Raw genomic sequence first — 144,179 nt, 5'->3', positions numbered from 1 at the left:
TTCTAGCCCTACACCACACTGCTCCCCTCAGCTTGTTGCCATCTCCAGACTTGCTGAAGGTGCACTCCATCCCATCTTCCAGGTCGTTGATGAAGACATTGAACAAAACCAGCCCCAGGACTGACACCTGGGGCACTCCATTTGATATTGAGCCATTGTTTACTACTCTTTGAGCCAGACAAATCAGCCGGTTTTCTATTCACCTTACAGTCTATTCATCCAACCCATACTTCCTTAGCTTGCTTGCAAGTATGTTGTGGGAGACTGTATCAAAAGCCTGTTGCTCTGTGCACTTATGTCTCTGCTGTCCATCTCTTATCTGAGGTTATCTAACATGAGGCGCCGGTCACTGCCTCTAGCCAAATGCAACCAGGTATGACAACAATACAAACTATTTATTTCTGATGGGATGTTAACAATAGATGTGAAGAACTCTGAGAGACCCCATTTGCAGTATGCAATAAGCAGCTATGTTGGACCTACAAAACCCAGTAACAGTACCACATATCCTTAGCGCTCTACTGGTGCTCTATATGTAAAGTACTTATATTTTTCCACATATCTGCATGCAGAGTAATAAAGCAGTAGCTTGATTAAGGTAATCATTTTTAAAGTTATGTGTTTCTTAGGGTGATATTTTTTATTAGACCAACTCTGTAGTTGGGATAAAATTAGACAAGCTTTTGAGTGCAAAGTATTCTTCATCAGTCTCATAGTTGGTCCAATAAAAGATATCACCCTAAGAAATTCTTGCCTCTTGCATAATTTCTGGACCATCACAGCTACAACATCACTCTACACTAAAAGTTATTCATGCATAATGCATTATACTCCAAAGGTACAGAATATTGTTCTACAATACAGCCATTTAACTCCTGATGGTTAGAGGGCAGAAGTTGTATAATCTATCCACCCATCTACTAAACTTCCATAGAGCTTTTCTCTGTAGTATTTGGATGTTGATAAGCAATGTAACTAGGAAATGCAATGCTTTAACAGAACAGCTGGAAGAAGTTTTTAGGTAGGGGGTGCAACCCAGCGCTTGGATCTCAGGATGTAGAGCTCAACATTCCCATCTTCTGATCTAATTAACAAGGCACTAGGGTTTCCTGAATTCCTTCCAAGAATGTGACTGAGCTAGACCTGCCTCTTTTTTGTACTCTGTTCATTTGCGTGAGATCTAAGTAGGGATTAATTTGCTGCCTAGGAGAAGTCAAGCAAGGTCTCTGGAGCCTGTTACTATACTCTCCTCTGAAAGTATGTAAATAACGCCATTAGACCACACACATGCTTCCTTCATGTTGGAAGTTCCCTGTAGGGCCAGGCAGCTCTGCAAGCTTGCACTCATTGTAATTATGATTAGTGGTATAGCTGGAACATCTGCTTGAAACTCCAGTTTGGGGACTGAGGCCCCATTGGGCTACATAGTGTATGTTTTATTTAATAATTTAAGATTCCTTTACAAAGCCTTTTAAATGGGATTTCTTTGGAAACCTTTCCTCATGAAGGTGATAGGTTCCTTGCTGCACTGATAGGAAGGAGTTGCTTTCTACACTCATGGTTGTTTTGAGGTGCATGTGAAGTTTGGCCAACTACTGAGAGTAGGCTGGGTGTTCCCATGCATTTCCTGTCATCTTTGTAGGCACAAGGCCCATGCTTGCAGATGCACCAAAACCCTGTTGAGTAGGTATTTGGGGAAAAGGGATATGTTGCTGGTTCAGCCAGTGCCAACTTCCAGATTACTAATTAGAAATCAATCTGCCTGAAACCCAAGTGGGGCAGGCTTCAGAGGACAGGTTCTCCTTGGTGTCTCCCCTTCCAACACAGGTCTGCAAGCCATGGAGATGCTGGGGAGGGGAAAGATGTCCCTCCCCAGGGACAAGATAGACAAGAAGGGGTGCAAGATACAAGGGGTGGGAGGACATTGTGGGGGAAAGCAGTAGAGCTACTTTCTAGTAGGCCTCAGTTCGCTACTCTCTGAACTGCTTTTATGAACCCAGTATACAGGCCCATGTATGCTAAAGGTTTGCATGAAAGTTTGATTAAAAAATTATGATTATTTGTAAATGTTTCTTTGGCTCAAGAATCTGTAACATTTTTCTCTATAGCTCATTTTATCCAGAGATCCAAACCATTTTACAAAGGAGGGATCATTGTATTGCCTTTCTATAGATGAAGAAACTGAGGCTCAGGGAGGTTTGCTGTCACAGAGTTCAGATAAGATGGTCCAAGCAGAAAACAGAAAAGACTGGGATTGGGGAGTGGGGCCAGAGGTGGTGTTTGTTTTGTTTGGTTTTGTTATCCCCTCTCCCTGAGATGTAAATCCAAAGAGGCTTTGGTGTCTACACAGTTAAAAAAAGAAGTGTAAACTTGCCATTAGGCTTATGTGAACATTTGTCCTGCATGTACTTCTTGGCATGCTTTAAGTTAAGCGCAATGTGCTGCTGTCACTGAAACATGTTCAAAGGGAATTCTTCACGTTCTTTTCAAGAGGTCTTAAAGTTAAGAAAAACAAATTCCTTTTTGGTTCTGGACTCAGATTTTCCAAGTTCTTTTCACGTTCTTTCAAATTGTTTGTATATTTCTAGGAATCTAATGTTGATCTTCTCGTCAAGACATGTCCTGACTGAAACTAAAGAACAGCATGGCAGAATTAATATGTATCTCTTAAGAGGGGCCTGTCCTCCAACCCAGTGTTTCCCCTTTTTTATTACAGTTGCTCAGTCTGACTTTCACAACCAGACATATTAGTAAACATGTAAAACAGCAGTGCCCAACAGCCCCGTTTGGGCCATACTACTTCACTAGGCAAGGATTTCTGGATCACTTTGTAGGAAAACTGTGGAAACCAGCTTGGATCCTATTCCAGGAATACCTTCCACCTAGTTCCTACTTTGCCTTCTGTTTCTTTCTTTTCTCTTGTTTTCTCTTGCTAGCTCTTTTACTAGAGTCTCGTTAGCAGTAGCATTATGATGGCTGGGCAAGAGGGGCATGAACCCCACCCCTGGCCTAAGCAGAGGGTGCTGGAATGGAGCTGGGGGGAACCTCACCTTCCTATCTCCTGTCTCTCTCTTCCCCCTGTACCCTCTGCTTTTCCTGCAGTAGCTCTGACAGCATGAAGGCTACTGGGGGAGAGTCCACCTCTTCTTTTGCCACTGAAAACCAGTTGGTGTTTTGGCTGCTGCATACACATATGTGGACAGCAACCAAAAAAAGAAAAAGAAAAAGGAGATGATCTCTCATCCAGCAGCAACAAATCTTGAGTCACTGCAGCCTGTGCTTGCACTGCCCCAGGCACAGTACAGGCCAGCTATACCTCTGCTCATTACAGTCTATCCATAGTAGAAACTGTATGCTGTGTAGTAGATTCTCTGTTCCTAAGTAGATCCTGTGAGGTATGTAGATGGGTCTAAGGTCCCATCTACATGTTACACTTAAGGCATGATACACTAGTTTATCATGCCTTAAGTGGCCACCCGGCCACATGTTCAATCTGTTAATGGTGTAATGAAAAGAGGAATAAGCTATGAAGTTATTCCACATGTGTAATAATTTTATAGCCATTAATTGAGCCTGTGTCTGGCAGCCCACTCAGCTGATTGGAGTTCCTAGCTGTTGGGGGGCATGTGCTCCTTGCTTGGTGCTGGTGCAGGGGAAGCCTTTGTGGCATGGCAGGAGTTGTGATCTGTGTGGATCACACATTAGATCCCATTGTGCTTTTACCTACATGTGTAGAGGGCCCCTAAATGTGGTTCATATCTCTAAGTGATTAGTATAGCATCTACCACAGCACTCAACTGGTGACTGTTGGTGGCTCTGGTCAGTAGGATAAGTTAGCATGCGTCTGTAAGGTTGGCATACTGCTGTTTGGCAGAGTAGACAGGAGATCCTAAATGTTCTGGGTAATCCATGCCTGGCTGTTCTTTAGTCTCTGTCCAGGGGACTGGCCCAAAGTGTGAATGTGTTGCTACTCTGGGTGCCCATCTGACAGAAGCACTGACCCTACTAAGATATGAAAGGGTAGCTGCTTCCACTTCCCATGAATGTACAATGCAAAAACAGCTTGGCAACAGGGTAATGGAAAACATTCATGTCCAGCTGTGAGAAATACTTTGGAAAAATTCCAAGAAATTTTGCACAATTGCCTCATCTGCATCTTTTGGTCATCTATACAGCTGATCGACTTTTTTAAAGCTGAAAAATGAAGGGAAAAGTTTTCACCATTTTTTTTGTGGGAGACGCAGGGGGAAATCCCCATCTTCTGTTTTAAATCAGCTTTGTCCTGATGGGGTTACACAGAAACACGGTTTTGCTTATAGTATACATGGTGGCCTCAATTTAATTTCTCCCCATTGTTGTTTATATTTCACAGTATTAAAGCTAGCTTTATATACTTTGATGCAGCAGTAAATAACAGGTGAATCTCATATTGGGTAAAGATTCAGTAGAGAAATCTCATTTTCTTCACTATTTAGTAGCCCTGTGTAACACTTCTCTCCCATCCTAACCCCTGATGTGCTGACCTTTTCACCTTCTCCTATAATCAAACTCATAACCTACTTGCCTCCACTAAGACCTGACTTGCAAATTCCTGCCTATTTTGTTTGAAGAATGACAGTCTGGCGGATCTCCAATTTTATGGCTGGATCTGGTCCATGCTTTTGTAGGACTTCACCACAAATGACACCCTTCAGTGATTTGCTTGACAGATAAACCCATTAGGAAAACTGTGAATTTGCTCTTTGATCAGCAAAAGTGCCGGAGCTGCTGACCCTGGGGCTTGGTTCTCCTACTGCAAGATAAAACTTCCAGTAAAATCAATCTAAGTTACTTACATTCTGCGGCAGGAGAAAAAGGCCCAGGTTGGAATGAGGATGGGAAGGAGGAAATGAGCCATGGTCAGGTCACAGTGTGAGAAAGAAAGAGAAAGAATGAGGGAAGGCTCAGTGGAAAAGTTAACTAAAATGAACCTGAGAACCTCAGACTCAGCTGAGAAGAGGGGTGAGATTTGTCCAGTCTAGTAATTTTCCTTTGCATGATACCTAACTTCTAAGATATTAACTTCCATTCTCTGTGCCTGATTTGCGTTAGACCTGTGCAAAGTGACTATAAAATTCTACTCAGTTAGACCACCTACTTTACCTGCCCTTTCCATTCACTACAGAAATGGCTAGTAAGCTGAGAATCACCCCAAGTCAGGGGAAACAGTGGTTTTAGGTGTGTGTGTGTGTGTGTGTGTGTGTGTGTGTATATATATATATATATATATATATATATATATATTTCTCAATGCCTTAGAACATGTAAGAGGAACTGTGGCTTGTTTTTTCTTCATAGAATCACAGAATCTTAGAAAATTTGGGTTGGAAGGGACCTCAGGAGGTCATCTAGTCCAACCCCTTGTTCAAAGCAGGACCATCCCCAACTAGATCATCCCAACCAAAGCTTTGTCTAGCTGGGTCTTAAAAACCTCCAAGGATGAAGATTCCACAACCTCTCTGGGTAACCTGTCCCAATGCTTCATTATTTTCCTAGTGAGAGAATTTTTTTCCAAATATCTAACCTAAACTTCCCTTGCTGCAACTTTTCACAGGGGACAAGCAATTGTCTCATGATACCCTGCTCTTTAGAAGATTCTGTTCTTCAGCATGGAGGTAACTGCTGATCCATCCCAGCCCTTAGACAACTTTGTTCTTGTAAGCGGTTTTAACATATGGTGTGAAAAAATGATCAGAAATTGATGTCAGATGCAAACAGTTGGGAGTTCTAGCTGAAAATAAGGAAGCAGTTTAGCTGAAAAAACAGTTCCTCTCCTTACTCAGTTACCACTTAAAGTGCAAGCCCTTAGTGAGTAGATGGTGCTTAATAGCCCATTGGCAGACTTCAGTTCAGTTTTAGATCAGAAGTTAAAATCCACGTCACTCATATGGCTGCTTGTGCCCAGTCCCACGCTGCTACACCATGTGGCAGCCACGGCAGGGTTGGTTGGCAGGCCGAGGGCTGGCAGAGAGGGCATACTGCAGATCGGTTATGAGACACAAAGAGAATTGTGCAGGGAAGTGTACCACCAACTTGTCTTAGACCAGGGCTATTTCCCCCCCCCCTCTATTAACCTCCAAAGCTAGGATTTTCAAGAGTCTAAAACATCTGTTTTGTTGCTCAAGATGAATGCTGAACTCAGTTGACCCAGCTGTAAATGGGTACCCATCTTTCAGGCTGGAGAACTGAAGGTGGCCAGATGTAAATCCTAGCTGCATTATGCCTTTGTGCACCACTGAGTATAAAAACCATTGAGTATAAAATGGCACTATTGAGCAGGCCTTAACCACACCAGCAAAATGGGCCATTATCTTCAATGGACCTTTGACTTGGGCAACCAATCCCATTGAAATTTACAGAGTTGAGTACTTAAGGCAGTGGTAACCAACCCTGTTGGCTGGTGAGCTGCTACTGAGATTTTACATGGTGAGCAAGGATCCAAGGCCCTGAATCCAGTAGCAACTGCAGGGCCAGGGAAGGGTTCACCCAACTCTTGGTGGTAACACCTGACACCTCTTCTCACATCAGTATCTTGCCCCTGCTCTGCTCTATGTGGCCAGATTGAAGCTCTGAATTTCCCTGCCTTCATTCCAGCACTTCCATTTATTGAGGGCCAGCAGCTTGCATGCCACACACAGCAGCTGCCAATGTTGCTTGTGGCATGTGTTGCAGGTTGGCCACTTCTGACTTAAGGGACAACAAAATGGCTGCTGCTACTTGTTCTTTCACTGCAGTCCTGAAAGATGCTTCCCTAGAACAATAGAAATTTAGGGCAGGAAGGGATCTCTGGATTTCATCTCATCTAACCCCCTGCCTGAGGCAGGATCATCCCTATCCAACTCACCTTATACAAATCTTTGTCTAACCTATTATTAAAACTACACAATTGACCCTTTTCACAATTTACCTGGACACAGGTAAAGCAGAGGGACAGCGGCAGCCCAGGAAGAAGAGTTCATAAACACTACTATCTCCACTGTTGCTGTTCCTCTTCCACTGTGGCCTCCTGTCTCTTAGAAGACTGAGCTCTTAACCATGTATGTAACGTAGTGGTTGTGGAAGGGTGTAATAATACTGTTTGGGTTGGAGCTGAATGTTTTGTGCTATGATCTTCAATTATGTTCCCAGTCTGGACTGGCATTTTTAGTAAGCTGATTCATTCCAGTGAAAAACAGCAGTGTTTAAGCACTTTTGAAGATCCTGTTGAGTGACTTCCTGAAGCTGTAGGCACCTGAAAATCTTGGGAAAAGTGGCTGATAGTCCATTGTATCCTACACACACCTTTTGTGTTCCCCCATAGAGTGTTGTTGTCTGCTTAAGCATTAGGCAACTTTACCAATGGTAAACTGGGAATTTATGCACCACCTATTTTCAGAGCTCGTGGAGCCATTTATTAGTTATTCCTAATTAACCTTCTGTGGAGACATTTGTGTTTCATACTAAGAGTCCTTTACTTTTTCCAGGGGATAAACTCATTTGGAATAAAGCACTGTTACTTTAGAATAGGAGCTTCCACAGAGGGAGGCGGTTAACCAAGAAGAGCAATTCCAATTTACATTTACACCTTACTTACTTCCAAATTAGATTCTCTCTGTAATCAAGCCTTCAGACAGGAAGAAGTTTCTATTTTAGAAGACACTCTTGTGACTGAATGCAAAATGCTAAGGTTTGACTCAGCAATGGGATAAATGCAAATCAGCCTTAATTAGAGATAATGCTACTGTTAGTTGTAAAATTGCATTCATATGAAATGAATCAATAAGTTAAAATATAAAATGACTTGGTTTTAAAATGTGCATGGTAGTAGCATCATTGCTGAGGCATAGTTATTAAGAATAGTACATGGTGCTAAACTGGATCTACATCAAAACTTAAATGTTTCTGACCAGTTTCCTTCCCAGGTGATGTTGCTTGACTCTTCCTTCTCCTGCTTTCTCTAGTGCTGGCTTTGCCTTATAACCTAGGAGGATTAAAAAATGGGTCATGCATTTTGGATCATCAGTTATATTGATTTTGGGACTTGTCAGCTCATATCAAGAGAAGACAAAAGATTCTTTGAACTAAATATCTTTAAAAGGCCTTAAAATAGTTGGGGGTTTCTGTTTTTTTGCAGAACTTTGGTTAATTGAAATACCTGCTTTATGGTTATAAGGATAACCAGATTTATTCCAGATAATATATTTGTGAATCTGAGGATTTTTTCAATAAACGGTGTCATTTCTGAGGGGTGTGGGGAGAGGGGGAGGGCAGAGTAGGTGAAATGTGTAAAAGACGAAACGTTTCACTTTTCAAAATGCAAAACGGTGCATTTTGGCGTGCCTAGTGGACTGACCAGACACTAGGCGTGGAACGCTCTGTGTCTGCACATAACATTGAGGTTATACATTACTGGTTCATGCCGGACTGGTTCATAAAATACTTGATTTTCCTGGTATGCTTTTGAAATGTTCCAGGAAGTTTAAACCATCCTTTAGTAGTTTGCACATCTAGACTCTGGGAGTTTAAAGTGTGTTTAGGATGTTGCAAGCTTTATGTCTGTCCACTTCATTTTACTTGTCTTAAATGAGGAATGGAAGTTGCACTCACCGGTTTCAACAAGGTATAACCTAGTCTATAATGCTGTGCCACAATGAGCACGTCCAGACAAGCATGCATGTGCAGGGACATGCATTTACCATGGCACAAATAGCATCAGCACATATTTGTGCTCCAGGGCATGCTCCTGCATGTACATTTCAGCGTGCACCAAATTGTCCTGGGTGGGGTAGGGGAGGCTGGGGCCAGCAGAGGTGCTGGCCCCATAAGCTTTTCCTGGGCTTCTGGGGTCCTCCAAGGGCAGCAGCAGTGCTGATTTGGCTGCATAGAGCCTGACTGGCAGCCAGAGCATGACTGGACAGCCAGGCTCTACTGCATGTGCCATACCACATTTTTTTTTTTTTGTAGCTTTTTTTTTTTTTTTTTTTTTTTTTTTAGAGGCGCTGAAAACACATGTGCACTCATCTGGACATGCCTAATATATTTGTTTTGAGCTACTTACATGAAGCAGAGATCATTGGGAAATGTTGAGGATCTTAAAGACATTCTTCTTCTATCCTTTGAGTAAGCAGCTTCAGGGAAAGCAGCTACTTACCACCAACCATGAGTTAAACTACAACTCTTAACTAATGAATAAAGATCCCATACAGAAGGCTGTTTTCTTATTCCAGTCTAATACCATCTGACACTTCTGCAGGGCCAGCAGCAATCTGGCTGTATACTGATGACTTTCTGTTTTGGAAAGTCTATATAGATCGCGGGGTAGGATAGTGACAGCTCAGAGGCAGCAGGCATTTCTTAAGACAAAAGATAAAGAATCCATACGCTATAACTAGCTCTGTAAGATATGATTTGCTGTCAAAGAGTACAGGGTGAAGAGAGTTTCCACTCAAGTATTTACAAGAGAGCTATCTGAATCAATGTCAGAGGTATGGCCATGATCATCTCTGTTGATCTTATTGAGACTCAGATTCAATTTTTGCACATGGTACTCAGTTTTCTCACAATCCAAACTACAACTAGGTATGTGACGTCACTGGAGGGTTTGTTAGAAATCCTAGGGAGATTACAGCGTAGGTGATGCAAGAAGAGAAAGATGAAAATCTGCATAGAGAACAATGCAAAAGGCAACTATTTTTGTGGATGATATCTTTTATTGGAGTAACTGAAGAGTTGGGAGGGACAGACAAGCTTTCAGATGCAGCATATTCTTCGGGTCCAATAAAAGCATGTGGAGGTCTAATAAAAGCTTGTGATATGCCCATGCTCACTGTCACTGCTGGCATGCTCTGCCCACCTAAGCGTGTTGCACCAGGGTTTACTCGCCTGCCATGACTTGATGTTACTTGAGGTTCCACTGGAGGATGTTGGTCAGTGTCTTCCAAACCCTGGGCACCTTGGCTGTTTTTTCTTCCGTGGGGCTCCTTACCTTCCCTTCATCCCACCTCTTTCCACTCAGGTGTCTGGCTTGGGACTTGATGGAATCTGGATATACTGCATGCGCTGTCTCCTCCTCCAGGGCGGTCTGTCTCTGCCACATTTACCCAGCTGGTGGTACAGGTGTCTCCAATTGGAAAACGAGCAACTTAATACTAGAACTGAAATTCTCCCTGGGGTGCAGGTGAGCAGGGCAACGATACTCGCTGTGTCAGGCGCCTCTTCTTGGGCACCTCCTCCCCTACGCATGGGGCATACTGTGCACCCATTGCGATACTCCTGCACTGGGGCTATGATCCGAGGAGCGGCTGGTTCCTGGCCATGTCTGATAATACTCTATGAGGCAACTTTCCATGCCATGGCTCCCCCTAGGGCCTGGTGTTGCCCAACCATGGGTCTCAGGGCCTGAAGGCATGCCAGCATGGTGGGTTCACTTCGCTGGTGGGACCTGCCAGTGCATCCTAGGCTGCCTCCATCCCACCCAGCCTCCCTGTGTGGACCTGTGGGCCATGTTCAGCATGGGTGTGGTCTCAGTGGGTTCCAAGCCTCTGGCTCCATGGGCAACTGCCCCCCTGCTAAATCCTGAGCCCTTTCTTGCCTCAGTCTGGTCTGCGTGGGTCAGCTCCAGTTTGGGTGGACTCCATACCTATAAGAGATGAGGGCTCTGATGCAGTGGGGAAATCCCTGCCACAGTTGAAGCTGCCGTGCTGCCTGGCAGTCCATCAGCTTGCGGCTCCGCTGGCCTGTGCCAGCCACAGGGAAGGTGTCTGGAGGCACTGGAGGTGCTCCCTCCTTCCTGCTCTCCCATTGTGTGTCAGCCCAGCTCCTTTTGTCCCAGGAGACTTGAGGAGCCAGACCAATCTGCGGCCCCACTTCTGGCTGCTGGAGCAGTCGCATGCAGACCGGCCAACTGGAGCCCAGCAGTGCGGTGAGTGGGACACAGACCCGCCACAAAGCTATCACTCTAAAAATCCTTGGCTCTCACTATTTCCTGGCCCTTCTTGGTTACAATACTCCAACACTACCACCATATAGATGCCACTACAATTTGTCACATTCCTCCCCAATGTATCACTTCAATGGATATTGCTTCCTCCTGTCAGGTGGGTACAAATTTGGGATAGTCTTTTGCAACTTGGCATATGATTCTGCAGTTTGGCATATGTGATATCACGCATGTGTACATAATACACACTTAATCAGAATATTCTGTTCCATAGTTTGATGGACACTTGTAGAAACCACATGTCATTTAAGGATCTTCCCACTGGTATTCCCTTCTAGGCTACTGCAATAAGGTGCCTTCTGTTGCTGTTAATGGAAGGAATGTATTTTGCTCATTGATAGGATCTTTATGTGAAAGAGACAAAATGAAATACTATTGTATGTGAAAGTAGGACCTCTGTGTCACTAGCTTCAAGCTGTTTTGAACAATGATGTTTTTGTTTTCTCTTTGAGATGCCACAGACTTGGGGACAGCGTCAACTACTTGAATGTGGTCTGTTGCATCCTGATGGTGATATGCTATATCCTGTGCTATTCAAGACTGGAGGGAATTTGAAGCTGTTCAGGAAGTGGCCTTGAAGCCACAATGCATACTCCACAGTGCAAATTCTCTTTAAAGGGGCATTACAAATTAAAATGATCTTTCTTTAAAAAAAACCTCTTCTTGTGTTCATGTTAGTGCCTTCCTTTTACAAATGAAGGAATTCAAAGAAATTCATTTTCACTCTTTAGTCTGTCTTGTTCATATTTTGCTGTTTATACTGGCCTTGGAGTCCAACAATGAGATACATTGTTGTCTTTATGTTCATTTCTGATTGGTCTCACTTTCCAGATGTAATAGACTACACTGGTACAGCAATGTTTGGGCTGCATACTATGCAGAAAGTTGTTATTTGGGGGGAAAAAACTCTGTCTTTAGAAACTGGGGAAAAAATCAAAGTGGCATTTTTTTCTCTCTCAGGTGGGTGTTAAGCTTATTTAAATGTGGGAGCAAATCTGGCTTCCTAGGTCCCTTTCATTGATCTGCTCCATTTCAACCCCTTTGTGTGAACTAACTGTTCAAAGGCAGGATCTTTAATCAGACATGTGGGCTATGATTGCTAAGTGGCTTTGAGTTTTTCAGTGCCCAGCTTGAGAAATTTGATTTTTAAGACATGTTGAGCCATCCACTCTCAGGACACCAGACCCTTAAAAAGATGGACATTCAAAAGCTGATGGATCCTTCCAACTTGTTAAGATCTTGACATGAATGCCTATTTTAGTTAGCCAGATAAAAAACTGGGTTACAACACATGTGCCAGTGACACGGTCAGCTCAGCGCACTGTGTTTTCTACTGAAAGGAGCACATTGAGTTCAGTGTTCCCATGATGGAACATAAATGCAAGTCAAATTCATTGATATGCCTTGCATTCATTTACAGAAAAATATTGGTAGACTGGCTTTAATTTCCTGAGGACCAGCAGATATGAGACCCAGTTCTTGGAAGCCAATTGTTTCTTGAAAATTAGAGTGACTGAGAAATGTGTCTCAAGAGAGAAAACAAATACCTGGAGGAGCAGATATACTGTATCACTCCTTTTTTAAACTGAGCTTTTCTTTAAGTTTCCTCTTGATTCTTAGTTCCTTTCTCAAAGGATCCAAAGTAGTTTTTAAGTTGATATTCTTTCATGGAAATATCAAGCTTAATATTACTCGGAGTAATTTAAAAACATTTCTGGAAAGCACTAGTTTTTTAGGTGATGTTTCTTCCCCAGGGCAACTGAAAACAGACTATAAGAGCTTTTCAACCTAAATCATCCATCCAAGTCTACTAAATAATGAAACATGCGGCAAAGTTGATCACTAGACAGGACTGTAACTAGGAACTCAAGATCTCATTTGGGAAGGTGATAATCTTAAATAATCATGATCAGTGCTGCTGTGCTGGATTCCTGTGCAGCAGGCTAGGACTGGCCTGTTTCATAGCTTTCTTTAATTTTGTAGTCATGGTAGTTCAGAGACATGGTTCAACTTGCTTCAGGGCGCTTCCACTTGCTGGCAATAGCCCCTGTGAGAGACCTATTGAAGCAACATCACTGTGTGATTATAGGATCATAGGAAAGTAGGACAGGAAGGGACATCATGAGGTCATCTAGTTTAGCTTCATGTTCAGAGCAAGATCATCCTTGACCAAACTATCCCAGTCAAGTGCCTGTCTAACCTGCTCTTGAAAATTTCCAGGAATAGAGATTACACCCTCCTATCCCAAATATTTTCCCCTTTCCAAGTATGATTTCTGGCCTACACTACTGCCCCCAGCCACCTATGATGTGCATTACTTTCTGTTGATACTGGCTAAGAAGGGGCATGTGGTGTTGGTAGAATAAGGACAAGGAATTTCATGATTGTTTCTACCCTGAATCTCAGGCACATCTGGCTTAGTATTATTGTCCCCATTTTTCAGATGGGGAAACTGAGGTACAGAAAGCTGAAGTGACTTGCCCAATGTTATGCAACAATGACAGAGATTGGATTTGCAGGCTAATTTGCAGTCTTATCTGTTGTACCAGTCTTGCATCCAAGGCACGAGAAGAATGCAAATAGCTCTGTCTAATATTAATGTTCAAGGCATTGCTTTGGTATAACTAGTGGAGCTGACCAGGAGGCCAATGCTAAAAGCTCTTCCTTCCCATAATTCTCAGGCTTCTCACCTGACTGATCTGTAGCCCTTTAGTTACCTGGGGAACAGTGCTGAAGAACCTCAGTGGCCAATTTAAAATGACTTCCTTGCAGAAACATTGCATAAACTCTGGGGGAAAAAAACACGTTCAGGATATTTATAGGCTAAAAGCAGGGTATAAGGTGTGTCACCTGCATTTCCTAAAAAGTGAAACAGTTTATGGTTCTTGGACGGCCAAGGTTATGACATACATAGCAACACGTTTTTTGCCTTGAGTTGTTTATTTTCCCACAATGACTGGGACAGTCACTATTTCCAGAGTACATTACATGTCATAAATTGTCTTACAGCTTATCTCAGTTTATTGAGTAACAATGTAGTTGTTAGCTGCTCTTCAGAGCTTTACTGCTGGGTTACACAATGAGGACTCTGTTCAGCTATCCTGCATGGGGCACACGTTCCTGCCAAACCAGCATAATCAATTGCTGCAAAGTGATAAAGTCTGCGAGATGCCTGACAATGTATGGGCCTGTGTATGGGGGACAGCAGGAGGAAGGCCTCAGTCTTAAATGTGTTGAGAGAAGGCCTCCCAGTAGAGTCCATGGGAGATGTACCACTGACACCAGTAGACCTGGTTATATCACTGTAGTAGTGGGGCCTGGAACCTATAGGATCAACTTTGCTCTACTCACACACTGCCCACTGCTTCTGCAGGCAGACTTGTGTACAGAAATGAGTGAATGAGGCTATCTTAGGCTTTTCCTTCTGTACAACCACCCCTGATCTCTGTTCGGTTTCAGAGTAAATGCTGAGCACAAGTCCAGAACAGTCTTAGTAGCCAACTTCCTGGTCTAGGGCATGCCTTTGGACTTGGGTGGGAGGAGAATGCTTACCCACTTTCATTGGGACCTGCTACTGCAGCGATATAGACAAGCCTAACAGGCCAAGATTGCACCCATTACGAGCTTGTTGATTGGTATAAAGTGAGCATAGCTGCTTTGAAAATCTACTGGATCATCAGGGTCAAAGTGTAGTAGTCAATGGTTCTGTCTAGTTGGCAGCTAGTATCAAGAGGAGCACCCATGGGGTCAGTCCTGGGGCCAGTTTCGTTCAATGTCAGATGATGTCAATGATCAATGTTCATTGATGTCTTCATCAACAATCTGAAAGATGGGATGGAGCCCTCCTTCAGCAAGTCTGCAGCTGACACCGAGTTGCGGGGAATAGTAGATGCACTGGAGGCAGGACCCAAGCATTATTTCTTTGGGCCAAATACAAATGTGTAAGGTGGGCCCCCTCCCACACACACCATCCCACATGCATAAAATCTCATGAATCATGAAATAAAATTTTCTGCTTTAATTCTGAAATTACATTCTACATTGCTGACTATTTTGTAACTTTTTGGTTGTTGGTCCTAAAAATGGTATTATCCAGTCAATGTTTTGATTTTTTTTGTTCTAATGGACCAACATGGCTGCAAACATTTTATAAATAGACCAATTCACTTTAAAGCTTTATTTTTCTGGGCCTTTTCATTGCAAAATCATGAATTATCTCCCCAAAGCCAATTCTCTTGCAAGTTCACACTCGATAGACCAAATAGCAAGGTGGCTTAACAGTTCTTGTCCCATAGTAGAACGCCTGCAGTTTCTGATGAGTGCTGGGTTGCTGAAACTTCTTTCAGCTTTGCTACAGTCACTGGCAGTGTGCAAAAGATCCGTATGGCTATGCACACTTTACTGAAAATTAGTTGCAGTTGTTTTTTGTAAATTGTCACAACCCAAGGGTGTGATTTTGTGTGTGTGTGCTTCAGCACTGCTAAATTATTTCCCGCCACGAGGAGCTTTCTTTGCAGGGTGCATTTCTCAGTTGCAAAGAGAAAACCCCGGTGCAAAGGAGTTCCCGCCATTCGCATGCAAATTTGTGTCCCACTATTGGCCAGTTCTAAATTATTCCCATGTGGCGGCTAGCGATTGGCTTGCTAGCCGTATAAGAGGCTTGAGCAGTTTCTGCCCAAGTTGGAGGACTCCACAACCATCTAGTGGAGGAAGAGGACTTCACGTCTCGTGAAGAACTCTAAGTGCTGCGGAGCCTAATGGACCCAGCGTGTGTCTTAAGAAGGCTATAGGGGTCTGATCAACCTCTGGCCTCTCCCCGTCGCTGAGCGCGATCCCTCGACGAACCCCTTCCCTGCGTGCTTGTTCCACGGAGCCTAGCAAGCTTCGTGAGTGTGTGTATTCAGAGCTCTGTCCGAGTTATTTCAAGAGGCTCGAGTTTTCTGCGGGTCTTGTTCGAGTTCGTGTTGTGGAGCCTAGCAAACTCCACATGTCTGTCTGTAACTGCAACGCAAGCAAGTTTTTCCTGCCTGTACCGCGACCATCTACGGTGTAAGTAAAATAATCTTTAATCAACCGCTACGCGTCCGTGCCTAATTCTAGTTCGCCGGCCTGCATTCCCCAACCCGCGTGCCAGGGCTGCTGGCCACAGCCCACCGCATGCCCCCGAGGGCCTCGGACTGCTCCCGGCCCGCACATAAATCTCATTTAATAAGATAGGTGGGGGTAGTTCATACTCTTTTGCAAAAGTAGATTTGAAGATTTTTTTTCAGATACAACATTTCACAAGGAAAATTTTCAGAAAGATCTATAGGATACCTCTGAAGTAGACATTTAGAAGCTCCATCCAGTTCCTCAGGCTCTAGCGTCACATATTTTAGGACTGAAATGAATGTAAAACAAATGTTATTGGTTGCTTTGAATCTGTGCTCTAATCCATAGATAACATTGTCTAAAGTTGCATCAAAAACATTCCTTCTGAATAAAGATTCTGGATCGTTTTCAGAGATGGTAAAACATGATTCCTCAGCTGTGTCATTATGAAATCTTTTCTGCTGCTTGCCTCTTTTCTTTGGTAATTGTGGCAAAATTCCCATGCCTTCTGCTACAAGACATGCTTCCTGTAGAATTTTGGGCCGCTGATTTCTTAAATTGTTTTACTTCTTCAATAATATCAGCAATGAGAGCTGCCTCTGATTCAAGAGAGGTTCCCCTGGCTTGTAAAATCTTGTTTCTGTCATCAGTACTTGAAAGAGCCTTGTACCAGAAGCTAGCCAACAAAAGGCATAAAAATGAGCTGAAGTACTTTTGCAGTGCTTCCAGCTGTGATTGAACTTTGTGTGTCAAATTTAATTCAAGAGCACATTCCAGTGCTTCGAGAATACCTGGAAGATGCTTTGTGAGTGGACGGATAGCATCAGCGTGTGTCTGACAGAGAGTGGAGTGAGCAGTGTATCTTATCTGTTATAATCTTCCACCTCACAGGGCTAGCACTGAAAAACACAAAAAGTTGCTGCACACAACCAAAAAATGTTAATGTTTCAGTACATGCTGCTGCAGCATTAACTCTTACAAGATTTAGTGAATGGGAAGCACAAGGAGAATACACAGCAAGTTCATTTTTGGACACAATGCAGGCCTGAACACCTTTTATTTTCCCTGACATATTAGAGCCATTATCAAAACCCTGACCTCTACAGTCATCAAGAGGAATGTTATGATGCTTCAAGCTAACAATTAGCATTTCAGCTATCTGTTTTCCATTTTTAAAATCCAAGTTGATAAACTCAAAAAACCTTTCTTTAATGTTAAATATACTTGTACCTTTGTTGTGAACTACAAATTGGAATATCAACACATGTTGTTCTGGGTAAGAGACATCAGGCGTAGCATCACACATGATAGAATAATAAATAGCCTTTTCTCTCTCTGCAAGAATGGCCTTCTACACACTCTTACCACATAATTCAATAAACTCATTCTGATTCTCCCATGAGAGATAATGAGCCTGTCCTTGCATCGTTTTGCCCTCTGTTTGCTTCTTTTTGACTTTGACACCATCACTCATGTCCATTTGGCCATTGACTCAAGAGTTCCAAGAAAGTTGCCATTGTGTGGGTCACCTATCAGAGCATTATCTCCTCGGAATGCGAAACCTCTTGAAGCAAGATATAAGGTAACATCCAACAATCTTTCCAATATTTCTGTCCATCTTGTTGCTTCTGTTAATATTTGTTTTTGAACCTCACTGTCCACTCCATGTCCACCTGACAGTGACTGCTGTAATTCCTTCCACTGGCAGTAGCACGTTTTATGTTCTATGCTCTTTTTATGTTCAGGAAGTTGATTATATAGCTTTTGCCATTTTTTTCACATTTGGTGACTACCCTTCACTTTTTGCCAGTATTCTGCATTGTTTTTGTCTCCCTTCAGAAAGTAACCAATATGAAAACAATACAGCGCTTGATAGGGATCCAAACAAGCTAGTCTCTTGGCAGCTGTTCTCTATTGGAAGTCTTACATTTGACAAGAAATTCAGGAGATTTATGCTCACCAACATCTTTTGGAATTGACTTTGCTAGCCTCCGCATTTCTTCAAAAGTCAGGACACCCGATAGAACAATTTTTTGACAGACAGAGTCTGTTATCAGTTTAGGCCACAAGCCTTGGTCTTTGAAAAAGCATGAATCGGATAGTGTAGTACTACACTCTGCCTGATTTTTGTAAGCCGCCTTCTGCACGTAGTGGTGGTAATGGTGATATTACCTGACTATCTTTTGAAAGCATTAGATTGGAGTCACGTGGTGCATCTGGCAGCTTTTCTTCATCATCAGTTGCCACAGATACAGTCTCTATATTAAAATAATTTCCATCTTGCTTTTGTTCATCTACTTCCCTAGTTAGTGTTTTGCCTGAGCCAGACTGCAGAAAGGCCTTGTCTGTTTTGAAAAACTGGAGGAGTGATTGGTGTCCTTTAGCTTCTTTTAGTTCCTTTTGTGTTACCCGCCCCCCCCCCCCCCCCAAAAAAAAAAATGTGCATGTCATACAGGGAAGCATAAATCCCTTTGTCTCTCAGTTGACAAGTCCTAGAGCTAACTGCACAAGCACACTCCCTCTCTTCTACAGAAGGGCCCTGGGCTGGCCAGCAGCTCACTGTTCACAGTGTTGTTTGTTCTGTTTCTGATTGGCTCCAGCAAATCTCACAGTGGAGACCCCATATAGGTAATACATAACTTTCCATACATATCCTCAAGCACGACCTACAATTTAGCCTTGGTTTTTTTTCCTCACGGTAATAGAGTTGCAGTCTGGGCCAGGCCCTCCTGGATCTCTGGGCCCTGGTAAAGTGTACCCTTTCTCTCTCATGCTTGGGCCCTGGGGTAGGGCTAGGATTCAGAGAGACCTAGACAAATCAGAGGACTGGGCCAAAAGAAATCTCATGAAGTTCAATAAGGAAAAGTGCAAAGTCTTGCACTTTGGACAGAACAATCCCATGCAATGATACAGGCTGGGGACAGACTGGCTAAACAACAGCTCGGCAGAAAAGGACCTGGGGATTACAGGAGACAGTAAGTTGAATATTAGCTGAAAGTGTGCCCTTGTTGCAAAGGCAGCAAACAGCATAGTGGGCTGCATTAGGAAAAGAGTTGCCAGATGATCAAGGAAAGTGATTCTTCCTCTCTATTTAGCACTGGTGAGGCCACATCTGGAGTCCTGTGTCTAATTTTGGGCTCTCCGCTACAGGAAGATATGGACAAATTGGAGAGAGTTCAGCAGAGGGCCACAAAAATGGTTAGGGGGCTGAGGCATGAATTCTGAAGAGAGACTGAGGGAACTGGGCTTATTTAGTCTGGAGAAGAGAAGACCAAGCTGGGATTTAATAGCAGCCTTCAACTACCTGAAAGGTGGTAACAAAGAGAATGGAGCTAGACTGTTCTCAGTGGTGGCAGGTGACAACAAGGAACAATGGTCTCAAGTTGCAGCAAGGGAAGTTTTGGTTAGATTTCCTGGAAAACTTTCTCACTAGGAGGGTAGTAAAGAACTGGAATGAGCTACTCAGAGAGGCTGTGGAATCTCTACCCTTAGAGGTTTTTAAGACCCGGGTAGAAAAACCTTGGCTGGGATGATCTAGTTGGGGATGGTCCTGCTTTGAGCAGGGGGTTGGACTAGATGACCTCCTGAGGTCCCATCCAGCTTTAATTTTCCATGATTTTATGATTCAGCTGAGGACCTGACCCTACATGTTGTCATCTGAAATATAATCTTGTAAGCCTTCTATATTTCCCCATTAGTGTTTTGCTACAGTTTTATTATTTTCTTCCTTTGTGTTTTAGGTGTGATTTTTGCTCCTTAAACATAATGGGACAGCTTCTGCTCCTTTGTACTCCGGTGCACAGTAATTTAATTTCCCCAGCAGTCAGTTCTGCTTTTTACCATTTTAACAGAATCAAGTTCTGTTTTGCTAAATTGAACACAAAATAGCCAGCAGGCCACACAGTCCCATCTCAAGAGGCTTCTGTTTTTCTATTGCTAACATGGGGATTGTTAGGCACGGGGCTGGTGATGAGTAATATCTAGCCAAGTGTCACCTCTGTAAATTTCCTCAGCAAACTCTGGTTCATTTGATTTCTGAAACTCTTAACCTCTGTATAAGGAGATCTGATTTAGAGAAAGATGCGTCCATGAGGAAGGGGTTCTGAATAAAATACGAATTCTGAATTCTTCCACAAAGTTTGTGGGGATTTGGATTCAAGAATTTGGCATGGGGCAGCTTTTCTATTTCTTGGTCTAGAGATGTACTCTGCTCTCAGTCTTACTTTCATGATTGTGGTTCTGTGGGTGGAGAAGGACAGGGTGAATTGAAATCTTGTCATCTTACTGCCAGGATATTGGAGCCTGGAAGCTGGGAATGTCTTGACTTTGACAGTCTTTTTGGCTATGGGCGAGTCATTTCTTCTCTCTGCCATTGCTTCATTTTCTATAACTGCACAAATGAAGAGGAACAACACCTCATTTACCTGATGTGAGGATTCGTTAGCAGATGTCTGTTAAGTGCTTTGCAAAAACAAAATGCTATCAAAGGGCAAGCTCCTTTCCTATTTGCCCTAGCATAACTCCTGTGAAAGGAAATTCCTTGGGCTGAGCCAGTGGGATCTAGAGGAGGAATGACCTATTCACCTTTCCATGAATAGGCCACTGAAAGGTCTGTGGACTGTGCTATAGCCATTTGTTGTATGCTTTACTTTCATTGTGCTTTGCACTTAAATCAAGTTTGTGGGACCTACTTCTGCTCTTACTGAAGCCAATGGAAGGAGGATTTGGCCAAGTTGGGTGTGGTGTTTTACAGATTGATTTTGGGGAAAGGGTTTTGCTAATCTGAGCTAACAGTCAGTGCAGAGGCAGATTCTGGGCTGTCTCTCTTGAGTGATGTAACACAGAAAGCATAGCCCAGGAGAAGGTGATGCAAAAGTGGCGTCAATCTTGACACTACCCAGAGCCATTAAGGAATTGTGAACATGTAAAAATGATCCCCTTAGAATTTGTGCTCTGGGAAGCTCTTACTGCTTGGGCCTGCCTTTGCATGGAACTGGCCTAAGCCCCATCAGAGCTCCAGGTGACTGATGTGGGCTTGTGCTGGCGGTCAGGTCACCTGATGATGTTTACCCCAGGAGTGGGTGTTTTTGCAAGAGAGAGCCTGCTTGCTCAATGAAGGGAAGAGGAAATTCTCTAGGAAAGGCTGGGAAAAGGGGCCTTGCCTGTCAGACAGATGATAAGGCTTCCTAGATTGGCCCCAGGTGTGGTAGGCCACAGACCTCTTTTAGGAAGACAGCAGGGGCTGCAGAAACTCTGAGGCGAGGGTTAACTTTTTGAGGTAGGTTGGCATTTGAACTGTGGTGCTGTTTTAATGAGCTGGACCTCAAGAAGAGGTGTCCAATGTAGAACCAGGTGAGACCCTGCAGCCTTCTTAGAAAATATGCCTTTCTTGCCCCAAATTGTGACATGTGGAATAAAGAAATCCATTGCCACGGGAACTCCCTAAATTGTTTAAGGTCCTTTATTCTAATTTCAGAGCTAGTCTGCTGCTCTGTAACTTCTTGAATTGCCAGTTAGGGCTGGGAACTCATCAAGGATTTAGGCTTAAATGTTGATACTGTGAGGGTGTAATTAAATGTGTGCACCAAGTATCATGCCTACAGTTTACTATGACATCTATAATTATAATTGGGGTGGCACATGCAAGATGCCTCAGTATAAGGCACTAGTGCACCCTCAGATCCAAGCTGGTTACTTCAGTGAATGTACTTGCCATCACAGTTGATTGTGCCTGGGCAATGAGGGCACCTATACACATGCCTGATGCCTGCTCCAACATGTTCTAATTAGATTAATGGAGTCTACTGGAGCGTGCTAATTAGAGCACTCCAGCAGCCTCGACATCAGTGTCCCTGCATTTGAAAATGGCAGCAGGGGCGTGTTAACTAAAGAGTGTTGAAAAAGCTTTAGTTAAAGTGCCCCCGCTGCCATTTTGAAGCACAGGACACCGAATACACAAGACGCTGGAGACATTTTAATTAGAGTGGCTCCCAAGAGCTGCTCTAATTAAAACATCCCCTCCCCTACCCCAGAGTATGTGTAAAGACGCTTCTAGAGCGTGATATAAGAACTTGCTCAGGGTCTAAAGTTACAAAGCCATTTAGCTTTTCCTCCTGTGTAGCTAGGCTTTCGATTGGAAATGGGTCTCTCAACTTGCTAATAGGGAACTCATGGGCAAGCCTTTATTGAAAACGACTTTAATCCCCCCTGCGTTCTGAACACAGTTATAAGGGAGTCAGAAAGCTGGTAACATTAAGTGGTTTTGGGTCACGAATTTACAGTGTCTTTCCTGCCTTACCTTTAAATTGTAACCACAGGCTATTTTCATTTACTGAGAACATAGCTGCTGCATTTTGGGGGGGGGGGGGGGGGGGGGGGGGGGAATAAGCAGAATTTTCAGTTAAATTATATTTGCCCTTGAAATACTTCTTTGGGATTGAAGATTAGGAAAACAGATTAGGTAGGCAGTCCCTCTGAAAATGGGCTAAATTCTACCCTCATCCACAAACATAAATAAAGAGACATTTCAATGATGTGTCCCTTTCACTGGGGATATCTGTACTGCATGGGACTGGATTGTTCCAAAACTTAATGAAGGAGCAGGGAGCAAAGATGTAAATTTTCCAGAAAATCAGTTCCTCTATTTTAATTTCTTCAAACCCTACAAACCCCAGCCTTCTCCCCACTTTCAAAATCGGTGCTGGAGACTCCATTAAACTTGCTAGGGACTTCATGATTAATTTCACATAGAAAGCAATCAGGAATGATAGGCAACAATCTGAAACCCCATGATTAATGAGTTTGCAGAATAAATATGTTATCTACTCCAAGCTTATAAATCGTTGTCCCTATTATCTCCTATCAAACAATAATTATTTGTGCTTTTGTTTCATGAAAGTAATGAAAATGATCCTTCTTTTGCTGTCTGTCTTAGTCCTGGATGTATGAGTTTAAGGGCACCACTGACATATTATCTCTGGCTAAAACTCAATAACAAACTTAAATTAGATTTGAGGAAATGAGTCAATAGGGGAATATAAAGGAAACAGACCAACAGAAACCTAGAAAACTGCATACCAAAGTAGACAAATGTACATTAAAGTACTTCTCTTTGCTGGGGAGCTACAGACTCAAGTCTTCTTATAATGCACTCTATGGGCTACATTTCTACTCTGACTTTAGTCAAAGCATGTTCATTGCAAAGGGGATAACATGGACATGTGACAATAGCTATTAATGAAGCAACCTGAATTTTAAAATAGGCAACACAGCTGAGCTAAAACTGCCTTGAGAATATGCTGAGGCGTTCTAAGGTGAATAGGGAAGTGAAGGATAAGCCAGGTTGAGAGAGTGCCAGAGGCCACTAACAAATTGAAATGCCTGTGATCTTAGGCTGTTCTTTGGACAAACACAGGGGAGGCCGAGCTTGAGACTATATTTGGGCTCAGAGTTGGAAGCTTCTGTTGGAAGGTGAATGTGTCAAGGGAGGATTTTGGTACAGTTGATACTGAAGATGGTGACTAGGTGCCACTTAATATATTTATTAAAACTTAAATAGAAATATTAAGAGAGAGGATTGCAAGCCATGGGGTGCCAACCTTATGGTGAGCGGGGGAGGCGGGGGAAAGGGAGGAAGTGTAAAGTAGACAAAACTCAAAAGCAGTCGTCAGAAAGTGGAAACAGAAATACCTTTCCTGTTGTGTCTGGAAGTCTATAAGATGAACTCTGGCAGGAATGCAAATTACAGTAGTGAGAAACTTCTGAAAAAGCTGTGATTTCTTGCTTCTCCTTTTTTGTGTTTCATAGTTTCATAGTTATTAGGGTCGGAAGGGACCTATTAGATCATTGAGTCTGACCCCCTGCCCTGGGCAGGAAAGAGCGCTGGGGTCAGATGACCCCAGCTAGGTGTCTGTCCAATCTCCTTTTGAATATTTCCAAGGAAGGGGACAACACCACATCCCTTGGAAGCCTATCTCATATTTTGGCAACCCTCACTGTAAAGAACATTTTCCTGATGTCCAGCCTGAATTTGCTCTCTTTTAACTTGTGTCCCTTGTTTCTAGTTACCCCGACTGTCGCCCTGGTAAACATCGTATCCCCTACTTCCTGCTGACCCCCTCTGATGAGTTTGTAGGTGGCCACAAGATCACCTCTCAGCCTCCTCTTGTGGAGGCTAAAGAGGTTCAGGTCTCCCAATTGGTCCACATAGGGTTTTTCCTGTAGGCCTTTAACCAGATGGGTGGCCCTCCTCTGAACCCTTTCCAGGTTATCCACATCCCTCCTGAAGTGTGGCGACCAAATCTGGACGCAGTACTCCAGCAGCAGCCTGACCAATGGATAACCTGGAAAGGGTTCAGAGGAGGACCACCCATCTGGTTAAAGGCCTACAGAAAAATAGAATTGATATTTAGTTAAATTGATATTTAGTTAGGGCTCTAGGGGAAAAGCCTTAGTATGAGGGAGCCTGCTACAGCAAACTCTGGTTAATAAGCCACTTCAAGGAAAATGCAGATAAGGGGGAATTATCCAATAACAAACAAATATGGGTAGTTGAATGGGGGAAGAGGATGCTGATAGGGAATCAAAACAACAGAATTATATAGTAGTGAAGGATTATTCCATATGTGAATTAGCCCAGATATTGCATTTCCTGTCACAAAGTCATGATATTGTCATTGATATAAAGAGATGTGTAATTTTAACCTTTGGCTTGAAGGACAGAGTCCTCTTCACAATCTCACAACCAACACTGAAAGCCGAATGAAGCCACTCTAAAATACTTCAGACTTCTGTGCACTTTCCACATGAGGATCTAAGAGAACTTAACAGCCAGTCAGTCAAGGTGCAACATTTCTATAAGGTATTTTTTATTGATTCCCATTTGGAAGCACTGACGTGGTGGCACTGAAACATGAAGACCATCATCTACATACTTGGGTGCCTGAAGTTAAGCAGCTAAAGAGGTCCAAATTTGAGAAGTAGTGAATACCCACAAGAGCTGCTAGAGCAAATGAATGCTATGCTCCCTCAAAACCTTGGAACATCCAGCCACATCTGTAGGTAACTAACTGTGGGTTCAGGTGCTTAACTTTCAAGCATGGAAAATGGCTACCTAAATGACTTGCCAAGGTCGCATGGTGGAAGAGCTGATGACAACATCTTGAGGCCAAGTCCCCTGACAGGCAATGCTTTCTTTCCTGATCATAGGCCACTTTAAAATACAAATCCAGTTCACATGGTACTAGAAGCTTCAGCATAGTAAAAAATTTCATACCTGAAAATGGGCACAATTTTTCTTCGGCTTGAAGACTTGCATGCAAAATTAATACCATTTTCCCTTCATGACATCCTTGTGTACAGTCTTGTGAAGACCCCCCTTCCCCTTCTTTCATAAGAAACCACTCCTTTAAAAGGATTTGAGGCAGAAATGTCTCAAAAGGTCAATTTAATTGAGTTGCTTCTGAATAGAAAAGCTAATTTCTGGGAAATCAGGCCATCATTATCTGCTCAGCCTGGTGTTTTTCAGTCTCTTGCAGGCTGTATGTGGAATGAAGGAGCAGTTTGCTTACTAGCAGGCATGTTGCAATAGACAAAGTCTGCTGGACCCTGTGATATGAAAAGCTAGAGCCAGGTATATCTCAGATGTGATTTAAGGGCTGGAACCACTATAAAGGAGGAGGTTGGTGGCACAGAATTTCATCTAATGTTTCTGGCAATGTTTTATAAGCAGTGGCTCAAATTCAAGTATATAAAGTGCTGCACATTTATTATACAAATATATATTGCTTTCTGTAAATTGTAGGTAGCTGCCTACAGTCTGTTCTAATTCTATTGCTTTCAGAATGTTAACTTGATGAAATTACTAATTGTGCTTGCAGTGCTGAAAATAAGAAGGCCATATGTGTAACTGCTGTGTGTGTATTTCATAAGCGAGACAACACCTCCCTAAGCTGTGAAAATAATGCAGAGACATAAAATCAAAGTGGGCTAACGTGCCAATGCCTTGTAGTTCTGCCAGGCCAAGCCAATGGAAGATATGGCCTCTGCCTCACTGGCTGTGGAAAAGGGTGGACTTTTTAAAAGTGCTTTGTTGGAAGTGATTTGCTTTTTGTGCCACTGGTACTGCCCTTTCCCTCCTGGTGAAGACCTTGATGTATTGTGGAAAATTGGGCTGGTGGAGAAGGTTGATATTTCTTTTCTGATAGTTATCCCTTGCGATGGATTTGGCTTCAGCTTTAAAAAAAGCCACCTGCTTTGTCTAGTGATGAGTTATACAGTCTGGAGGCTTCTCAGGAGAGGCTGGATGAAAAAGCAGGGCAAAATAAGACAAAAAACAGGTAGTGCTGGCTCTGCTCTGTTGTTTCCTACTCTCCTCCAGCCCCAGAGAAAACCGTCAGTGAGTGCACTATAGAAATGTGCCCAGTGGCCCGGGGAGGGCTGGACCACAACTCAAGGGGACATCAGTTCACTGAGGTATGGCAAGGATTACAGAGAGGAACTATACTTCTTAGCCTGTCAGTGTTTCTTTAGGTGGTGATCTTCTCTGCCTGAAACTCTTGCAAGTAGAGGGTTGGGTCAGTGGAGCACAGTACAGTCAGCTATTTCCAGCAGAAAGCTCCTGGGGAAGAGAGTATAGTTAGACCCTCCAGCATTCCCCAAAATATAGGGATTCAAGGGCTTGGCTCCCTCCTGATTTGGGGTGTGTTTATGGGCATTTCCCAGTGGAATAACTGTTGCTTATTCAGCTTCATAAGCATGCATGATGCTTTGCACACTAGAGCTGAGGACCCTACTAGAGAAAACTCCAACTTCATAACTGGAAATCATGACAAAAGAGGAGCAGGAGAGCATGCAGTGTTAACGATGGGTGGGTGAGCATGCAGTGTTAACGATGGGTGGGTGCTCTAGTGTGCATTCACTGCATTCATGAGCCCAGGGTGCTGCAAAAGGCAGGGGGGTGGGCATTAGAAAAGCGCTGGGGGACACTTTGCCCTTCTATCCCGTTTTCTCTTTAGAAAATTGGTGTTTAAACAGCTGCTTCACACACATGTTGCTGTCAAAAAGGAGGCAACATCTCCCCCTATGGCAGCAAGCCTTTGGCCATGACTCCTGCATTATGGGCTGCCCTCCCCCAGGACACAGAACCGATCAGTTATGCCCTTGTTTGCTGCCTCAGTATTAGGGTAATGGGCACATGGATATTATGACAGGCTGCGTACACAAAGGGTTCATTCTTGGCAACATATGTCTCTTAGCTAAAGAACAATAAAAAGATCACAGAAGTCAAGTGTGAGACCACTGCTTAGTTGGATAAGTCAAATCAGATGATGCCAAGAAACCCTGCTCTTTAAAGTCACTCTTGACTTTCATTTGGTTGCACCAAAGCTGAACCCCAGTAACTTAAAATCCACGGAACAAAAATCACTGGTGAGGCTGAGCGGGATCTAAATTGTAGATGCAAGTGCATAGGGAGAGCTTAGGGAAGGCAAGCCCTTCCACCGTCAGCATTTTCTGGAATATATATGGGATGTCTGAACAGGTAGGAGAAATATTAGTCTCTGGCAAGCAGAAGCATGCAACTGCAGCTGTTTCCACAGTTAAAAAAGAATGTAACGTAAGGCAGGGAATACTGGCCACTTTCATGCAGCAGGAGCAAGAGACCTGAGGCTAGTTTCCTACTCACCTCAGATTTATGGTCTGGTTGTAGTTCATTTTATCGCTTCCCCCCAGCTGCCCAGCAGCCTCCGGGAGCTGCCGTCATACGTCAGAGAAGTTTCCCTAGTAAAACAAAAGATTGTGTGAGCCAAAAAGGGCTGTCTCTGGCTGGAGCTGGGCACTGCATTTATAACACATCAAAGACTAGGAAGGTAGCTTTAAGAGTCTGGGCCAAATAATGTACTTTTACAGCAGCAGTGAAAGAATTATGAGGCACGAGGTGAAAGGGAGAAAAAGAAATCCTAGTAATGAGATTGAGGTTACATGAGGAGACTCCAATAACACTGCAGGTGAGCAACTTCAAAACTGTTTGGACTAAACTTGCCCAATTGGGAGATCAGTGTGAAATAAAACTGGGGTAGATTTTCCCACTCTGGTTTTAACAAGTGAATAGCCAAGGATTAAATTTAGCTCAGCAACAAAACACTGCCAAATGCATGTCACTGTTTAAAGAATCCAATATCTAGGTTTAAAGAGAGATGAGAGAGCGCTCTTAGCTGAAATATATCTAAAGGTCTCACCTTTTCAAAGAAGATGATAGAAAATCATCTGTCAGGGAGAAAATCGGTATCTCCTGTTATCTATAATACAAAAATATTTCCATCCAAAGGCCTCTATAAAAAACATCTCATCCTTAGGAGGCAAGCCATCTTTTGTAATCTATATGAACCATGAATTTGAAAGGGGTTAAGTTAAATATTCTCTCCATGTCCATTTTCCAATGTTTCCATTTTTTTTCCTATGTGATATAGTTTTAAAGGGTTGGAGTTGACTCTTTATTCAGGTTTAGAAGTGATTTTTTAGAAGAAACTGAATGAGTTTCTCAAGCACATGCTGATCCCTATTTAACTTATCAAGTATATTCTATGTTCATATGATGCCTGGAACAACAGAATTAGGAGCGTTGTTGTTGACATTTCTCTGAGTTCAGCTCCCAGTAGAAATGCTTGTTCGCTTCTCCTTACGCCTGGCATATAAAAGTCCCTACTTATCTAGGTTTCCATTTAGAGTATAGCTAGACTTATGAGACTTGTGCACATCAAGAAGAGATTATTTAAAAGTCGAGTCCCCTGTACTACAAAAGCCACTGGAGCGCAAACAGTAGTCAAGAACCAAAGGCAATATATTAAGAGAGGTTGGGAGGATGAGCAATGGGAACACTTGAGAGGTAAAAAGATATAGGAGTGAGATGCCATAGGGAAAGAAGCTGGGAATTACTGGGGAGAAATCTGGCAACTGAAAGAGGTTTGAAAGAGAGGGGGAAACCAATGGAGAGGAATGAGCAAGTAAAAAGCACTGTGAGAATCAAGTGAAGAGAGATAGGGAAGTTGAGAGAGAGAAAGCAGGACCTGATCCATTGAATATGGTAAGTAGGGGTGTGTGAAACAGGTCATATTTAATCCAGATTCAGCCCAAATTGGGGACAGTGATTCAATTAATTGATTTGAATCACTCCCTTATTTGATTCAGCTGAATCCAAATCTGAAGATTCAATGCTGCTCCGGTGAATCAGCAATTTGGCTATAGACACAGCTTTAAATGTTTTTTTCTACATACCGTGAGGTACCAGGCACAGCTTGTGATCACTGTGATGCTGGGGTGGATGGAGTATCCCACAGGAGTGCGGCCCCTCGGCACATGCTGGGCGGCGAACCTGGAAGTGTACTTCTGGTCTACTTCTGGGTCCAATGCGGAGCGCGCAGAGGGGCCCCCCTGCACCCTCCTGGCTCAGTGATTGGTCACAGGAGGACCCCGGGTGTCCCCCCCAGACCAGGAGGCACCAGTCACTGGGCCAGGAGGTGCAGGGGGGCCCCCCACGTGCTCCCCAGTGGACCTGGAAGTGGACCAGAAGTGCTTCTGGTCTGCTTCCGGGTCTGCTGCTGAGTGTGCTGGGGAGCCCCCCATGCTCCTGTGGGACGCTCCATGTGCTCTAGCATCGCAGCATTCTCGAGCCATCTGCTAACTAGAGGTATGTAGAAAAAACATTGAAAGCTGTGTCTACGTCCGAATCGCCGAATCTTTCTGAACCTCGCTGAATCGATTCAGAGGGTTCCAATTTGATTTGGAGAGATTAAAGGGTCTCTTGATTTGATTCAGATTTGGAGATACAGCCACCAAATCGGGCCAAATCTCTGGCGAATTGAATCAGGGACCAAATCTTCACACAGCCCTAATGGTAAGGACACATGACAACTGACAGTGAGAGGGACAGGAGAGGCTGCTATCTAGGAAAATGAGAAGGCTTTGAAGGAGAAGGAAAATCATAAAGGGGACAGGGAAAAGGATAAGATAAAAGAGAAAGTGGTTTGGAAGGGAATTGAGATTAAATATGGAAGCACCTGGAATGAGAGAGAGAGAGAGACAAAAAATTCATGATATCATGGCTAACAAATTGGTTCTTGCCAATATTTATTCATGTTCCTATGGCTTTCTTTTCCTGGTAGTCACTTAGGGCCCCCTCATTATCCCCTTCGTCTCCCTGCATCCACCTCTGCCCCTCAGACTGTGAGAAGCCAAGTGCTTCCTTTTGAGCTGGAGGAATACACAAATTATTCTTGTGCACTTTAGCCTTAAACAAAGCGTTCTTCAAATTCCCCATCTGGCTGAAACTTGGCAGCTTTATTGTAACCTACATGTAGACTCCCCTGAGCTATCCTTTTACAGTTTCGCCTATTAACACTGTTCTTGTCCTGAAATCCATAAGAATAGGATTTTTGGATAAAACAACCATGGTTATTTTTTACTACTAATGGATTGGGCTCACTGACCAAAACGGCTCTGTTTCTTCTATAGTGCGCATTGAACCCTTGCTGTCAAAGGAGCTATGAAACGATGTATTTAGCAACTTGCATATTTATGGTCTGATCCAAATGCTATTGAAGTTGTTAGGAATCTTTCCATTAACTGTCATAGGAATTGGCTGAGGCCCTTGGGGCCCTGACCTGCATGACTGACATACCAATGCATCCCATTTATAGGACTGAATTTCTCAGATTCAGTTAAATTAATGAGGAAGGTTGGTCATTTGTGCCTACTTGCCAGCAATGATGCTAAACTGGATGGAGATCCCTTTACTGCTGCAAATGGTATGTGGAACTTACTGGAGAGTAGATACAGACTATGTGAATGCATTAGCTTAAAAGACCAGGCAATGCTCCTTGGTGTATGCCTGGCACCACTCTAATGGCAGCTATAGTATTTATTTCTTCCTCCTGCCTTCCACAGTCCCTTTAGGTGCTTGGTATGAGGGAGTTGAGGCAGTCATGTTTTCTCTGTGGTGTTTCCTGGCATGGCTGGAGGTAGTATAGACAATTCTGTTGCCTTCCAGTTGTATAGCACCAGAGTCCCTGAGATGTTTGACATGACTAAAACTATTTATATGAGTAAACTGTGCAGGAGCCAATCTTGGGTCAGAGGAGGCAGAGTCAAATGGACATGGGAGGTGGACATAGCTGTCAAAAGAACTGTACAATTCCTATCATGAATATCAGGTACTATTTTTGGGTTAAGGATCAGTTATTTTTTATTTACTTGCCTGGTGCTATCTATAGACCCAGTTTCCCACAAAATCCTTACCCCCACAACTCCTCAGCCTTCAGCTTCTCAGATCTCTCTCATTCTGAAGGCCTGATCCTGTGTGGGGTTGCCTGCTCCAATTCCTGGAGGCCCTAATAAGCGAAACAGTTGCTTTATAGTCACGTAGATAAGCTGCCATAGTTTCTATCCTGAGAGACCCAAGGAATTTCCGCAACAGCTCTGTTGTTTCATAGATTTAAAAGCAGAGGCTAGTGGAGAATTTGCAGCTGCACTGTTAATTATGAATGATGTCATAGTCAGGAAGTATCTACAAGGAACAGCATACTCCCAGTAATGATGTGCTGAACATCCCAGCATCCCAGCAAGCTTATTGGTGCCAATCCTGGCAGCGCACGGTTTATGAATAAAGTTACATTTATTTTGATAGGGCTGCTCCTTGTGGGTAACTTCAGTCAAGTGTGTCCATGTTTGCAAGATCTGAACTGCCATGTGCAAGTGTATGATATAAATAGGGAACTGAATGTGTAAACATTTCTAACATCTGTGACTTACTGTTATACAGTGTTTACTCTCACTGTTAAACTAAACTGTGGACACAGCCTTTCTCCCTCTGAAATCAATGTGAGTTTTGCTATTGGAGTTAAACTGGACCATAGGTAATAATTCCCATGTAGATTACAGTACCATGCATAGTATTAGATTACCTAGTTTCATTTGCTGATAAAGCAGCATGATAATATGATCACTTCATTTCAGGACCTGTAATGGGAATAATTAACTTGTTGTGGACGTACACTTACTGTACAATTTGCCTCTCTGCTTGTGCTGGTTTAGAAAGGAAAATCTTTTGTTTACTCTCTCATTATTGGCAAGGCTACTCACACCACCAATTAGTAACACTGACTGATACTTCTTATTACAAGGCCTTTTTTCAGTTGCTTATTACTTTGACAAATTTTAATTGTTTAGGCTGAAATTTTCTGGTTGTTATCTGCTTCAGGTAGATTTTTTTTTTTTTTATTTTAGCTAAAAGGGTTCAGCTCTTTCTGGATGCATATACATGTGTACCCGGGATAGCAGTACTTTAAGCCAGGGCAGAGCAGCTGGCAGCAGGCTGGGGGCGAGGGTGGGGGTCAGCTCCAGAATCTGGGTGGTGGCACTGGGTGACAGAGGGGCCAACTGGGCCATGTGAGAGTGCTGAAACTGTGGAGCTGTGGCTGAACCCCCAAATCTGCTGTCAACCCAGGGCCGCTCCGTCCTGTCTCAAAGTGCTATTGTCCCAGTCACTGATACACATGCATTGCAGTGCAGTAAATGACTCTGCTGTAAGACAGTACTGTCGGAGACAGAGTTAATTAATTTACTGTGCCCTAACACTGGTGCATGTGTAGATGATGATGCTTTACTGTGGAGCTAATTAGTCAATTCTGCAATAAAGTGCACATGTAGATGCACCCGCTGAGAACAAAATAATTGAACAAGGCATTGTTTTGCTCACATTAAACATTTTCTCCCAACATTTCTTCATTGAGAAACTCCATCATCTCCATGGTTTGGAAAAACAACTTGAAATTTGGGGAAGGAGCTGTAGAACTTTAGACCTGTGTACTGAGATGTGCCTTTTGCCATCCCTCTGGGGAAACATCTATGCTTCGTGAGACTGAAAAATCTGTTTGCATGTACTTAGTAGAGACTGGCTAGAACTTGGTAGCTAAATTCGCCAAATTGCCATCTACAATGATGGTGCTCCAGCTTGTGGCCTCAGGGACTGATTGGGGTGTTTTCAGTAATTGCTTCTTTCTTCTGCCAGTGACATCTCTTACCTGGAGCGTGTGAGTAGTCTCACTGAAGTTTAGGAAGTTTAATCATGTGCTAAAATCAAATTGAGGCCCGAGTGCCTGTCTCATTTATGCTCTCAGTGTTCCTCTTCCTTCCCAAGAAGTGTGGGCTGCACCAAGAGATATGAAGAAAGTAGACTGAGTTAAAGGAGCTGAGGAGGGCAGGAAGACAAAACTTCAGGTGGGGAAGACACAACGACTGGCTAGGAAGGGAACTGGTGTGGAAACTGGTGAGAGGCAGAGGGACCCAATGGATTAGGGACTGGATTGGACAAGAAGTCTGGGCAGGAAAATTGGGAGACTTGAGCTCAGCTAGGAGATTGGAATGAAGAACAAAGTGTGCAGGGGGAGGGGAGAGGAGGAAGGAGACTGGGTTGAGATTTAGGGTTGAGAAGGTGGGGAGGCTTGGGATGAGGAGACCAGGAGAAAATGGGACACGGACAAAAATGGTCCACTTTCAGAGGAATGGTGCTACACTTAACTCCAAAGCCTGCGATGGACCTTAAAACCTTGTAAAAAAAATAGCACGTCAACATGTAATTCAAAGCTGTATCATAATGGAGATAGTACAAAGGAGGTAAATCGATCCTGCACAGGTATCCTTAACTTCGGCATTTTCTAACTTTTGAATGCTTGGTTTTGCAGCCTGAATGTTCTTGTAACATTGTGTTTTGTTACATTTTAGTTTTCTGTATAAAATGGATCTGTGTAGCTTCTTCACAGTGTACAATGTTAAAGCACCATAGTGCCAGTACATTAATAAGTTGCCGCACTGAATGAAACAGTTGTTGTACAGGAAATTATAATGAAATATCTCCAAGTTATAATCCATCATTTACATGTGCCGTCTCAGTATATTCTGAGTGCAATTCAGTCAAATCTCAGTTACCTCAGAGGTGGACAGTGAATTAATTTGGATGAAGGAGGGTTTGTTCAAGTGATAGACTTTCAATATCATTAATGTCTAGCAAGAGATGCAATATTGCTTTGGTTAAAAGAAGTTTTTGAATAATCAAGGATTGCTTGCATGTGAATATTCCTTATCTCTGGATGTGATGTTTTTTATTACATAGACAAGGAAATATAACTGTACTGTATAATTAATGATTCTATACTGACCTGTAATTAAAAAATGTAAGAGTCAAAATTGATTCATATTATCATATGTTTCTAAACATCACTGGGTGATGTGGTAAGGCACATAGAGAATCGGTGTCTAGAGAGTGGCTCTGAGTCTAATTGCTACATCTGTAAAGGCTCTCACTTTCTATTCTTCCATGTCTTTTCCTTCACCTAGTGCACAAGTGGAGGCAATAGTGAGAACTGCCCAGAGGGAGTGACCTGAGAAAATGCAGACCTGTGTAAGATGTCAGTTTTGTACTGCCACTGGGCTTTCAGTTCAAACTCTCATTTGCACTAACAACCACCTCTGGGCTAACATACACAGTCAGATTTTCCTGGGTAGAGCTGCCAAAGGTTCTTTCTATGCAGGGCATGTCTATCAGAAATAATGCAATGCATTGCGGAGATACTCGACCTATTTTTTTTTTCTTCGTTTCAAGGGCCAAATCAGTTTCGAATTATTTTAGGCAAAGCTCAATAATCAAGTTCAAATTTCAACTGAGCAGAGCTCAATTGTTCAAGTCTGTGTGTGGCTCTACCACTGGGCAAGTATTCTCCCTCCCAGACCCATCAGATACTCCCCAAATCCATGGCAGGCATCCTACATGCAAGCCCCAACCCTAGAGGCCTTGGGGTTCAGATGGCCCCTAGTTTTGTTTCCTCTTAGCTAAAGGCTGAGGAGCAAGCCATGGGAGAAGTGTGAACACAGCTCCCCGTTGCCACAAAATTGTGTAGTCGAGTTTCCCACATCCAGGGGAACTCACAGGGGTCAACCTGCCCATAGTGCAATGGACAGGTCTCACCCTGGGAAAACTGCCTTGGGGAAATTTCAGGGGTCAGCCTGCCTGGAGTGCAAAGGGCAGGCCTCACCCTCGGAAAACCATGTGGTTGATCATCATGTCTCCCCTGCCAGGTAAGCTGGCTTGGGTACCCACAGCAATAAAATGCATTAATGTGACTGTCCGTCTGTCCTAGTTATGCCATGTAGACATATTCCTGGAGTGAGGTGCCACATACTCACATTATTATTTAACAAAGGACTTGAATTGTTTACGTGGCTTTGTGCCTGTCTTCTGCTGCAGTGTCTCTCTCAATAACTTCACTGTACATGTCTCTCTCAATAACATCACTGTAGCTTAGCATCATGCTGGGAGTTTCCAGGAAGGTTGGGATTCAGCCAGGTGATTAACCAGGTGTCTTACCTGGAGCGTGTGAGTAGTCACATTGAGTTTTAGGAAGATTAGTCATGTGCTTAAATCAAATGCATGTTTAAATGCTTTTCTGGATTGAGGCCTAGAGTTGTTTTTTTTAAAATGTGTGTAGACCAGTGATTCTCAACCAGGGCTCCATGGCACCCTGGGGTAGCTTGAGATCCTTTCAATTGTGCCTCAAGCTGTTAGTCAATCTTAGCACTGTAGGGTGTGCAAATACAATTTTTGCCTTATAACACACCCATTTAGCAATGTGTAAAAGTGCCTGCTATGCCTAATACTTTAAATGTACCATAAAAAGGTGCTTTAAATAAAAGAACAAGGGAATGTTTATGGGTCTGTCAGATTTTGTGGAGCCAAGATGTTCCACCGAATATTAAACACCGGGTCTCAAGATATATGGATGACAATCACACGGAGCCAGTGGAACCTGAGACTCCTCCTACTACCTTTGGCTCTGTGAGCTATAGTTTAGATCAACATTTCAGGCCCTGACCCATATTTAGCTCCATGAAAGACCTGCATAAAGTTCAGTTTAGGAGTGGGACCATAGCTACCAGGAGGAGAGGAAAATTTCACTACTCCAACCATATTTGTGGGTTTGTTAATAGGAACATACAGGCCATGATTTAGAAGTGAGCTTCACTATATGATTGCATTAAAAACTCATGCAGAATACCAGCCGGCTCAAAAGCGTGCTGTGAATTTCTCAGTGCTGGATATTCTTGAAGCCTCAACTCCAGGAGTCATGTGATGATGACAACATTTCCAATTTAGTTTAATAGGAATGTTACTAGTCTTCCTGGTTGTAGAAAAAAGCTTGAAAATATGACTTGAATTTACCTGAAATGCTCAAAGGCCAGAAGGCAAAGCAAAAGAGCCCTATCTTTTATTTTTATCTTAAATCTCATTATTTTTAATCCAGTTCCTTGAACCTTTGGTGCCTTGTTTTTGAAAGTATGGGACTGACAAGACTGACTTTGCTTTGCTGAACTAAAGCCTTATTGGCACTACTAGTGATGATAGTTTTAGTAGCAGCTGGTGGCATGCTTTTGGGGCAAAAGGAAAGGCTCCATCTCCTAAGTATTGGGACTACTTATGGTGGTTAATATTACTCCTGATAGTAGCATTTTTCAGCATTATGCCCTAGTGAGACAAACTATATTGGAGTGAACAAGGCCAGACGTAATGTCTTGGAATCAATGATTATGCACAAAATAGTTGAACATTGTTGTTTGAAACTAAAAGCAGGAAATTCACTGAACCAAACCAGTATGATGAGAAAACATGTACAGGCCGTCACTGCAGTACATGGTAGGGACCACTTTCTGCCCACTTTTATGCCTGAAACATTGAATGGTCTCTTGTATACAAGGATTTTGTGTATGTGCGTGCATGTGTGTGTGTGTGAAAAGGTCACTGCCAAGAAATCTTTAAACCTGAAGATTCTTGTAAAATTGTATTTTAAATAATGTATAGAGAGAGTTGAATTCTCCTTTATTTCCTTTAAGACTATTGTTGGGAGCTTTTCAAAGTTTCTCCCCTGGAGACTCAAGTCCTCTTCTTCTCATAACAAGGGCAGCATGGGTAGTGACAGCAGCAATGCAAGATTCCTCAGGAGAATAATTATAGTTTCTTTCTTTTGACTGTCTTGTCTAATTAGGCACTGATCCCAAAAAGATTTATGCATGTGCATAACTTGAAGCACAGGAGAGTATTCTCATTAGCTTCAGTAGTGTGAGTCACATGCTAAAAGTTACGTATATGCATTGCTCTTTGCATGATTAGAATTTTACTAGACACCTGGGAACAGAGACTGCCTCTTACTATGTTTGGGGTGCCTTGCGATCAGTGCTGTACGGCTGTTAAACCATATTTTAATACCATCGTCATCATTACGCATTTTGATCCTGACCTGCAGGAATCATTTTTGCTATTAAGATGGCGGTTCATTCTCCCCATTCACGAGTCCTTAACTCCTTGGGATTGCTAAGAAGGGTTCTAACTGGTGCTAGTTGAGATGGAAATCTGTTTCCCCTTTGAAGATAATTTTCCTCCATTGTATCCTGATAGTTTGCTTTTTGGATTGTTTTGATTTTTTTTTTTCAAAGAACAAAGGGAAGTCATCATACAGACTTGGCAAACAAAAGTATGCAAAATGTTACCTTCCAACCTTGAAGTGTCTCTTTAAGAACAAGATATTATACACATTTCTGATGTCAACTCTATTTAAGGATCTCTTTTTAATTCTTAAAACAAACCAACGTATCCCTAGGGTTGTTATGAACAGGCCCTAGAGGAGCTTGAATTTCTGTGGTGCTAATATTTGGGTCAAACTGGGTGCATGATTTTTCCTGAGAACGATGAAACAGTAAGCTTTCCAGTTGACATTAAGCCAATGGTTTCGAAATAAATCCTCCAGCCCACAGGCTAATGAAATTCTCCAGAGAGAAACATGCCTAGTTGGCACCAATCTGAAAGGACAAGAAGCAGCATTTCAACTGGAGCAGAGTAGAGGAGAATTCAGTTCCTGTTCTTAAAAGAAATGATGATGAGCCCAGAATTGGCCTCACCAGTCTTGGGTAAGCCCCAGTGGTTCTCAACCTTTTTAGATTCAGGTTACTCCTCCACATTTGTCTGGCAGCCTCCCCAGTTGAGAACCACTGTTGTGCTTCCCCCACTTGCCTCAGCATGTTGCTATGTGCTCCTGCCTGTGCTAGCATTAACTGATAAACCTAAAGGAGTAAAGGTATGGATTCTGAAGTAGGGCAGCAAGATGGCTGCTTGTAGCATCCACAAAATGAACTGACATGTTTTAATATGAAAAGTGTTGACAGCCTGGGGTAGTCTCTAGCATAGGGGTGTTCAAAATGCAGCCACAGAGCCATGGCATCCTTATGGGTCGGGAAATTTGGTGGTGAGGGAACTGTGGCAATTAATACTTCTATCCTCCCCCACTGCCAAATTCCTAAGTGCTGCATGGCAGATTCAGGGCTGGGTCATTCCCCCTCCCCTGTGTGGCCAGTTCAGGCCAGGTCACAGTCCCTGCCTCCTGCAGGATCAGCTTGGGGTCAGGATATGCTTCCTTCCCTCCATGCAGTCAGGCTGGGGCTGGGCTATGCCCTTCCCCCTCCAGGCCCAGGTTGGGGCTGGGGTACAGGGTACGCTCCTCCTCCTCCTGCCATGCTGCTGGGTCAGGGCCAAGCTGCTCCTGTCCACCTCTACATGGCTTGATCTGGCCCACCTGCAGGATCCGGCCCATGGATGAACTGGGCCCTGCCCATCTGGCTGGCAGGGCAAAAAAGTTGAGTGCCACTGCTCTAGCACTTTATTACCCTCTTGCAACCACAGAAATGGAGATTGGCAGCTTGTAACTAGAAAGCTGTTCACTGGGGTTATAAAATACTTTCCAAAGACACCTGAGATATCTGTGCTGACATCACTGGAAACAGCCAGGATGAAAAAAGGAGCCACCTGTATCACTGCTGGATTTGGCCTGCTTATTTTTTCATTTCATTACTCACTTGATGCCCAAATATTAAAATAAAATAAAATAAAATAAAATAAAAAGCAAGCCAAATCTCCGGAGTTGCCAAATATACTTTGATCATTTATTATCAGAATGGCAGTTTCATTTTAATGATTTGTGATTGATCTGTGTGGTATATGTGGATAGATGGATTTAGGATATTGAAAAAGGGGGTGCAGATGATGTGGTGTTACCTTCACGTACGACACGCCATTTATTTTTCTCCTGTTAAAGGAAAGCTAGAAGATTTATTAATATGTCAGAGACCTAGCACTATATTATTCAGTTTAAGATCAAAGCAAAAACAAATCTAATTGGAATGTGCACTGAGTTTCTAGATTGTATGTTCAGTTAAAAATACAGAACAAACTAGACAAAAAAACAGTCAAAATAGTTAAAAGATAGTGTTTCATTAGTCCTGTAGTCATTACAGTTAAATGTACCTCCCTTATTCAGATTCGTAAAACAAAGTTGATTTGTCTTGAGCATTTTGACAGTGCCTCCAATACTACAGTCAGTCATTTCTACACCTGAGTGTATATTACTATGGCTGAGTTAAGGTTTTTAGCTAGAACTAAAAACAGACTGCAGGGCTGTGAAACAGAAGAGAGACATTACTGGAAATGGCTAGCAGACAGCAACATTTCAGAAGAAAGGATAGTTTGAATAGTGGAACATTGAGACCATTAAAAAAGGAGAGAGGGTCCTTAACACTTGTGGAGTTAAATTAGCAGATAGATTTTAATGAGCCATGAAGTCAGTTGACTCCATCAGTGCTGCCTGAATGGAATTGACACTGCCACCCCTCCCCAAGCAGCTGATTTTAAAGTTTGAGTGGAGCAGGAATCAAAAGCGGGTCAGGAAGGGGGCTCCAACTGTACCACTGCACCCTCTGGATCTGCCCCTGTATACACGTGAGAGTACTGTGGAGTATGTTTAGTCAAAGTAATGAAATTGCATATACTGTATATAGGGTGTGGACACATGTAACATTTGAACCATTCCCAAATTTCACTGATTGGGAAATTGTGTATGAAGTGCTGTGACTCTAATACTAGGGAATGGGATGAGCACCCAGCCTAGCATGCCTTGCACTGGATGAATGGCAGGGACCATTTGCATGCATGTTTTGGGATCCCAATGGGTGAGTGACCTGTGGCTGGGAGCATTTTTACTCCTCAGCTTTTCTTTCTCTCCTGAGCAAGAGTTCAATAAACTCTAAAAGCCTGCTGTTGACTGAAGTCAGCAGTGCTCTTGCCTGACCTGGGATGCCCTGGAGATGGGGGCGTTCTTGGACCTACTCTTTTGAGTTCCCAGGGGCTGGGAGAACATGACGACGGAGCATGGACATGTAAGTAGTGAGAGAACAGCTGTTAGAAATATTGCTTTTATTGAATAAGCAAGGCACGGATGTTCATTGATAAAAGGTGCCAAGAACAGGGAAAAAAATGGGCAGTAGAGTTCTGGCTGCAGCTAGTTGCAGTGCTGGGGGGAGTAGGGAAAGAACGATGCAATGTGGGATGCATGGGGGACCAACCAGACCCACGTTGTGAAATGTTTGGTGTCCACACATAATACTGAACCTGTTCACAGTTATGCTTGCTGAGGGACCGGGGTATGACTGTAAAGACTTTTTATGAGAATTGCCACTGTAGTTTTGCTGGTTAGCAGGGTTCTATTTAATTCATCACCAATCCTCCCGGTGTGAAACTATAGGCATTTTTTTTAGGATGGGAGAAAAGATGACCATTCTTCAAAGAATTTTTCTCTAGATTGGGTTTCACAGAGGTTGCTATCATTTCTGCGGAAAATTGACTGTATTTTATAATTAGAGAGAGGTAGTCAGTCATGTGCTTTTTCTTTTTCTTTTTTTATCCCTTTTAATCTCTTCTACCCACTTTCTCCTCTCAGCAGTGCCCATTTCTTACCTCCCCCTTTCCCTATCCTTTGTATTCAAATGACTTAATTTCTTTCATTTTAATACCCCATCTCTCTGTAAATCCATTCATAGCACCTGCAGGGCTGGATTAACACATAGGCAAACTAGACACATGCCTAGGGCCCTAAGTGAAGAAGAGGCCCAGTTGTGCTTATTTTACATATTATAATTATGGAGTGAAAAAAGTATGAGCCCATGAGTTTTTTTGCCTAGGACCTACTAAAGGACTAATCTGGTCCTGAGCTCCTGAGACGATAATCTGCAAAAACTCATGCCTCTCTGAACAAACTTGTCTATAAAGTACCACCCTGTGTTGCCTTCTGCATCTCATAAAGTTGAACTTTTCCAGCAGATAGAGGAGGGACTCTTGCCTTGTCTAACTATTGACCTTTCTTGTTTCACCTTTGCTGATCTCATTGTGGTATCAGGACACAGACATATGGCATTTACTGTTAATAAACATAGGATGTTTTCCTGAGTAAGGAGAGCAGGAATCCGTTTTGTGTCAGCTATTTATTTTGGGGCTGCAGGGGTAGAGGGGTTCAGCTCTCTCTTTTGTGGTTCAATGATGTGAATTTGAGCCTCTTGCCAAAAAGCTGCTTTTAGTCAACCCAGCTGTAATTGGGTACTTGGGCATTCAGGCTGAGGAGTTAAAAACAGATGCCAGCTATATTACTCACTACTGTACTGCTGACTGCAGGAGTTGGTATATCTTAACCACGCCATCGCAATGGACTGCTGGGGTGATGTAGATCAATGATAGTATTGACTGTCACTGAAGACTAAAATGGTGACCTCCAAAGCTAAAAACAAGTCACTCCAGCTTGAGTTGGGCACATATTTTAATTTCAAGTCTGTGGCAGACTAATGTGCAATGGGGGTCAGTTATAGAAACACACAGGTTGAACACATAACCTGCCCCATTGGTTACTATAACAAAAATGTCCATCCTTCTCTATGCATTTAAAAGCTATATGCATATACACATACATATACATGTACACATACAGTGATACCTATATGTATTATACACGTGTGCATATACATAAAAGAAAGCGACTTATTCTTACCTAGACCATGTCCCAAATTGGGAGTCAGTGAACAGAGGGAGCTTTCCTGGGTGCTGGGGGAGGAAGAGAGGAGCAGCTCCACGACGGGACTACAGTCAGGAGGCTGTGCTGTCAACTGATGGTTTGAAGACCTGAATTTCTGGGGTGTCTGACTTGTGGTAACTGCGCATTTGAAACATCAGCAGCTGGTATGCCAGTTCTTTGTCCAGCCTGTAGTAGTTTTGTCTAGATGACGTTTCCCTCGTTTGCTCCGAGAAGGTTGTGCAGGACTTGGTCAGAAGCCTGGCTGAAGCTTAAGGACGTTGCAGTCCCATGGCACAGCACCCTTTGCCTTGCCACCTCTCTGGAGGGTGTGGTGGCAGGGCCTGCAGAAACATGCAGGGAGTGGCGAATGCCTATGCCTAACCCTTTTTGTGCCCCGGCTTTGCTACGTGACTGTGACCTAGCCTCCGTCCTTCCGGGCCTCAGCTTCCCTGTCTGTGAAACGGGCCTGCTGAACTGGGCTTGCTGGCGGGGGTGGCAAGGCGCCACAAGTAAGCGGGGGGACCTGCCTCACTTGCTCCCCCCTTGCACCGGTGGGCTTGTGAGGTCCCGTTGTGAGCCCGGGGGGGCTGCCAGGTCTCCGCCAGCAGGCTCGGGGCTTTGTGGGGGTGTGGTGTTGAGGAAGACACCCCAGCGCCAGGCACGCTCAGACCTGGCTGGTCCAGGGGCAAAGGAGGCTGCGGGGTGGAGCAGAGGGGGGCTGAGCTGGGCGGGAGGAGGCTGCCATGGGGAGCAGCTGGCAGTGCCAAGGGGGCTCTGGGGCTGCGGTGTCCTCTCGGGGCTTTCTTTCCACCCCTTTGTGGCTGGAGGAGGGGCCAGGAGGCGGCGGGGAGGAGACAGCCGTGCGGGGTCTGGCGTTTGGCCGGTCCTGCTTGCCAGGGGTGAAGGGACCGCTGGAAGGGCGAGGCGAGGCGAGGCGAGGCAAGGCGCGGGCTGGGCTGGGCTGGGCTGCCCGCCGGGCTCGGGAGACACCGGGAGAGCCACACGGGGGTGGTTCCCTCCTTTTTATTTCGCCACTAAATCGGCTTGCCAGCAAAAAAAAAAAGAAAAAAAAAAGGGGGGGGGGGGACTTAGTCTAGGCTGATCGACCGCTTGGTCTCCATTCCCCCCTTTGGTCCTCTGGAGGATTGGGAGCAGCTCCCCCCTCCCAGTGTCTCCAGCCTTAAAAAAAAAAAGGAGACTTTTTCGATGTCATCATTTGCCGCTGTGTCTAACCCTTGCTGCATGCACTTCACTGCAGGCAGAACAAAGCTCTGTCACAATTGTGCGGCTTCCTGCCTGTCGCCTCCTGCCCGCCCGGCTCGGGATCGTCATGCAGGAGGGGAGCAGCGAGGCGAGATCCAGGTAATCCCCCCCCAACCCCCATCCCGCCCCGCTCCTCCTGCCCTCCCGCCCGCCAGTCCCCGCTGGCTCGGGGCACGGCTATGTGTGAGGACTGCCCGGGACTCCGGCTGGGTGATGATGCCTGTGCTTGTGAGGGGAGGTATGCTGAGCGTCTGAGCCCGTTAGGGGAACAGGAAGAAAAGAAAAAGAAAAAAAAACAAAAAACCCAGGTGACTTTTTAAAGCCTGATCTTTTCTTTCTGCCACCCCCCACACCCGCCTCCTTTTATAATGCTAGTTAGAAGAGAAAATATCCTGTAATCCTGTATCCGCTGCTGAGTTGAGAGCAGAGCACCCTGATGGCTTTATCTTTTTTTAGGCAGCAGGCGCACAGGGAGGGTTAGACAGATGTCTGCCCATAGTAGCTGAATTTGACTTTGTTGTTGTGGCATAAGAGGCTATCTGGAGAGAGCATTGCAAAAGTGTGCGTGTGGGGGGATCTATGTGATTTCCAAATGTTGCTACCCGCTGTTGCCGAAGTGCTTTGTTTCAGCATGCAGTGCTATGGAGTGACTTTGTTTGGACCCGTGCACTGCTCACCTCTCCTTAATTCAAATGGTGGACTTGCTTAACACCCGAGGGGGGATATGCATGTGATATGTCGCTCTTGCAGGAGGGGTGGGTTTTTTGAGGGTGCGTTGAATACGTGTGTGGAAAAAAGAGAACAAAGAAGGCAGGTTTTGACAAGGTCCCATGGATGCAACTATGAAACACTGTATTTCATGAGCTCCTTGTTTCTCAGTATGTCTTCGTCTTCCTCCTCCTCTGAAAAATTGGTCCAGGATTTTCTACCCCTCTTTAAACAAATAGTCCGTGTCTGACTGAAATTTCCTCAGACTTTCTGATCACTTATAAGGCCACTGAAAAACGTTACCTTGTGACTTAAGCTATACATGAAGGTCTTTCTTTCAACCGTTATGTGTCTAGGTTAAAGTCGGAGGCCTTTTGGAAATGCCCATTGAGACCAATTATAATGGAGAATGCATGGGACAATAGGAAGAAAAATCTCTCTTCCGCTCTTGAAAATGCTGTTCGTGGCATTGTGTGTGATTGGATTTGCTTTTCTCAATGAATGAAAAGTAAAAGGAACTGTGGCTGGGGATTGCAGAGTTCTATCAATTTGGTATTATTGCTATTCATAGTATTGGGAGGTTGTCAGGCCATAGATATATGGTGAAAATTCATCCTCCTGGTGCGCTTACCTTTTCTGACATTAAAATTTAAGAACCTGGAGAAGATAGTGCTGTTGTTTATCTGTAACACCTATCAGCTGTCAAAGGTGATGTCTGTAGAGCTTGCAAGAGCATAAGGGTGAAACAAACTGATGGGAGGCTTTGAGTGTCTTTATTTTATACCAAAAAAAAGTTGTTTAGGCCATACCTGATAGAAGTGTGGGAGGCAAGTCCCATAGTCTCCCTGGGATTATTGGCCAGTGCCTTGGAATGCCCATTTTAAATATTCTTAATGGTATCAGGATAATAAATATTATTTCAATGTTTATATAGCCATGTGTAAATCATGTATGTAAATACAGTAACACAAAACAAGTGGTTGATCATTAAGAGGTGTCATGAGTTTCCAGACTAAGTATGGAAGTGGCAGAGCCAAGAGACTCTGCATTCTAATCTTGGCTCTGCCACTGGATCTCTTGTGTGACCAACTTTGCTGGCTTCTCTGTGCTTGCTTCCTCCTGCTTGATCCTGGAAATGCTCTTCCCCTAGAATCCACAGAGAAATCACAGGGAGTTTGCTTTGGCAGGGAAATTGCAAGCAGAATGTTGTTAAAACCTATAACTGTGCGTGCTTCAGCCCATGCTTGACTACCTCGGTTGGTAGGCCTGTTGAGATCAAGGAAAATTGTACCTGTGTAAAACTTAACTCGCACAAGTGTTTTCATGGTCAAGATTGTTCGCTGCAAGGCTCTTGGGACACGGACTGTTTCTTCTATATTAGCACAGTGCTTAGCCCAGGAAGGCCTTGGTACTGATTTGAAGTCTTAGGACACTAAGACAAAAAATCATAGTAAGTGCTTGAAGGACTGGGTCTTCCATCTGGAGCATGGGGGTAACAATATTGTAATAAGGACCAATTAACTAATGGGGAAATGCTTCATAAGTGACTTGAGAACTTAAGTTCCACTTTACATTGGGCCCTAAGTACCTGGGTGCCAAGATCTCACTTGAAGTCAATGGGTCCCATGTGACTTGGGCTCCTACCTAAGTTTTGGCAGCATTTGTGTTAAGAACCAACGTACCGAAGTTGCTTCAAAGATGTCAGGTCACAATGAACATGAGATTTATTAGGTGCAACTCTGCTGAAGCCCATGGGAGCTACTGACACTTTCGAAAAAGTGCCTGCCTATTTGGGCACCTAACTGTAGGACACTTATTTATTTATTTATTTTTTTAGAGTCTGATTCTCATTACCCAGGAAAGGTCTTTATGTAAATGTATTTAGCAGCCAGTTCTGTGATCTTTATATAAATATATTTAGCAGCTCATTCTGTAACTCATCCATATATTGCCCAGCACTTATTCAGGCAAATAATTCCGCTGATTTCAATACGGTTACTTCCCCGAATAAATCCCTGAATAAACTTGAGTTTGGTTTCTTTGGTGGACAACACAGAGGGTCTAGTAAAAAAAAAAAAAAAAAGAGATCCCAGCGGACTTCAAATTCTCTCCTGTTTTTAAGTTCAGTATGTAACTGCTGCTTATAAGAGTGGCTTAGAGGCTAGGATCTGAGCTGGACTTTAGAACAGATCCCCTACAGGAATCCTACAGCTGTTTTTTTTTAATTGCTCCATAGTTATCTGCCTGCTTTTGCTGATACCGTTTTCTGCACAAACAGCTCTTCTACTACTTAGTTTTCTGAAGAAGCAGAAGAAGCCTTCAGAAATGCTACAGCTCTGTTGCACAGTCGGTCAAAATAAACAGCATTGAAGAAAACCCTCCTAGCTTTCATCTTTCTGAGTTAATTATGCAGGATCTAGCAAAGTTCTCAGCAGATTCCCATCCCCGTTCAAATGTGCATTACTCAAAACTGCAGCAGAGTTGACCCTGCTTTCAAAGGCACCTGCCTGCTGCACAGCACTGAATTCTAGTAGCAACACTTCTAAGGGGTGGACACTGTATTAGGGAGACAGGTAGGTAGTTTGATTGCAGGCCTAAATGATCCCAAAATGGCTAGCGAGAATTAGTGGAAGTCTTCCTTGTCCTCACCGAGTGCTTCCTGACAGATTTAGAGTCATGTCTCTGTGGAGTCCCTGAAGTAACAGATATTGAGCCAGCTGGCATGGCCTAGAACAGAAATGGTTCCATAAATCCTGACCAGGAAACAGCAGAGGGGGCGAAAAAAAGAGGCTGAAGTTTCTGGGATGAGATCAGCCTTCTGACTGGAACTTCTGAGGAACTGACAATAATAAAAATAATTAATTACAGAGGGATGGTAGCAGCTTCCATGGCTGAGGTGGATTTGCAATACTTAGCCCTGACATGACACTTTACTTCAAAGCACTTTTCAAATGTAAATGAATTTGTCATCTCTCCCTTCCTGCCACAAAAATATCTGAGGAGAAATCAGAGAGGTATAAAAGGAACTGAAAAGCATGTTGCCTGGTGCAGAGATCTCACTGGGGAAGAGTTTGGTAGGGAGTTCCTTCCTGAGAAATAATTACAAGACAGGACATCTTCATCAACCAGTTGGAAGACAATCCAAGTTTAACCTTTTTTTTTGTTTTTTTTCTTAAATTGAGTTAAATTGCCTGATATGTTACTGAAAGGTGTAAGACAAGCTGTTTAGCACAGAGCCTGCTTTCTTTGTGCCTACAAGATCCTGAGGCCCCAACAAAGAGAAGTGTTGTGCATGTACAACCTGGGTTAGATTTGTGCAAAGGCTACCTTTGTGTGCATTGGTGCTTTGTGCATGTCACTTTGTATATGCACGTGGGTCTTTACAAATGTTGTCGTCCCCATTGATTTCGGTGATGTCCACGGCAATTTTGATTGCACTGGGAAATGGGTTTCGGCTCCAAATGTTTTTCCAAAGTGGCCATGTGAGAGAATAGAGTCTTTAATTATTTTTTTTTCCAGCATTACCTTTGGCAGGGCCTACATTGAGACCCTTTGCTCATGTGGTTCTGTCAGTGAGGGATGAGATTTTTTGGCATCACTTTTATACTGCCAAGAGCTCTAGTATAGATCCAGCAACACTGACATAGAAGTGCTTTTGCTGCTTTTGTTTATTTTGCTTGGAACTGATATAAACAACATGAGGAAAAGAGTATTTTTTTCTTTCCTGAGCTAAGCTGTGTTTTCACTAAATGGTTGGCTGATATAACTTCTACTAGTGTAGACCTGGCCTTAGGCTAAACTAGAAGTGAATGATTCTTTGAGGCACAGAAGTAGGAATAAATATGGTGGAACTCTAGAGACGAGCCTGGAGTATACAACCACACTCTTTGTCTTTGCTTGATCTGCACAGGGTACAGTCTGTTACAGCTCCCCGATCCAGAGCCTGGCTCTTCAGACCCACACACATAGCTCTGGAGCACCTTAGTTCCATATACGTTCCACTAGGCAACTGTCACCGAAGGGAAATCTTCATTTCAGACCACCTGTGTGCCACTATGGGTATGACAGACACCATCTTGACACTAGGGAGCCAGAGACTTCTAGATAGGAGGTATCAAACTCATCAGACCCCCAAGGCCAAGTGAGGGGCACAGAGCCAGTCAACAAGCCATACCGGGTCCTCAGATTGGTGCCATCTGCAGCATGTGCCTCAGGTCCAGTACCACAAAACACCTGGTGTGTGTATGCCAGACAGCCTGAACACACTGCATGGAGCACTCAGGGCCAGGGCTGGCTCATGCTGCATGTGGGATCAGTCTGTGGACCCAATATATGGTCCGTGGTCCGGCCTCATGCCCCTCATTTGGCTTTGGAGCCTGATGAGTGATACCTCTCCTCTAGAAGTGTCTGGCTGCCTTGTGCCAAGATGTCTTGTCACACACATGGTGGCGCACACGTAGCATGTTACGCCGGTCTAGGGTGCAGTGCAGGTAGTATGTGGGTTCAGTCTGAGACCTGCAAGCAGCTCTGGTCCGTAGGCTTGACACCGCTGTTCTAGAGCAAAGAGTGCAAGGATTTATAGCTGGGACTAAGAAGCCATGTGTCAGGGCCCTAACAGGCAGTCCAGCCAGTTGCCTAGTTGGCCAAAACTGCATGAGGCTATAAATCAGCTTGCTACAGCTGGAGCTTCTTGAGTGGCTTCTGGGGCAAGCAGCCTCCCCATTTAAGTCTGCCTGTGGCCGCAGACTCCAGGCCAGCCAACAGTGCTGTCTGAAGGTCTGCCGTAGTGAGACTCTCTGAATCCCATGTTCTCTGGTTACTGGGCTTCTTGCCTTGCTAGACTCTGCCTCTGGACTCTGGCTTTTTGGGAACTCCTCTGGGCTTTGATAATTCAGTCTGACTCCTGATCCTTGACTTGGCTGGTGATTTGGACTCCTCCTCTGGATCCTGTGCTTCTCCAGTGGCCTAACCTCTAGGCCAGACTCTGTGACCTGGTCCTTATACCACGTTCTCTGGCTGAGGCTGTAAGAGAACTGCTTTCTTTTGTGGCTTGGGCACAGACAAGGTAGCATGATACACAAGCATGTGACCCACTGGTCAATGTGTGTATAGCGTTTAGGAAACGTTTTTGTGGGAAGTGGAATAACTGTTTGTTTAGTTCCCTTTCTTGTAGTGTGCTAACACATGCTATTGCTTCTGTGATAGTATATTCCTATTTTATAGACAAGAGATACAGAATTGCCACAGTGGATCAGACTGTTTGTTCTTTACAGTCCTTTTTCTAACAATGGCTATTACCAGGTACCTCTGAGGAGACTGCAGGAAATGTAGAAGCAGAAATGAATTTGAACTCTTGCTTTTTTTGCTCTTGTTACTGTTTTAAATTTAACTCTGGATGTTCTTCTTATTCAAGTTGTAAAAGTCTGATGCCAAAACAGCAAGCAGCACAGCGCTCTGATTAAGTGAGGCTATTCTGTAATTGAACTTAGAAGGTATTGTTGAATGGTGGCAAGGCTACAGGGCCTGGAGTGATAGGTAAGATCTGATTGGTTGAAAGGAAGATGATTATAATGATTCTATACCCAGTGGTTGTGGATGTGTTCTGTCATGAAAGGCATGGTGGGAGTTAAGCATCCCTTACTAGGGGCAAAGGAACTAGTAGCGCTTGGAGACCATATCTGTGTAGGTAAAATGATTTATTTAAAACAATCCTCTAAACATTGTGTATTGTGTGTATTGAACAGCAACAGTTTTAAAGGATAAAATTTATCTGGTAAATATTGGATCAGATTCTGTCTGCTGCTATCACTGTCTGCAAATAAAGCATAAGTTTGTTGCATTTTCTGCTTTTCTCTGTTGAAGTTGGCCGAGTCCAACTTTGCTAGCTCTGGAGGCTGTAATGACAATTTGCATGAAATCCTAGGCACGGAGATTAATATACTTTGAAAACCAATATGACAATTAGTTTTTCCCTGAAATAAATGCACACGACCGTAATGTTTGCTTGTACTTGTATTTTCCAGGACACACGACTAGAAATTGTTTGTTTGTTGCTTGAATATACCAATAACAAAAACCTGCAGGCAGTGAGCTTTATCCTGACATTGCAGTTAAAGGAGATATTTCTGTTGAAATGGGTTTATATGCATGGGTGGTAGCATGGTGTGGTGAGTTGAATACAGGCCTGCTTACTGGAGCATCTGTGTTCCATTCCTGTGAGGTCACTTTCTTAGTGGTTGCCGTTTCCGTATCTTGAAGAGGAAGATAACTTGCTTCTTTTTTGAGTGTGCGTAATGCCCCACTAAAGGTACTATAACATTGTTACAGTTTCAAAATCTGATTTTTAAACCCACTCTCATTTCACTATGTTCAGTTGTTTCAGTAGGGTTGAGAGGCACCTCAATGTTCCTCTAGTCCAGGAGAGTCAAACATACAGCCCATGGGCTGCATCCATCCTGTGCAATTGCTTCATCTAGCTTATTGGGCTACCAGAAGGCTACCGCAAGTGAAGGGAGTATGGCCTGCTGCAAAAACTGGGGCCTATGGCCATTGGCAACAGGAGGGTAGGGAGGGCAGTGCTGACACAGTCTTGTCAGCACTACAGCTGCCCTCCCCACTGCCTGTTCTGCCACCAATCCCTTTTATCTCCTCCTGTGCCCACTGGTCCTACCACCCCATGTTCCAGGCTGGATCTGTCCCAGAAGGGAGGCCCACAGTCTGGATCCAGCCTGGGACACAAGGTGAGTTTGATGCACCTGATTTAGTTCAGTCCCCTGTATCCCCAGGATATGGTGTTTATTCCTAAACCAATCCAGATAGATGCTTACTCAGCCTTTTCTTGGGCATCTCCAGTGAAGGAAATTCCACAGCTTCCCTCTGCTGCTTGTTCTGTTGTCCTGTGGTCCTTGCAGTTAGGAGGCTTTCCTTGGGGTTTGATCAAAATCTGCTCTGCTATAGTTTAAACCCATTGCCTCTTGTCCTGTCTTCTGTGGCAAGGGAGAACCATTTTTCTCTTTTTCTTTATGGCATCCTTTCAAATACTTAAAAACTGTTATTTGTCCCGTCTTAATCTCCTTTTCTCCAAACTAAGCATACTTCATTCTTTCAGCCTTTCTTCATATGGCTTGCATTCCAACCCCTTTATCATCTTTGTCACTTGCCTCTACACGCTCTCTTATTTTTCTACATCCTTATGAAAATGTGGTGCCCGGAACTGGATACAGTACCCCGGCTGAGGCATAATCAGGGCTGAATAAATTGACACTGTCATTTGCAGCATGAAATTACATTTGCCTTTTTTGTGGGAAGCTCACATTGCTGACTCATGTTGAGCTGATGATCTACCTAAACTCCTAGGTGCTTCTCAGCAGTGCTATTTCCCTTTCTAAATTTTGGGTATTTTTTCCTTCTCCCCACACCTTATATTTGTCTTTGACTTCCATTTTTGTGGTCTGTAGTGCAGTTCTTCAAATTATCAAGATCCCTTTGAATGTTCATCCTGTTTTTCAAAGAGTTTGCAACCCCTTCCAGGTTTGTATTTTTTCCAGACTTGATCAGGATACGCTATTCTAACATTCAGTTCACTTAAAAAAAATAAAATCTTAAACAGTGCTGGATGACCCAGAACAGACCTTTGCAGAACCCTTCTGTCTATCTGCCATTATCCATTAAAAGCTACTCTTTTCCTGTGGTTGTGCAACCAGTAATGCATCCAACTAATGGTGCTTGTTTTGCAATTGGCATATAAAAGTAAACTCAAAGAAAAATTAAAATACCTCTCTCCCCATAACAGCGAAAGAAAAAACACAATTCATAGCCATATGCTGTATGTATCAGTTCTTCTGTGCACCATTTGTTCTACATGTTATTAATGCTGAAAAGATGTTGACACATGAATTCATAATTGTTACACTGAAACTACTTAAGAACATAAAATGGCAAAGTCAAGTCATTAAAAGTTAGCATTTGCCAGACATGAGGTTGTCTATATTAACCTAATTCTGCTCCCTTATGAGCATATATATGTAGCATGACTCTCCATGTGTGTATGTGTGTGTATGTAAGTATGTATATATATGAGATTGTGTGTAATCCATTATCATACTATTTTTCACACCCATAATTATACTATTTTATATATAAATAGGAAACTTGCACCCATGTAAAATTGAACTCACTATTTTATATATAAAAAATAGTATGTGGTGTGGCTTTCTGTGAACATATACACCCCCCTCTCCATCCCCATCATAGAATCCTGCCCCCCTATTTCTCTCTCTCTCCTCTGCACTCCAATTTCTGGTCAAGTCCACACCATTCGAGCCCTGCACTAGACAAGTTGTTAATTTCCTTGAGGGGGGTTTCTGTGGTACTCGGAGGTATCTGAGTGCTTCACAAAACTGTTACCTTCAAAACATCTCTTTGAAAATAGGTTTCTGCATAGTTCCCATCTGATAGCTGAGGAACCAAGATGCAAGGAGGTTAAGGCCAAAATATTCAAGATTTGGGCTGCTCAACCTGAAATTTTTGGGCCTGGTATTGCAGACTGCTTAATGTTATGTAATACTTCATGCATTTAAAACACATCCATTACTGATGTGCAGGTGCTCAGAACTTCTACAGGTTGGGGCCCAGTTATGTCAGATGGGGTTTTCAGAAAATGAGAAATACACAGTTGGTGACCACCTGAGAAAAATGTCTCATAAGCGACTTGCTTAGCAGCACCCAAGGATTATTCTCAGACAGGGCATACACCTAGCTTTTTAAGATGATGTTCAGCTTCCTTAACCAAGAGGCTATCTTTTTTAGTTTTTTTTTCTTGTGTTCTACCTTGACTCGTTTACTACACACCTTCCAAATTCCCCAACTGCAACAGGGTCCTACAGACAACAGACTCCTATGCTACACAGCTGTGATTCTTCCCCAGAGCACCATGTGCTTCATGGTAAAAATAGTATGTGATCACGACTGCAAAATGCCTAGGTGCATGTGCACAAAGGGGCAGATTTAAGGCTATCGGGGAAATCTTCACTCTAGCACTTCTTGACTTTTGATGAGTGCCCGAGTCTGTAACCTTAGCATTCTTTTAGAATAGATGTAGTTTTATGTCATTTCCTGATGGGACAGGAGGAACTTCCCAGTACTGACCTCTAGCTGGGATCATCAGCAGGGTGCAGCCCTATACACCAAGAGTCACTCCTAGAATCACTGGTAACAGTGGTGGCGCTCTCTGTGGAGCAGTCAGTAGAAGAGGATGACTTCCCCATTAAATCCCATGTTTTGTCCATGGGTTTTGCAGCTATTTGCAGACGACAAATGAAGGCTGAGACTCAGGAACCCTAGGTTCCATTCCATAACCAGTGTTCTCTGGCTAGTGGTCTCCCTGTACTTTAGTGGCTCTTTCCACCCCTCCCTGGTTTCTGCCCCAATCCTCTCATTTCTTGTTCAGTGCTCCCTCACCCCCTGCCAAAATGGCTTCTGCTCCCTTTTCCAACACCTATCCAACAGCACTTGCCCTAGTTGCTGTTCTTCAGCCCATATCTGCCTCTCACCTAGCATCCTCTGTTGTCCCGTCTTCGCCTCCCCCCTTTCTTCTTGCCCTTTGGCTTATGCTACTTCATGCCGAGAAACCCTTTTCTTAGTCTTCTGCATCCCAGTATGATTGCTTCCTCTCTGCTGTTGTGTGTAGCCTGGGGACTTTAAGATCACAGGAGACACAGTCTCCTTGCTTTGTCCCTGTACCAAGTGTCATAGCAGGTGGGAAAGGCTTTTTCAGCCCCTGGAGCCCTAGGGTAACTGACACTAGGTTATTCTGTGGTAAAAGGCAGAAGTTAGTGTTTAGAACATGCTCACTGCAGACAAAATCTTTTAGACAAGTTAGCTAACAAACTCAAAGAACACATTTTCACATATTTAATAGAGTTTGTTTGCTCTGTATGGGGGGGAGGGGTAGAAGAACAAATTTAGGTAGATTTTTGTGGGAACAGTAAAAGGCACTTAGACATTAGGAAGGCCATCTTTCCAAAATCTGAAGTTACTTCTCTAAAGGAAGAGTGGGGCTGCCAAGACTTCTGTGCCAAGAGGTTGTAACAAGTTTTTTTAAAAGAACAAAAGATATTCCCCCAAAGCACATTCACTAGCATGAATGAACTCTCTTTAGCAAAAACATTAAAAAATCATCATCTTAAGGCAGATATTAATGAATATTTTATTATGAATGGTTCAAGATTAATAGGTATAAACAACTGAAAATAGGGTCTTGTAACTGGAAATGTTGAGCATCCTTAACTAGAGGTGGTATTTCCTGCAGTATGAATAATATGAAAAATCTCACAGCCAGAGCTTGCCTTGCATGGCTTGAAACTAGACATACTGTTGGGGTTGGATGGAATCTGAACTCAAAATCTGGGTCACTGGTTCAAACCACGCTGGCCCAACCCAAAATCTCAAATCCAAGTACCACTGATCTTTGTCTGTTTCAGCATCCAGAGCATCCATTTCTACTAAAATTTTCTGAGTTCCAAGAGTAGATAAATGATCAAACAGACTTAGGCCAAACTTATAAAAATACTTTACAGCTAAAAGATATATTGTGATGTATGATATTGTCTAGAATTTTTGTCCATGTAGTATTTCATGGTCTTGCGTATCTTTTTCCATAGTGGACATATCACCTTAGGGGGCAGTGCATGATTTATATTTGGTTTCTTTGTATAAGAGAGTGAGGCAGATGGGGTACTGAATTTTGTGTTTCATTTTCTCTGTGCATAAAAGGTGATACTTCCACCAATCATGCACAAATCCTATGTTCTGTTGGCTTCCAATTCAATTGCAATCTCTGACTAACTTAATATGGGTCTCTAATGTTTTTGTTTGTCAGCCCCTAAATGGAGCAGGGAGTGAGAGAATCAGATATCTCCAAGTCTTATCAAATCAGCATGACAACTGGTTTTCTTTTAATGCTTTGTGGCTTCAAGCATAGAAATGTGCATATGATATTAGATAAAAAATCACTGATATTGAAACAGAGCAGCTTGGCCCATAATGAAATAATTATGATTAGAAAACAAACAAACAAAACCAAACCCTGTTTTCCAACTCAACCGAAGTGGCTGGGTATGTTGGCATACATTAGGACCGTATCACATATCAAATATATAATATAATTTTGACTCCCTAGAACAGAATGCCTTGAACATTTATACCTAACAAATTATGTGCATTTATTTAAATAAAGTACTGCAAGTGTTTGAAATGTGTAAATCAGTTTCCTGTGGTGATATAACACCCAAGGCAGTATTTTAGAATCTTGCTTCTGAGGGCCTTGTTACACATTAATTTAAGGTTGCTCCTGTAGATCTTAACCCCTGGATTGCCCACATATTGACACCTGAAATTAGTTTTAAGCACACTTTAGGCAGCTTAAAGTTATGCCACTCTGGGGCAGGTTTATTTCTTATCAGTGTTACCCAGCTCACGTTCCGTTAATGTTTGACCACTCCCCGTAGCTGAGCCACACAAGTTGCAGTCCTTTAGCATCCCAGGATGCAGTGTCCCCACCCCCACCCTCCTTTTCTGTGTGGACAAACTTTAGACCCCTTGAACTCTGCTACCCAGGGGACAGTTCTGGCACCAAGGCAACTCCCCCTCCTGCTTCTGGGGTGGTGTAACCTTCCCACCCCCAGGGGTGCAACCCTGTGCAAACAGCCTGCAGCTAGCCAGAATGCAGGGCATGGACAGCTCCAGGAGTTGGGCCTAGGGGTTGAGGGGGAACAGGGTAGGGGGCTGGGTCCCCATGAGCTGGGGCTTCCTTCCCGGGTCCCCAAAACCACCTTCCCTCAGTGCTCCCACCTCCCAGGCACTCCAGGAAGCACAACTAGCATCCCCCACACCGCAATCCCAAATCCCAATGTATTAAAACATGAGACCTTCTTTAATTTACTTCCTCTCTATTTCTTTTTAATTTTTTTTTAAAACATCTTTTTTAATGTATCCTTCAGTGGCTGACTTCTTTCATTTCACCATTCTTCCCTCATCCTCATTTCCTTTGTACCTCCCACTTCATTACCCGACCCCAGCCAATTATCTCTTGGCCTTCCAGCTTCATGTTCCCACCCTCTCCTCAGCTCGTCTTTTACACACTCACATTTAGAACAGGGACAGAAGCCTGAGCTGGCTCACTGGTCCTGTAGTGGTAAGTTACAGCTGTGCAGGTGGGGGGGCAGTCTGAAAAATGTTTAGCCTTAAGGTGTGACTGCTTCAAACTCAAGTTAGCACTAATACTGATCAGCATTTGAGCAGCATAAAGTGCAACGTGTAACAAGGCCCTGAGTTAAGAGAATTACCAAGAGGAGCTAATTTTTTGAGTATTTAATTTGTGAGAGGTCTAAACCTCAGATATGGTTATATCCTTAACTGGGGATAAATTTAGGTCTGGATTGGAACACATTTAATATGATGAATCTCTGATGCAAATATTTTGGTGTGTGCATGTCTGTGTCTTCCTTGATTTAAACATATATGGACAGAACAGATATATATAGCTATAGCCTCACCAGATCAAAATTTGCTCCGTTACATGTTAATGCCAATGCTGGGTGTGGCATTTGCTTGCTCTTTTTTTTTTTTAACCCTGAAGCAGGAAGCCATGCCTCCCCCTCCCCCGCCATCCCATATTTATGGTTGGATGCTGAAAGACAGGGAAAGGACTTTTGAAAAAGCTGACTCAGCAGAAGAGGTTGGGAGCAGCTGATGCCAGTATTAATACTCTTTCAAAATTGATGGATGAGAGGATTATAAAATTGCAGAGGGAAGAGAAACTTAAGTGCCCATATTTTAATTGCATTCAGGGTTTTTCAGTGGTCTGCTCATAAGTTACTGCATAGATGAGGATTTCTTATAGGGATATGACAAAGATGGTACAGCAGATTGCTCAGCAAAAGTGATTTTCATGCCAAAGTATTCCATACCTGGGTTCTGTTGGATTCACTTTGTTGCAATAGGTGTATTGCATGGTATGCCACCATCATCCTGGTAAATCTACTCTGAAATATTGTCCCTGTTCAGCCTGAGGAAGGAGGAAAATACAGCATGCATCTCTAGCTATATTCTCCAGGTCTCAGATGCCAAACTTTCCATCATGTGTGAAGATTTTGAACCTTCACAGCATGGAGAGTTCACTTGTTGATGGAACTCTTTTTGTAGCTACCATTCATAGGTGACTTTCGACATTACAGAAGCGTTTCATTGTGACACTCATGACAACATTACCCAAAATGGGATCAAGTAGTTTGAGTGGAAAAATGCATTCAGGTGCTTAAAGAAAAGGGCTGGCAAAAAAAATAACATAACAATGAATATTTGGGATGTGCTGAGTAAAGTTGAACTACTAGCTTAAGAGAGCAGATAGCAACATTTATTGAGAACTGGGAAGCCAAAAGAAATTCTTGCATGTGGCTATGGAAACATAATCTTGGTTTGGATGTCCACCTTGAGTTTCTTTACTTTAACCAGTTTTGCTGGAGTACATTTCATGTAAAAGTGTACCAGACCCTGCTCCACTTTGATTTTCTTTAACTACTACTTCGCTTGGAACTAGATCAGGGGTTAGCAATGTTTTTGGGCAGAGTGTCAAAAAAACCTACAACCTTGACTTATAAGATGTTGGCATGCCTAGGGTGTATGGGGGGTGAGCCACAAGGTGCCCGATCCTTGTTGAGGCAGTGCAGCCCTGGCCCCTTCCCTGCCATCTGCCCTCAGGCATGCGTGTCAGCAAAATGCCTTTGCGTGCCACACTCTGGCACCCGTGCCGGGGGTTCCCAACCCCTGGACTAGATGTTCCCAACACCTCTCTTCTGGGATGAAATTGCCCATGCTTTATCTCAACAATGCAATGAGGATTTGGCCCAACAAAGCTTTTTGGTTTAAGGCCAGTTGCCCAACTGGGAGCCTAAGGGCTGCAAGCTGCCCAGGAAGGGTATAACTGTGATCTCTAAACTCCTACCAGGCTGCCACTCCCACTATTGCTCTGACTTCTGCAGCCAGGATCTCTGGACTGTCAATACTTCTTCCAGTTTCTGCTTCCTATGGCCTCCTCAGAAGGTGGAGTCAGGCAGTGTAGCGCATGATCCTTGGGAAACCCACAGCATGGTGAAGTAGGGGAACCTAGGGCCGGTGGTCTGAGGGGGGCACTGTCCATGCCTCCCAGTGTAGTGGTAGGGGGTTAGAAGAGGGTGCCTGTCCATGCACGTGGTTTAAGAAATTGGTAGATACAGGTACTAGAAATTGGTGCATTAAACGAATGAACCAAAATGCATGTGTAGATGCTGACCGGGAGCAAATTGCTCCTGATCAGCATAGGCAGCAAGGAGCCACAGGGGTGGGGTGCGAGGTGGGGAGAGCTGTCTTGGCTTGGTGGAACACTGCCTGCCAGCCATGTGGATATTGGGATGGGTCTTGATCTCCACGAGGTGGGGAGAGCTGTCCCAGCTAACGGGCAGCTGCCTCCTAGCCCTGTAGAGATTGGAAGGGGTCCCAAGCACATGTGTATTAATTGTACATGTAGACACGCCTACTGCCTCTCAAATTAACCATAGGATCTGCACCGTTTGTGCTCCTTTACCTCCTCCTATTCCTTTCGAAATATCTGTGGGATTTTATCAAAAGCCACAGCAAGTTTTCCTTTGTTTACATTTATTGTCTTCTTGAAGCAGTTACTTTGCCTCTGCCTCAGATAGTTGCTTGCCTCCTTGCCCAGGGACAGTTACTCCATAGCCTGTTCCCTAGAGAGTGATAAACCTTCCCTTCTATGCACAGTTCCCTGAAGTAATATAATATCAGGCAAGTCAAAGAGTGGATGATTTCCAGGAGGCTACCCCTTGAAAATATGGCTGCTAACACAAATGGGAGGCAGAGAGCTGTAACCCTGGCCCATGGGCAAATGCAGCCCACGGAGCCTTGAGATTTGGCTGGTGAGTTGGGAAAATTGGCAGCAGGCAAGCAGTGGCAGTTAATACTGCCGCCCCTCCATGCTATCAAAATCCCAAGCATCGTGCAGCAGGTTGGTGCCAGGCCTAGCCATGCCCTCTCCCTGTACGGCTACATCGGGACCAGGTCATGCCCCCCTGCCCTCCACACTGCAGAGTTGGGGCTAGGTTGCACTCCTTTCCCCCTGTGGGGCTAGGCCATGCCTCCTCTCCCCAGTGGTTCTGGACAGGGCCATCTCTAGGGTGGGACAGATCAGGGCAACTGCCCCGGGCCCTATGCTTTGGGGGCCCCGCGGTCAGTGCCGTATAGGTCCTACCGTGGCTGCCACGTGCCACCATTGCTGAGCGCCTCTGGCTCTGTTGCTGCCGCCGAGCGCTGCCAGCTCTGACTGCTCGCCAACCTCCCTTCCCACTTCCCCACTTTGCTGATATGTCCCAGACCCCACACACCCCTAGGGATGGCTCTGGTCCTGGGCCATGCCGCTTTCCCTCTGCCTTGCCAGGTTAGGGCTGGACCATGCTCCCTTCCTCCTGCAGGGCTGGACTGGGCCTGGCCATGTCACCTCCCCCCCTGCCCCATGGGGCCAGGCTGGGCCATGCCCCCTTCCCCCTGCAGGGCTGAGTTGGGGCCAGGCCAAGCCCCCTTCCCCTGCATGGCTGAATATGTGCTGGACTTCCCCCCACATCCATCTCTGGGACCACTGGCAAGATCTGGCCCGTGGAGGGACTGGGCACTGCCCATCTGGACCACCTAGCAAAAAGGTTGAGCACCACTCGTGTAAGTCAGAGTTGTTGCTGGTTTGTAGCAGTGACATCTCTGGGAAATGCTTGGGATTTTAAAGAGGGGTGTTATAAAAATTGAATTGGATAAATGAACCCTAAAAGATTATCATTCAGGAGTTCCCTTTATCCAGTGCCTTTTGGATGTGGGCTGGAAACTGTGTGAGAATAGGCTTACTTCTGAGGTTTCTACCACAGTAGCAGGAACAGACTCTCTTCCCATATTTTAGTTCTTGTTTCTCTAACTACAGTTCTGGTTCTGATTTTAATGAGTTTGGACGTTTCAAAAGAAGAAAAGGGTAGGTGGGAGATGCAAAATGTAGATGACTGTTCAGATCAGGGCAATTTCTTCCTCAGAAGCTGTCTTCCCTATCTCCGGGAAAGATGGATGTGCGGGCTGTGGTTCCTCCTAGTTCCAGAAGCTTCTACGTAAATAGTCGGGAAGTGCTGAAAATGAATGGCAGATCACTGTTTCCTTCTGACATCTTCAGTGACAAAAACCTTTGAGCTGTTTGCTTTGAAAATATTCCATTCGTGTCTCTAGGGAATGTACTGTTTACATGCACACCAGTGTTAAGGCTTTGCTATACGTTGTTACTTGCCAGATGTGGTATTTGGCTACCACTGGCATTGCTGACTGGAGGAATTCCCTTTGTACTGCAATTTGTGTTAAAAAGTCAAGAGCTGCCAGCAAAAGCATTGAGGATACTACGGGTTATCCCTGCAATTAAAAAATAGCTGGGATATCTCTTGGAAAACGTTGATTTTTTTTTAACCATGGCTCCTGTGGTTCTGTCACCTAGTGCGTCAGTAGGAGCTTTTGAACTATTCATGTCAGTGTCTCGACTGAAAATTTTGAGATGTGCCTTCAAGTATTACCCTTTTAGAAAGGATTATACTTTCAAAAAATGTCACTGTGTTATTTTCCCAAGCACTTTAAGTCCTATTTCCTAACTCTTGCTACAGCAGTGGTTCTCAACTGTTTCGGACTTGAGGAACCCCTCCATAACTTTTGTGAATTGAGTGGCACCCAATTTCAAAAACAAATATGTATATTGCAGTGCTTATCTCCATGCAGAGACGCCAGGCAGTGGGGGTAGGGAGTTGTTCAGATAGGGAAAAGCCTGAGCCTGTGCTTATCTGCTTAGCTTATCTGCTGATCTCCTGACATGTCACCTTTCAGAGGATGTGGCAGCACCTCAGGGTGCCCTGGCACCCTGGTTGAGAATTGCTGTGCTATAGTTATCTCTGTTGAAAGCCAGCGACTGGTGTTTTAGAGGCGTTGTGCCCCTGTAACTCCTGTTGACTTTGGTGGGATCGGGGATTTCTCAGCACCTCTGAGACTCAGGTGAGAGAGGTGTCTCAACATTTCCTTTGCAGAGGTTCCTGAGAACACATTTTTGATCTGAATATTAAGAAATCGTGAGAGTGACATAAAAAGTCATGAGACTTTTTATTTTCCTTCTGTCTTCTAAGCCTTTAAGCTGCACTTGGGCCACAACTCCAAACTTTTTCTCTGTAACCACAGGGAGCTGTAAGTTTATTTTATAAATTAGACCTAAGCTCCTTATGTAATCAGTTGGGTTCGGGACATGGAGCTTTAAATAAAACAGCTGATTCAGCAACAGTTAGCAACACAGAAGTGTAATACCAAGGGATGTCTCACTCTGGCTAACACAATAGTCTATGTTTAAATTATATATATTACTTCTTTCTGTAATGTATTTTGTGAGCAGAAATTCACTCCAAGAGGAAAAATAATGCTTAGTTTCTGGTACTTTTCATCAGTTGATCTCATTGCTTTACGAAGGAGGTCAGCATCACTATCTCCCTTTTAGAGCTGCAGAAACTGAATCATTTAGAAGCACTACTAGTAGTAAAAGAACTGATATTTTCTGGTTACCATTTCAGGGCTCTATCTAGTCTGCATTGCCTATTAAAGATGAATATGGGGCAACTTGAAGCTATTTGATTCTATCTGGAGCAACTTCCTTTTTGTTCATTTCACCATAATCCACAACTTTCCAAACTTCCTCAGCATGACCCCTGACTCCTGACCTGCAGCACTGTGATCCTGCCAGTGCCTCTCCCTCCCAACCTGCAAGCTGCCTGCTTTGGGCTTGTGCTCCCTGCCCTGCTGCCCAGCGGGCAGGACCTGGCATGGGTGGGAGCACTGTGCCACCATGGCTGCCAAGCTGAGGTGCCCCCTGCCTGCCCTGCAGCAGTGAGGGCACAATTCTGCGCCACTGCTGCAGCTCACCTTAGCAGCCATGATGGTGGGGCACTACCTCCTGTGCTGGGTCCTGCCCGCTGGGCTGCAGAGGTGGCTCCTGCCTGGAGCTGGTTCAGCCCCATTGCGGCCCCTCGACCCACTGTGGCTGCAGAAATCTTGCGAGCCCAACCGCTGAAGTTGCAACCCTATTTGGGAACTGCTGCCATAAGCTTTTGAATAACTGCATGACTTTTTCATTTTGCTCCACTGTGATGGCATGAAAGGGGTCCATCAACATTCATGAAGATGGAATAGACCTTAGATGTGAGATACGTGGACGTGCTTGATAGACCTTAGCTGACAGTTTACACGGAATGGAATTTATAGCATAATGGTGGTAAGGCTACCTACTTTGGATTCGTACAGGAGCTTCCCTGCATAGGGTTCTGAAGTCCAGTGTTATATCATTTCCTAGAAGATGCTTGACTAGAGGCCAAGCTGTGTATTTGCATTAGAGATTAGATGATTAATTTGAGACTCTGTGTGCATGATTTTCATCAGACTTGTAGAAAACTGGTATTAAGTAGAAAAGGTTTTTGTGGAATTGATATGACATGCTGTTCATACCACCATTAATAATCTTATTTATTATCTTCCAAAACTGTAGTGGGAGAGGAAAGCAGCAACTTTGTTATGCTTTGATGTTCATAAGGGTGAAGACAGAAAGATGGCTTTTGTTACCCAGGTTAGTTTTGACTTGGGGATGCTTAATATTTCTGCTGTTTGGCTCTGCAGATGTAGAGCCTTCCTAGAGGAGAAAATGTAGTGATGCCATCCTTGATACTGAATGGATCCTGGCCAGTTTTCCACGTACTTGCTTTGTATATTAAATTGGAAGAACACTTGACCCGTGCCTTGATTATACCCAGGCTCCTTTACCCACAGCTCATTTATCATAAATTGTAATGTGTCAACTGAAAAATCGCCTCTTCTAAACAAAATGGGGTGTGGGGTGGGGAGCAGGGGGGAGACTTCACAATTCCTCCTTTTTAAAAATAAATCATCTTTTTGATGAACAATAAAAGCTGCTGTTATATCCCTTTCCCACCTCCAGGTTCCCCCCCTCCCTTGTTTCTTCCCCTCTCTTTCTTCCATGTCCTTTCTGATGGCAAAGAAGGAAAAACAGAGAAGAAAATGGGATAGGGATGGGCAAATAAAATGTAATCTGAATAGTTTTGGTAAAAAAAACAAAACCTTTCAGATGTGCTGAGGGTGTTACTTTTTTACCACTGATCAGAATTGACTCCAAGAAGACGTATAAATATGGGTATGGCTCTTCATTCCCTTGTTCGGGTTGCCTGCTACCACGATAAGATCAAATCGTTGGTTTAGTGGAATGGTGGAATAAAGCTATGGAATAAAATATTTATTTAGTATTGCATATCAAGCTAAAGTATTGTGAATGGATGCTCACAGAGAGTCTCCAGTTTGTCCTCCCATACGTTTTCTAGTGTGTTGTCCTTTGCAAGCAAAGACGATTGCATCCAGCTGTGGGGTGGGGGAGAAGAGAGAAAAGATGTGGAAAAGAAAAAAGGGAGGGAGAAAAGAGAAAGGAGAGAAAAAGGAAAAAGGAGACAAAAAGAGGAAAGAGAAAGGAGGGGGTGGGGACTAGGTTACGTGAGTACGTAGGTGGCTTATAAGCCCGATCTTTGCCTCGAACAGTCTGCTGCTGCAGGGGCAGGAGAGCAGTGAGGACTGGGTATGAGAAGTTTTTGTTTTCCTGGCCACGCATTCCTTCATTGCTTCTGCCGTGTGTTGCTGTTCAAAGGCCAGGGCTCTATTCTGGATAGATTACCTCCAGAATGGATGGTCACGAACGATTTGCTCCCACAACCCTGGGTTAATGCCAAAACTCTTTAGGGACACCTTTAGGGTGTCCTTGTACCGCTTCTTTGGTGCGCTGCAAAAGCGTACTCCATTTGACAGTTTGCTGTAGAAAATTTTCTTTGGCAGGCTAGTGTCGGGCATTCATGAAGGGTGGCTGGCCCATTTCAGCTCTGCCAATTTCAGTAGAGCATGAACACTGGGGAGAGCTGATTTTCCAAGTACCTCAGTGTCCAAGATCTTGTTCTGGTGCTTGATTTTTTTGTATCTTTTGAAGGCAGCACAGGTGGAAATGGTTTAGTTTTTTGGCATGATGCTGGTTGACAGTCCAGGTTTTGCAGGCGTGAAGTGGGGTTGGCAGAGTGACGGCTTTGTAGACCTTCAGTTTCATCAACATTCCAATGCCTCTGCGGTCTAGTAGTGATCTGCAAAGCATTAACATGTACTGTCTGCTGGTTGTTCGTTGTGGGTTGTATATCAGAAAATGCAGTTTTTAATGACACACTGATCAGCAGGGATTCTGGTTTTCTCTGATTAAAAAAAAAAAATCTCCACTTTTCAGATTAAAAAAAGTAACCAAAATCCACATTTTCTCATGATTAAAATGAAACACCACTAAATATATATCTGCGTATTAGTGGCATTTCATTTTAATCATGGGAAAATGTGGATTTTGGGTTACTTTTTCAAATCTGAAAATTGGGGATTTTTTTATCAGAGAAAATCAGGATCCCTACTGATCAGTAATTATCCCTAGAAGACAGATCAGGTTACTTCCAATGTAAGTTGTCATATGGCTAGTGCAGAAATCAAGCACTGTTGTACAAGGAACTTGAGTTTCTTTAACAGTATATTAAATACTCGTGAGATGGAGGAGATGGCCTTTTTCGCAAATGGACTGGGGTGGCTTGTACTGGTAGAAAGATTCTCTCTTCAGTGTATCTGGTTTGTGAAATGGACAATGGATGCAAGAATTTAGGCTGCTGACACGGTCTTAGAACACTTGTATGATAGAAACCCAACAGAAGGTTGGAGACTTTTTATATCTTTCAAAATTGAGGACTTGTTTGGCAGTTGTTCACAAAGCTGTTTTTGTTTTAGAAATCCAAAGAGCAAATAGCTTCAGTTGTAACTCCCACAAATATTAGTGCTTATTCTTTTATTTTTATATGCGCTTGACTTCTGTTCGTTTGCTTTGTGGCATTCTCTTAGCAGGAGACTGGTGGTAAAAAGTGGATTGAAACAGGTTGTACCAGTATCTCATACTCAAAACTCTCCAAGTGAGTAGAACTCTGCCAGCTGCTGTGTTCACAGACTTGAAACTAGCAAAAGAAATAGTGTCTCAAGAATGGGATCTCATCTTTCTCTCAATACTTCTAATTAGGAGGGAATCCATTTAAACCCCATGGAGGAACTCCAGTTCAGAACTGTAGTTTTTAATTGTACACTAAATCTGAGTTTTAAAGAGACAGTGTGGAAGACAGTACAAAACTGAAGTGCTTCTGTTGAGCCTGTCTGTTTTCTTTATTGTTGCTTCTCAGAAAACATGTGGTTACATAATTGGCCTTATGTTAATGATTTTTTTTTTAAAACCATTAGTAGGGGTTGAGCTTCTACAGGAAATCAGATTGCAAAGTCTGGGTTAATGTGATCAGCAAGTTTAGATTTTTCCCCCCCCTGTGTATAAGGCAATATATGTTTGATGTCTTCGGCACAGAGGAAAATATTCCCAAAGTAAAGATTTGCAAGGAAGATAAATATTAGCCAAAGGAGAAACCATATTAGATTACCCAAGCGCTATTTTAAATAATAAGCAGATTAAATTTAAGTAGCAATTATTCTATTATACACAATAGGAGGCTGTTAAATATGTTACTTTAACGAACAACAAAAAAATAATTTTTTTAAAAGAAGGGAAACTCACAAATGTATTAGAAAACAATTTGCCTAAATCTTTTAGTTGTTGTTGTTCAAGTGGTTGCCTTCTGTGACAAATCCTGTAACTTTTGTAAAGGTCTCCTCTTTTCTAGTGACTCTGAAATGGAATTGATGGCAGGTGTTGCAACTAAAAGCTAGAAGAAACAGTGTTTCATGGGAGTGCCAGAGTTTCAGAAAGATAGTTAGAATTTTAAATAGGTTATTAGGTCTGTCTGAGTTACTGTATGATGCATTATCATCTGATACCTTCCCTGGACAATACATGATGGAAATGAATTTCATTAGAATAGAACCTGGGGTGAGGTGGGCATGTTAGCAGGGAGGGAAAGACTGCAGGAAGACCTGGATAGGTTGCAGGGGTGGGCTAACAAAAACAGGATGCGTTTCAATACTGACAAGTGCAGGGTGCTGTACTTGAGCAGTAGTAACCGGCAGCACGCTAATAAGATGGGAAACTCCCTTCTTGAGAGCCCGGAGGCAGAAAGGGATCTTGGAGTCATCATTGATTCCAAGATGAACATGGGCTGACAATGCGAGGTCACGGTCGGCAGGGCTAACCGGACCCTATCGTGCATCCACAGGTGCATCTCAAGTAGGTCCAAGGAGGTGATCCTCCCCCTCCACACGACACTGGTCAGGCCACAGCTGGAGTACTGTGTCCAGTTTTGGGCACCCCACTTCAAGAGGGATGTGGACAACATTGAGAGGGTCCAGAGGAGGGCCACCCGCATGATCCAGGGTGCAGCAGGGCAGACCCTACAATGAGAGGCTACGGGACCTGAACCTGTTCAGCCTTCACAAGAGAAGGCTGAGGGGGGACCTGGTGACTGTCTATAAACTCACTAGGGGGGACCAGAAGGGTTTGGGGGAGATCTTGTTTCCCCTAGCGCCCCCCGGGATAACAAGGAATAACGGCCACAAGTTGTTGGAGAGTAGGTTTAGATTAGACATTCGTAGGAACTACTTCACAGTTAGCGTGGCTAGGATCCGGAACTGACTTCCAAGGGAAGTGGTGCTGGCTCCTACCCTGGGGGTCTTTAAGAAGCAGCTTGATGCCTACCTGGCTGGGGTCATTTGAGTCCAGTTTTCCTCCTGCCCAGGCAGGGGGTTGGACCTGAGGATCTACAAGGTCCCTTCCGACCCTACTTCTATGATTCTATAATTCTATGAACGGGGGTCGGCAGTGTTTTTGGACAGCGTGCCAAAAACACCCGCAAACTTGACTTGTAAGATGTTGAAATGCTGGGGTGGATGGTGGGGGAGCACCAAGGGGCCAGATCCTTGTTGTGGCAGTGCAGCCCCAACCTCTTCCCTGCTCCCCTGCCTCCCACCTCAAGGTGCCCATGCTAAGCAAAATGCCTTCGTGTGCTACACTCTGACACCTGTGCCGGGGGTTGCCTACCCCTGGAATAGAATATTCTGTGTCCATATGTTTTTGCTCATTCTTGGTGCTGGATTTTGTAGTCCATTAAGGCTAGGACCTTGGTGGAAAGCTAGTGGAAGTGGTTCTGTTCCAGTAGCGGAGCCCAGGAGTGCTGGAACTGGAACTCTGCTATGCCTGAATCCCTACTGATGTAAGGTCCACTATGGATCTTGCAGGTACAGGGGTTCCCATCTGCTCTGATATCTGCTGTAACTGGGGACTGAGTCAAAAGGGTCTCCCTGCAGCAACCACTTTCCAGGAATAGGTCAGGAGTAGTGGACAGTTACTGGTGGAGCCCATGCATTCCTACCTTCCTGTGGGCTCAGAAGCTGTGACTTCAGATAGCCATAATTCAGATGGTTCTCCAATGTGTCTGTGGAGGAATCGGGTGTAATGTCTAATGGTGATTTATCAGTGTATTCTCTCCTCAAAGTGCTCTCAGTGTGGACACAGTTAGACCAGAAAAAAAAAGCAAAGCTTCACACCAAAGACGCATCCTTCCTCTTCAACAAAATAAGATGTATTGGTAAAACCACAGTTTTAGCAGTACAAATGCATCTGCACTTAGGGGCTCTTGTCAGCAAAGTCAACGTCTTCACAGTCCTGGATGACCGACATGGCTATGCCATCAGAAGTCTAGGGTAGACACATCTGAGTAACACAATTGAACATTAAGTTATGGGTGTGGAATAAAAAATAGCTGGGGTAAAATCTAATGGAAATGTGATACCAAGATTCTAGAGCAGCAAGACCTAAAATTTATAGGTAACATTTTCAAAGGGGTTTTTAACAAGACATTTAAACTTATGACTGCATTTCATTACATTCAGAGATGTATGTTGTAGCTGTGTTGGTCTGAGAAAAAGAAATGCAAAAATCTAGAACTCTTGATTCTAAAATGATACCTTTTATTAGATTAACTGAGAAATTGCAAAAAAATACCTTTTTCTGTAACTGTAGGGCTCATGTGCCCTTCATCAGGGTCAGGGAAAGTTCAAGATGGTACAAGTCCCCAGATGTAGGAAATAAACTTCATTTTTGCACAGAAGAAGCAGAAGCTGGAAAACTGTCCCTCTGGGTCCATGAGAGTTTCTTTGTGAGCTTGCTCTTTGTTGTGTAGGTCTACTAGGATTTCTTCCCTGGTGGTATCAGATGGCAAGCAGGGAGGTGTAGAAATTTTTCTTGTTGTTCAGCAATGAAGTTAATCATCCAAAATCGGCTGAAATTTAACATCTTCCATGTTTCAGGGATGTATGTGGCAGCTGTGTTGGTCTGAAGATATGCGAACAAAAAGAACAACAAAAAGAAATGCAAAAATCTAGAGCTCTTGGTTTCAAAATGATACCTTTTATTAGACCAACTGAGAAATTGCAAAAAAAAATCTTTTGGTGCAAGCTTTCGGGCTCATATGCCCTTCATCAGGCTCAGGGAAAGTTCAAGTTGGTAAAAAGTCCCCATATGTAGGAAATAGATATAGGTGTGGAAAGATTTCTACACCACCCTGCCTGCCATCTGACACCAACAGGGAAGAAATCCTGCTTGATCTACACAACAAAGAGCAAGCTCACAAACAGACTCGCATGGACCCAGGGGGACAGTTTTCCAGCTTCTGCTTCCTGTGTAAAAATGAAGTTTATTTCCTACATATGGGGACTTTTTACCATCTTGAACTTTCCCTGAACCTGATGAAGGGATGCATGAGCCTGAAAGCTTGCAGAAAAAGGTATTTTTTTGTAATTTCTCAGTTGGTCTAATAAAAGGTATTGTTTTGAAACCAAGAGTTCTAGATTTTTGCATTTCATTACATTGAAATTTATATGCATATAAAACCTGCGAGCACTAACAGTATTTGTGGTAGTGAATTGGACAGTTAGGTAACTACTTGATTTTTTTTGCATTTTTGAATGCAGGCTTTTGCATGCATAAGAGCAACCCTTTACAATGAAACACATGCTAACAAATCTTCCAGCAAACAATGTAGATCTGGGAAATGTGTATGTAGATTTAGAGAAAACCACTTAAGGAAATTGGATCTTGACTAGAAACCACAAAATTGTGTTTTCTTTAATTAAAAAAAATCAAGTTGCTAGAACTAGTTATATAACAATAAGGAGCTAGATTTCCTGAATCAACACAATTCGCTTTTGATGCCAGAGTGTAGGGCTGGAGTGTCAAAGATACAGCTCATGAGCTAGGTTTGGCTTGTGGAACTGCTCCATCAGGCTTGTTGGGTTACCAGTGAGGCAGGGAATTTGGGTGCATGGCTTGCAGCGGGCGTGACCTGCCACAGAATCTGTGCTCCTGTGGATCTGGCCATTGGTGATAAGTGGGGGAGAAAAGGTTATGTGACAAGGCAAACAGCTGCTTGGCAAGCAGTTGCTTGCCCCACTGCTGCTGCAGTCACTACCCTGTGCCAGATCCGGCCTGTGAGAAGCCTCATAGTTTGTATTTGCCCTGGGGCATGGGTTGAGTTTTATATTTTATTCATTTATTTTTAGAACCTGTTGTGTTAATTCGAATATGTTGCCTACTTGGGAACACTCAGAATTACTAGTAAGAGTTCAACATTTAATTTTCCCCTAGCAGCAATTTCCTTTCAAGTTTCTAAGATGTACAGTGGTTGTCATTAACGATTGTAACACATTAAACCCCAAAGCACTGTATAAATTATGGGGGAGGAAAAGCAGCTGCAAAAGGAAGAAGGGAGACTAATTGTACACCATTTGATAGTATGAGGGCTATATTAAAACCTTACTTGACTATGTGGTGCCATGGTGATATGATGTGCCACACCCAGGCTAAATAGCTAATAGTGAATAAGCACAAGCAGAGCACAATTAGGTGCTGGATTATTGTGTAGGTTGATAGATTCATAGATGTTAGGGTCGGAAGGGGCATCAACAGATCATCGAGTACAACCCCCTGCTTAGACAGGAAAGAGTGCCGGGGTCAGATGACCCCAGCCAGATGCCTATCCAGGTGTTTGAGCAGGGGAAGAAATAGGATTATGAACCATTTATCCTGAGGCAAAAGTGGGCTGTGACTTACTGTCACGTGCTCCTGTAGTAGTAACTGCCCATGTAAATGCTCTTACCCCATAATAGATGAAAGCTAAACAGTGGTAGCTTAGCCCTCTTTAGCTTAGTTTTCACTTACAGTGGGGCAAAAGCCCTCTTTGTCCCATGGTGAATAGTATGTCCACGTTCTTATTCTGATACAAGCCAACGTGCAAATTTGAACGGATATAGTTATACCGGTATAACTCTTTTTGTGGACACACTTATTCTGGTACAAATATAACTATTTTGGTTCAGTTCGTCACTTAGTATATGTCTAGAATAAGTGTATGCATACAGAGACTATACTGATCTAACTAGTGAAACTTCCCTTTGCAGACATGGCTTTAAGTGGGTATAACACACTTGTTTACACCCTGCCTGTATTTGTCCCTGTATATGAGTGACTTCTGTTAGCATTAGCATCTTATTTCAGGCCAGGGATAGCACTTTCTTTTGTGCAATGTATTATGTAAACAAAATAAAATGTATTGCTTTATGATGACTAGTCGGCTGCTTCATGTTGCCAAATAAGGCAATGTTCTCTGGGTCTGTCTATTCCCCACAATCCAGGCTAGTGCCCCATTTCATTTTCCTTCCCTGCAGCCTCCAGCTGCTGCTTATTCTTCTCGCAAGGCTAATGACTGTAAATGACACCTTCTAGTAATACTTCATTACCATGCAAAAGGAAGTAAGCACTTTGCAGACAGCCTAGTTCAAAACAGAGAAATTTATATCTGTAAAGAGCAGACATACCAAACACCAATTATCAAGATCATCAATATTTATACAGCAGATTACATCCATCTTGAACAGGATGAACAGTGTCAGTCACAGCCACATAACCACTGAGGAGGAAAACACAAAATATGTAACTAATTAAAAAAAATTTTTTTTGATCAGTGATTGGTCAAAATGTCTTGGATGACTGAATATTCAGTAAGGGCTCAATTCCTCTGAGAGTTCCTGAAGCTAATGAGAATGCTGGTGTGTTCAGTCCAGCTTCATATCATCAAGCAGAAAGCCCTCTGGGAAGTCATCACTAACGTGGCAAATCTTGTTTATAGGAAGCTATGGTGCCATTTACTCGATAGAGGTGCTAGAATGACAGAGACTGTTCTGAAAGTCGATTTTTATTACATTAGCGATGAATGGATACACATTTATGTATAACATGTATGGACATAAATATGTATGTATGTATTTAGAGCTTAATCCAGTGCCCCATTAGTGAAGGCTTGCCTCCTTGATGGCAGCCATTCTAACAATGCTCACTAACAAAGTTGTCTTAGCTTCAAGACCTCTTACTCTGTCGGTGTTGGCATCATTTTTATTTTGTCTGACTTGAATTTGAATCAGCTGACTCATTCTAGGCCCAATCCCAGTGGGAAAGTGGGGGAGTGGCTTCCCATTTGCTTGCTAAACGTAACTTTAATTTCTAAAGAGAGAATAATTCTCTACTTAACATTTACATTTCTTAGATGTTGCATAATGTTTGAAAGGCTCTTTTTTTCCCCCACACTGCTTTTAAAACTTATTCAGCCATCAACTAGAGATGAGTGAATAATTCACAGTGGTTAATTACTTCATGAATTTACCCTCTTTTATTCTGCTCTGGAAATGACTACTTCACGATTCTCTGGCATTTATTCACTAGTCAAGCACCGTCAACTAGTTGTTTTCTGAGTCGCATCTGTAGCTTTTCTTTTCTTTTCTTTTTTTAAAGACCTCTTTGGAGTAACTGTGATCAAGTCATAATAATTATTTGATACTGAGGTTCAAAATTCGTGCTCTGCTGGTTGGTTGCATTTTGTATCACATTACGTGGCTTTAAGTTTTCAAAAGCATCCAAGCAATTTAAGAGCATCAGTCCTGTTTTAAGTGGTAACTTGAACACTCGCATACTGTCTGTTCCAGTGTGTGATTAATTTTTTCATTTTGGAACTCTGATCAAAGGAGGTCTGCAATTATGATGTATATTTCACACAGATATGTGAGAAAAAAAAATAATTGTAGTGAAAACTGACCCAAATTCCATTAAATGTATGTTAACCTCTTCTCCCTCACAATTTCATAAGTGGAGGTGCGTTTTAGACACAGGCATGCTTCATACACTGGAAAATATGGTAGTAGATTCACAAAAGGACTTAAATGCTGCAGTGCTTATGTTATAAGCCCCAAACTAATTAAGGAATCTGCTGCCCTTGGTGAAGAGCCCAAGCTCTTTATGCAATACATAGGGGAAATAAGCATTCAAGAATGGAATTTAGAAAAAACAGCATGAAGGTAACCAACAGGAAGAGGCTGGCAGCTGGAATACCCCAGAGCATCTTCATTGGTACATTTTATGTGTAGTATGTAGGGCAGAGTGGGTGGGTGGTCACATTTGGGTATAGCCCGGGTGGGACCTTTGGCATTTGCTGTATAGGCAAGCAGCCCTTATGTGCCTACTGAGTTTACTCATGGAAACTTAGTGTGTTTACACTGTGTGCTGCCGTATAACAGTTAAAATAACCCTAACTGAGTTAGCTGGGGGAGGGGTAGCAGAAGCAGCCTAGCCACAGGTGTACAGCACTTTTGAGATCTAATAACCCTACATAGAAGCAAGGTTAATTAGTTTGTGCAGGGCTTATATGCTTCCATGTCTAGAGTGCTTCTGGAACCCAAGCTTAGCTTGGCTGTCGCTATGTTACCCTGAAGTTTGTAGTGTAGATACACCCCTAGGCCTCTATGGTATTCAGGTGCCTTCAGAGTGAAACAGCAGGTAGGAGGGTTTGAATGTTTGATCTAGGCACCTGCGGGGTGCTTGGGAGGGGGAGGAGCTGAGATCTCAGTTCTTTTATGGATCCAGCCCTAGAACCAATCTCCTGTTGACTTGAAAGTGTTAACCCTAGTCTTGTTTCAGTTATATGTAACTGTATAACTGAGTGAGCATCTACATGTGCTGATTTAAGGCACTTTAGCCCAATTTATGGTGTTTTAAGGCCACCCATCTACATGTGTGTGCCCTCAATGCACCTTTAAATGGTGATTTCAGGTTATTCGTGCCTAAATTTGATTCCTGCATAAGGCAGGTATCAAACTTAGGCACGAATAGCTAAATTGCATTAGCAAATGTGTAGACGTTCTAATGCGCATTAACATGGTGTGTATGCATTGACTTGGCACTAACTTCAGTCCCAAGTTGATCTGCACACCCACATTAATGTGCATTAGTGTGTGCACATGTAGATGTACACCTAAATTGCCTTAATGCTTATTAGGCAAATGTGCATTAAGGTTAGGAGCACGCCCTATGAAGAGCATATGAGAGCCACCTGAGTTTTAAGCTTGTCAGGGAGAGTCAGTAGATAAATGATTAAAAAAGTTTAGAAATTTTAAAACATTCCTTTCTGAGCCATAGTGACCTTGCCTAGAACATAATTCCTAGAGAAACTAGGCTAACATAAGATGTATTGGCTTAATGCAGAGGTCAATTTTTTTCCTTTTTCCTGTATTTATTTACTTATGTATTTATTTATTTTTGTTGCATCCACCCATAAAGCACAAATGTTTCTAGGTGAGAGGGATGTAATCTAATTCTGGCCTGGCTCTTTTGAATACTTTTGCAATAAGACTTTTTAGGAGATCTTTCCCCCTGCTATATGAAGCCTTGCTTAAACTGACTTTATTCTTGAAAAGTAAATCAGTCAATGTAGACTCTTCCTATTGCAGAACAAGCTGAAACATCCCAGTAAACATGGATATTTCAAGTTGTTGATTGATTGCTGCTGTTAGAACATTTCTGCATAGATAAAAAAAATCAGTAAGTTAATGATTGCGGGCAGTCGTGTAATTCATATAGATCATTGCTCTTAAAAGACCTGCTTTAGATCTTGATTACTCATTTCATTATATCACAACCCATATCAATTTTCTCAGTCTAGGGAAAAGAATAGATGATACTTCAAAACAGTGGATATTCTGCAGTACCAGAATCAAGCTATTGAACTGTGTTGTGGGGAGGAGGTGGGAACAGGGTTTCCAACCAGTCTGAAATGTTTGTATCTAATTGCCTGGCTGCTGTCCTATTGGGCTGTTGTTCCAGTGTCAGAAAACTACAAAAAAGGGATTGCTGTCATCTGTTTAACCAGGCACTGTGATTAGGTCTCATTATCCACATGGCCAAACATAAACCCACTTATGTTCTAGTTCTGAAACAAGATGTTAGCAGCTTGAGAAAATGGATGCTCTGTGGCATCCATGACTTCTGAAACCCGTACAATTCTGCTTTGTCTCAATTCTATGTCAACCAATTTGATATCATTTTAAAGGCAACAGGCCAAACTCTATTGTCATCCAGGCCATACAACCTAACCAAAGCAATGGGAGTTGTGGTTTGAGTAAGGACTTCAAGGGACTTCAGGCTTGAACCTTTTATAAGTGAGAAATTTTTTAAAGCAAATCACGGAGTAGGTTGTGTGACAGGACACAGCCCTCTAAGGGGTCAATCAGTGTGATGCCATTGTAAGAGCATTCCTAGAAAAGGGAGTTCTGGCTTGTGCTTTTTTTTCTCGCTCCTGAGGGATTAGATGAGTACTTTCTCATTGGCCTGCACTTGTTTCTTTATTTTTTACAGAGCTGGAAAGAAAACTCACACACACAAAATTCAGTGAAACTCAACACATTTCATCAACATTTTGTTTCTTAGAAATCTGAACAGAACTTTTTCATTTCACAACATTGCCTCAGGGGATGTATGGTTTGGATGTCTCCTGTCCCCTTTTCCCCTCTTTGGGCCAGGGTCTGTGGCTGAACTGCATCTCCCTGATGTTCCATCATGTTGAGCTATAGTGGTGTTGATGGGAGAGATAATGGAGCTACCCCCTTAGGGAAGAATGGGGACATGAGTCCTAGCATTACAACTCTCATTTCCAAACCCACCTTTTTTTGACTTCCAAAGTGTTTAGGTTCTTCCCCCCTTCCACCACCATTAAAAGTCATTCTTTTTCTCATAATGGACAGTTTTACACAGAACAAATTGTTTAGTTAAAAACCAATTTTTTGTCAAACAGTTTTTGACTGGAATTTTTCAACTAGCTCTTGCTTGGCTTAGTTTGGTAGCAGATACATGCTTGCTTTTGTTTGGTTCGGCCTAGAATAATTAAAGTAACTGTGGAACACTGGGATTTGTGCTAAGGCCAGTGTTGGTGACAGTCTGGTGGTCTTTCAAGGAGCAGGGTATAGAGAGAACCTCTCTATTCATTTCTTTCAGGGTCTCAGCCTCTTCTCTCTTGATGTCTCTTAGGTTACATGCTCTTTGAGGCTGACACTGTTTATCTTTGACTTTGTCAGAAAGAATTTTAAATAAGAATAGTGCTGAGAAATTTAAAAAATTGATCAGACATGTGACATACGGGGCACAACAGGATGGCTTTGAGATGGTTAGAAAATCATGCAGTTACCAAAGGTTTTGTGGAAGTGTGTTGGGAAGGAGGATTTGAAGAAGAGGGGAGGCTATTTAGCACATAGGGAGAGGAGAAGGATTTTTTCCTCCCTCTAAATGCATTATATCACATATTGAGAACATCAGAGTGGCTAATGAACATGGGGCTAGTTTACAAATTTAAAACCTGGATATTGCCACACTTCCTTCCACTAAGTGGTACTGTATTCCATGAGCAGTTTGAATGCAGTAGAATGAGTGTGTGAGACTGCTCAATGGGAAGTACAACTCAGTGGAAGGAAAAAGCCACCAGTTAAACCTTGATAACCCTCACTCATGAGTGGTGAAACTGCCACAGAGTTTAGTGGAAGGATCTGCTATTGTGTCAGCTCTACCGGTGCAAAGAACCATGTGTAAAGCTGGGCCCTGATGGTCCTAATTCTTTGGATTTCTCTTTACAAGGGGCACATCTGCACCAAACTTGGAGCCTACCAGACTTATCTTAATCACCTCTTGCTGCCTATTGGAAGAAACCCATGCGGCCTATTCCCCATTAAATATTTTTTCTCAATGATTGTATATTGGCTCTTAGGGAGATTTCTTACCAATATGAAGGGATGTCGGAGAAAAAGGATTTTGATAAGGAAAAGTGCATTTTAAGAGCATATTATGGCCTTGATGAAAAATGGCTGAGGAAAAGTTAAAGGAAACTCCTATTTTCCTCCCAAAGCCTCTCAATCTATAGCTTTATCTTATCTGTTCTGCTGCAGTCCATGGCTAGACACTAGACACCATGCTGGTTGCCAAGGGGTAATCAGTCGCAAAGCTATATTTATCTAGGATCTGTCCTGGCAGTTCAGAGTTTACTGAGGTACAGTTAGGCCTTTCAAGACACTCTGTCTCCCAAGTGGCATTAGTGCAGCCCTGAATATGCATGGTGCTAGCTGTTGAAAGGTGACTGGAATATGCTAACTCTGTACCTAACCCAGACGCCGTAACTGGTCTAGCTCATTTGGAACCCACCTACCTTGAAGATCTTTTCAGCAAATCAGTAGTTTGCTATTTTTCCACGTGCTGTTAAAGTCCCTGTCCCTGGAGTCCTAGGTATTGTGATCTTGTCTTATTTTATCTTTTAAAATCTAATCCTTATGGTTGTGCAGAAAAGCTTGAAAATGCAAACCTAAATGCTCAAAAAGCTAGCAATCTGGTAGGAAGAATCCAGATTTTGTTATATTTATTATCTTGTGTCTTTGGGGCCATGACTCATTGCTTTTAAATACTTGGTTTTGTCACTCCCATGATACCATCCCCTCTTGGGTAAATTCCTACCCCAAGGTATATTGGGGAAGGGGAGGAATATGGCTCAACATCTGGGAGAAATTTGCGATCCCTTTATAGTAGTGGAGAGACTACTATAAAGACCAAAAAATTAAAGAGCAAGCACCTGGAAATCTAACAAGACAACAAGGACCTACAACTTTGTCCTTTAATGAGATGATAAAAGTTTCTCCTTCAGATACACCTGAGACGCAGAGGAGATCAAGAACCTATAAAGACACAATTTTAAATCAGAAGATCATTTGGAGTCAGAGCTTTCAATTTGCTACTTTAAAGGCCCCTTTTCTGCTAGCACTTATGCTCATTTCCTTTGTGTAATTTAAACAATATACAATAGGGTTTTTCCATCAACAAAGCCATGCACATTGCAGTGAACTTTTCCACATACTTTTGAAGGGTTATGCAGATAGAAATAGAGGAAAGGAAGGCTTTTTTGCCAGACTTCTAAAAAAGACCTCAGAAAGACCTTCAGTTTTGTGCCCATATATAAGCATTTTAGACATCTGTTTCTCAGGCACATTCCTTTTGTCTTGCATGCAAGTTCAAAATTGCATCCTGCAAAATTTGAGATACTTTCTCAAAATTGGATATAAAGAGAACCTAACTTGTTGAAATGATATGCCTTGAAGAAGACATTTTTGGCTTGGCACCTTCCCTTTCTGCTAAAATACCTACCATCTCCCCTAATATGAATTTAGTTCTTGTGAGGAGAGTGCATCACTTTGTTTATCCGTGAAAACATTCCAGGTGCTGCTCTGTTACTGTGCCTTCACTCTGCCTAGAAAGACAACATGAAAAATGAAAGGCAGCTAATCCCCATGCCTGCTTAATCCATAGCATCTCTGCAAAGGCAGCCCTTTAGTTCCAGTCATGGATACCTGGCCTGAGCTAGAAAGAACATTTCTTGATTTCACCTTGGCCTTGTGGGGCTGGTAATGAGGAATGCTACCTTGTAGGCTGGAAGAATTTGCACAAATATGGAGGGGGATAACTGGGAGAAGACAAGCCGAAACTCCCATAATGCCTATTTTAGAATCTCTTTATAGATGGTGACCTTGTCCTTCATCCAACTGGTGCAGTATTGCAGCACCAGGGTCTTCAGGAGCAAAAGGCTGAAGAGGCATCATGACTAGGGCCCTACCGAATGCATGGAAGAAGTGGGCTGCGGTATGGCTCTTTTAATCTGGCAGGTTCCCCTGCACATCCTTCCTGTCCCCCCACTAATTGGTGGAGGGCCCCACTTGCAGCTCACTTCTGAGCTCCCCGATCATGAGCCAGCTGCAAATGGGGCCCCTCAACCAATCAGTGACTGGAATGTGGGGGTGGGGGTGCACAGGGGAACTTGTAGGATTAAAGGAGCTGCAGCATAGCCCACTTCTGCTCTGAATTGAGTAGAGCCCTAGTCACGACTGTTTCCTGAGCTATGTAAATTGAATCATCAGGACCCTTTTAGCTTCTATTTTGCTGTGACTGGTGGATTATTTTCATTTCCCATTTATTTTCTGTACCTACATACAAGATACAGAAGTGGGGGCAATGTAGGAAATTAATTCAGATTGGCACTTTTATCATAAAAAGACTATTTTTAAAAAGGAGATGGAAAAATGGGATTCAAATGAACGCTAAGATACCACTATAAATCATCTCATCAAGGCACTCCTAAGGAGGTTTTGGGAACAGCCAGCTACCTATCACCATGTCAGCTACATCTTGCTCTCTGGGTTCCCATGGGTCCTCGCACTTGCAGTCTAGCATGTCTAGGGAAGGTGATCATTAGAGAAGGATGTCTGTTCCCCAGTGTGGTCTTTGCAATGGAAGGGAGAATGCTGATTTCTCTTTGTACCAGTTCCACTTCAGGGGAGCAGAAGACCTTGCAGAGTAGATATCTATTAAGCAGCATGGAAGACCCACACAGAACAGAGGTATCAAAGGTACCCTAAAGCAGTAAATGCCTTACTAGCAAGCTTGGCAATATTTTTGATATATCATAATAATCACTTTCCTTTTCTTTTTTTGTGTCCTTGTGACAGGGTATTTAGCCAAATTTGTTACATTTTTCTCACTTTTTTTTCACTGTGACATTCCGTGGGGGGGTTATAATTGCATCTTGTGACTTCTTTCTTTTTACAGCCCGTGAATGTTTTGTGTACAAATCTACATTGAAATAGCTGCTGGGAGCCAGAATAAGCAAGAGCAACATTCCATAGTTGTTTCCACGCCTTGGCTCTTTGCTTGTGGACTAAAAAGATAGCTACTCTAAAGTCTTGTATTGAGTAAACATACTTTTGCCTTTTGTGTGTATTACACAAACATTGGACTCTTCAGTAGGCAGCTGCAAAGAACAGCCCCAAACCAAACAAACACGTTTTTAATTGCAGGTTATAAAATAGCTTTTGCCTTCTAGAGTCAAATTATTTTTTGCAGCAAGCAACGCAAACCATGTTTATGTATTTTAGGGTTTTCACTACTTTCTACTGCAAGACAGAAAACACTGCACTGCTTTTTTGTCATTTTGCTTCATAGATATTATCTGTATGCAAAATAGCGACTTTAAGCTTTCCAGTTTTGTCTCCATTTAGGATCTAGGGTCAGGTAGGAGAGAGCAAGTGAGAGGGGATTATCTACTCAAGGACAATGGAGTAGAAGGGTACATACCCCATTCACAAATTATTCAGAAGTATCGTGACCCAGAGGCTACATAAACAGTAAATATTCTATTTGTTTGCAATTTGATAATTTTCAGTAATTTAGAGAATCAATAAGGAATTTGATAAATTGCAATTCCACCAAATTGCACGAATGTTAATCTTTCATTCCTCTGGCAGTAGGTGGAATGATTAGGACTGTGTCTTTCTCACATGGACAAATTCATTAACTTTCCAAATGTTAACTACTGTGTTTGATATTTGAAAGAGCTAGGCAAAATAATTGACTTCAGCATCTTTTGATTTTAATTTTGTTTTCTAGAGATCTGTGGGTCCCCTCCTCCCCCATTCCCCTAAGGCAGTTAAAGGCCTCATCTTGGAGAGATGGAGTTCAGGATGTATTAAAATAGTGCAAAACAGGAAATTGCTATCACTATCTGATGAGAGTTACCAAGGGTCGGTGAAGCAGAGATCTTTGATTTTTAGATTTCTTTCATTTTTTTTTTTTGACAAGCTTGTCTCCATGCAGAGACTTTTCCTGACAGTCAGGTTTTAATTGGGAGAAGTGTCAGCTTGGCTGAATCCGCTATTGGAATGTGTGTCAGGGAGGGGGAGATTCAGTGGATGGTGGTAATCTTTATTTGGACGTTGATGAACTGTCTGTGGAGAAGCAAACTGGGTGGAAGGGAGGGGCAGAGGGGTTGTATCACTAAAGATCAAGTAGGAAGGGGGACGTGGCTGAGCTGCCACCTGAGGGCCAGACCTTTCACAGATGTAGGTCAGGATAATTCTGTTGCCGTCAGTGGTTGTGCATGAATTTAGACCGCCTGAGATTAATTCACTACTGGGACACACTAGGGTGTTGTGGCGTGTGGCATAAGAGCTGGCATTAAATCAGATCTTATCATCTATCTTACATCGCTATTTAAAACCACCTTTGCCCCACTCTCCCCTCCGGCTGTGATTTCCCCTGCTGTACCTCCTGGGGTCACAGTTCTGATTCTCATCCTGTTTTTATGGTCATAAAAACAGACCCTGGAGTTTAAGTAGAACTTTGGTCTTGAGCAATCCCTGATGTATCATCTTCTTTAACTGTGGGTACATACAGCCATTCGCTGCGCATGGTCTCTGTTCACAGGGTTTACTTTAAGCTGCAAGAACATAGACTGGGAGCGCTGTGTAGAGCCATTCACGAGTGCTAGGAGCCACTTGGGGAACCCAGTGTAAGTAACTTGGGGTGATAGAGCAGGTGGGATAGGGGAGGGGATAGTAGGTCTCTGGTGGGGGGCAAGTCTGGGGTTTTGGCAGATTTGCAGGGGGAGGGGTTGGTGGGTCCTCGGGGGGGTGGGAGGGGCTTAAAATAGTTTGGTCAGGGTCAGGTGGGGAGGGAGGAAGATCACAGCCCTGGTGCTGGGGTGAATGGCTAGGTTTTCCAAGCCCTGGGGCTGCTTTTCGGACATGTACAGGCATTCAGTATATCAGGTTAACCCATTCCTGGTCTAAGTTAGTTCACCTCCTCAGGTGAACTAACTTAGATCAGGCCCACCTTTTTTTCCCCCCCCAATTTAACACCTCTGAATGCCTGTACAGATGGTCATTTACGTTAAATGCAATTTAAATACAAAGGCTGTATGTACCTTGTAACTCTGTGAATAGGACGCTGGAACACAACACAGCCAGGAAGGCACAGCTATGGTTATGTAGCAGAAATCTTCAGAAATGATTCGTGGTTTTTTGGGGTGCCTGTTCTGGAAAACTTTAAATGGGTCCTATTTCTCATTCCCTCCTCCCTACCCCCCGAAAGATGGATGACTCTAAAACTGAGGCAACCATGTTCTGCTAGTCATTTCTGAGAAAAAGAGGCTGTTTATTCCTCTTTAAGCTCTGGTGACATTGTAAAAGGGGGTGGTTGATCTGCTGGATTGTTGAAATCACTATGTGTTGTAAATGTGAGCTAGTAACTACATGGGCTAGGATCTTTTAGGCTTTTGATGTAAATATACTTCTTGGAATTGGGATATGTTAATCAAATGGATCTCCTTCAAGTACAGAGTAAGAAAAACAGCTTACAGTACTGCTTCCCCCAACATTCAAAAATCAGAAGTATGAATCATTGATTTTGTTTTCCAGTTATTGAACTGAAAAATTGGGATGAGGGGAACAGTTTCATTCAACGGGACCCAAGACACTTCATTCAACCTAAAAAGAAATATTTACTTTTATTTTCTTTAAACTTTTTAAAATTTCAAAACAAAAAAACCTGTTTAGAAATGGAAAAAAAAGATGGCAATGCTTTTGATACTTTTAAAATTCTATTTGGAAGAAACTGTTTGTCAAATCTGCCCTGAAATCATATATTTTGGTGATTTTGCTATTCAGTGAAAATAAAAGAAAACTCCAGCTAAGAAATAACTAGATATTGGCTTAAAAATCAGGAGATTACCAATATTAGAGTAATGTAAATTTTTGGGGGAGGTTTGTTCCCATAGAGTTCAAGTTTTTCTCAGGTATTGTGAGGGGTATAAACTTTTTTATATATATAAAAAGCTGAACTTCTTTTGAAATGGTATGATTCCATGAACTAGGACTTGGAGAAAAACCACGAAGTATCACAAAATTTGTGGTGTGATCTGGAAAGTTAGCAACCCTGGAGTGAATTTTCTGCAACTGCTATGCTACATGTTATTGCTAAATATGCTACCTGTTACATATATTGCACAATTAACTGGTTAGTCACGCAATGAATGTTTAGTTACCTTTTCTACATTACAACTTTGCATGCCAGTAAAAGGTCCAGTCCTGCACTGGAAAATTGTTAGTCTGTTAGTACTGTAGGATTAGGCCTGAACCTAAGCTGTTAGGCAGCTAGCTCATTTAAAGAATTCCACAGCTACCCAGCACAATATAACTTTTTCTCAGTATTTGCACTGTAGCCATCTCTGTCCCACATACAATTTAAATATGGTGCAACTTACATGTTTGTAGCCAAATAAAATATATCAGACAAGAGTATTTCAAAAACAGGCAGACTTTGATTGTATCTGATGGAAGTATTGTGGTTGCTGTCTGGCTTGAACTTGAAAACTACAGAGAGTCAGACACAACCTGATGTGAACATAGGCAATTTTGATATATCCCTCGCAGCAAAAGCATATGAATGGAAGTTGGAACTGCATACAGTATGTGTGAAGCAAAATAAAGCAGCTGTGGGTTTAAAGCAGTGCCTACAGGGATTGTTTATCTTCATGCTAAAAAAACTGAGCTGCAGAATATATGGCCTCCTTACAGAAATGGATGATTGTTGAGGCAGAGTGGCTAGTGGCTTGCGGTTCTGAGCTCAGCCTCCAGGTATCTAATTTATCTTTCTCCTTAAGATAGAATTGGGATGCCATGCCTCTGGCGAGCTTGTATGTATCCAGCAGTCTTTAGCTCTTAGTCATCATGACCATGGAACGTGAGAGCACTGTATCGCCTACTTGCAAGATGCCTTTCTCTGCATGTGATGCTGACATTGAGATCAGAGGAAATGTTTGAATTAAAACCCATGCCCTTTGGGCCCATTCCAAAACCCACTGAATTCAACAGTATTCTTGACTTCAGTTGACTTTTCAGGAGGTGTGAAAGAGGGAACTGTAGGCAGGATGCCTTTTGGAAAGGCCTTTCAACTCAGAAATATATTTCCTACCCTTCAGTCTGAAACAGCTGGAAGACGATAAGCTTAAAAGCGCAATGCAAAACCCATCTAGTAGTGCCAGCTTTTTGGGACAGGATTAGTTTGCATCCCCAGGGTGTGTGGTTCCAGGAAGACATAAGTCTCTGGAGGAAAAAAGTGGGATATCTCTTCTCTGGCTGTAGGTTAGCTTTGTTTTTCCTGTGGTTATTGAGATTTGGGTTATAAGTATGAACAAATTCACAGTGCTTTGGGGCCAACTCAGCAAGGTGCTTAAATGTGCAAGCAACTTCAAGTATGTTAGTGGTCCCATTGACTTCTGTGGGCTCATCCATGTGTTTAATTACTTGGTGGAATGAGGGAAAAATGTTTCTAGCCATGGGAAGACACTTTTGGTTTGTAAAACTTGAAATAAATATGTCCATTTGATTATTGTTATTGTATTTGTTTGGCATATGTCACTCAGTCATTTTTAAAGGTGTTTTTAGTGGGTGTTTTGGAGACAGTGATACTAATCATGATAATTGATCACTGAGAAATAGGAGGAGATAGTCAATACTTAATCAGCAAAGGCTTGATCCATCTGTCATTCAAATTCATGGAAAGCTTCTCATTGATTTCAGTGAGAGAGTTGGACTGGGCCCTAAATTCAGGAAGGGAGCACAGTATTAATAATACCTGCCAAAAGTCATTATCAGGTAGTTGCTTTCCAGTGGGAAATGAGCTTCCTGGTTTCATTCCAGCTTTTAGTGAACCACCAAGAGAGCAGAGGAACTACCACTGCACTTGGGTAGTAGCTGACAGCCTCCACAGAGAAAAACAGTGCAGTCTTGAAGAGTCTTGCAAGTTAACTGCATGGCATTTTTCTTGTAAAGACAGGCTCTTTAACATGGCCCTTCCAAGTTAGTCTCATGTTGCGCCTCTGCTCTCCATAAATAGAAAATGTTGGAGCCAGATCCAGAAAAGGAATTAGGCACCTAAGATAGGACTTTGGGAACAAAAATCTAAAACTTTGATCTGAAACACCCTTACTTTCTAGGCCCCTTCTTGTTTATCTTGGGACCTGTCACTCTGCTTCCTGTAAACTGCTAGTCTGAGCAACCTAGCTTCTAGTTCTCATGTAAGGGGGACTTAGGCACAGGCAGAATGGCCTAGGGAGGCACTCAGTTCAGTAGGGATGCTTTGAGCACGCCTACTATGCACTGATAGGACCAGGTCCCTTCACACAGTGCTGTGTATAGTAGCTTTTTATTATTTGTTTTAAGAACAGCTGTTGATGTGGGTGGCCACCTTTTACATCAGGGCTGTCCAACTTCTAAGCGGTCGGGGATGCATTCCTCCTGGGCTACACACTCCATGAACACCTCCTCCACTGCTGCATTGCATGTTTGCAAACCTCTTCACTACTACACTGAACACCTGTGATCCATCCCTCCCCACTACACTGTGCCCACCCAGGGACTGCTCTGCTGCAGTGTGTGCCTGTGACCCCTCCATCACTGCTCTGTGGGTCCCAGGCTCACTCTCAATCCCCTGTGCTGCCCCACTGCCCAACTCCTTGGGTTGGTGGGAGCAGAAAGAAGCAGCCGAGGAGGGATGGGAACCCAGAGTGATGAGAGGAGCAGCAGCTGGGCAGGAGCCTAGGGAAATGGGAGGGGGGGGAAGTATCACAATTAGCTCTTTACAGACCATTGGTTGGACAGTACTGCTTTATGTAATAGCCTAATGGTAGAGCACATGTCAGAAGTGAGAGACCAAAATTAAATTCCCTCTTTAGGCTGATGGGGGGTTCAAACCTTCCAAGATTAGGAGTGAGAGCATTGTCCACCTCTCCTGTTGAACCCTGGTCACTATACAGAAAGGAGAGCAAGAATCATGATAGTTCTGGGTTGTGGTCCCTATTCTCAGGACCGTTTATGGAGTTTTTATGTTAACTGTGGAAATAATGTGGGGGTGGAATTGAAAAGCGCAGAACTCTAGATCCTGGGTGGATGAGGTTACCTCCTTGAAGCTGTGCTCAGGCATGTAAGCCCCACAGCTTGGTGGGATTTCATTGTTGGCCTTTCCTGTTGGCATCTGGGATTCTTGGATTGTCCTTGAGAGGCACCACACAGTGCTCTAGGATGGTGCTTACTGTAGGATGGGGTTCTACTCTGAGGATCTAAAATCAGGCCACGTGGCACCTGACTTACAGGGACCAAATTCCTTTGTTAAGTCTAGTCCTTTGTTTTTGTGGCGCTCTCTCCAGTGTACTTCACAAGCACTGCATTCACAAAAAAAGCCTGAAACAGGTTGGGAGGGGAACGCACACCATCTTACAATGTTCCATTTACTTGTGCTCTGGGAAACAGAGAAGTCTTTTAACTTTTACCAGGGTATCTATGAATCAGTGTGCTCTTATCATGATCCTGTCTAATGTGAGTACAAGGTGAATGGAAAATAAATGTATTTCATTGTTGCTTTATTTCACCTACCACTTGAAGCAAACAAATTCAGCAGCGGAACAGCATGAGCCAAAATGTTTAGTTCTGCTGCTCCTGAATCACTTCCTCAGGAAATCATGCTTTGTGTGTGCGCGAGAGCAAGTTTAACGGTTTCATTCTATGAGACAGGAAAGCAGAGCAGAGTTGCAACAATTAAAACTCTCATTTGAAGGCCATTGTTTCCTTAGGTAAGCGTGAAACTGAATTTTCAACTGCAGGGTGATAGGTGCTGTGTGAATTGCATTGATGTCAATCCCTTCTCCGCTCCACTGTTTGGACCCATTTGCAGGTAGAGTTTGACCTAGTTTTATTATAAATCACTCAATGACCTCGGAGAGCTGTAGAATTCTCTTCTGTAATAGACTGGCTGTCTTAATACACTAATTCAAATGGATTCCAGCTCAATCACCCACTGACCTATATTAGCAAGAAGTGTGTGTATTGGGGATGTACTTTAAATTAGATTTTCTTTTTGGATTAAATTAGATTTTCTTTTGGGATTGTTTTGTTTGGTGTGGGGAGAGCGAAAGCTGGAACTTGTAAGTAAAATCCCAAATTCTCAGGGAGGGGGTACTATTTAATTAAGCTTTTCTTCTACTGTCATTTGCGACTTTGTCAACATGAGGTGAAGCACAGAGCTCTACTGGGAGGGTAAACTCTGCTTAAATGGATACGGCATCACAAAGCACCTACTTTAAAGTGTGAGTTTGCTCTTTACTTCTCTCTCTGCTTGCTTATTCTCTTTCAGTGCCACAGAATTCTGCGGTGATGGGGTTAAGGAAAGGTTCTTTAATTAAATATTGAACTGGAATGGGAAGCTGTAATTGAGGGCACAAAATAAACCTTTGTGGTCAAATCCTGCTTTCCTTACTTGGGTAAAACTCCCATTGTACAGACTTGCAGGATAGATCGCTCCACTGCCACTTATATACGCTTCACCTTAAATGAAAAAATAACTTCCCAATAGGTCTTGCCAGTCATTCACTCACAGCTGAAGTTTGTAACTAAAGTTATTTCACATGTATGTTTAGTGGAGTAAAGTCTTCTTCTTCACATCATTCTTTTTGAAAATAACAAGAAACACCACTCCTTATTCTATAGGGGAAAAAAATTGATTTTTTTTTCTTCTCCGGTTAGTTGGACTTAATAAAGAGGCAATGATAAAACATATGCAATGATAATAGTGTAAGGTTGCACTTGGAGTCTGCTGTAAAATAGACTCTCCATCCCCATGGGAAATTCTGGGTGCTTGAGGCCATTTTATTCTGAATCAGATTGAAATCTTGGAACTTCTTTTGAAGGTAATTTTCTGATCTAGGAAGATACCTGGTGGCAGTCTCTGTCCTGCAGAGAGGAAAATTCTCGGTCTGTTGATGAGAAGAGATGGCCTCCACCTCTCTCCCCTAGGGAGGAGGCTCTTCTCAGCCAGACTGGCTGACCTGCTCCACTGGGTTTTAAACTAAGCCCGCTGGGGGACGGGGGCACTACTGCCACTGCTGGCCCGCTGAGCAATCCTTGCAAAGCCAGCAGGTCAAGGCACTTAAGGGAGCCCAGCCCTGCCCCAGCCCTGGCAAAATCTGTGGGCAAGGAAGGAGCCCCCCAGGGGGCACTTGATTGCCTTTACACAAATGCCAGGAGCTTGGGGAATAAGCAGGAGGAGCTCATCCTCCTGCTCAATGCAAATAATTATGATGTCATAGGGATAACGGAGACCTGGTGGGACTCCACCCATGACTGGACCACGGGTATAGATGGCTGTACCCTGTACAGGAGGGATCGTGTAGAGAAAAGGGGCGGGGGTGTAGCTCTCTATGTTAAGGAAAGCTACACGTCCCTGCAAGCTGATATTGGTGACCAGGGTGGATGGCTGGAGACCCTCTGGGTTAAAATCCGTGGGGAACACGGCACAAGGGACATAATGGTGGGAGTCTACTACAGACCTCCCACCCAAAGTCCTGAGCTTGACCAGGAGTTTGCCCGGGAACTGGCTGAGGCCACATGCTCCAGGACCATGGTTGTCATGGGTGACTTCAATTACCCGGACATCTTGTGGGAGAATCGCTCAGCAAAATCTGAGTGGTCGCAAAGCTTCCTCTCGTGCGTGGATGACCTCTACCTGACTCAAGAAGTCTATGGGCCAACGAGAGGCAAAGCGCTGGTCGACCTGGTGCTGGCTACTGGGGATGACCTAGTTGGCGACCTAGTGATCGATGGAAAGCTGGGTGACAGTGATCACGAGCTGATCACCTTCACCATCCGCCGAAAAGCTGGCAAGTCAGTCAGCAACACGGAAGTCCTTGACTTCAGGAAAGCCGACTGTGACAAGCTCAGGAGGCTTGTCAGTGAGGCCCTAAGGGACGATGACCACGGGGAGAGGGGAGTTCAAGAAGAGTGGTTGCTCCTCAAGGGAGCGATCCTCAATGCACAAACTAAGTCTATTCCATCTCGGAGGAAAGGCAGCAAGAGGGCACAGCAGCCCCCCTGGCTCTCCAGGGACCTAGCAGACCTCCTGAGGCTAAAAAGAAAGGCCTACAAAGGATGGAGGATGGGAGTTGCCTCCAAGCAGGATTATTCTGCACTGGTCCGGTCCTGTAGGGAGCAGACCAGGAAAGCCAAGCCTGCAACTGAACTCCAACTAGCTTTGAGCATCAAGGACAATAAAAAGTCCTTTTTCAGATATGTGGGGAGCCGGAGGAAAAGCAGGGGCAACGTTGGACCCCTGCTGAACCAGATGGGACAACTAACAACTGACGCCCAGGAAAAAGCCAACCTATTAAATAGGTACTTTGCGTTGGTCTTTCATCAGTCCCATGGGACGCCCATGCCCACTACGGGACAGGGAAGTCCGGATGAGGGTGATTCCCTGCCCTCCATTGATGCTCACTTCGTGAAGGAACATCTTGAGAAGCTGGATACCTTCAAGTCAGACGGCCCTGACAACGTTCACCCCAGGGTACTCAAGGAGCTGGCAAGCATCATAGCCCAGCCTCTAGCGCAGATCTTTGAAAACTCTTGGCGCTCTGGTGTAGTGCCCAAAGACTGGAAGAAGGCCAATGTGGTGCCTATCTTCAAGAAAGGGAGGAAAGTGGATCTGGCTAACTATAGGCCCATTAGCCTGACTTCTATCCCAGGGAAGATCTTAGAAAAGTTTATCAAAGAGGCCATCCTTAATGGACTGGCCGATGCCAGCATCTTAAGGGATAGCCAGCACGGGTTTGTTGCGGGTAGGTCTTGCTTGACCAATCTCATTTCCTTCTATGACTAGGTGACCTATTACCTGGACAAGGGAGAAGAGATTGATGTCATATATCTTGACTTCAAAAAAATCTTTGACCTGGTTTCCCATAATCACCTCTTGGAGAAACTGGCCAATTGTCGCCTTGGGTCCTCCATGATCCACTGGCTGGAAAACTGGCTCCGGGGTCGGACCCAGAGGGTAGTAATTGATGAAAGTCACTCATCGTGGTGTCCTGTGACCAGTGGTGTCCCCCAAGGCTCTGTCCTTGGACCCATACTGTTCAACATCTTCATTAATGATGTGGACACTGGAGTCAGAAGTGGACTGGCCAAGTTCGCGGATGACACCAAACTTTGGGGAAAAGCATCCACACCAGAAGACAGCTGAGTAATCCAGGCTGACCTGGACAGGCTCAGCAAGTGGGCGGACGAGAATCTGATGGTGTTCAACGCCGATAAATGCAAGGTTCTCCACCTTGGGAAGAAAAACCTGCAGCATCCTTATAGGCTCGGCAGTGCTATGTTGGCCAACACTATGCAAGAAAGAGACTTGGGGGTCATCATTGACCACAAGATGAACATGAGCCTGCAGTGCGATGCTGCGGCTAGTAAAGCGACCAAAATGCTGGCTTGCATCCATAGATGCTTCTCAAGCAAATCCTGGGACGTCATTCTCCCCTTGTACCCCGCAGCTGGAGTACTGCATCCAGTTTTGGGCTCCACAATTCAAAAAGGATGTGGAGAAGCTTGAGAGAGTCCAGAGAAGAGCCACGCGCATGATCAGAGGTCAGGGAAGCAGACCCTACGATGACAGGCTGAGAGCCCTGGGGCTCTTTAGCCTGGAAAAGCGCAGGCTCAGGGGTGATCTGATGGCCACCTACAAGTTTATCAGGGGTGACCACCAGTATCTGGGGGAACGTTTGTTCACCAGAGCGCCCCAAAGGATGATGACTAGGTCGAATGGTCATGAACTACTACAAGACCGTTTCAGGCTGGACATAAGGAAGAATTTCTTTATTGTCCGAGCCCCCAAGGTCTGGAACAGCCTGCCACCGGAGGTTGTTCAAGCGCCTACATTGAACACCTTCAAGAGCAAACTGGATGCTCATCTTGCTGGGATCCTATGAACCCAGCTGACTTCCTGCCCTTTGGGCAAGGGGCTGGACTCGATGATCTTCCGAGGTCCCTTCCAGCCCTAATGTCTATGAAATCTATGAAAGAGGCACAGGGTTGGATGGCGGGGCCTGGGTGTGACTATAAGAAGGTAGTTTGGGGCACAAGGTTACCCTTTTGGCATGAGGCTCAAGAGCCCTGGGAGCTCTGGCTTCAGGGAAGCCCAACAGCTGCTGCAGTAAGTATGGAAGCCCTCTGAGTCTGGGCTGCCAAGTAGCTGTGATCCAGGCCTTCCAAGCTGTTGGCTCCCTGTCCTCCCATGAGTAGGGCTGCACAGGAGCAGAGCAGGCAAGATGTCAAGAAACCTTCTGGTTTCCATCAGAATTGAGTTGAAACAGGCACATTCCCACAGAATTTTTTTTGTTTTGATCGGCATTTCCCAATGGGGTGAAAACATCCTGTTGGGAAAGTTTTCCATCAGATTTAGTTGTGCTGTTTTGACTCCATAGGAATAATCATATCAGTGTGTGGGTGAAGAGTCCCATAATAGATGTGTAGGACTGTTTGTTGGAACATAATGCTGCTTATCTGAGTGATGACCGACTGAAATGAGTTCTTAGAATTTGGACATGTAAATGTTTTGAGGGAACTTGTTTAGGTATGAAGATAAAAGGAGAGATGGGAAAGGGTTATTGAGGCAAAATAGAAACATTTGCAATCTGTGCACGTCTGTTCTTTTGCTTTAGGGCCTAACACTAGTGGTTCGAATTTGCTGGGTCTACTCCTCTTAACTTTGCCCTTTTTCTTGCTGGTCTTGCCTCCTATTGCTGCTGTGAGGGGCTGTGAGACAGGCTAGTTCCTACATGAGCTATTGCATGTCAGGGGGAAACTGAGGCAGTGGTTCTCAACCTTTTTAGAGACTCAAGGCACACTTTGGCAAAAGCCAGCTTTTGCCTTTCACTCATTTTTTGACTACAGAAAAATAATAGAGCAATTTTGCTGCTGCAAGGAACTCGAATAACTCAGAGATGTCAAATAGGAATCCATAGTGTCAAAAACATTTCGACTTATTGTAGTCTATCTTGTGAATCATGCATAGGTATTTGTATGCCTAACAGTGTTAATATTAGGCAACAACCATAAAAGGATCTCATGGCAGTGTTTGAGAATCACTGCTCTAAGGGGTAGATTTACCAATAGTTCATGAGCAGAAATCATTTGGAGACAAAGATAAGGGCTGGCCCTTAGGCAGAGTTATTATAGTTTCATTGGGCTATGTTTTCAGTGCCTCTCATCTTGGGAAGTTGCTTACTTGATCACATGTTCTTATTGACTTCAAGTCAGTGGGGAAGCTCATGCATGTGTTGGAAGCTGTAAGGCAAGCCAAATGTTCTGTGTGGCCTCAATGTAAGCAGGGGAATCCTGAAGTGAGGAATCCCTTTTGATATTAGATGGCAAATATGAATCTATTTGAAACTTTGCCAGCCTGACATCAGACATACCCCAGGAGATGAAGGGGAGTGATGTGATTGAGGCATTGGCCTAGGACTTGGGAAAGTTGGGTGGGATCTCTGTGACCTTCAGTTAATGCCTAGCTGCATCTTTCTCTTTCCCTGGGTGCTGAGGGGGAAAGATGACAATAAGAGTATTGTCTTGTAAGGAATACATTCATTAATGGTTTCAGTTCTCAGTTGAGAGGTTCTCAGTTATTATGGTAATTAGTTCCATAGGAAAGGCTGTAAATAAATAAGAATTCCTCCAAAAGAACATTAATTGGAAATTTGATAGTAAACACTAAGGCTTTGCAACAATGACAAATCAGTTTGTCTTAGCCTAAAATTTCTTGATCCTGAATTCATTTCTGTAAAATATCGGTCTGTAAAATTTTCTGCAAAATGTTGGTCTGATTCTGGCCATGACCCAGGCTCAGGCCTGTAAGCAAATCTAAGACAAGGGGCTTTTCCTGCCATGCTGATGGGGAGAGGGGGTGGAAAACCTCATCTTAAGATTTGAGTAATTACAGTATGTCAAGACATCCATTTGTCTAAAACTTGAAGTTTTCAGTAGTATGCCATCCATTTCAATATGTATGCAACCCAGTCTTAACTCTTCAGCAACGTGTATTAAATTTCACACATTTTCTTTTATCTTTTAAAGCTGATATATAGGACCTTGAATAAGCTATGAAATACAGCTGAAGATAGTTTAACTCTGGGTCTAAGATAAAACTCGTATAAGAAAAGCTGTTCAGAAAAACTGTTCAGAAAAACAGAAAAACTGTTGATGACTTCAGGAGCCTTATATCATTGGTTCTGTGCATATATATGTGATTATTACATTAACTGGCCAAGAGGTACCAGTGTTGCATTTTCTACTGCTTGACCAACTGTTTTTGCTCATAGGAAAAACTCACAGGAGTTTTTCATCCCTTAGCAAAGGTCAGTGTTGGGCAAGTCTATTCATGGGGTTCTTGGACAGCTTTGACAGCAAACCTAGTTTTCACCTAGATTAGGTTGCCTTTCCTTCCTTGCTTCTTCTGATTGACTTTCTCTAGGGTTGTGTACAGAAGTGCTCCATGCACATTGTACAGTGCTGTAATTTAGAGCACTTGTTATAGCACTATAAAGTTACAGTGCTCTTAAACATGACAGAAGTGCAGTGTTTGGTGGGAGGGGGCCTCTGAGACTCCCTGCATTTTCCAGGGTAGGAGGCAGGGGGTATGCCACAGCTTCCTGGGGCTTCTCCACCAGTCAGAAATTTGACCAGGATACAGGAGTTGCTTAAAGGACTGTAAGTTGCTAACTTCAAATTTAATACCTTATTTAACAAGGGTTAATTTAAAGCACCTTACCCACTCTTAAAGTGCTGTGAAGCTGTGCACTTCTGTTAAGTCATGACAATAAAGTGCTTTAAATGGCGAAAAAAGTAACTTCTATATACACCCTAGATGTGCTGTACCAACTGCCACAAGCATCATCTGAATGTCAGCTTTCTTGGCTAAGTACAGATAGTCAAAAAGCCTGAGGCTGAATCGATTGAATCTTCGCAGGTTAGTCTCAGCTGCATACGTTGAACCAATGAGCAATTGAACAGACATTCACTTTTGATTTCAGAAATGCAGCCACATGCCTGCAGTGGCCCAGGCCAGAAGCCAGGGGGCACTAGAGCACACCTCCCTGCTCAGCTGAAGCAGGCAGGTTTGGCCAAGGCTAGCACACCTATCCTGCAGGAGGGATTTGCAGGGGAGGTGCAAAGCATCCTGGGATGCTGGGGGACCGAGAGGTAACTTGAATCTGGAGGGGATCTGGGACAGGAGTTCAATACACCGATTTAACCTAAATCAATGAAGTCTGATATTACATCCATCCAGCTTTCCTGCCATTTTGAAAGCAGTTCATGTGCACTGAACTTCTGTTGTGTTACAGGTTTGAACCGGTTTCTGATGTCTTATACCAGTTTATGTGTAATTTATGTCTTGAGTCCCTGTGTTCCTGTGTGCAGTAGACTCCCATCTCTGCAAGGAGTTAGGGATTGGAAAAGAGCAAGGAATGCCATACCCTCTTGCTTCTTACCTCCTGCTTGACCCAAGGAATGAAAACCTGGAGACCAGCCTGGGTCTCTGACAAGGTATCTGCTGAGCAGTTATTGGGGCTGGCAAACTGAAATTATTCATTGTAGTATCTGCTTTGCTTTTCTGAGAGCTCTGCCTCTGCCATTGCTCTCTAATCATGCATCCTTTCTCAAATCTTAAAAGCTTTTACCTAATCCGGATAGCAGCCCGGATCCTCAGGGAACATTCTGTCACATTCTCAGTCATCCATTTTTCCATTTTACCTTGATCTTCCACTGCAGGATTCATCTGCTATGTGTGCTCCGCTGTAGTTCTCATCTGCTGGTATCTTTCTCTCCTCTCCTGGATCTCTTGTCTAATTCACTAAATACAGCCCTGCAAACTCATGTAGACCTGCTGCAAGCGGCAAGGGGGTGGGGTAGGAGGGAGAGACGCTTCCTGATGCTGCTTTTGCAGATCTGTCTCTTCTCACTCCCTTTGCTGCTGCACCTTTTTGACACTTGTGTTTTGGTGCTTGTGGATTTTCATACCCCGTTAGTTTTTATTAATATTACTAGTTATATCTCAGCCCTGAAGAGCTTTCAACTGCTGTCAGATCTGTGCCAGGCAGGGTTATTAATCATAATTCCAGTTGCTTCTGTCTGTATGTTTGATCTCATTGTCATGCTCCCCACCCCCTTACACACACACACACACACACACACACACACACACACACACACACACACACACACACACACACACACACACACTTACTTCTCTCTCTCTCTCTCCAGAATGTCCTAAAGATACCCCTGACAGTCTTTTTCTGGCTCTTCTCTGTCAACGTTTTTTTCTCCCTTGGCTGTCACTAGATGATCAGAGCAAGTAATGATAAAGCAATGTTCCTGACTGATGCTGCAGTCAGCTGTGCCCTTTTATGAGATCTGGCTAGTTTTATTGCTGTGCAAACCTCTCCTGTAGGAAGAATCCAGCTTGTCTCACCTTTGGACCAGCTGTTTAGCTGAGATAGCTCAGCACCTTTTACCTCCTTTTTAGGTGGTGATCACACCCTCTAAGGAGGTCACATTGATGGTAAACACATGCCAAAGAAGATATTTGTTGGAACATTAACTTTTGACATGTTCATTAAACCACAGTGGTACAGAAATATTGGAAAATCTATGGGATCTCTCTTCTTCTTCCCAGCAACACACATTAAAATGAGCCAGACAGCTCGTGGTCAGTTGAGTTTTGCCCACAGGTGGTTTAATTTTTGAAACCTAGCTGTGCCAGAATGGGCAAGCATTTGAGGGCTCTTAGTATATTTTGAAATAAAAGTAATTTGTGTTGCTGCCATCATAATAGATGTTGCATCTTCAAAATGCCTGCCTGCCAGTGTCACAAAATCTACTGTTAGAAAGGTGAGGGGTTACATGACAGGTGGTTAGTGTTTAACCTACTTGTAGATATATGTCAAAGAAATATGCATTTGGAATTAGCCTAATTGCTTGCTGGCTGCTAGCATCACTGGCCTGTCAAACCACATCTTTGATCCCATTTTGAGATTTTTGGGGGGAAAGGAAGCAGTGCATGCTAGTGTCTGTTCTGAATTCTCCTGCGGTGCAGTACTATAAATACAATCCTCTATGCATAACAATGGATATGACTATAAATAAGATGCCACTTAGAGACTCACTCGCAAGTGACTATTTCCAAGATTCACCTCCATCTATAGTACAAATAAATTGAAATCATTAGTAGAAAATCTTCTGCAAACAAATCACCTCCATGTCTTTCATTGGTCTGTGTGAGGAAGCCTACAGTTATTATGGTTTTACAAGTGCTTTCATTCTAGCATACTAGTTGCTGCATAATTTTTTCAAATTTGACCTTTGTGGGATGAAATGTTCCTAATATTTTGTCTGCATGAAAGCGAGTTTTTTTTTTTAATTAACTTCTAAATAACCTATTTATTTCCATCTTCACAGTTACTCATATTCTGCTGAAGCTAGGAATAGATGTTGCATGTGTCCCTGGACAAGGTGTCCCTGTGTTTGTCCCAAAACAGAAATATCCTGGGTTGTTGTATACACACATTGCACTTCTAACCAGGGTTTAGTGAGAGGCTGAATGCCATTGAGTCAATGATGAAATCCTGGGATAACCATTCAGATGCACTTTGCAGTGTTTCAGAATAAATTGTTAATACTTCTTATTCTGTAAACCTTTTTAGGATTTTTCCTGGGACAGTGGACATGAGTGTCTGATTGCACTTTACCCTGGTATGAAATGGTTTATCCTGTGACAAATGTGAAGCTTGTTTGTAGCCTTAGAAATGAAGTGTCAATTAGATAATACTTGATAGAAGCCTATGCAAATGTCTGATAACCATACAGGGTACTAGATAAGGAGATATGATGGAGTAAGGGAGCCAGAGAAGGTCAGAGATGTTTAATAGAACTTCACCAATTAATGCAATGACTTAAAATATTGGTGAGAGAGGGTGTGTGTACACGTACATCAAGGCTGCTCCGACGTACTGTAATTACAGTGCGGCAGAACAGACTTGATCAAGTGAGTCTGCTGGAGCATGGTAATTACTGGGCTCTAGCAGACTCCAGTGTCACGTGTATCAGTGTCCCCACACTGAAAAATGGAGGTGGGGACGCTTTAACTAAAGCTTATTTGATCACCATTTTACAATGTGGGGATGCTGATACACATGCCACTTTGGCACTTTAATTGTAGACAACCCTAATTAAAGCGCCCCCTTCCCCCAACTCCTAGAGCATGTGTATAAATGTCCTTAGAGCCTCGATGGAGATGCAGTGATTTATACCAGCTGTGGATATAGATTCATAGATGTTTGGGTCGGAAGGAACCTCAGCAGATCATTGAGTTTGATCCCCTGCCCTGGGCAGGAAAGAGTGCTGGGGTCAGATGACCCCAGCCAGGTGCATGTCTAGCCCCCTCTTAAAGACCCTCAAGGTAGGGGAGAACACCACTTCCCTTGGAAGCCTGTTCCAGATTCTGGCAACCCTTACCATGAAGAAGATCTTCCTCATGTCTAACCTAAATCTGCTCTCCGTCAGTTTGTGGCCATTGTTCCTACTTGCTCCAAGGCGTGCTCCGGTAAACAGAGCATCTCCTATTCCTTGCTGCCCCCCACTGATGAATTTGTAGTCAGCCTTAGGATTGCCTCTCAGCTTTCTCTTGTGGAGGCTGAAGAAATCCAGGGCCCTCAATCTCTCCTCATAGGGCTTTGCCTGCAGGTCCCTAACCATATGAGTGGCCCTCCTCTGAACCCTCTCAAGGTTGTCCACATCCCTCACCCAAAACTGGATGCAGTACTCCAACTGTGGCCTGACCAATGCTGCATAGAGGGGAACTATCACCTCCCTGGACCTGTTTATCATGCACCTGCTAATACATGATAAAATAATGCAGTTAGCTTTACTAATTGCTTCATCACATTGACGACTCATGTTCATCTTGGTGTCAGCAATGACTCCAAGATCCTTTTCTGCTGCTGTACTGCTGAGAAGGTCCTCCCCTAGCCTGTAAGCATGCTGGTGATTCCTTCTCCCTAGATGCAGCACCTTGTTGAACTGCATCCTATTTTGTTCTGACCACTTTTCCAACCTGTCCAGATCCACCCTGGATTTGTTCCCTACCCTTTAGCATGTTAACTTTACCACATAATTTGGTATCATGAGCGAATTTGGACACAGTGCTTTCCATGCCCTCATCCAAGTCACTGATGAAGATATTTAACAGCACAGGTCCAAGGACCGAGCCCACATCTTTCTAGGTCGATACCGACTCATCCACCACTATTCTCTGGGTGCGACCCCTAAGCCAATTTGCCACCCACCTGACCATGTAATCATCTACGTCACAGCCTCTCAGTTTATCTGTGAGAATAGGATGAGATACCATATCGAAGGTTTTCTTAAAATTCAGGTAGATTACATCTACCTTGATTTCCGCATCTAAATGTTTTGTGACTTGGTCATAAACAGAAACAAGGTTAGTTGGGCAAGATCTACCTGCTATGATTCTGCTGGCACCCTTCAGCATTGTTTTTCCTGCTGGACTCCCACAAATGTGATCCTTAATAATTTTTTCAAAGGTTTTCCTGAAGATAGAGATGAGACTAACTGGTCTATAGTTACCCGGATCCTCCTTCCTCCCCTTCTTGAAAATAGAGACCACATTGGCTCTTTTTCAGTCCTCTGGAGTACTCAAACAGCTGTGCCAGTGGCTCCGCTATGACACTGGCGAATTCCTTCAGCACCCTTGGATGAAGATCATCTGGGCTTGCTGACTTAAACACATCCGGCCCCTCAAAGTGTCCCTTCACTAAGTCAGTGTTAACAGTTGGTGGGCTGGTTTCCTTTTTGTGCCTGTCTGTGACCCAGTTGTGAGATTTGTCCTGATCTGTGTTCAGGATTACAGAGGCAAAAAACTCATTGAAGAGCTCAGCCTTACCGCCCCCTATCTGTCACTAATTGCCCTAGTTTATCCTGTAGGGGTCCTATGCTACCCTGCGCCTTCTTTTTACTACCCATATGTCTGAAGAAGGGCTTTTATTTGTCTTTAATTTTTGTTGCCAGCCTAAATTCCATTTCTGCTTTGGCCTTTCTGACTGCTTCCCTTCAAGTGCGGGCCAAGTAGGTGTACTCCACCTTGGTAGCTACCCCCTGCTTCCACAGCCTATATGCCTCTATATGGTGAATTCAATCAAGTGATGGTCACTGTCCCTTAGGTTACCTTGTGTCAGTAGATCCCCCACCAAGTTATCCCCTGTAGCTAGCACCAAATCCAGTAAGGTATTTCCCCTAGTGGAACCGTATACCTCCTGCATTAGGTGAAGGTCCTATATGCATGTTAAGAACCTACATGAACGGTTGGATCTAGCTGACTGCTCCTCCCAGCAGATGTCAGGGTAATTTAGGTCACCCATGACAACCATGTCCCTTGACCAGATGGCCTCTGAGAGCTGTCTGGAGAATCCAGGTGCAACCCATCTTCCTGATGTGGCGGCCTCTAGTAGACCCCCACTACCAAGTCCCTTTCCCCCCTGACCCCTTACATTCTGACTCATAATACCTCAGTTGCCCCTCCTTTGGTCCCATCTTCCCATATGTCTTCTCTTTTCCTTTTTGAATTTCTTATCCAGGGGTTTCTAGGCATCTAGCATATTTTTATAGCTGCAGTGTTCAAGTGTGTTTAATACATATTTTTCTATGACCTGTGGTGTTTCTTTAATTTTTCTTGTCAAGCAATGATGAATAGCTATCTCCTATACCATACTGAGACGCTATTCCCCATTCTCCTAGATTCCAGTACAATGTTAAAATTTACCCAAAGCAATTCATTCAAATTTGTTTCTATCAGTTGGAATGTTTTCACTTGTTCTACCAATATTCCCCATGACTGACCAGGTTGTACTTGACCCTTACATAGGTGTGGGGGTGGCAGAAAAAGCAGGTAAGACTCCTCTACTCTGCTGTTTCCTGCTCTTGTTTAGGCTGTATAAGGAAGACTTTCAGTTTATGGCTATTGTAGGTGAAATACCGTGTTTTCCTTTATTCACTAGCCAGTGTAGCTGATCAAGCCATACTCTAGGACAGTGGTCACCAACCAGTGGATCTTGATCCACCAGTAGATGTCGGAGCCTCTTGCAGTAGATCTTGGAGCCTCTTGGAGTCTACCCAAGACTGGGGTAGGGGGCACGCAGGCTCCCCAGCCCATCAGGTCAGTCCGTGGGGGAAGGGGCAGGGGCTAGATCAAGGTCCCCTCAGTGAGGGACAGTGCCGCAGAGGCAGGAACGGGGTAAGTCGAGTGGGGCCCCAGCTGGGTGGGACTAACTGCTGGGGAGGCATGCCCCCAAATAATTTTTTTCTCCCCACAGACTTACCTGCTTGGGCGGGGAGCAGCAGTACACAGAAATCTTGGGTTGCTTGTAAATGCCAAAGGTTATCTCCTACTTAAAAAGGTTGGAGACTACTGCTCTAGGACAAGGGGTATAACCATGGACAGTGTTACCTTGATGCTATCTGCCCCCACAGAACCGTATGGGTCATTCTTTCTTCATTAGGCAAAAGACCTTCTTATGCTTTCTGTGGTGTGGGGGCTTTGCCTTATTGGGTGTTATTGTGTTTGTCAGTGCAGGAGATACTTCACAGACTGATCAAACAGTCATATCAGTAGAAAGGTTTCTATTGTGACCATAAGTGGATACAGGCTTTTAAAAAAGGGGCGTGTGCATAGCACCTGGCACTGCAGGGCTGACTGCACTCCACTGTTCCCTCCCCACCTCTGCCTGGGGGTGGCGCGCCATGCTGTGGGAGCAGCAGCTGGGAATTTTTTAAGTTCCCGAACTGGGTAAGAATTCTTCATGTTCCCCCAGCTCTCAGCAATGCCTTCCTTCCCCTCTGTGCTCAGTGGCACCTTTCCCCCATGTCCCCCTCTCCCTCTCTTTTTATACCTGTGTATGCAGGAAGGGTGCACTCCACTGCTGCTACCACTTTCTAAGCTGCTTCTGCTGCACTCGAGCCTGGGTTGTGCAGGAGTGGCTGTGTGAAGAGCCGGGGACAGGAGTGGTGGCAGTGTGTGGGTTCCCCCTCCCTGTGGCTGGTCCCAGGCTGGTGGGGAACACACAGCATGACCTGGCAAGGAGAGGAATTGCACTTGTTGCTGTTGCTGCTGCCACTGGCTGAGCCCAGCTTCCTGTGCAGTTGCTCCCCACAGCCTGATTTGGATGGGGATAGGAGTGGCTCCCACTGCTCCTGGGTCAGCCAGGGGCAGCAGTGCTAGCAGGCAGGTCTCCCCTTCCTGGTCTCAGAGTTGTAAGTAGAGAGGAAGGAGGGGGGACTGGCAGGGGAAGTGCCATTGAGCATGGTGGGGAAGGCAGGGGTGCCACTGTGTGGGGGAATCTTACCTGCTTTAGGAACTTAAAAAGATCTTTGGCTGATACTCCTGCCACCTGGTCCAGACTCCGCAGGGGACTCAAGCATCTGGAGCTGCTGAGTTATACTGTGGAAGTGGGAGTGAGACCATGCCACTGGATTTGCCTGTGACTGTGACCAGTGGCCAAGGTAATTCATGAGTGGTTGATAAGGCGATATGAGCCATATCCGCTTTTGGTATAAATCTTCCTTAAGCTGTACCAGTGATAGTAGCAGGACTGGCCCACTCTCCTCCTCTGAAGATCTAGTTTTGGCTGCTTGTCCATTTAGTCCTGTAGCTTAATCCAGCCCCACAAATCCCAGGTTTCCATCTTCCATTTCCTTAAAGTTGAAACTTGTAACAGGCATGTAGCATGTTGAATAGAGTACTGATCTTAAATAAACTGAAATAGAAGAAGACAAAAACGTATAAAAATGTTATGCGGCCTCTATTCCCCACCAAATTGTGTAAAACGAGGCCAGCTCCTGATGTAACAGCGAAGAAAATACACGAAGCCTGGCAAGAGTAAGTAAAAAAAAAAAAAAAAAAAAGTCATCCAAAAAAGTTAATAGACAGACTAGTGTGATTATGAATGTTGGAGAATGGGATTAATAACAGATTCTTTAATATATTAATTAGGTGCATGCTTAGCCAATGTCTTTCTGCAGACCTTATGAAACCTTCCATTTTTGTTGATGACCATGAGCTAAATTTTCAAGTGAAGACATCCCAGCTATTCCCCAAAGCTGTTCTTGTGGCCAGACAGAAATTCTTTTGCATAAAACCATGCATTTCCTTTTTGCTGCACACAAATATGCCTAGTTACTTGTTCGCTCATTCTGCTCATATTTTACAAGTGTAACTGAGGTGCCTATGAAAGCACTTGCATTTTTTACCTTGTGCAGACTTAGAAGTTAGCTAAAAAGTCTTGAGGCTTTAAAGGATTATATGAAAATAAAGGGTTATTAAGGGCTGGCAGGCCTTGAGAAATTATTAAAAATATACATGTAAATCATAAGATGGGCCTTGAGACCACCTTTTCAGATGCTAGCTTCAATTTTTACCAGGTATAAGTAACATCAAGTACAGACCTGCAGTTCTGGGGATTGCAGAAATTGAGGTCCAAAAGAGCCTATCCTAAAGACATGACCTTCATCATCTAGTCTATTTCTCCATTATTGTAGCACATGCAGATTCGATTGAAGGTATAGTGCACTACTAGTGCACGGGTGGCCAGTCTATGGCACATGTAGCACTAGCGGCATGGGCAGTTTTTGTGTGACATGCTACAGATAGATCAGGGAGCAGAAAGAGCAGCATATCAGACTGGGGGCACAGGTCAGGGAGGAGAAGGCAGAGCAGCAGATGGGACAGAGGAATGGGATTGGAGTGGTACTCAGGGAGGGCATGAGTCTTAATTTTTGGCATTTCTGATAAAAAAAAGTTGGCCCCTGCTGTCCTAGTATATTATTGGGTGTTAGTGGGTTGTTTGTAGGTCATAGCATGCAGGAGGGGCTGTTTTTGTCATCTGTTTCGTACTTAACTTCTGTTACATGATTGCTTGTGCTTGCAGGGAACAGGTCCCTTTCAGTATGATGTTACTATAAAATCAGGGGATTTTATTTTCCTCTTAGTTTTGTGTCTTGTCTTCCCAAATAACCCTGTTCATTTGAATCTTCTGTTTCTCTCAGATACTGAAAGACACGTCAGATGCTTACCTACATGGTGGTTCCTAGCCATTGCTCTTCACTGGTGAGGTACGCAGACGCAGCAGTGAGAAGAGAGAAACTACACCAGGCTTCAGATTTTGGACAATACAGCAAAGTTCTCTAAGATACTCAGTGTTTCCCCATAAGGGCTACAATGGAGACACTGTCCCAGGAGTCTCTACTGGAATGTCAGATTTGTTTCAATTACTACAGCCCGCGACGGAGGCCCAAGTTACTGGACTGTAAACATACCTGCTGCTCTGTTTGCCTTCAGCAGATGAGGACCAGCCAGAAAGACCTGAGATGCCCTTGGTGCCGAGGTATCACTAAGTTACCACCAGGCTATTCTGTTTCGCAGCTGCCTGATGACCCAGAAGTCATTGCTGTGATTGCAATTCCTCATGCTTCAGAGCACACTCCTGTCTTTATCAAACTTCCTAGCAATGGATGCTACATGTTGCCCTTGCCCATCTCCAAGGAGAGAGCACTGTTGCCTGGAGACATTGGCTGCCGCCTCCTGCCAGGTAGCCAGCAGAAGTCTGTCACTGTGGTGACAATCCCAGCTGAGCAGCAGCCTCTGCAAGGTGGAATCCCACAGGAAGTTGGAGAAGAGGAGCACGACAGGAGGGGTGTTGTGAAAAGCTCTACCTGGTCGGGGGTTTGCACTGTGATCTTGGTGGCATGCGTCTTGGTCTTTCTCCTCGGTATCGTGCTCCACAACATGTCTTGCATTTCCAAGCGCTTCACTGTGATTTCCTGCGGCTGAAAAGGGGCTGCTCCCAGAATACTCCTGTACGTTTATTTAGGGGCTAGGAAGGCGGTGGTGGTGATGGTGATGGTGATGGGACTGAGAGAGAGCAATGCATTGCAACATTGACCAATTACTACAGAATACTTGGCACTGGGCAGCCATTTGATAGTCGAAAGGCAATCCTGAAAAGGTGAAACATGAGACCTCTTTGTTAGAGTACAGAGAAAATCATGAGTGGTTTGATGGTAACAGCACTGAGGATGATTGCATGTGTCACCATATTCATTTATCAAAGGGACTGTAATTTATAATGATTTTTATCATGTTATGAGATTAAAGACGTCTACTTAGCTGGTTATACTGTAAAAGTATATGGTATGATCTCTCTTTTTTTCTCTCTCTCTCTCTCTCGCAACAAAGTAGATTAAAATCCCAAATGCTTTATGTATAGGTAGAGTGAAACATGAGAATTGGTGTATGACTCAGTAAAGATTATTCAGTGCCAGTCCACACACACATTTTTTTTAAAGGTGGGGGAGGGGCTTGTAAAAATCATTTAGTTGATAAGGCTTTTTATATATTTTCAATTGCACATAATTAAAATAAGTTAGTTGTACAGTAGTTTTTAAAAGGAAACATTTTACAAGCAATTGTGTTTCATATGTAATATGTGTTTGTCATTTGCTTTCCTTTTTTTTGTTTTCCAATGTAGCAATGCAAAATTCCCAAACATTATGTTAAATGGAGATCCAAGCTGGGAAGCAATAAAATGAAGTAGGTGGGAGATGTAATAGTGCAGCCAAAATGTTTCTGTGTAAGCCACATCACAGAGTATGGCTGTGAAGTATAAACAGTGGTCATGCTGTTTCATCTCGGGTCTGTCAGCAGGCTCTTGGAAAATTGACTTTCATGGGGATTAGTAGAGAAATGGCTCACAAGGAGAGCTGGGCAGCCTTCCTGCAAGAACCAGATTAAAAAAAAAAAAAAAAAAAAAAAAAAAAGCAGTTTGCTTAGACTTTGGGATCAATTTTGCCACCTCCTTCAAAGAAGTTGAATCTGTATAACAGAGAGCAGCGTGAATTATGAATAACCTCACTGAGACCTAGCCAACCTACCAGAGAGTGTGCTGGGTTTACATAAAGCTTCTAATTTGAGACAGGCCTCACTTGGAAGGTTTATACAGGAAGGGCAAAGGGTGGAATACAGGTACAGAGAGCTGAAGTGATGTTGCCCAGGGACATAGACCTGGGAGTGAAACCAAGCCTTGATCAGGTACTCAGTTGGTCTGTGCTTCTTCCCCCACACCAATGGAATCACATGGGTGTTAAATCTGAGAGAGCATAATTGGGCCCTTTACCTCATTTCAGAGGTACACATTTGAAACTGAAGCGGGAAGAATATTTTTCCCCCTGTAGGCTGATATTCTGACACTCGTGATAGCAGTTCACAGATCCTAAAGGATCAAAATCTTATGCCCTTAAGGTGAGTAACACCTGCTGTAAGAAGTCATATTCATTTATTGCAGAGAAAGTTTATATTCCCAGGGAAAGGGCATATCAGAATTGGGCTGAAATTTTGAATCTGAGTTTTGGAACTGCATGTATGTCAGAAAAAGCTCCAGTAAGGCAGTAAAGTCTATTGATTTTCCTTGTTTTTTATTGCTAGAGCAAAGAATAGACCATTACACAGGTATAACCTCACTGGGGAAGTGACCTCTGATCTATGACTAATATACTTTTTTAGTAGTTAATTTGAGATGCTTCAAGACCATGTAATAACACTGGAGAACATTGTTCCAGCTATACAGTGCCTAATTTAGGCCTATAAGATAAATCAATACTTTTGCATCAGTGTAACTAAATAGAGCTTGTTTCATGATGACCATCATTCTCATTTGGGCATACCGTGCAGAGTACATATCTACTTTAGAGTGAGATTCCTCTTCAGTCCATAAACATGCCAGCATTATTTTTTCATATGTATTAGCTAAGAATGGCATAGATGTGCCTAACTGTTAAGGTATTATATGTAAAGCTGCGTGTGAAGATGAAGCTTCTAGTAATTAATTAAGCTAATTTTATCTACTGTTGATTGTGAAGAAAATACCCCAGATATGACCTATTTGATACCTTCATAATTCCATGCAAGGAGAGTGTGCACAGATTTGTTTATGTGCCCGATTGACAAATGTTTGCCATAACCAAATTGATCAAAGGCAGCCACGTAAGTGGGATACAGAAGGATGGCACAGAAAAGCCAAATGCATGTGGTGTGAAATTGCTAACCTGTATTGCTGTTAGGGATTTGCATTCATGCTATGCTTGGTGGTCCAGTCCACTAAGGTCCTAACCTGATCTGAGGTAGATCCAGTCATGCCTCTCCACTGCCTAGCATGTTGTAGTAATTTAAACTTGTAGCAGAGGAACTATTGTGTACAGGTACTCCTCACTTAACGACCTACCTGTTTAACGACCGCGTGGATTTACGACCAGCTCTCCGAGCAGTCGGTATTGTACGAAACGTATTGTGGAAACGGCAGCGCGGCGTCTCAAGCCAAGGCACGCAGTATCAAGGGGCAGCTCCTCGCTTATCGACCAATTCACTTAACGACCTAGTCGCAGGAACGGAACTCGGTCGTTAAGTGAGGAGTGCCTGTATACAGAAAGCTGTTGGATCAGAAGAGCAGCGTTTTTACACCAACTTTGCTGTGCTCCTCATGAGTGCCTCCAAGAAGCAGGCAGACTAGAGCAGCAAGTCCAGGGAGCCCAACATGTCCAATGTTAACATTTGTTGCAACTAGACAATGTCTACTTTAAGCTCTTGGCGGAACAGGTTCTCTTCATTTTTCAAGTAATGGCTGTCTTAAAAAGTTCTACATTTTTGTCCCTATATGCAAAGTGCAGCATGAAGGACAAATCAAAAGTTAAGTTAAAATAGTGTACTGTATAATGCACTGCACAACAGGCAAATATGGGGTTCATCTGGTATTATTGCCATAGGTATCATATTAGCAGAATGCCCCATGGTATTATGTAACAGTACACTGTTTTGCTAGTATGAGTGTCTTCTACTGTTAGAGCCCGCTGAAATGCACGTCTGACCTAATTTCTGATCTGGACATTTGCCTGCTGACAGCCCTTGTGTGAGAGCAATAAGTAAAATCTCAAGATTTTGTGTGCGTGTGTGTATGTGTGTGTGTTAAAATGATATTTTTTTACTAGGAGTTACAGGCATGTTTCTTTTTTTTGCTTTAGTCAGTCTACCAATTTAAATTTGCAATTTCCATATCATGTTGGATCATACTGCCTTATGCTGACTTGTGTAGAAATGAGGTATGGTATCTTGTAATGTACAGTGTTTCATCATTTCTTAAGTAGGTTAGTTTTCATACGTTAAAAATGCAGTGTGAGCTGTTCCTCAGTCCAGTGTCTAGCATTCAAAAATGATAATATTGTCTATATGGATCTGAGTTTAAGAAAATGCCGATATAATTATTCTTGTGACAAAAAATGTAAATCTATATAAAACTCCATGTCTTCACCAAATTTGTGCCAAAACAAATCACCTCTGTTTTTCATCAATGTTTTGTGATCACTACCCGGTTCTTAGAATGAAAACTTTGTTTTTCATCAGTAATTCATGATCATTACTCAGTTCTTAGGATGAAAACTTTTTTTTGGTGACTTCAGTACTATTTTAACAAGCGTTATGTATACTAAGCATTTATAATACATTTGCCTGGAGTTATTCATGCACCTGTTTTAGAGGACACATTTCCATGTATGAATGTGTAATTTACTTGCTTGTTTAGCAGGGAGTCTAGCTTTTATCTGAAAGATGTCAGCTTCTGGATTTTTGGGGGTTTTGGGGTTTTTTTTTTGTTTTTTTTGTTTGTGCTTTCCTGACAAACTGAATTTAAGATTTACTTTGTGAAATTTTTGTTCAGTAAATTTTAAAATTCAGAATATGCAATTTTGGTATGCAGGATTTTTTTTAAATGTGATTAGTGATTGTTCATGCATTAACGAGCTGTCAAAGACCTTGAATGTTTTTGTAAATGTGGAGTAATCGTTAAGTCCAAATTTTCATCTTTATTAATGAAGTCCAGTATGAATTAAATATTAGCAGGAACAGAGTGCAATCAAGTGAATTATGGTCCCTCCATTTTTTTCATCCCTGGTGCAGCGACTGAGCCTGCAGCCAAGGCGATGGGGGGAGACAGAGATGCTGCCCACCCATATGATGCTGGGGGAGCCTGCAGCCAGGGAGATGGAAGGAGCCAGGGTTCTTGCTGATACAGTCCCTGTGGCGTGGAGCCCCTGACTGCTAAGGAGTTGGACAGCCCTGCACTAGATTACTGCATGACCTGGGCGCACAGCCTGTGCTTTTACCTTGCTTTTGCCTCCACACTCACAATTATTGCAGTAAGGTGACTCTACCACCTCATTGCTGAATGGCCAAAACAACAACCCAGAAACTTCATGTGCCTCCATGAATTCAAGCCATGTTTAAGTAAACCACTTTAAGCCGTGCAGGAAACTTCCATATTTGTAGTTAATAAATTTAGCGGGACCACTGGCTTTAATGTGTTTCCTCTTGCCAGCCCCATGGAATACGTGGCTTGACATTTTTTATTTTTAGACTTTTATGGGGGAAATGCATCATGATAGATGAGATCAAACATCACCCAGGAGGCTACTGGAAGGATTCATATACTGTAAAATTAAAGGGCTTTGTGCTAGGTCATTTAGCAAGGTAAGAGCCTAGTGAAGTGCTGCACATGCAATTACAGCACATTAGTGACCTTTACTGTACTCTCTGTTGTTGCTGAGTCCGACAGCTGGGATTATTCTTCAGTTCTTTCTTGGTGGCATTTTAACCTGTTGCATGCTGATAATAAACTAAAGTTCTTCTTTCACACTTCTCAAGTTGACCAGCCTGGCTGTCAATTCTTACCTGCTCCTAAGCGTCCCCCTCAAATAAGTATTTGGTAGGCCTGTGTGAAGTGGCTAGTATTCGCTTTGGATTCGGATTCAGCCGATTCGGGGAACAGTGATCCGATTCAGTGATTTGAATCACTGTCCCGATTTGATTAATCTGAATCTCTGAATCAGCCAGGCCAGGCCCATCCTCCGCACGCTTTCCCAGCCTGGCAATGGCTGCCCCAGCTCCCAGCTCTTTGGGAAAAAAAAGCTCTGACTCACTGGGTACTGTTGGTTGGGGGTAATCCCCGCTGCCCCATGCTGCATGGGGAGCTCTGCAAGAGCCCCCTGATCCCCCCCTTGCTCCCACAGCCACCCCACAGGTGCCCCGCCTGGGCCAGCTCTGATCCTTTAAGAAAGAAAAAAGAAAACATGAAAACCCCCCTGGATTCACCACTCCCTTTGGGCAGAAGATGATCCCTGCTGCCCCCCATTGCCCCACACCATGTGGGGGGCTCTGCACGAGCCCCCAGAACCCCGAGGCCGCTGCAGGAGTGGAGAGTCCTGGGGCTTTTCTCCAGGTTTTTTCCTAAAGGGCCAGAGCTGGCTTGGTTGGGGCATTGGGGGGGGATCAGGGGGTTCGTGCAGAGCCCCTCATGCGGTGGGGGGGCAGCGGGGATCACCCCCCTGCCTGGCAGCACCTGGTGAGCACCTGGGCTTTTGTTTTAAGGTACCGGGAGCTGGGTTGGGTAGGGGCTGGGGGAGCAGAGGGTGTTGGGGGGGGTGGCAGGGGTCCCCCCCATGGTCCCCTCCCCCACCCCTAGTATTTTCCAGCCTGGAGCTGGCTGCAGCTTCCTGTGGCAGGAAGCGGGGACTGCCTGAATCATCAAAGCTCTCTGAATCTTTTCCAAATATTTGGAGAGCTTTGAATCGATTCGAACCTTGTACTTGGTCCCTTGATTCGATTCGGAGATTTGGCCACCGAATCGGGCCAAATTGACTCACCACCTAAAGTTTCGCACATCCCTAGTATTTGGTTCCTGAAGCCATTTAGCACACCCATTTTAAAGTATACTCTTAATGCTTTGATAAATGCTTTATTTTGGATTTGAACAGTCAAGCATTCTTTCAAACCTAAACTGCATTTCACAGGTATTAGAACTAGCAGCAGGAAAAGTTATTTCCCTTCTCCCTCTTCCTTACCCTTCCTCCTATACAAATACCTCCCAGGCATACATTAAAGCACCCCTGCCTCCTCAGTAAGAGTATCACAATGACAATAAGGATGCACGTGTGTGTCTGTCAACAGCATAGGCTTAAGGAAAATACTGGAAGGCTGAGAAGAGTGCATATGCTGTAGCATGTGCTGCACTCCTACTTACGCAGAACAGCAAGGCTAGGGAGAATTATTACTGTGGCCTCAATAACCTGGAATGGCTGAGTACTCTGGCCTGGTGGTAGAGTGCATCCTGTGATAGCATCTTCCATGAGGACCTGGCATCTCTGCCTGGGTTTCATGTGCTGTGAGCTGCAGCTCCCACTGTGTCCTAACTTCTACAGACTTAGTGGGGACCACCCTGCCCTGCTGGACACTGAAGTTCCTGGTTCCCTGTTGCACAGGGCTTCTCAACCTAGATCAAAGTTGGACCCACTCCCTGGCCTGGTGTTGAGATATGGAGCCATTAAACTGATGCTTGCTGAGGGATTGTGTTAGAGCAGGGGCAGGTAGCTGAGTGTTGAGAGTATCAAGGGCTTATGCAATAAACAAGGAGGAAGGCATGAATGGTGGTGGAGACTCCTGAAATGAGCAAAATGTCTGAATGTGTCCAGAATGGAGATGGTTGAGAATGAGAATGACAGCTTTGGGGTGAACACAGGGTGCAAAGGAGGTGGAGCAGTGCTAAGGCCAGGTGCAGACATTACACTTTTACTGGTATAAGTGGTTGGAAACTGGTCTATACCTGTAACAGAACAGAAGTTCGGCACACATGGACTGACTTAAAAATGGCAGAACCCAGTCTAAGATTTGCACTCCCCCTCCCCCCCCCCCCCCCCCCCCCAAAAGGGCGAACATTTGTTCTCCTTGCTACTAATCTAAACTATGCTGGTTAAAGATAACCATGTAACTTAGGTCAATTCTGCCTTGGACTTTTTAAATGTCTGTACCTAGCCTAAATTGGCAGGGAAGACCTAAGCAGTATCCAGAACCATGTATATGTAGTGTGTGGAAACACTGAGCTCATTTGAAACAAATTGATTTAGTGCTCTCTGTCATATGATATCTCAAGAGTAGCTTGCACTTGAAACTTCATGTTTTGCTTTATGCAGTCCTTCAGTCCCTTCTAGTTTCGAGGCTGCATGTTTTGATAGTTATATTTTCTCCCTAATTAAGAAACTTGAGAAAGCCTGTTCAGTGTTCTTGAAAATGAAACAATTATTTGAAGAGCAACCACTTTGACCTGTGTGTGTGAATTGGTGTTAGGTCTTTTTGATAAATCAGTTCATTTTAGTTTTATTTGTATGTATGTAGAAGATACAGAAAACAGGCTGCCATGTCCCAAAACAAAAATGAGCTGGACTAACAACATTGGAAATGCTCATGTAAAAGCCACATAGTTATTTAGAAAGCTAAAGAATACTCTGTACTAACACCACTGTCCCATCTGTTTGAGAAACTGTTCAGTTTAAGATACATGCACTGGCTATTTGGTACAACTGTTGTACTTTGTTTTATATAGGGAGAAAATGGGATTTGATCAAAGAGCTGTTTTTTCCCCTACTATTTGACTTTCCAAATTCCTTAATTTTCATCAACTTGAAAAGTTTGAATAGCTGTTTGCCCATGAATGTTTGCTTGCCTACTTTAAGGATTATAAAAGCATGTGGGTAATGCCACGGGTAATGCCATATAAATATTTCTTTCCTGGTTCCCAGTTATGTATATTGGCTAAGTCTTTTTTTTTGTAGTTAGACCCATTTAAGAGGCATCTGAATCTGGCTCAAGATCTGAAAAACTCCCCAACCTATCAGGTTGCTTGAACCCAGATTAAAATACCACATCTTGGACCAAATCTAATTTGTACATAGGTTCTCAAGGATTGGAAACTGAATGTCCTGTCCCTATAAATAGCTAGATTCATAGCAGCTTTCAGCAGTGCACAAATATTGTAGTTAGTTCTCCTCCTCTTTCTAATGTTAAGGGGAAATATATCTAATCATTGTGAAAGTGTCTGGCCTCACTCCAAAGAAAAATGATATAGAATATAAGAAAGTGGAACTGATAGGTAGATATGAAATCTTTTAAACCAACCTATTTCAGCTGAAAGGCTTAGATTCCCATGAGAAGAAAGGCAGGCACAATTCTCAAAGAGGTCTATCCAGTTGCCAATTGAAGAGCTTATTTACCTAATTTGGAATAATGCTCACAAATGCTTCTCGAATGCCAAAGATATGCTGAAGAAGTATAGTCTTATAGGACTACAGAACCTGATTCAGGAAAACCTCTTCATTTGGAAAAGCATATATAACCCAGGGCTTTAAGCAGGTCCAAATATATTTAAGCAAATGCTTGATGTTTGTGCTTAAATTGTTCCTTGAATAGGGATGAACATAACCCTGTGCTCAAGTGCCCTCTTCAATTCTAGCTAGGCCTTGAATATTAAATGCATATGCAAAGTAATAAGCTTTGCCTTGGGGAAGAACATTATTTTATTTTGCAATTTAAAAGTAGATTGACTAGAAGATGCTTCTGTCACTGTAAATCCTGGAGGACAGCTGTTATCGAGCTTTTGGATGCAGAAGTTTGTAGTAACATTCCAAAATATTATTTCTATTTTAATTTCCCATTTTAGACAGACGAGTCTTCAACTCATCAAAAAAATCCCCCCCCAAACTAACCAAACCAAGAACATTGTAAGTGACAGTAATAACCCCCCCCTAGAGAAACAACCTGATTTTTAATCACTTTTTTCTGTGCTGCAGTGAAAATGCTAAGGCATTTACTAAACCTATAGATTGATGTAACTGAGCTTCTTGTTCATGTTCTGGCTGAACTAGTCAGCTGTAATAAGGCTGCATGTTTTTTTTTCCATCTGGGTTAGACAAGATGAGATCAGCACACTCCATAGCTGGATTTATCAGAGAGATAAGGGCAGTAAAATGTTACCAGTAATGAGTGTAATTTGTGCTGTACAAAGGATTGCAACATTTAATGCCTTTGGTCAGTCATTCAGGCAGAGCAAACCCATCACAGCTCCAGAGAAGTAAAAAAATCCAGTGTAACTGTCAAGACGAACAGTTAAATGGGGATTTTCTTTTCTTTTTAAAAATGAAATATGCCAAGCTTTGTCTGCATTTTTTATTGCTGATACTTGATTCGTCTGACTGCTTTTAGTTTGGGTCTTTTTGCTCCAGTCCTTTAACAGGAAGAAACAGCAGCTAAAGAACTGCTTGTTCTTCCTCATTACAGAAGACAGAATCCCTTCTTTTTTTCCTCTTAGTGATTAGATTTCCTTCTGTATATGCCTCGTTCCTGATGCGTTGTCCGTAAGTGCTACCTCTGTGCGGTGTTGTGAATGAAGTTAAACAATAGGAGCAGCTTGCTACAGAACATGGAGCAACCACAATTCACTTAATAGAAGGTGATATTTGTAATAACGTGTTTATCTGCTCTATGATCAGCCACATTATCCGTTTTAAAAAACAAGATACAATATTTCACACTTGAAATATTATGATCCTGATATAGAAAACAGAAACCCATCACCCATTAAAACCAAACTGAACATTAACCACAAAAAAAAAATGTTTTTTTCAGTTTGGTTTTAAAAATAAAACAGTACTTTCCTTGCATTTCTTCTTCTTTTCTTTCATTCATTTTCTTTCTTTCTTCTTTTTTCTTAGTAAGCACATCAGTGGCAGAAGTTTGAGATTTGATGGACTCTTTTGGGGAGGAGGGGAAACCAATGGAAATTTGTGACTTGGATTTTTCTGTCCTTGATATGTTTCATAATGTATATGTGTGCATCTGTCTGTAATATATCATAAATACTATAAGAGGTGAAAACTGTGGTGGCACCACAAATTTTAACAAAATGTCACATGCTGTCACATTTAAGATGCAGATTGCAATGTGCTCACACATTGCTGTTATGATACAGGAGAGTTTAGATTTTGAATTTTTGTAGTGATGTACACACAGATAGTTCTGAGATCATACCCAGGTCTTATCCTTCATTAAATAATTTGATTGGATCAGCTAATGAGGATCTTCATGATATGTAACATATGGAAAGGGAATCATCATTTTATAAATCTGCAGTAAGTAGCCGTTGATCAATAGCAGTAAAATAGGTATATGGAAAAATTCCTTGTTCCCTGAACAGATTGCTAAACTTTTGCCTTGAATCAGTGACCTGGGTTTTGCCTCGGGAAATACATTTTTCATTAAATCCGGTTTATGGAATTTGGCTCAAATGGATTGATTATGTGCGTCAAGTGAACAGGATTTGGCCTACTATCATTGTCAATGTGTCCTGAACTAGTAAAGTAGGAACTTTTTCCATCTCCCTAGGATGCTCCAGTCTAGAAAGGCATATTATAAATATCATTGGTACAGTCAAACACATTTGCATGAGGGCTCTAATAAGGTTGTATGCTTTGTTGTCTAGTGGCTATTATAAAAAATGATTTTAGGGAACCACTTAGGAGTAATGTGAGAACCATGCCAGACTCTAAGACAGAGACATGCTTTTCACACCTCTGTTTTCCATGACTTGGGGAACTGCTGTTCCTTATGCACACCTTTGTACTAAAAGGGAAAAACAGCCCGCAGGTTGGCCGCAGACCTAACTTGCTGCTCTTTTTACTGAGCAGTCGAGAGAATGCTGTACTGCTTACATGCTGTTTTGCCTTTCCTCCTTTTTCCTTTTAAGTTGTTTTTGTTTTGCAGTGCTTGAGATCGAAAGCAGACGCACACAAAAGAGTGAAGCTGTTTTTAAAATTCAGGTCATGTTTATACCATCTGCTCTGTATCTATTTAAATGTTGTTGGAGGAAAGCAGAGGTGCCCCCAATTTTCAACTGTGCTTCAAATGAGTCCCGGTGGAGTTCCTGTTGCAGAAACTAAACCTGGCTATGCAGAGGATCTTTGCGTACCTAGCTGTGTTTAAACCCTGGAAGTAAGCTGATGAGATGTATAGCTATATAGCAGTTGCTGGAAAATTCAAAGGGAACAGTTGCAGAGTGCTTCTTCTACCTATCAGACTGGGCATTTGCTATGGACAATTAAAACGAAAAACCATAGTCTATTGTGCCATATGGAGAGTTGTATTGAAAAGAGTAGTGATTGAGGCAACACACATAGCCATGTTCTCTGGGGAAGCCACTTGTCAACTTTCCAACCTGCTGTTCTACTGACTTACAATTGATTTCAGTTTAGATCATTTCAGATGCACTATTTCTAATAGCTCCAGTAGAGTTGCAAGCAAACTGTAACTAGCTGGTCGCAGAAAGCCAGTCACTACGGCCTACCTTTTGTGTTTTGAACTAACCTTATTAGCAGCACGGGCTATATTGGCAAATCCAACAAGAAGGAGTGAGACTGGGGAATGATTTGATTTGGCGTAAATAAGCTTCAGGAAGTGTTTAAAAATAGCTCAAAACAATCATGACAACTGAAAGGCCTCAGTGCTCCTCTGAAGATATATCTGCCTCTTTAGGCAAGTCTTTTTGCTGGCACAGAGAGATATAAACATACTTTTAGTGTGTATGCATTTGTGTTTGTGTGCGTGTATAATTTCTTTTACAAAGATGAATATACTTTATTTTTTAAATCCAAGTGAGAAATATCTATTCATTTATATTTTCCTAGGTTATGATTTCCACTCTGCAGCCTGTCTAAGTTTTCAATCCATTTTCAGTCCTGGTAATTGGTTCATGAGGGGTGTTAAGGTGGGGGCATCCAAGGTATTGCTGCAGCCCCGTGTTCTCTCCTTGCTGATGTGCTCCTTTCCTCTCTCCAGTTCTCTTCTCAGCGCCCACCACCAGCCCCGTTAATTATATATTCCAATCAAGCTAGGCTGATACTATCAAATGGTTGTTAACTGAAGTTTTTGACATGTTTTCATTTGCAATAACATACATAATTTATCTTAGAAGTGGTTTGTTTTTCTTTGAAGGGCTATGTAGCCCTATTGAGATAGGAGCTGTTGGGCTGTCTTGTCAAAATGTTGCCAAATGCTGATTTTGTAAAGAGGATATTGACTGCTGTTTATAAATCTGAATGTCTTTAAAAGCATTCTTTGCTTGCTCCTTTTGTCCTAGATTGTGTCAAAACAAAAAAAGTCTGTGAGTTTTTGTTTTTTCCCCTATACTAGCCCCAATTTTAACATATGGTATTTTTGTATGCCAATCTCTGGTGTCTTGTCCTTTGTATATGTGGAAATGTTGATTTTATGAGAACTGTTCAGACACATTTGCTATGATTAAAATCCTTTAAAATGATTTTCAATAGACTAGTGTGCTTTTTAAAAAAAAGAATGTGAAAAGAAGAAATCAGCCAGGACACTCACTCATCAGCTCCCCGGAGAACATTAACAGGGCTGGGCAGTAATAGAAGAAAAGCAAGATCCTCAGCCAAGTTTTATGTGCGTGAAGGTGACTTCCAAGTGGACCATAAGATTTGTTTATGCCTTTATAAAATAAAGTTATGGACATTTCTTTCTGACTCCTTTGCTTTTCATGGGCAACCCCACCTAAGCCAGCTCACTGCAATTTCATTTTTGCTCCAATTTGAAAATCACTGCCTAAATCACTTTTAGATTCAAATGCTTTCCCTTCCACCTTGTTAAAGTTGTCATATTCCAGGTACACTCATATGCGCTCACTTTACTTCCTTGAACGTAGTGGAAACCGAACTCTGTGCAGAGACATAGTTGACCCAGTGACATCAGTGGAACTCTGTTGATTACAGCAGCTGAAGATGTATTTTGATGCAGAGCAAATGTAACTTGTCCTATTTGACACAAGTTCCAAAATTTCAAATGAGGATGGATTGCAGTAACTAAGGACCTAAACTTTTCCTTGAAAAACTACCTGTTTTGAACTGTCATTTGCAACATATAGTTTTGTTCTCAGTTGACCCACGATGGAGGGACCAGTAGCAGCCCCATTGCCAGTTGAGTTTTATAAGTCAAGTTCTTGCTTTAGCACTGTCTAGATGTGCAACCAGTGAATTTTGTACAATTGAACTGGTCTCCCCAATTTTGCCATGTTGTAGCCAAGCAAGAAATGTAAAACTATGCAGGAAAGTTACAGAAGAAATGGCATCTCTGTGTGCATTAATTTCTAAAGGAAGGCTTTGCTGTCAGCAAAGCAAACAGGTTGCAGCAATCAGTTCCTTATGACTGACTGCTAGGCAGGGAGCATCCTCAAATAGTAACACATCCTTCTTCCCATGAAAGCAACAGAGGACATTTAGAAATGAGGATATTTGGCATGTAACCTCTGTGTTCTCTGTAGTACTTAGCGGTGCAAGTGCTAAACCTAAAAACTGGTGTTTTGGTCCCTTCCATCATGAAACTTAAGAAAAAAATAGCTTTGGTTTCTACATTGCATGTTAATATACAGGTTTCCCTTGCTTTATGCGTACATGTGTTCCTGCAAAACAGCACATAATTGAATTCGCATGAAGGGAACCTACTTTACAATGTAATAAATAGGGATATGTTCCAAGACCGCAACTGTACTGACCCCCAGACCCATTTTTACTACTTTTGCAAGACAGTTTTGGTACTCAGTACACGCAGGTACTATCATAAAGGGGACAGCAACTACAGAAACAAGTGTCGCACACTATGAGCGAGGAGCACAGATCCATACCGGAGACTATATTTTGGTGTGCATCACTCCCACAATGCACTGCACAAAGCAGCTGACTGTGGGTTTCCACCACACAGATCGCATAAGAGGGAACTTACCTCACATATAATGAATTTTTGGTACAAAAAGGGTCATCGCATAAGAGTGCATTCGCACGTACAGAGCCCACATAAAGTGAGGGAAACCTGTACATCTGCTGAGAAGAGAGATCAAGTTCAAGAGAGAAGTTTCTTTGACTGGAGAATTAAGACCTTTCAGCACTGTGAAACTTGGCCCAGATAGACAGGGCTAGATTTTGATTTTGTATACCTGAGCATAAATCAAAAGAAACTACTTTGCAGTGAATGGAATTTATTCTAGTGCAAAACTTACCTAAATGAGCCTTGCTTCTGGCTCACAGGCTTGATCTACTCAATTGTCAAGAAGCCTTTTACATGTTGTCATGCAACATTTATATTCTAAACTATGCCAGGCACTGTATAAATACAATCCCTGCCCTCAGTCACAGTCTAAATAGACTGCAAGTAGGAAAGGCACGCAGAGGTGTAATTACTTGTTTGAGGTTACATAATAGTTCAATGTCAGAGGGAAACGAATAGATCCAAGTTTCCCTTCTCTTCAGCATCCTGTCCACTGGTCCATAGAGCCACTCCTAACAAAATTATCCAATTGACTTAAGTAATGTACAAGACAATGAACTTTCAAGAGAAACAAGGATCAAGGTCTTTTGCAAATAAAAACAAATCAAGTGTTGGGAACTGCAGAGCGAAAACAATTACTGGGCATGTCTACATGTGCAATTAATGCACCTGAATTTTCTGGCTTATTAAAGTGCTCTCCAGTGTGCACATCTACATGTCCCCCCCCCCATCGGTAGCAAATTGAGCCTGATAGGAGTGGCCCAGTCCAGGACTGCTCCTGCCCTGCTCTACCCCCACTGTAGCAGACAGGGGGAGCTCTCCTGGCTCCCAGGCAGCTCCTTTCTAGCCATGTGGAGATTAGGATGGGTCCCGATCTCCACATGGCCGGCAAGCAGCATCCCACTGAGCTGGGGCAGCTCTCCCTGCCTCCTGTAGCCTCCCCCCAACTTCGTAGGCTGATTGGGAGCATCTTTTCCCAGTCAGTGTCTACACATGTGGTATGGCACATTAGTTAATGCTTCATTTTTCAGGTACTAGAAAACAGTGCATTAGACTAAGATACTGTTCAGTAATTGCTGTGCATGTGTAAACAGTGATGCTTTACTGTGCATTATATTAGTCTAATGTGCAGCAAAGTGCCTTGTGTAGATGCATCTACTGGATGTGGAAAACTAGAAGGGTCAGCTATCTGATTTTGCTTTGCTGTAAATCAGGTGAACTCCACTTACTGTAAATGGTGTCACTTTGGTATGAGATCACATTTCAGCTCAAACACATGGGCTTTGTTGTAAAAAGGATGGCCTGTTGTATGTATCACTTATGTACCACTGTACACATTTTACTATCTAAAGAAACATAGAGTGATAGAGAAATAGGGCTGGAAGGGACCTCCAGAAGTCATCTAGTCTAACCCCCTGCCTGAGGCAGGATCATCCCTGTCCAAACTATCCCACACAAACCATCATCTAAACTCTACATAAGACTGCTGTCAACCCTGACACAACACAGACCTAACACCCTAACCTGCCATAGGTAAAGTGGGGGAACCATGGCAGCTAGTGTCTTGCTTCTATGACATGTTGTCAATATATGCTCTCAAGAGGTCCTGGGTAGAGGGCCATGCCCCTCACTACAGAGGAAGGTAAACCCTCCCACAGTCCATACCAATCTGACCATGGAGTAAAATTTCTTCCTGACCCCAAATATGGCAAGTGGCCTGACCCTGAGCAGAGGGGCAAGATCCTCTAGCCAGGAGCATTGGCACACTCCAGCCAAAGTCCCCAGCCTTGACTGTAGGCAATACCTAATGCCTCTGGGAATGGTTAAAAATGCCTTGACACATATAACAGAAAAAAGGGATAGGGGCAAGGAAAGGGGAGGAGGAGTGTGGCTTGGGAGAGAGGGAGAGAGAAGGCAGCCAGAAAAGCCTATAAGCATGGGGAATACCCATGGTAGAACAGAAGCATAGCTATGCCTGGATCACCCCAGCTAGTGGCTGTCCAGCCTCTTCTTGAGCACCTCCAGTGATGGAGAGTCCGCAATTTCCCTAGGCAGTGTATTCCACTGCCTCGCTATTCTAACAGCGAAGATGTTTTTCTGGCTCTCCAGTTTAAACTTAGTTGTTGCAACTTCCAGCCATTGATCTGCATTCTCCTTGTTGCAGAAAGATAGAAGGTATTTTTCCTCCTCTTTATGGCAGTCCTTCAAGTATTTGAAGACTGCCATCATGTACTTACTCTCTTCAGTGCCTTTTCCACAAACTGAACATGCCTAGCTCTTTCAGCCTATCCTCATACAACTTGTCTTCCAAGCCCTTGATCATGTTTGTTGCTTACCTCTGAACCCAATCTAACTTCTCCACATGAATGTGGAGCCCAGAGCTGCACCCAGTACTCCAGATGAAGCCTAATCAGTGCCAGGTAGTGAGGTACTATCATCTCCCGTGTCTCGCACCTAATGCTTCTATTGATGCATCCCAAAACTGCATTTGTCTTTTGAGCAGCTGCATCACGCTGCAGACTCATATGGAGTCTATAGTCTACCAAGACTCCCAAGTCTTTTTCCATAGTGCTGCCATCCAGCCAAGTGTTACCCATCTTATACTTGTGTTTTTGATTATTCCTCCAGTGTGTAGCAATTTACATTTGTCCACATTGAACTTCATCCTGTTAGCTCTAGCCTAGCTTTCCAATCTGTCAAAGTCCTTCTAAATTGCGCTCACATTCTCCAACATGTTTGCAGTCCTTCCCAGTTGAGCGCTGTCCACAAACTTGCTCAAGAAGCTTTCTATGCCAGTATCCAAATGCTTAATAAACGTGTTGAACAGCACGGGGCCCAGGAGAAACCTTACAACACAGAGTATCTTGTAATATGAGTCATCCCATTGATTTTGTTTTGCAGTACAGCTCAGCATGAGTAAGTGTCTCAAAGTTTGGCCCTTTGTGATCAGAGTATTTGAGAGGTGCTGAGCACCAACTTTCCCTGCATTGATGACAGGAGAAGTTGGGGGTGCTCTGAAAGAGCACCTGGGAATTGCAGGTACCAGACACCTTGGGGCCTGTGTTATGTAAGAAGTCAGAGTATGTGATCACAGTCATCTCTTCTGACCTGATAATGATGAATCTATGAAACGGTCCAGTGAATCGTTGTTTCTTTGTGGGTCAATTTATCACTGTAGCCAGTGTAATGATTGTTTTTTGCAAGCTTTTCTTAGGACTGATCTGAAAGACTGATATACTCCTAGCTGTCTACTGTGCATCTATTGCATATTTAGGTTTTAACCAGATGGGTGAATTGCTTTATGTATTAATGACTGAGTATACTGTTCCTGTCTTTTATGCTGTTCATCATTTCCATCTCTTCCTATGCTAGGATGGATGATTATTTTTTTAAATTTACTGAGACAGGAAACTGTTTCTCATTTCACACAAGTTTCTAGTTTGCCCTGCTACGCAGATTAGACACATTTGTTTGTGCTCCTTTGAACACTGATGCTTGCAAATTGGCTTTCTGCTGGACACATTGGAATTACAATGTTTTGTTGATATTTTAAACTGTGCAGTCATCATTTTAACCTTTATTCCTGTGAGAGATTCTCTTTGGTGCCAGAATCAGGGGAAACCAGCATTGTACAGTGCAGCTGAGTAGCTGTGAACAAGCTCAGATGACTCTAAGAGGAAACATAGGTTACATTATCTACTTGACTCTCAGTGTTTTTAAATAGAAACCGTGGGCTGCATTTTGGTGTTGTGAATTACTGTTCATATGACATTGATCAGAGGTTACTAGTTTCAGATTCTGTGGTTGCTTCACAGCAGCCAACATGTAACAGCAGATGGATGGAAGCAAGTGGTATGAGAATATGTATGTACATGTAAAGGGGAATGTGTATAGATTGCAAAACATAATGTACCAAATTAATACTGAGTGAAACATTGGACAAAACTGTTTCTCCATTTATGAGTTTGGCTCACGTGTCTCCAAATATAGCTGAAGTACTTACAAAACAGGATATTCAGCAGTGCTGCCTACTAGCAATATATGGGGCATCTATACATGTGACAGACCTCTGTGCCGATGTATGCTACTTAGCACACGTTGGAGAACACTCAGCTAATCAAGTCTGCTGTGAGTGTGCTGGAGTCTGCTAATTAGTGCACTCCAGCAGCCTTCACGTCATATGTATTCAGTGTCCCTGAACTTCAAAGTCGTGGCGGGGGCACTTTAACTAAAACTTATCAAAGGAGTTTTATTAAAAGTGCCCCTACCACCATTTTGAAGCATGGAACCCTGAATACATGTGATGCTGCAGACACTTTAGTTAGAGTGGCTCTAATTAAAGTGCTCCCCGCTACCCTATAGTGCACGTATAGACATCCATGGTTTGCACTGCTAGCCTGCCTCTTACCTGTGGCTCTCAAAGCATTTCACAGACATGAACTAATGGAAGTTTCACAAGTCCCTTGCAAGGTCAGTATTACTCATTTTGCTGCTGGAGAGTTTGGAAGCAGAACATGTAGTTGAATTTTCCAAGCTTACATAATATATCAGTGGTACAGCTGGGAGGAACAGAACCCTAGGGCTAGGTCCAGACATGCAAAAAGCCCAAGGCAGAATTGGGGTTATTTGACCCCAGCAGTCTTTCCTGCCCAGAGCAAGGGGCCTGGACCCGATGATCTCATGAGGTCCCTTCCAGCCATAAACTTCTGTGAAGCTGTGTGTGAATCTGTGATCTAAGTTACGTAGTTTTCTGTAAGTAGTGTAGTTTAAATCGGTAGCAAACAGAACACACATTTGCCCTTTGTTGCGGGAAGGGAGTGGGGGGGGAGGACAGAGCAGGGGAGCAAATCTTAGACTGAGTTCCACTATTTTAAAATCAGTCTGTGTGTGCTGAACTTCCGTTCTGTTACAGGTGTGGACCGGTTTCCGATCACTTATACCGGTAACAGTGGCCTAGGTCTACATGGAATGAACCCCACAAATTGTGGCTTGTAGTCCCTATCATGATCCTGCTTACCCTCATTCTGAAGGTTAGCAATCAATGAAGAAATAGTGCAGTTTAGGAGATGTTTATGTACATAAAAACAGTTGATTTTATTCATTACTGCAATGGGTTAAGAGGCCAGTACAACTGCTTGCTACATGCAAAGTGCTCCCAAGATGCTCTTTTCTACAGCAGTATCTCCAGACTAATTAATTGATTGCAGGTGTAGGCTGGAACATTCATTGCAACAATATATCACTTTTGACTGGTCCCAGCCATGTCTACTATATAGGAGCAGAGTGACTAGCACAGGTTTCTGTGTAGTCCCCCTTTACAGTAGTGGATAAATCATTAAGGCCTAGTTATATCATTCGCAATGAGCATGTTAGATTTGTTTAAACTGTGGGGGCTAATAACAAGAGTAAAATACTATTCCTGAGTATCATACATACAGGAGGCCGAGATGTAATGGTCCATTCTGGCTTTAATTCCTATGCAACAATTCTCTTTAAATGAAGGCAAAGATCTGAGGCCACTGGAGAATACATGGTTGAATTCTGAATGAACTGTTTAGCACTTGTTCAAAATATTCTCATGCATTATTGAATTCAGGAAAGTATTTTAGGATACAGTTTGTATGAGAAGCACAAGAAAATCAACCCCTATGTTAAGAAGCTGAACTGTGCAACCCAACACCCATGAGATTATTTTAATGTTTGATGAGTCCACAAGCAAACCAAAGTAAAATAAATAAATAAATGTCAGGCTAAACATAATTTTGTCATCCCTTTTGGTGATGTAACCTTAATGGACTGTTCTTTTATGATTATTTGGTTGGAGCCTGACAGCAAGGTAGAGACAGAAATATGCCAGCTCTTTGATAAGCCAATGCTGTTATGTTAGATATTAGACAAACCTATATTTGGCTGTAATTGCAGCCAAAATGTTATCTAAGGAATTTTACTGCTTATTTTAAAAAAAGGAAGAATTATTTGGTGTTCCCTCACATTTACCTGAAATCTATGTTCAGACTGATAATACTTGTAACAAAATGACAGTCAGTTGTAAAGGTCTCTACAGTGTTCTCTAGGAAACAGGTAGCATAGAAAGTGATCCAAAAAATCATATTGAAATACTTGCAGAAATCGTTTGTGTAATATAGTATAAAGGCTGGAGATTTTTCTCTTGGATGCAACATGCGTGTGTCTGTATGTTACTTTTCAGTTTTACAAGTTATAGTGCATCTCTTTCCTACAAACATATACATCCACATCCCATATGGTATATGCCTAGTTGGTAACAGTAGGATACTTTTAAAACAATACAGATTTAGTTCCTTTGTCATTTACATAGCTTAATATGTATATGTAACACAGACTCCATATGCCTGTCTGCTTATATATGTTATAAGAATATGTGACTATGTCAGAGTAAAAAATGTAAGGCATTTTCCCTCTTCAGCAGTTTGCAAAATAGTCTACGAACATCAAAACATTTTCTCAAATGCATTTTTTATTTGATCAATAACTCATACTCTGGAGATTGACTGAAATAGTTGGGTGTATTTGGTATCAGAAATCCTAACTGTAGTTGGCTTTATGTGAGCATGTGTGGTAGGTCACATGGCAAGTTTTGTTCTTTCCTCCTTTCAGTTAGATGATAATTAGGTATCTGGTTTGAATACAAATACAACATTTATTTGCCATGGATAGACTCTTAAAATGTGCTGGCACAAGCTACTCTTGTGATTAATGTTATGCACTAGCATACAGGCAATCCTCGGACTTATGACACAATCGGTTCCTGAAAACCGCATCTTAAGTCGAAACGTTGTAACTCGGAACCAATTTTCTCATAAGAAATAATGTCGTAAATGGGGGGTTCGTTCCTGAACCAAGGCCCGATACCCTGTTTTCACCAAAAATACTCCAGAGTTTTGTACTTGATCAATTATAGCTGAGTAATATAGCTACATTAATGTATTTATATTGTAACTAGCAATCATATTGATTTGGAAGGACTTATTTGTAGTGACTTTGCTGGACTTTTTGAAGGGCTCTTGGCAGGAGTCTTCTCAGGAGTCTTGGCTTCAGGTTTTTCTGGAGTCTTGTCTGCTTTCTTAAAGAAAGTGTCCAAGGAAGTTTGGACAGATGTTCTCCAGGGAGATGGGTGACACAGTTAACTTGTTCCCTGGCGTGGCATCACATCAGATCAAGTGTTGTAAAGTCGAAACTGACAGCAGAAAGTTGAAACAGGGTGTCAATTTATAAACGTTGTAAGTGTGAAACGTTATAACTCGAAATGTTGTAAGTCAAGGACTGCCTGTATTTAAGGAAAGCAAGCACAAGTAAAATCATTGATTCATTTAATTGAGTGTTTGGAAGCAATTATTTTGCCATATTCACTGAGTGCTAGCTGAGTGCCTGTGAAACACTGGACCCTTTCCTTGATTAATGAAACCTTCCATTTTGCTGCAGTGCTTCTTGGCTCTTCCTTCTTAGGTATCTCCAGCCTACTGCTACTGCTTTATGTAATTTTTCTCCTCCCACTTCTCTGGCCAGGTTACTCTCTCTTTGAATCCTTCTGGTGGCTTCCTACTGCGTTAGGGAAAAGCTCCTCTTTCACACCCACAATATGTGATGGGATTGTTCCATGTGCCTTTCATGAAGATACCTAGTTATGCCTTTCTTGAAGATATCTAGGTGAGGGGAAGGTAAGCTTTCCAGGGCTCTCTGGCCCATTCAGTGAATCAGCATCAGTGCCTGGCACGGGCAGAAAGACACCCCTGCTATAAATGTGCTCTCTCACTGCACCCTCCCACTCCTTATTGGCAATGCGGAGAGGGAGTCATTTGGAAGAGCTGTTGCTGCAACATGCAGCAATGTTCATTTCTAAGGAGGATGCTGGGCTCAGAGCCCAGGGAGCAGTGGGGGATATGGAGAGTGCTAGTGTAAGCAAATGACAGGGCTGCCAAAATTGCCACTCTGCCATAATGCTTATTTTGGCTCATTTAAAGCTTTCTGGCTCCTCCCAGTGCAGGCCTGAACTTGTTGAGAAATCTAGGACAGGTTGTTCTCAATAGCAAGCCCTAGAACTTCATTCCTTTTGTAGTTTTGCATGAAACAAGTTACACTACCAGCCCATTCAGAGAGCCTGAGGATCCAATATCATCTCTCCCAATCTCTTCCTATTAATCATCAGCAAAAGATAATGTTTATCTTCAGATGGAAGAGCTGCTCTTATTACATTGTTCTGCAGATCAGAGTGACTGCAAAAATAAACTGCATTTGCAAAAACAAAGAAACCCCTTTGGTCTTTTAAAGAGGCAGGGAAGGTGCCGCCCAGCAACCAGTCTCTAAGCCCTGGGATACTATCTTTCCCTCCCAGCTTTGAGCCAATGGCAGTGAGTCTCCTGTTAGCTTTGCAGTTAGCTAACATGTTGTTGTGTCAACTTGCTGGCCTTTCAGCCACATGTTTGTTGATCTCCCACACTGACGGCTTTATGGGCTTGGCCAGATGGTTGGCTCTCGGTGGTATTAGAAAATCTTTATATCTTTTGTTTGCTCAGAGGCAGATGGATCCCAAAATATTCATGGCCAGGCTCTGGCACTGTTGCTCACCTTAAGTTGCATGACATTCCCCAGCTCAAATCAGTGGGACTCCTTGTGCAGCAAAACACTATTTGAATGGGGATGAGGTTCTCAGAATTGGCCATTAGGACACAATTCTGCTCTTGCTGCGGCCAGTGGCAAAAGCTCCAGGATTGCAATGACCATTTGTGTGCCTAATTGCTGCAATGGCCTGCACAGTTATAAAATATTGGCCATAATCCATTAATGTTGGACTTGGCTTCTAAAAAAAAACAACAAAAAACCCTCTTCTTGCTGAACCAGAGCAGATGTTTATTTTCTGTATGGCATGTGCATCTATTTATTACTTATAATTTGTTTTTGGGAGCAGCTGTGGAAGCCTTGTAGTTTGAATGTCTAGGTGCAGTTGCAGTCTGTTGCAGCCACGATTTTCAAGACTTAAACTAGTATGTGTGGGCACTCAGATCAAGAGACCTTAAGAAAGCATGATCTATGTAAGCCTAGTGGTCCATTTGGGTTAGTCTGGTTAAGTCACAGCAGTTTTTCCTAGCATAGGGCATAAGGGCAGAATGTAGCTGTCATCATCTGCAGCCACCTTTGACTCTCCAGTATGAATGATCAACAAGGTCTAGAGCAGGTCATAAACTCAAACTCCTGGAACTGCAGTGCCTAAACTAGGCCATTGCACCCTGTATTAAAGAAAGACTGTTTTCAGAAAGAGCCGGGCATCCACCCTCTGAAAATCAGGCCCCATCATGGTGCCTCCCATTAGCCCTCCCTCCCCCCCCAAAATTGGAAGTGTCTCAAATCACTGTGAAAATCTTGGCTTGGGCATTCCAGATATTAAATAGCATGAAAGCACTTGGCTTGTCAAGTAGGTAGCACAAGTAACTTTGCTATGCAGGCATCCATCTTGGTGCGCTATAGAAATTAATGCTGCTGTTTTGCCACTTGAGTTCCCTTCTTTGGTTTAATTCTCCCACCCACTTCTTCCTCCCTTTTACAAGAGCACCAGACCACCTTGTTCTCCATCTATTGACACTTCAGCCTCCTGTCCACAGTTCTCCACTTCATAACGAGCTCATTCACATTCCTAATTGAAAAACCACCACATGATTCACTGAACAGAAGAGGGTCTTTGTGTCATATGGTTTCTTTGAAAACTGACCTGGTGGATGATACTTGTATCTGAATACTGTACTTTGGTTCTGTTTAATAAAGACAATAGATAAATGACAGCAAGATCTTGGTGCCAAGGACAATGGCTTTGCCCTGGTGGATCTAATTTTTCCTTCCCCTTTGTTGTATGGAAGACACTAGTTACAGAGTACCAGCCCTCAAGTGAAATTTCCAAAAGGGTAATTTCTACAGCAACAACTGTGAATACATACATACATACATAATCTGTGTGTGTGTGTAGATAGAAACAATATAATATGATTTGTTATAATATAAACATGCCTATAGACATGAGAAGAAAGGGATGAACTGGTTCAGGTAAAAACCTAACTTATTTGAAGCTAACTTTTAAATTTAATTTCACTTCATTTTAGATACCCAGAAAAGTTGGGTAACTTTTTTAAGAGTCCTGGATCAAATTCACTTGCATCAGCATAACTGGAGATGCTAAAGTGCTGTATCACTAGAAGGACTACTGTCAAACTATTTCCAGCACAAATGGACACAGGAGGTATCATAAACCTTGAGCATTTTCCAGTCTGAATGGCTGATCCAAGAGGTTTAGAATTGCATATTTGCTCTGATAGGGTTTGATCCTGTGTCCATTAAAAGTTAGGATAGTGCTCTCTCTTCCATGACACAGGATCTAGCTTATAAGTTTTGTAAACATATCTACATTTTTGTGTGCCCGTTCAGACAAGGCTTTTCCACCAAACCATTTAAAACTTGGATGTTCAGCAGGTACAACTGTGTTTCACACACACAATTGCCCACCCAGAGAACAAGTAGCTATTATATCTAGTTCCTGCCTTGAGTTCTTCCTGTTTTTCTCCACTGACTGAAATCCACTCATACTTTAAACTACTATGAGTGAGAGCAGAATCAAGAACACACTGACTGATTCTGATGTGACTAACATGATTTATTGACCCAAGTACTAAATGTTTCAGGGCTGAATCTTCATCCTGAGACATACTACAGCTTGGTATTTAGCAAAACAAGAGGCCGCTGTATGCACTGTTTCATATATACCTTACTGCAATTACTCAAGCATCTAGGATAACATGCCAGATGATGGCATGAAGTGGTAGGTGGTTTTCCCCACTACATCTTTTATAGCATTCTGGAAGGGATGATGAAGTCAGAAGTCTAGAAAAAACCCCTCTTCCTCTTTAGGAAATGGAATTCTAGTTTGCCTGGATCTCAGCCAATTAGAATTCAGTTTACTTGTTAGACTGACATTTCCTCATAATTCCAGTAGTGCTCAACTTTTAGGAGGTGAATCATAAAACCATACCAATGGATCATGACTGCCACTGAATCCATCCTGATGTGGGACCGCTTTTTCAAACAATTGTGTTTTTTTTGTGTGGCTAACAGAGAACACGTGCAAATGCGTAGCATTAGAGTATGCAGTGTATAACTTTAAACTATGGAAATGAAGCTTTTGGATAAATAAAGCAAGTATTTGGGGCTTTTAAAAAAAGGATTATAGGTGCCTAACTCCGACTGAAACTTAGAAATGTATCCTCAGAGGCAGACAAGCTTCTCCCCAGAGGCTACATTTTAAAAGTAAATCCAGAGCATCTCAACCAAAGGGGATAGAATTTGGAATGAAAATGGTTAACTTAATAGAGAGAAAAGTGAAAGGGAATTGTTCTTCTTATATCTCAACACCCTTATAAACCAAGAGTTGCTCTCCTGTTATCAGTACAAATACATTAGAAACCATCTGGTATGATGGACTATCACAAAGTAGAGGCTAAGAAAGTAGAGTTTTATCTTAAGATAGGAAGAAGAAAGAAACAACTCAGATTTAGTAGAAGATATAGTCCCCTGTCCTTCAAGACAGTTGAATATCTGTCACAAATATTATCTACCATGAGTCTAGACTTTTTTTTTCTGTTTAGCTAATAGGATCAACCCCATTGCCCTCCAGTCCAGGGGCCAGCAACTTTTTACAAGCTGTGAGCAGAACAACCTGGTTCCAGTCCAACGTGGGCCAGATGCCTTCAGTAGCACATCAGTGGCAGGGGGTTTCCCCTGTACCTGCTCTGGGACCAGGCAACTGGGAGCTGTTGCCCTGCTTCTCCCAGTACCACTGCTCTCTGGCTGCAGTGTGAGCGCAGCTTCCAGCTAGTGAGTAACTGCACCAGGACCAGGTATCTGAAAGCTGTGTCCACAAAGCCACCGTTTTGCCCCACTCCCTGCCCTCCCCACCCCATGGCTGTGGCATGGGTACATCTGGAAGTTACATAGCTCTAATGCAGGTCCCCAACATCTGGAAGCTGTTCCCATGCCAGAGGTGGGTGGGGAGGGGAGAAGTGGCAGCAGTATGGATGCAGTTTGCAGATGCCTGGGCCCAGCACAGTTCCCCATGCGTTGGAAGCAGCACCTGTGCCTCAGCTGGTGAATGGGGAGTTGGGCAAAGTGGCGGTGGCACAGGCACAGAGAAAGTCCTTATTACTGATGTGGTGCTGAAATCACTTGGCCTGTGTTGGACCAGAGCTGGGATGATAGATAGAAACAGCAGTAGTGTGGGCACAGACAAAGCACTCCAGCTCTTTGGGCCAGATCCAGTGGCTCTGCAGGCTGGGTCTGGCCTGTGGGCTGTATGTTGCTGACCCCTGCTCTAGTCTAGTAATTCTTCTGTATTTACTAAATTTAAGAGGATGGGTTACTCACAAACTGTTCTGTTTGGACCATATGATAGGACACCTAAGTTACATGATATTGTATGATCTTTAACTGTATGACTAAATCTTGGAGGAAAGGAAAGATATCACATGTATAACAAATATCAGATAACAAACAATATCTTTTTGCTATGTAAGATAAGTTTACAACTAACTGTTGTGCTATATATAAGCATTCACAAAACTTTCAGGTGTTTTGCTACTTCCAAAAAAAAAGTGCATGACTCCAAGGAGCACGCTAACTTGAAGTCCAAGGGAGATCCTTATGGTCTCATAAGTGAGAGAAGGCAGAAAATAATGGAAGTGCACCACTTGGCTGCATGAGTGATGGAAAGCTGAAGGATTTGGTTATGTGGAACATTGGGTCAGATTCCAGCGGGTGAGAAATGATACAAATGGACAGTTTGCCTCTTGCAGGTAAGTGTGAGGCTAATCTCAGTTGGAGGCAATCTGGAGTATCCAGGGGGATATTAAATTACCAGTGCAAGAGGAGGGTGCTAAGAAGGCAAATGCAGATAAGTATCACTCAGTAAGTTGTGAACCAACATGGAAAAGAATGTAAAGAGATAAAAATGTTCAGTTGCTTATATCCCAGCAGTAGGAATCTGGGTAGCAGGCAAGAGGAATTGGCAAATTAGAAGAATTGTAAAATAATTTATATTGCTGAAACTGGGTGGGATGATGAGCATAACTAGAATGTTAAAATTTGTAGGCTATGGGCTTGTTGGCAAGCATAGAGTGGGTAAAGAAGGAGGGTAGGTATTGTGTTTTAAAGACACCATTGCTTGTTTTGAAATTGTCAATAACTTAAAAGCACAGATTGTTTTAATGCAATGAAGGAATTCCCTGGAGGAAGCTGGTTAGTGTTTGTTACAGTTTGAATCAAATGAGAGAGGAGGTTAAGTTACTCTTTAAGCACTGTGAAATGAGGCAAGACAAAGTGTGTTATCATGGAAGACTTCAGTGTAGGAGACATATACCAGAGGTCTCATTGCAGCCAGTATTCAAATATCACCAGAGTTTCTAAAATGATAGATAATGACTTTCTAACACAAAAGGCATTGCAGCTGACAGGGAATACCTCCATTTTGTACCTCACTATGACAGGTGAAGACAAATTAATTGCTGTATTGGGAGTTGGTAAAAGCCTGGGGAATCAGGACTCATGACCTGATTACGTTCAATATGGGCAAAGAGGAGAAGAGAGGGGAGGAGAATTCCAACTAATAATACACAGTGCTGTGAGAGCCTGTATTTCCCAAAGCTGAGATAAATTGACTGAGAGGAAAAATTCAGACAGAAAATTGTGAATGAAAACTGAGAGGTCTTTAAGAAGAATGCCATTGGCGATGCATAGGGGGTGAATGTGCAGCCCCTGAGATTGGCTGTGGCCTCCCTGAGATAGCCAGCGGCATCTGCAGGCGGTCACTGATGGCTGCTCAGTGCTCACCAGCCCCCCACTGCTGCCAACGTCACTGTGGCCGCCTGGCCCGCCCTCGCCGCTGACATCACCACAGCCTCCTGCAGGTAGTCCCTGGTTGCTGCTGCCATGCCCCCGCTGCCACCACTGCTGCCGCCACCTGTGGGCAGTTGCCATGCCCCTCCAGCCTCAGGAGGCATGTGGTGTTCATGAAGAATGCATTAAATGACCAAAAATGCTACGATTCCACAGTCAGGAAAGAGGTAAAAAATGGGCTAAAATGGTATTCTGGAAAAGTGGCAACAGTTAGAAATGGAAGGGTTATAAATCTTTTCATATAAATTAGCAGTTATGAATTTTGGAAAAGTGATGCATTTCAAAACATGAAGGTAAAAAAAATCCATGGATGGAAGGACTGAGGACAATGAGGAGGAGTTTAAGAACCTTAGGAAGAACAGTTGCCCTATCAAAGGTCCAGGCCCAATACTAGCAGGAGATGATAACATTGTTAATAATAATGCAGAGAAGATAGAAGTTTTCACATGTTTGTTCTCTACTCAGAGGCAGCAGGTTAATGTACTTGTATCACATGAGGATTTTGAAGTATATTGCAATCGGTTATAATCAAGAAAAACATTAAAAATATTTACTTAGCCTAAATATGTTTAAATCAGAAGGCTTCAAAGACTTGTACCCACGACTCCTTAAGGAAGGGGTTAAGGAGATCTTAATATTTTCCAGAAACTTGTGAAAAATCCAGAGAATTGAATGAATATTAATGTTCTGCTGTATATCAAAATGGCACGTGGAATGACCTAGGGAACTGTACGCCAGTTATCCTGGCATCAAGCCTAGGCAAAACAATGAAAAAACTGCTCAATTAATATTTAATCAATATAGGATTAAAGGATAGGAAATAATTAATGCCTGTCGAGATGGTTTTTATAGAAAATAAGCCTTGTCAAACAAGCCTCAATTTACAATTGATAATATTAGTTTGGCTAATAAAATAGGCTCCCTGTCAGATCTCAAAAAACATCAGTTAATGGAGAATCATTAGCAAACAAGCATGCTGTAGTACAGTGGTGGCCATCTTTTTTGGCAGGTGTGCCACCATTAGTCCTGCATCCTCTTGAGTGCTACTTTGATCCCCTTCCCCTGCCTAATCTGCTGCTCTGTTTTCTTTTTCTTGCCCTACGATCTCTTCCTAATCCACTACTCTGCTTTCCCCTTCCTCCCCTGTGTTCCCTGCCCCATCTGCTGCTCTGCTTTCTGCTTCCTGTCCTATCTGTTGCTTTGCTGCTTGTCCTCTCTCTGATCTGCTGCATACCACACACAGAGGCTGCCCATGTGACTCGTGGCATGAGTGCTACAGGTGGGCCCCTCTGATGTATTATGGTTCTACAGAGAACAACAGTAGGCCTGATGCTATTCAACATTTTATCCATGTTGAGGAATAGATAAAAAATCTAAAATAGTATTTGCAGAAAATAGTATTTGAAGATTGGTGGAGTGGAGAATATTGAGGAAGACAGGTCAGCCAGACAGACTGACCTGGATCCACCTATGCTTTAATCATAGAATCATAGAAAATTTGTGCTGGAAGGGACCTTAGGAGGTCATCTAGTCTAACCCCTGCTCAAAGCAGGACCACCCCCAACTAGATCATCCCAGCCAAGGCTTTGTCTACCTGGGTCTTAAAAACCTCCAAGAATAGAGATTCCACCACCTCTCTGGGTAATCTGTTCCAGTGCTTTACTACCCTCCTAGTAGGAAAGTTTTGCCTAATATGGACTAAATTTTCCTTTTTACAACTTGAGACCATTGCTCCTTGTTCTGTCATCTGCCACTGAAAAGTGTCTAGCTCTATCCTCTTTGTAAGAAAGCTACTATTAAATCCTCCCCCAGTCTTGTCTTCTCCAAACTAAATAAGCCCAGTTCCTGCAGCCTCTCCTCAGAAGTCATGTGCTCCAGCTCCTTCACCATTTTCATTGCTCGCTGCGAGACTCTCTCCAATTTTTCCACATCTCTATTGTAGTAGAGGGCCCAAAACTGGACACAGTACTCCAGATGTGGTCTCTCTAGTGCTGAATAGAGGGGAATAATCACTTCCCTCAATCTTCTGGCAACTCTACTACTAATGCTGTTCAGTATGACATTAGCCTTCACAATAAGGGCACACTGGGTGCTTGTACACATGACTATGTTGCAATGTACATGTGATAAAAATTCCCCTTTGTGTGGCTTAATGGTGTCACACTTTACACCATTGGTTCCCAACCTCAGGGGGTGACCCAAATCAGAGTCACAGGGGGTCCTCAGTAGGGTTGCGAAGAGCATGCATTGCCCGGGAGTGGCGGGCTGGTGGGTAAGCAGGGCAGGGCTGCCGTGCACAAAGTGGGCCCACCCTGCCCTTGGGACACCGCCACACTCTGCTCCCAGCAGCCCCCATGGCACCAGGTTGGGAGGTCCTGTTGATGGTCAATTTAGGGTTGCAGCAAAAAAACGTTGGGAACCACTGCTTTACACATACGCCAGTTTTGGGGGGTTTAAGTCCATTCTCATTGTTACAAACTAAACCACATCCCAATCAATGTTCCCTCTAAGGAGTAGCAGTCTGTGAGCGTGCTGCCTTGGTCCATGAGTGCTTGGTCCATGAATGCACCACCTCAGCGCTTACGGTGTGGGTCACTTACAGAAGGGGGCTGGGGCCAGGGGCTGGAGGCTGGGGCCTGGGGGCTGGGGCTGGGGGCCGGGCCTGGCACGGGCTTTGTCAGCTCCAGGGAAACTGCTCTGTTCCGCCGCTTTGCCTCGGGAAGTGAGGAGGCACGTGACATCAGAGCCAGGGAGTGGAGCACTTCCCCAGAGCCTGTGCCACCTGCCAGCCCCAGCCCCAGCCCCAGCCTCAGCCTCCAGCTCTGACTTGCCTCACTTGGGGAAGGAGGCGCTGCCTGCCCCGAGTGAGACTCTACCGGCTCTGGGGAACTGCTCCACTCCCCAGCCCTGATGCCACATGCCTCCTTGCTCTCTGAGGCAATGTGGGGGAGTGAAGCAGTTTCCTGGAGCCGGCGGAGCCTGTGCCAGCCCCCCACCCCTGCCTCACCTCAGAGCTTACCTTAAGCTCCTCTCCTGGTGTGCGGCCTTGCAAAGGCTGTGTGTGGCCAGACTTTTAATTGTGCTCCGCTGCACATGCGTGCATCTTAGAGGGAAACTTGATCCCAATATAGTTTAATTTGACATGTTGCAAGTTACAACAATGATGCCATAAATCTTTTGCATGTACATGGTAATTCACTGAATTACGTATACTTGTGGAAATATGGTAACCCTAGTGTTGGGTGTGTTCTGTTCTGAGCATTTAACACCTCATGGGAATTTAATGAGCCCCTAGAGTTCATTGGGTGTTCTCTTTTGAGAGAGACAGAGCAGAAGTTTTTGGCTGAGCAGTCTAGAAGAAGACACACACTGACCCAGAGGACATCCAGCCACCTATCACAGCAGATTACAGGTGACCAAGGAACTCAGATCTAGCTCAAGTCTGACAACTACCACCACCCACACATTCTTCACTGCCCCCCCCATTATTATCCCAATTTCCAGTACACCCTTCACCCCTCCCATTCACATTATCATGGTGGTGATGCTACTGCCCCACAGTGTGGTTCTGCTTCTACAACCCACTGTGGTCATGCTTCCTTCCCACCCCACTTCCCTCTACTTCATCCCCCACCAGTCCCCTCCCTGGTCAGCCACAGAGGAACAGGAGCCAGAGGCTGAAGTACAGCCTGTGGTAAGTTTGCCATTGGGGGGGGGGGGGGGGGGCTTGGGCGTATGGTAATAAGGGAAAGCATGAAAGTATAGGTTAGGGTATGTTGGAACATGTCAGGCTAACTGCTGTCTTTCTTCCAATTGCCTTCCAGCTCTACCTCACTTGAGGATGGCCAATGCAGCCACCCAGATCCCTGCATAAGGATATTTAGCCACACTGAGTGCATAGGTATGCCCAGACAAGCCTTGAGGAAACCTGCCATGGGAGATTTTGTAGCCTGTAAGGGGAAATGAGGAAGGTGAGTTTGGGAGTATGGGGCAACCCCCCCTCCACAGTTTTCTTTTTTCCCCTGCAGCATGCCCATCATTTTGAGAAGATGACTGCCCGTGCTCTGCTGCCCAGACTCCGGTTTTTGAGAGGGACAAGTCTCTGAATGGGGCATTTTAGATCTTTTATTTTATTTATTGCTTTCCAATTGTGGGATAGGGGAGTGGGTATTCATCAGTGTTTCTGTTTTGTCCGTTTGGTTGTTTTTTACTTATTTATTTATATTTGAATTTAAATTTCATTCTTGTTAGTTTCTGTTTCTCCAACAAGGTTTTTTCAATTAAGTAGTGCTTTAGCTATCTGTGGGGTGTTAGTCTTGTCAGTGGTGGCTGCTGTTGGTGGTAGGGGTCTCCCTTGAGGGACTTCTGGTGATTTTGGTGTGGGGGATGCTTTCGGCTATAAGGGGTGACTGGCTGCCCTTGGGGTTTGCCCATTCAGTCCTCTGCTCAGTGCCTGTCTTTTTTTCCACTGTGTACTTGATGCATTTCAAAGGAAATCCACAATCATGACTGTCTGCAGATTGACTGTCCCCCATAACACCATGAATTCACTCACTGCTTTTAAGTGAAACTGTCTAGTGGGGTTCTGTAAACCTGATCATAAACCTAAAGTGGCACGCTTTATGCACAGTGGGTATACTCTGTGTCATAGTATCTAGAACCAGCATGCCCATAACATGCATAGAGTGCCCGTGGGGTCAGCCAGTGCCCTCTGCCCTGGCTTGACTCAGCCTGGTCCCAAATTGTCCCATGTGCACTCCTCTGGCTGGCACCAAAAGTTGCAACAGTTGCAGAGCATGTCTGCTATCCACACTTTGCCCAGTCACTGCAGCAGGGGCGGGCAATTATTTTGGGTGAAGGGTTGCTTACCAAGTTTGGGCAAGCTGTCAAGGGCTGTATGGGTAGCTCCACCCCTTAATAGGTGCCCTGCCCCCTGGTCACCATCTTGGGACTGGAAGGTCCTCCCCCTAATCCCCAACCTTTGCCACCAGAAGCCCCTCTCTTTGTTCCCAGAAATACTCCTTTCAGCAACAGGTTTTGCCATCTCAGAACCAGAAAAACACCAAATTATATTCTAAAAATCAAATATCTACAATATTCATTGATTTGATTTAAAAAAATACTTTTGTCCTGATTTACATATATTTGTGTAGTGTACATAGAAGTGATTGCACAATAGCTTTAATGAAGTCTTACTCTTGTATACTGTGAGGGTGTGGGGGGCATGAGGCATGAGGGGGTGGGTATAGGTTTGTGGGGGGTGGATGGGGTGTGGGGAAAGGGAGCATGTGGGTGTGTCTGGATGTGTGGGGTGTGGGTGGGTATGGGTTTTTTTGGGGAGGGTGGCTGGGCTCTATGATGGGGTGTGAATGTGGGGGTTTGCGTGTATGGCAGTGCAAGGGGGGGTGCACGTCTATGGTGGGGGCACCTGTGGGAGTCACCCTACAAACACTCACACTCTCCCTCTCTCTCCTTCATTGCGCGCGCACACACACACACGCGCACACACACACACACACACACACACACACACACACACATACACAGAGTCATGAGCCCCCATCCCCCGCCCGCTCTCCCAGCCCCAGCATCCTGGCTCTTGGCTATCCGTGGCTGGCCACCTGCTGCCGGAGCAGGAGGGTCCAGTCTCTAGTGTGCGCCCAGGTGGCTTCAGCAGTGGGTGGCAGTGGGCAACCCTGTGGCAGCACTCCCTCAGGGCCTCAGTCCCATGTCCAGGTGTTGGCCCTGCACAGGCAAGAGACAGAAGCTTGTTTTGCAGGTTTGCAACGTTGCAGAGATAAGATGCTCTGCACCAGGGGCCCAGCACTGGCTGGCCTCAGATTGGAGGTTGGCAGTGCAAGGGTACCCAGGGAATATGATAAGCTGTCTGGGCAGGCAGGGCTGTGCCAAGGTGGGTGCCGGCTGAGTCACTTGTCCCTGCTGAATCCTGTGTGGCTGTCATTACACTGTGTGCTGGCTGCAGCAACAGACCCCAGTGCTCCCCTCTCTCCCTGCCATAGAGCCCATGGTGCCCAGGCTTGGGGGGCTCCTGGACAACTGGGGCAGGGAGCTGGCTGTTCCTCCGCCCTCCTTGCACCATCCTCCCTGACCCTCTCTGGGGGTCAGGACTGAGGGTCAGCAGCAGGAATAGGGGGCTGTGGGTTGGGACTGAGGAGCACCAGCATAGACCGGGAGTGAGGATCACTGGTGGGGCAAGGGGTCTGCAGGTTAGGAGTGAGAGGCAGCAGCAGGGACACCCCGCACCTTCCCCTCTCACTCCTGCTGGCCACGCCAAGCACAGCCTGGCACTGCTGTGTGGCTTACTGCCACACACAGGGGCTGCTGCCTCAGGGTTTGGGGGCTGTGGGTGAGGGGCACTGGCAGTGCTGGGGGCTGCAGGTGGGGAGTGAGGGGCACCAGCATGGCCTGGGGGATGGTGGGTCTAGGGGTATCCTGAGCAGATGACCTAGTGACATTCCTGGGCTCCTCATCTTGGGAGAGTTTAAGAGTGCTTCCGGCAAAGGTCCATAATGGAAAACAACTCAGTGTGCACTCCCAGTATGATGTAACAGACAGCCAGAGGCTCCTGCTGCTAAAAAGGGGGAAAGGCAGCTAAGGCAGCTAAGAGGAAGAGAGTCGTATAACAGTAGGGATGCAATGGAGAAGAGCAATCAGTCCATTAGACTTGAAGGGGAACATCTGTGCTGGGCTAAGGGGAGTCACCTGAGCCAAGCAGGCAGCACTCCAGGGCATATAAGCCTAGTGCCGGAAGGAGGACAGTTGCCTGGAGGGAGTTGAGCTCTTCAGAGAGAGCAGTTGCAGGAAAACCCCATGCAGAAGTTGAAGCACTCCAAAGCTAAAGCAGCGAGAACCTGGGGGAAGAGGGTTGCCATGCTGTGTATTTACCGGGGATGGTGAGGTTTGTTAACATGACAGATTGCCTTTTTATCCCTTAACGTTTGTTCAACTAGGACAGAGAAATTTGTTAAAATGACAGTTTGCTTTTATGTTCTAGTTTAAACTGGTGGACTGGGTGTGGCTAAAAGGGATGAAGTCCAAGAGAGCCAATAGTTAGAATCAGAGAGGGGCCAGAGAGGTGGGCTAAGGCCAGGGGGGCCAAAGCCACATCCTGAGAAGGGTGAGCCTAGGGTCAGGGGTCCCAGGGCCTGGGAAAGGCAAGAGCAGGAACAAGGGGCCCAAGCCTGAGGGAGGTGAGACCAGGGCAAAAGGGGCCCATAAGCTGGAAAGGGTGAGACAGGGCTGGAGCCCAGAAGCTGAGGTCAGTTGCAGTGGGTCTAGGTTGAGCGGGGTACAGCCAGAGGAGAGGGGACAACGCTGGGAAGGCAAAAGCCACAACAAAGGTTTGGGCCTGAGAGGGCCATATATTTGTGGTAGGGCCCCTCTGGAATGATATTATATACTATCCCTGAGGCCTCGGTGTGCTGTCAAAGGCCATGAACATCACTCTGTGTCTGACGGCACCAATAGGGATGGAAGGGCTATGACAGATTGAATAGAGACAGATTTCCAGTAGACTGGGCTCCCTCTGGCTCCTTGGGGATGCCCCCCAACTTTTTTGCAAACAACATCAAAGTGTGGCAGAAAAGCAGTAGGGTATCCAAGGAGGCAGGAGGGCACCACAGGAGTCATGTGTCCTCCAGAGGGCACCACAGTGCCACTGGACGCAGGTCCTGTCACGTATGACAATAAGGGATGGACGAGGGGTGTGGTGAGTGGGAGCTGAGAGGTGATTTTTCTCTCCCTCTGACACTGGTGAAACCAAAAAAAAAAGACTACTGCATGCACCTTTGGTATCCACTGTTTGAAAAGGATGTTGAAAAACTGGAGAGGATACTGAAAAGAGAGTATAAAAATTATTTGAAGCCTGGAGAAAATGTGTTTTAATGAGAGACTTAAAGAGCTCACGCTCCTGCTCATCAAGAAGGAAATTGAGAGGTGACTGTACAAGTGTCTAAGTACCTCTGGGGGAGAAAATAGTGAGTGCTGTGGGATCCAACCATAAATTCATAGGGTTGCAAGGGATCTCAGAGTCATCTAATCCTACCTCTAAATAGATGCAAGTGTCTTAAAGGATCCCAAACAAATCCTTCTGCAGCCTCTTGAAAACCTCCAAAGAAGGAGATTCTGTAACTTCTCTGGGCAGCTTGTTCCATTGTCTTACTGATCTTAAAATTAAGAAGATTTTTCGGAGCTTTAATCAACGTCTATTTTTCTCCCATTTAAACCATTGCCTTGCATCCTGCCCTTTCTGGCAAGGGAGCAGTACTATTGAAAGGAATGTTTAATATCGTGCAGGAAAGTGTGACAAGAAACAATGGCTGACACCAGAAAAAAATAAGGCACAACACAGGGAGTGACTAGGCACTGAAACCAACTAAGAAAGGAAGTGTAATGGAGTCTATCTCTTGATGTCTTCTGATCAAGAAGCTGGAAGGTGTGTTCTGGTAAACACAAGCTATTGGGCTGAATACAGGAATCACTGGGTCAAAATGAAAGGTCTGTGATATAGCTCAAGATTATAGATCATCCAACTAGATAACTTCATGGTCCTTTGTGGTCTTAAACTTTATGAATCTATTAAATTTGGTACTTTAATCACAAATATTATCCTGAATCAGGGTTTTTCTTATTCTTATTATTTTTACTATTTGGTCAGATTTACTAGACAGCGTCCTACTATAAATCAACTACACAAGACATAAAGCTGACAGATATCCTCTTTTGGTTCTTTTAGCATTTAGGACCTTTCCCTTAAGCTGTGAGCTGTAATTCTTGTTGCTGTCATATCACTTAAATAAAGTCTTTCTACTACAGGTATGAATGCTACCACTGGCTTTGGAGATAGTGTCATCATTCTTGTCAAGCAGAGCTAGGGTGCATGTTAAACAATGCATAGCAACTTGTAGTCTCTTTCATGACTGATGTATTTATTGTTACTTACAATTGCAAAATCCCATGACCTTGGACACTAGACTTGAGATGTCATCATCTTACTGTTACTGCATATAGTGTGGCTGGCAACTGGTGTTCTAGAATATTTCTGTACACTGCAAATTGTGTAAGAGTGTAACTCAGGGGTGGGCAATTATTTCAGCTGGAGGGCTGTTTAATGAGCAGGGATCTGAGTTTTCCGTTTCCTGTGGAAAAACATGGATTTTCCCCTGTAAGGGGGAAACACAGGTTTCCCCTTTTGCAAACAACTTCCTGAAGGCTGGCAGAGTTCCAGCCTGCAAGAACTACTTGCAAAAGGGCAGGAAACCCTAAGCCGTGTCTGGCAGGGGTGGGGGTGGGGCCTGAGAATCTGAGTCATCCCAAGCTGGCTCAGACTCACTTTCCCTTCTGTGACCTGTGTGTGTGATGGGCCGCATGTGTGCATTGTGTGTGTGTGTGTGTGTGTGTGTGTGTGTGTGTGTGTAAGAGAGAGAGAGATATGGGAGGGGGGGCATGCTCTGGGTAGAAGCGCCCTCCAGAGCTGGGCCTGGAGCCTCCCTGGCCTGCTAAAGCAGCCTGCATAGGGAAGGCAAGCCTGGAAGGGAAGGGGCTTGCCCAGCCAGAGGCAAGCCCAGCACAGTCCCTGAGCTCCAGTCAAGGTTTCCTAGGAAGGGCATAGCGGCAGCAGGAGCCTGGGTATAGGTGCAGGGAGCAGAACAGCAGGGGCCGGCACTGCTCGGAGCCACAAGGTAGCAGGTGAGACAGCCTCAGCTGGATCCGTGGCCTGGTTCAGGGTGGGGAGCTGCTTCTGGGAGGAAGTGAGTGGGGGGCAAGCAGGGACGGCGGCTGCGGGTCAGGAGTGAGGGGCACTGGCAGGGCTTAGAAGTCTGTGGGTTGGGGGTGAGGGGCAATGCCAGGGGCAGGGGGAGGGCACAGCATATCAATGCTTCTCAGCACCACAAAGCAGCTATGGAAACAGCTGCAGCTGAACCCACATCCTGGTGGGTAAAGGGGTTGAGGAAGCTCTGATTTTCTGTGATAAAAAACCCAAAATCAAACACCAAAATATATTGGTATTTGGAATTCATAGATTCATAGATTCATAGATGTTAGGGTCGGAAGGGACCTCAATAGATCATCGAGTCCGACCCCTGCATAGGCAGGAAAGAGTGCTGGGTTCAGATGACCCCAGCTAGATGCCTATCTAACCTTCTCTTGAAGACCCCCAGGGTAGGGGAGAGCACCACCTCCCTTGGGAGCCCATTCCAGACTTTGGCCACTCTAACTGTGAAGAAGTTCTCCCTAATGTCCAGTCTAAATCTGCTCTCTGCCAGCTTATGGCCATTATTTTTTGTAACCCCCAGGGGCGCCTTGGTGAGTAAAACCTCACCAATTCCCTTCTGTGCCCCCGTGATGAACTTATAGGCAGCCACAAGGTCACCTCTCAACCTTCTCTTGCGGAGGCTGAAGAGGTCCAGGTGCTCTAGTCTCTCCTCATAGCGCTTGGCCTGCAAGCCCTTAACCATACAAGTGGCCCTTCTCTGGACCTTCTCCAGGTTATCCACATCCCTCTTGAGTATTTTATTATAATGATTGAGGCACTGGTAGGCTTCAAAATTGCTCTAAAATTGTAAAATATCAATAAAACATTGTGTTCATCTGATACCTATAGGTATACTGTTTTTTCATGTTAGTCATGGAAAAACACAGATTTTGGTGGGGTTTATCAGAGAATTCTGGATTTTTAAACAGAGAAAACCAGTCCCTGTAATGAGATTTGGTGAGCTGCTGAGGGCTGCAAGGGTAGCCCTGCCCCCGGGTTGCTATCTTGGGACTGGAAGTTCTGCCCTTACCCCCTGACCTTTGCCACTGGAAGTCCCTTCACTTGACCCAAGACGTAATCCTTTTGGGAGGGGAGTCTGCCATCTTGGAATTTGGAAAAAAAAAAACCCAAATCATACACTAAAAGTCAAGCACCTACTATAACATATTTTAATTTTATTACCAAAAGTATTTTTGTCATGATTTGTGTTTGCATACTGTAGATAGAGGTGATTACGTAATAGCTCAAAATGAAGTCTTAGCTTTGTATATTGTATGTGGGATGTGGTTTGGAGTGGGTGCGGGTGGGTGTATGGTGGGGTGTGTGTGAATTGGGAAAGTGTGTGTGTGGGGTGGTCTGTAGAGGGTGTGGCTGTGTGTGGAGGTGTAGGGTATGCTGTGGGGTGTGTATATGTGGCAGGGTTATGGGGGTAGGGTGTGGGTGTGTGGGATTTATGGAGTATGATGGGGGGTGGGGAGGTGTGCCCCCCCATGATGCACAGTCCCCATGGCCAGTGGCAGCAGCTGTAGTAGGCAGTGGTCCCTTGGGATACTTGTCGCCTGAGCAAGTGCAGCTGCCTGGCAGAGCACGGCTGTAACCAGAGCTGCATGTGGCAGCAAGGAGCACAGCCAGGCTGGGCTGCCTCTATCACATGGGCCTCCCTGCAGAACACGTGCAGCTCCCAGCACTTGTGCACCACTGGGGAAGCCACGTGTGGTGGAGTCAGCTGCTTTCCCCACTCCCTGCTGCCACATGCAGGTCCCAGGACTCCGCTAGGAAGCAGAAGGTGAGGCAGGGAAGGCAGCCAGCTCCAGCACATGGGACTTCCCCTGTGGCATGCAAATGCCAGGAGCTGCACGTGCACAATGGGAAGCCCTGCACAACGGAGACGGGACCACCTGGCTGTACTTCTTGCCAACACATGCAGCTCTGGCTGAAGCCACATGCTACTGGGCATCAGCACCTGCTAAGGCCAAGAGCACCCTTAGGGCGCATCGCTTGCTGCTGCTACTGCCACCAGCAGCAGGTGCTGTGTGTTGCGGGGGAAGTATGTTGGGGGGGTCCCCACGTCCTCCCTACCCTTCTTCACACCCAACAAACTGCACACGCCCACATCCTGTCCACGTGAAGTCTGTGCTCCTGTTGCCCCCCTGGGCACAGACTCCACACTCACACAGGCCCCAGTCACATGCTCCCCACTTCTGCCCAACTGCAGCTCCCCTGCTACTTCCCTATCTGCTGGCTGGAATGAGCACTGCAGCAGGAAGATAAGGAGGAGTTTCTGTACACCTGGGAAACTGAGCAGGTCCCCCGGTGGCTGTAGCAGTGGCAGCAGCAGCCTTGCCCAGAAGCTCCATGCTGGCTGGGCCAGGCCTTTCTGCCCACAAGAGTGGGAGCTGTGCAGGCCGCGCCCCGATCCCACCTTTGTCGCCATGTCCGGCGGCAATTCCGATCTCATTCCCGTTGCCATGTGCGAGCCGGGGGCGAGCCGGGCCCGTCTTCGTTGCACATGGGCTGTGGCCAGCAGCCCGGGCACACAGGGCTGGAGAGAACTGCTGGGCGGTTTAGCGCACGTGAGTTAGAATTAGTTACAGAGGCGTAATGGTTGATTGAAAAGATTGTTTACTTACACCCAAAGATGGTATTGGTGTAGGCTGGACAGGTTTCCAGGCACAGCTCCCGCTTGGATCCTCACTAGAGGAACACGACAAATCGATTGCTCCCACGGAGTTTGCTAGGCTCCGCGGGTCTGGTTCGGTTAGACTCGAAAAGTTTCCCTGGAGTTACTTAGGCTCCGCGGGTCCAAAGTTACAGGAAAGGGATATGTCTAGGATTGCGCTCGGCGACGGGGAGAGGCGAGAAGCGAAAGCTCCGTAGGCTCGGTTCTATTGCCTCTATTGCCTGCTTAGGGGAGGCGCGTCGGGTCCGCGAGGGTCCGCAGCACTTGGAGATCTTCACACAGAATCTCTCTCGTCCTCCCTCCTCCGGCTTGGGCGGAAATTACCCAAGCCTTTTGTACGGCTAGCAAGTCAATCGCTAGCCGCCATGTGTGCCTACATTAGGAATGGGCCAATAATGTGGTGTGAATCCTAATACAAATGGCGGGAACTTCTTTACAGCGTGTATCACTATGATGCAAAAGAGATGCACACTGCAAAGAAGCTGTAATCTGGTGGGAAATCCCCCGTTGCACCAGAGTTCTCTCTTGCAGCAGAGAACTCTACCATGCAAAGAAAGCGACAAATTGGTGGGAAAATAATTTAGCGGTGCCGAAGCACA

At 43.8% G+C, this 144,179-nt stretch overlaps 1 protein-coding gene and 1 pseudogene across 5 annotated transcripts; one reads left to right on the top strand and one right to left on the bottom strand.

The window, feature by feature from the left end:
• Positions 1-35,008: 35,008 nt before the first annotated feature.
• Positions 35,009-35,241, bottom strand: LOC132249713 (U1 spliceosomal RNA; annotated as a pseudogene).
• Positions 35,242-42,988: 7,747 nt separating this feature from the next.
• RNF152 (ring finger protein 152) lies at positions 42,989-115,643 on the top strand. Of its 5 annotated transcripts, XM_059724374.1 has the most exons (3): positions 42,989-43,455; positions 99,408-99,565; positions 102,451-115,643. In XM_059724374.1, the coding sequence occupies exon 3, from the start codon at positions 102,623-102,625 to the stop codon at positions 103,232-103,234; it is 612 nt and encodes a 203-aa protein (XP_059580357.1). In that variant the 5' UTR covers positions 42,989-43,455; positions 99,408-99,565; positions 102,451-102,622; the 3' UTR covers positions 103,235-115,643. The 5 variants fall into 5 exon arrangements, with proteins under 5 accessions (XP_059580357.1, XP_014462471.1, XP_019346048.1 ...); XM_014606985.3 differs by lacking the exon at positions 99,408-99,565; XM_019490503.2 differs by lacking the exons at positions 42,989-43,455; positions 99,408-99,565 and adding an exon at positions 43,470-43,664.
• Positions 115,644-144,179: the final 28,536 nt, after the last annotated feature.

Source organism: Alligator mississippiensis, chromosome 3 (genome assembly GCF_030867095.1).
Source record: "Alligator mississippiensis isolate rAllMis1 chromosome 3, rAllMis1, whole genome shotgun sequence".
NCBI classification, from domain to species: domain Eukaryota; kingdom Metazoa; phylum Chordata; order Crocodylia; family Alligatoridae; genus Alligator; species Alligator mississippiensis.
The sequence above is the reverse complement of the archived record's forward strand: the minus strand, read 5'-3'. Positions and strand labels throughout refer to the sequence as shown.

What these genes read in the sequence shown, in the direction of transcription:
- RNF152 (XM_014606985.3), top strand. Translation starts at nt 102,623, where the DNA reads ATGGAGACACTGTCCCAGGAGTCTCTACTGGAATGTCAGATTTGTTTC.